The following is a 130,178-nucleotide window of genomic DNA, read 5'->3' on the forward strand; positions in this document are numbered from 1 at the left end:
TGATTTGATTTGTCTGAAGCAAAATCTGAAGATTTGATGCTGATTTGGAGAATCAGCGATTCGAACATAGACACAGCTTTAAATGTTTTTTCTACATACCTCGAGGTACCAGCACGGCTTGTGAACGCTGCAATGCTAGGGCAGATTAAGAGTCCTACAGGAGTATGGGCAGACCCTCCACGTGCTAAGTGGAGAACCTGGAAGTAGACTGGAAGAACTTCTAGCCCACTTCTGGGTCTGCTGAGGAGTGCACGGGGCCCCCCCATGCCTCCCCTTGCTTGGTGATCGGCGGTGGGAGGACCCTTGGTGTGCCCCCAGACCTCGGAGGCACCAGTCACCAAATCTCCAAATCTTTCCAAATCAATTTGGAGAGATTAAAGGGTCCTCTGATTAGGTTTGGATTCAGAGATTCAGCCACTGAATCAAGCCGAATCTCTGCTGAATCGAATCAGGGACCAAAGCTTTGCACAGCCCTAGTAATCTACAGTAATCTTTCGAATTTTTAGAATTTTGAAATTAGGCTACCTTTAGACAAAAATTACTTGAAAACCTCTCACTAAAGAAACTTCCTTGAGAAATAAACATTTAGAGATTTTTAGACATTTAGACACACACACACACACTCAGTAACAAATTGTCCCTGTGCCAACTTGAATTTGTTTCCAATGGACCCTTAGTGCTAAGTTCTTGTATTCCAACATGATCCCTGAGGACTATGCAGATTTTTGTCTTTATGGCATACTAGTTTCTTTATTTTCTGCTATAAAGACTTGTTTTAATATATCCAGCCTTCAGGAACACTTCACTCAAAATCCATGGGGCCTCTCCAAAGTGATGCACGTACCCAGAACTATCCCAGGTCCAGAATATTTCTGAACCTCTGAATACACTGAGGTCTGATGTACAGACATTACACTTTTTCAGTAGAAACGCTTGTAAACCAGTATAAACCCGTAACAGTACAGAAGTTTGGTGCACAGACTGGTTTAAAAATGGCAGAACCCCGTCTAAGATAGTCCTGGATTGATGTGACATCAGACTTAATCAATTTAGGTTAGACTGGGAATCAGACTTCAGTACTAGATCCTCTATCAATTCATATTAAGTTGCTGTCCACCAACATCCCAGGTGCCTTTGTAGCCCCTTCGCTACCCTCCTCCCCACCCCAAGGAGGTACCCTACCACTTGCCCCATGCTCAGCTGCTCCAACTGAGTGCCCAGCTGGCCCCACCTTCGAGCTCTCACAGAGCAGAGTCAACACAGTGGCTGATGCTGCCAGGGTGGTGGGGTGATTGCCTGTTCCCTGCAGCCTGTGTGTGCTTCCTGGGTCTGTGCCTGCTTGTCGGGGCAGGGGGGACAAGGGGTCCCTGGGTGTGTGTGCAGGAGCCCACCCAGGGACCCCCATGCCCTTTGAAAGTTGGTGCAGACCCAGAGAGCATGACATGCCTGTGCAGCTGACATGCCTGTGCCTGACAGAGGACCAGCAGAGGGAGGGGATGTGTGCCTGGAAGCCAATCAGGGGTGGTCTGGCGACTGGGTTGTGCTTAGCAGTGCAGGAGCACCCGTAACTTGCTGGCCTTGGCCAATGTAGGCAGCCTGCATGCCCCCCCACCCTGCTCCCAAAGGGCAAACTATGTTCTGTTCGCTACTGAACTAATCTAGTCTGCTTAGAGAAACCTGCATAAGGTAGTTCTAATCCACCTCGGGCTTTTTGAATGTCCGTACTTAGCTTGAGTTACCAAACTCAGATGAGTGTTCAGTCAGGTCATAACTTTCAAGGAGACTGACAACACGAGAAGGTCACAAGACTTTTTTTTTCCCAGTAAGATACCCTTTAGCTGGCTCCAATATTCCTTTTCTTATCAGAGCAAAGCCTATGAAGATAAAGTATGACTGAGGGACATCCCTCACAAAGTCATCAAAATTAACATGATATCCTGGCCCGTGCCTGACATAGACAAAGCATTGTTAGAAGTGTAATTTTGTGGCCAATGTACCACATTTGGATAGTATATCCCACAGTTGAAATTATTTGGGATCAAGTTGCTAAATATTGCTCTTAACTGGTAAGCTAACAGTTGGTATTATTTCTTTTATGTGTTCTTCCAGGCATGAATGAGTGTAATAAGATGAAACTTCATCAATTACTACAGCCTTTACTTCCCACAGCCAAAACTGTTATAGCAGCAAAATAGCAATGCCCAGAGTTGTTCCTGTTGAACAGATGGATCACAAAAACCTAGAAGGTCCTTGCAGTTGAAAGGCTAATGAATTCCAGAAGCAAATCACATGCCTATTATTTTAACTGCATTTACCTAGTTCAACAGCTACTTAGGCCAACAACCTTAACATAAAAAAGTGTAAGTATGACAAACTTCAATATATCATTTATACAATCCTTTTAAGAACTTTTGTGGTCTGGCATTTACATATGGCTAAAATGTTGTATAGTGTTTGCAACATTAATTGTTAAAATAGATTTTCTGTTTTTCCTGCCATTGTCGCAATCTTCTATTTGTTTCTGTGCTACAGCCTACGTTTCTTTCAGTTGACAATAGCAAGCATGATATCAAATAATCTGCTCTAGGACATGCAGGACAGCAATTCAGTTCTCAATGATGTAAACCATTTTTTTTTAAATAACATTTTCTGTATACAAAATCAGAAAGACAGTGTAATAACTACAAACACTTCTGTGCTGAGGGCAGAAAGATGATTGTATCTTTCAGTACCTAATGATGGCATTCTTCTTTCAACTATCAAGGGAGGAACCAATTTTCACAAAACTATTTTAGTTTAAGTCAAATAGGTGCAAGCTTTATGCTAAACATACTCAACCACAGGCGCAGGTTTGTACTCCTGGCTGATTTTGTATTGCTGTCAAAGTGCTTTTATTTTGGAAAATACTAAAAAATGGACTATTAAGCTTCACTGCATAAGTTAAGCAGCTAATGGAAAACTTGAGATGGGCAAATTACACATATGAAATAAATTAAAAATTTAAACTGTGCATGGCAAAAGGGAATTTCAAGATAAGTAGATCGACTAGTAGTTTGCTCAATGCTTTATTTGCAATGTTAATGTGTTTACAACCCAGTATCTCATTTCAGCCTGAAAGTTGAGTAATACTATTAGAGAGAGGTTTTCTATTTTCCTTCACAAATGATATCTTAGAAAGGACTATATAAAATATCACCAACATTTAATTTTACTTCAACTTAAATCCAAGGGGGAAAAACAATAGATGTCTCAGTAATGCAGCTCTTTAAAAATAAGTGTTAATCTTGATTTTCAAATAAATTTTAATGGATAGAGTTTCAGCTTCTAATATCAGGAAAGGTTTTTACACTTAGCTTTGATACCTTTTTCAAGCCACAGAAAATATATGCATATATCCAGTATATATATATTTTAGGTCCAATATTACCCTATATACACTAACTCCAAAACACAATTTTACGCTAGTCTCTACATCCGTCAGGCTGCTCAGATTGTGCACTGCTGGTTTCCTTAAAGAAACAGTTTAGGCCTTTCTTCAAAATTCTGTGGCATCCAAGTTACCTGACAGTAGAGATAATTATATTTATTTTACAAAAGCATATGTGAGATTCAGAGAGGTAAAGGTAAAATGTACAGAGCAACTTAGTCCCATTTTCTAAAGTGACTAATATGAGTGTTGGGCCCCCGGCACACATTATACTTAAGACATGATTAACCAGTTAATCACGTCTTAAGTTGTTACCTGGCCACATGTTAATGCAATTAATTGCATCATAAAACAAGGAATAAGACACAAAGTTATTCCACAAAAAACAGAATAACTTCATGGCTAGTTTCTATCATGCCATTAATTGAACATGGGGCCAGGCTGGGGATCCCAGCCACTGGGGGCACAAGTTGCAATCCTGTAGCCAGGGACCTCTATACCACCAGCTGACAGTGTTCCCAGCCATGGGAGCTTGCTACTTGCCAGTGCAGGAGGACCCCATGATCACAATCAGACAAATTTGTGGCACAACTGGACTCAATTAAATGTTTACTGTAAAAAGTATTTCTCAGTCTAATGAAGCATGAGGCTTTTTCTGGTTACTAGACAAGTAATTTTCTGTTCCATTAAAATCCAAATATGAATTCTTATATGATCCTACAGATCTCTAACAAGTCCCCTGTTCATTCAAATATAGGGTACAATTTCTAGCATTAAAAAGTGTAGAATCTTCAAAGAGTTTTGTTGTGGGGAGAGATTTAAATACATGCACACATACAGCCAAACATAGAAGCTAAAAGGTAACACATTTATAACAATCCCATCGATTTAGCCCTAATTTCCCTAGGATAAGAGAAACTAAAACACTGAATCATATTCACTCAATGGAGTGGAGCAGAACTCAGTGGAAAGTGTTCCAGTTCCCTATACTAGCAGATGAGAAACTTCAGCTAAAGGATTGTTCCAAAATCTCTGTTTTGCTCAGATTGTAACTATGAATAACAGCCCTCTAGTGAAAGGAGTTCACAGTCTGGCCTTTAGAAAGGATTTTTCTTGGTCTAGCTGCTTTTGAACACTGCACTTTTTAACTGGCTTAAGAAAACCTAAGCAGCAGCAAAGAAACCTTTACAAATATCTGAAAACAGTCACACACAAAAACATAGGAACATATTCACATCAAGTACTACCTTATGCCACTACAATCAATTAGGAATAATTTTAAATAAATCATTGAAAATGTGGTCATGTTTATACACATCATTACTACTTGTGATTTTTATAAATGCCAATGAAATTAAAATATTCTTATAACAAGTTTTATTAACTTGGAAAATGTCTGTTTTGTGATTCATTTTGGTGAAAGGACAGTTTTAAAAGTGTTGAAAAAGTAACTGGTTCTTTCAGGGTCTTCTTTGGAGCACTTGTCTTTCTCTTCTCCTATCCTCTTGTATGAATATATGCACAGTGCTTACATTAATTCATTTGTATGAGTTGTCTATTCTGTCAGGAGCACACAAACTGCCATGCCATAACAATGCCATAACAGACCAATGGCCCACCTGTTCCGGTACTCTGGCTTCAACAGCAGAAGAAGTGAAAAACTCCACACCAAACTATGCACACAGGGTAGATTGCTTCACCCTCCTATTGTATCACCCTGACCTAAAAATATTCTTATTCTATAAAGATGTGCCCTGATTTGTATCAACATATAGCCTTTTTAATCTTACCAATTTAAATTGGTAAGATTAAAAAGAAGAAGAATTGGTAAGATTAACCAGTAGAATCCTAAAGAAATAAGTTCCACAAGTTAACCACCAGTAGATTTAAAACATCCTTTTGTATTCATTTTAAATTTATTGCTTGAATATGAGTGAACACAGAATGAAACAAAAAGCAACCACAGAGCTAGAGCAGCTGATGAATGCTGAAATGCCATTAAAATGCTGTTCATAGTCTATATGATACAGTCAATTTCATCATTCTTTTGTGGATGCAATTGCTTCCTCTAAATACGTTGACAGAGTGATGCAAGTCCATAGATTGTTATGCTCGCAGAACTGTTTATCATGTTTTAAATTTAGAGATGGATGGGAAAAAAATATAGAAATCCACTGTGTTTTACAAAACAAGATCATAAAAATGAACTTGGCTGAAGCAGTCTCTTTGACTGAGGATTTTGAATCATGTCCCAGACAAATCAGAAAAAAAAGATGAGGAATTCTAGTGCTGAAATCCAAAATACAGCATGCAATGACAGTGAAACCAAAAGTTACCTGACATGGAGTTAAAGCCATTCTCCAAAACAAAACAAAAAGGCAATCAGACCTTGGAAAAGAAGAGTTTCCAAGGCAATATAAAGAAATGATGAACCCACACTTCCAAGAAGTTTCTCTCTATAGTCTAATGGCTAATAAATATGGTCCAAATGATAATGGATGTTGTAGCATTTCCTTTCTGTGTCTTTCTGGACTATCCCAGACATAAAATTCATTATTTTTTTGCAACAGACTTGTGATTTTAGTAGATACTATGCCAACTATGATAGTTGTATAAAAAATGCACATACACAGCAGCAGCAGCTGTATTATAGGTACCAGCAGGTGAAGTAGGTAAAACCAGAGAGAAAGTCATTGACTCATGAAGTCTGCCACATAAAAATTAAATTTGGTACAATACAGCATGCTGCATAATAGCAAGACAAATCCCGTGATGGCTATAGCCAAAAATAGTTTAATGTTTTGGGAGTTTTGTGAAAGAAAAGAGAGTAGGAGCTTAGTGTACTTTATTCAGAAAGCCATTCCAAGCATATGGGCTGATATGAAAAAGTCAGAATGTGTAGAAAACAAAGGAATGGATGGGAGAGATAAGTGGGTAATAAGTATCAACATGGGAAAGGACACAGGAGAAGATCAGAGTAGAGATACAGGAAGGGACAGAGAAATGGAGATGGGGGGGAGGAATAATCATGAAGGAAGGAAGTCAGTACAATCTAAGTAGGTTGTACTGGTCTCAGATCACAGGTAAGCAAAAGATAGTCTTGGCATCTGTTTTCTATGGACTTCAGGAAAGGAATGGCTAGGGTCTGAATCTACTAGCTAGCTGATGACCATCTTTCATATCCAAAACTTCAGCAGCAGTTATTCATCACCAGGAGGCTAGAGTGCAGATTATTGTAACTAAGAAAAGCATAACCACAGCACAAACTATAATGTTAACAATGGCAACTGACAAGAAGGAATGAACACTAGAAAGGCTGTAAAGAAAGCTGCAGCAATATGTATAGATTGCCTAAAAAGTAGAGGAGAATACTAGGATTGTGAGCATGAAGGACTGAGAAAAAGGTGATGTTCTCAAGTGCAACAGAGAAAAGAAGACGAGGAAGAGATGGTTCAGGAGGAAGATGAAGGATAACACACTTGGGTTTAGACAAGCTCTCTAGTACTTCTGAAAATGGACACTACATGTTATTCCCAACACTACCTACTTTCAAGTAGTTTCTCCTCACTTTTGATTAAAATTATCTACCACCAAAAAAACAAGAAAAATGAAGCCAAATTCAAGGAACAGTATTATTTTTCCACATCTGTTAAAGCAATATAACATTTCTCTGGTGCCTGAGACTTGCATTCCTAGAAATGCCCCTTTTAGGGTATAAACAACGGAAAGCAGTGTGCTCACTTTTCAGTGACCTTAATTGTACTGGGATTTACAGCTTCTCTTAGAGCTTTCTTGGTTCAAACCTTAACATATCATCCATATGTGTCCTCTAAAAATAAGAACAGATAAAAGCCAGTGGGGTGGGGAGAAAAAAATATTTTTCCATCCTGCCTCAAAATGAGCTCTGCAAGGGTTAAGCCCTGGGAGGGCACCTGCTGAAATCAAATTAGTAAGTACCTACATCTGGGAAGATTTACACATGGGAGTTAACATGGTATCACCTGTTCTAGTATATAAATCCAAATTGACAGGGCTGAGGCTTTATGAAACAGCATTTATCAAAATTGTCAGGAGAAGTCATTTCATTTCTTATGATTCATTTCATTTATATTTTAGTGTATTAACTGGATACATTATTGATCCCTGTTCCATCAAATTTTGGCTTCAACAGCATAGACAAAATGATCTGAAAAATGTCTGTTCTGGTTTATTCTTATCACAATTGTACTGCTGATAAACAAGAGTTTAGCAAAGTTTATATAAAAGTATATAGTTTTGGTAGACCACAATACTAAATGATATACCATATTTGCTCAAATATAAGATAACACCCCAATAATTAGATTCTATATATGGAAAAAATATAAATGTCTTATAACTTTCCAGGTAGAGAATCTAATTATTGAAAGTTTGCCTTGAATTTGTCCCCCTCCTACTGCTATGGCAGGGAAAATAGATATGGTGGGGGTCAGATGGCTACCTTACCCACTGCTATGCCATCCCATTCACCCTGTTACTGTCACTGCCATATTTACTCAAATATATTTTTTTTCCTCCAATCAGTATGGGTAAAAAGCTCCTTGTCTTACACTCACATAAAAGGAAACCTCATTAAATACATTGTCTGGCATTAAACTGCTGTCAAAAGCAAACATGTTCAGTAATGGAAACTAGCTATAAAGTTGGTTAAATGTAGCCAACACTGAGCTCAACTATAAAACAGATAGCCCAATATTGAGCAAACATACTGATGCAAACCTTTGTTTTTTCTCAGTGGCCCTTACAAAAATGGGCAGTTGCTCCCCCAGGAGGGAGCAAGTACTGGGCTGGGAGGTACTGCAATACCAGGCTGGCACTTGGAGAGGCTAGATCAAGCTCTAATACCTTCCCCGATAATTGTTCCTTAAATGGTTTTCTACCTTATTCACCCCATAAACTAAATTCTTGACACCTATGTAAAGATTTCATAAAAATGTTTTGCACAGAGAGTTACCTAATGGGATGAATGGATGGATTAAATATTTCATTATTAATTTGTTCATGAAATAGTATTGGCACTGCAGTAGCAACTATTGCCTGCAATCAAAATCAGAGTAGTGGAGTTGGAGTGTTGCTGTAGTTGTGATGATCCAGCAAATGTATGAGGCAAGGGTTTTCGTGATATCTTTTCCTGGGCAAACTATATAGTTGGGAGACTGATTAGACAAACTTTCAGGAACAAACTACCCTTCCTCAGTCTTCTGAGACCTCCTTTCTGAAGAGAGCTAAGGAAGCCCAAAAGCTGTCTATCCTCTCTCCCAACTATACAATTGATCCAATAAAAGATAATACAAAAAAACTTCACCTCACTAACATCATTGTATGGGCTGCACTATATGGGCAGTATAAAAAGACTAAGAGATAGTTCCTTCCCTGAAAGGCAGGGATAGGAAAAAAGAACATAACCTGTAAGTAGAAATAACCATATGGTGATTTCAGGTGCCATTCCTGACCTATGAATTAACTATGAACAGTGGGAGCATTTTCTTAGCACCACTAGTACCTTGACAAGGGATGGGAAAGGTTATAAGAGACCTACTGGATTTATCTCCACACCTACTATGGACCCAAACATTATTCAACATGTCTGAATAAAGCTTACCCCTTTTTAAAGTCTGTATGAAACTATTTCATGCTGCTGCACATCTCTAACAGTCTGCTGAATTTAGGGCCTTCCATAAAGATGGAAGAATGAGTGGGTGAGGTCAGCATTTTGCCCTATGGAATCAAAGTCCTTAGTAATAACCATCTGTGCATGACAACTAAATTGCAGGATTTTATTCCTACCCATTTCTACATTTATATCCTTTTCTTATTAGCATCTGTTCAAAACTGTCCACTCTCATATGCAACATTGCTTCAGCGACATTGCTTTCAGATTCCAATGGGCTCCAACAATTCCAGCAAAATAGTGCCTGGAATTAACCGTTAAAATGAAATACAGACAGAAAAACATAGGTCAGGAATCACACCAGGTGGAATCGCAAAGTTCCAGTTTCATAAACTGCCAGCGGTGAAGCAATTATAGTCAAATGGAATAAATGGACATGCTTTTGTCAGGATTTTTTTAGTTCAATACTCTCTCAAAATGAAGTGTGCATGCACCATCTAGTGGTTAACAAGGGTTAACATTAGTAAAGGACACAGATTTATTTAACTTCACTGCTTTTCATAGGCAACATCCTTATTGCTTAGCCAACATACATTAATTTTGGGTGAATATTATCCTTTCCTATAGCACATTAGAATACATACTCAGACATGGTCCTTCAATGCTGGCCTACTGTCTTCTATCTTCTGTTTTACTTGAGAAAACATTCACTGGACCCGGTTAGCCTGATCTGACAACTCTTAGGACCAGTGTCTCCTAAAGCATGCAGGCAACGCTGACAGAGGTAACAATGCTATTACAATGCTGTAAGTTTGTTCCAGCATTTATCAGAAAGTCTTTATTTTTGTAAAAAAAATAAATAAAAAAAGACCTCTAGATTAAATCCTATGGCAATGGCAATTTTATTTTTGACTGTGTTAGAAGGAAAATCGGTTTCATAGTTTTAAATCCTACCAGTATAAAAAGAAATACAGGAAGCACTGCTTTATACTATCCTCACCCCACTAAATCAATATTTATTTCTTTAAAAAAAAGAAAGCTATGAGATCAGACCTATAACATTGTCTAACTTCTTTGGGATTTAAGGGTAGGACATATTTTTCCAGGAAGATATTGTCCCTTAAAACTGTGTTCTTATGCTATATACAAAGCAGATCGCTCCATGAAATATGTAAGACTTTAATAAAATAGCATACACACTAAATGGTTACGCAACCCACCAAAATAACTGGGATGTGAATCTGTTTATGTAGTATGAGAACAGCATTCATTTAGATAGGTCTCTCAGGTATGTACATGACAATGAATAAACTGCAGAAAGGTTTAGTGTATGACTTTGGAACTTAGCTTAGAACTTACAGTGTATTTTGTTTCAATAACACAGCACCAAAATTTACTAAGGGCCAAAGAAATCCCACAGATATCAATGGGAGCCTTTCCACTGACTTCATGGGGCTTGGGCACAACACAAAAGAGCTGGAAATAGACAAGGAACACGGAGAATGGCTTTGATTCAAATCACTGCTTTGACATCTGGCTAACATTTCCTGAGTGCAAGGAGCTATAGAAGCATGTACTCATGAATTTTGCAGTTCTAAACATCCTATAAATCTCTAGATTCATTTTAATTTTAGGCTCTACCATCTTTATAACTCTTAGCCATTATTCCCCCAAATATGAAATGTGAAATTCTGACCCCACAGAAGCCAATAGTGAAACCTCACATTCATTACATTGCTAATGCTCCATTCAAACAAATTGCATTTTAACACTTACATTACAAAAGATATCGGAGAAAAGGCCTTTTCAGTTCTGCATACAGAGACAGATGTGGCAGATATGACACACTGTTAAACTGCATTTATTTTTGCTCCTAAGTAGTCATCAAAAAGACATCCTCCTTATAGCCCCTTCCCTTCCTCCCTACAGCCCCAGTTCTACTGTCTCTGTCTCCCTGATGCATTCAAACTTGCCTTCAGATCCTATGTAGGCCAGGATTTGGAAGGGGTTAGTGAGCAAGCTTTAAAAGTATCAAGTAAAGAAGGCATTGTGTCTTTAATGCATTGTAAACTGGTCAAGTTGAGGGAGGCCTGGGGATTTCCCACCCTGCTATCCCTTCTTTTCTAGGGCCAACACAATGAATAATATCCTCTATGCCCAACTGCCCATGTTCCATACATCCTGTCTTGCATATTCCACACTTTCGCACCATCTACTGCTGGAGCTGCCTCCTCCCATACACACTTAGGTCAAATTGAGCCTGTGTTCAAATCCAACAACACTCTGTTTAGACATCACTAACTCCAAAGGCACCCAAATTTTAGGCAGCTCAGTCCTTTCCTGGATCCTTTTGCCTTGATTCATCATGTAAACATCCTCATTTCCCTTCACCATGTCCACCCTCCAAACTTCCCTGCTCTTGTCTTGTGCTGGCACATGCACACTAAGAACTAATTTAAAAAAACACCCATAGCATTTAGTATAAGGGACAGCTGAAATGGTTTTACCCTCAGCCTGTAAAAAATAAAAAGATACTCAAAAAAAAGCTCTAACCTCTTCCAGTTTTCCTTTCCCTGCCACCTCCTCCCTGTACCCTCCCAGACAAAATGAGCTGACACATTGGATTGTGGTATCTGCTTGAGGACCTCCTCTTCCCCGGCGCTGCGAGACATGGACTCGGGAACTCGGCTGCTCAGTGTGTCACGTAGGAATGAATGTGCAAGGAAGTGCTGAGAACGTGACTGTTTTTATTGCCTCAGAGCTGAACGTTGGGTGAATCAGAGGGAACCAAAATTAGTCTGCGAGAGCAGAACCAGGCCTAGAGCTGGAGAACTGCCGACCCTCCCTCCACAGCCCTGACCCCAAGTGACCTCCTTCAAGCAGCGCCTCGCATCCACCTGCCCACCAAGGGGCTCCCCTCTTGGGGTGGCATTTCTGCTACTCCTTGCCCTGCTCCTCCAGCCACCCCCCGCCCAACATGCCTTTTGGGAAAGGAGGAACTAAAATTAAACCAAGGAAACAATTCTATCAGGGTGCTCTCAGATTCCTGAAAGCCTTCGTTTTTGTGAGGGGGGAAAATGACCTCTAGTTTGAATCAGGGCACACCAGTTCCCATGGCAACAGCAACGAGATTTGTGACCCACACGCAGGGTGTGGACAGTGTCAGAAGGGAAATGGGTTGGCAGGGGTCTTTTGTAGTTCTAAATATCCTATAAATCTCTAGATTCATTTTCAATGTCAGGCTCTACCATCTTTATGAGTCATTATTCCCCCAAATACAAAATGTGAAATACTAGCCCCATAGAAGTCAATGGTAAAACCTGACATTCAAATCTACATACACACCTCCAACCCATTTCCCTTCTAGCAGTGTCCCCACCACATGCATATGTGTAACACCATCCCCACTCTGTGTGAGACACTATCCCTATTGTGCGTATGTCTAACATCATCCCAAGTGTGTGTGCATGTGTGCACGTGCACCATCCCCGTGTGTGCTTCTACACCGTCCCGTGTCTAACACCATCCTCAGTAACAGCATCCCCGCTGTGTCAAACAAAATCCCATGTGTAATGCCATCCACACTGTTAAACTCCATCCCCAGTGTGTGTGTGTATAACACCAGCCCCATCCTGTGCATATGTGTGCACCACTGTGTGTGCTTCTGCACTGCCCCTAACACCATCCCAGTGTGTGTGTGTGTGTGTGCGTACGTGCGTGTGTGTGCACGCAACACCATACACACTGTTCCTGTCAAGTATCATTCCTGTGTAACACCATCCCCCTTCTGTGTTTGTGTGTAACACCATCCCCGGTGTGTGTGTGTGTGTGCGCGCTCCCGCACGGTCCCCACTGTCTAATGCCATCCTGTGCACGTCTGCTCTCCTCAGTCCAGGGCTCTCAAAACCCCACGGCCTGGCCCTGGCCCTGGCCCTGGCCCTGGCCGGGTCTGGCAGCTCGGGGATGCCGGGGCAGTTGCCTTTTCGCAGGAAGACTTTGTCCCTTAACTAACACGGGCGCTGATGACGTCGGCAGAGCGGCCCGCTCCGTGACGTGGCTTTCACGAAGCACCGGGTGCGCAGCGAGTCACGCAACCTACCGCGCAGTCACCAACCGCCCCCTTCCCCCGCCGCCTCAGCCAGTCGCCAGGGCGGGGCGGGGCGAGTGGGGCGCTGCGATTGGGCCGCACTGGGCGAAGGAAGGGCAGCTCCCTGGGGCTGCTGCCCGCGCCCGGAGTGGAGCTGTGCACTGGGCGCGGCGGGTCCGCAGGTCAGTGCGTGCCTGGCCGCGGACCCGTGCCTGCGAGACGGAAAAGGTTAATGCCCTTGTGGGGAGGCGCATGCGCACACGCCCGTGACACCGCGCGGGGGGGGGGAGCGTTGGGGTCCGAGCAGCTGGTGCCTGGTGGGGGCTGTGACGTCAGTGCAGCCCCCGCCCCACCCCCGTGGCCGGCGGGGTGCCCTCTGAGGTTGGGGGCTGCACCCCGCGCGCCCGGGCTGCTGGGCACACAGCCTGGGAGCCCTGGGGCCCCAGCCCCTGCCCTACATGCTGCCCGTGCCCGGGGCTGGCTGCACACGAATGTGGGGACCAAAGCTGGGCCTGCCGCGAAGCCAGCACCTAAGGGAGCCCGTCTGGCAGGGATTTGCTGCAGAGCGAGGCTGGCATGTGCCTCCTTGCGCAGGGCTCAGGCTGGGCCCCGCACCAGGCACACTTCACAGTGCTAGTCCACCCGTGCCCACAGGCTGGCTCAGCCAGCCATGTCCAGCCCACGGCCCCTGCTAAGTGTTGGGTATATTACGCAGTTAACTAGTGAATCGCGCAATACATTTTGACTGCCCACACATGCAATGTAATGATCACACCAGAAAAATGACGGTCCAGCTATAAAAAGAGCAAGTAGCTGTGAAGTTAGCACTTGAATATGTGTCACAACTCTGAAGCTGGATAGAAACCTGCTATAATCTGAACTTGCAGCAGGGCCCTGTAGGGTCAGGTTGATATCTCTGTTACAACGAACCAGAGGTGCAGATCTATGCCGCCTTTCCCTTGACTTCAGACTAATAGAGTTAAGTACATCTGAGTGCTGTAAGGCTTTTGATACCAAACATGCAGGTAGATGAATTGCCGACAGGTTTAGCATCCCAACATCATCTAAACAGCATTTTGCAGGAGGAGCTTGGGGTGGGTGGCAGGGAGCTGGGGGTAGGGGAGTGTTGGTAGTAAAGTTGGCAATGTAATTAGTCAGAGCTCTCTCAAAATGCATGGCAGCTGCTGCAGGCTCTGGTTTTGATGTTTTCTTCCCATTTCTCTTATTTTTTCACTGTCAGCTATAAATGCAGAGAGGTGTAGTTAGGTGTGTTAGTCTGAAGTTGAGTGGAAGGCAGGGTAAATTTGCACCTTGCAGACTCAAAGTAGATAAACAGTGAGCAAAGGCTTTTGAAAGATGTCCGCCTACTTCGGTTAGTCTATAAGGTGCGTTACCTTGCCTTTGGCTATAAATGCAAACAATGCAAAAGCAGTTCTGAGATTGAAAGGCTAGTGAATAACTCTCTCCGGGTGGGGCAGAAAGAGGAAAGAAAGCAGAACACCCAGTAGCTTCCCCTTTCTGGCAGATTGGGGCACAGCAAGCTGCAAGTTTAGACTGGTACATAGTAGGCAATATATCCCCTGCAGCAGCAGACTCAATTCATTCTGATGAAGATAACAAAAAAACTGTGCCTGTTGCTACAGGGAAAACTTAGCTTTGTAGAAGCACAGAGGGTATCTGGTGGGGGGGTTTCTACTGCAGGAGGATCTCTGCAGTAGAGAGATGAAAGAGTATATTTTTAATTGTTTTTTTTTTCAATTAATATAAACAACATTACAAAAGAAAGACTTGCTAAAGATATACCACTTGCTACACACTCTTTAGCAATTTATAAAATATGAGCACAAGAATATAAGTGCGGTTGATAGAAAATTATTTTCTGTGAATTTTATAAAAGTAACCAGACTTCAAGATTATTTTTCCAGTTTAGTTGCCCAGTAGATGAGTGTTTTCATTGCTATAACATAATAAATGACCTTCAGTTCCTTTTATTCTTTAAAGCCAGGCACATCTTTCCTTACCAAGCAAATGTAAGGACATCCAGTGAAGCTTAAAAAACAAAACAAAATCAGTAGCTGGGTCATTGTGGAACTAAGGGAAAAGACAGAAGGAAAAATCAGGGTGAGACATTTTGAAAGACATTCTTAATCAGTTTCTAGAAACCACATCTGTCTTGTAGTCTGACAAGTGTTGTGACACATCGTGACGACTTGCATTAGTTAAAGCACTTTAAATAGTATGCTTAATACAGCTAAAGAAATAAAGCTGGATTCTCATTAAAAGGAACTGATGAATGTTTCAGATCTGTCACACCTCTAAACTCCTAATCTGTCTTTAAAACTTTCCCTTCTAGAATTGAAGAAAAAAGCATTAGAGTTACTATTGCTGTTTGGAATACGTTGAGAAAGTGACGTAAGTGGAGCAGTAAGTATACCTTGTCCTTCCATACACCTCCAGATTATTAATATAAATGGCTAGGAGAGTTTTACATAAATCTAAAAAGCTCAAGGACTTGATTCAAATCTCACTGAAGTCAATGGGAGTCTCTGATTCCATGAGTGTGCGCCAGATTTGACCCCAAAAGAATATATCGCCAAGAGAGGAATAGTGTATTCTGTTGTTGCTTCCTGTCCCCTGTTGTGAAGAATGCTAGTTCAGATGGACAAAGACCATGGGGTCTTGTGCCTTCCTCTGCAACATAAGATATAATTCTCTCCGTACGATAGCCTTGGTGTATGGTAGCCTGACGAAAGTTCCCTGAATTACAATTAGGGCTACCAAGGGCTGATGGCTATGTCCATGAGTGGCCAAGATTCTATGCAGGCTACGCCCACTGGGAGCCATACTCCCAAATTCCCTGGCCCACTAGATTGGCTTATGCAGCTGATGTTATGTTTGACACTCCTGTTACAGACTCATCAAGCAAGTAGTTGCCTACAAGTATGAGGGACTGAATGCAATAGTCCAAGAGGCCTCCTTTTAGTCCAGGATTCTTAGAAATATAAAACATTTCTTTCTCTATTGAAGTTTGCATTTTGTCCATTTTCACTTGACTTCTATTTTTTCCCTCCCTCCCTGTATTGCAAAAGCCACAAAATCCAAGAGGGATCCACTCTGCAGTTGCCTTTTTTATGTCAGTATTGTCATTGTTCCCCAAGAACATGGATCATTTTTGTATCTCTTTATGATGATTAACTACCACAACAAACCAGAGCATGCTTTGGAGTCCTTGCAAAAGAGCCCTGACCACTCCACTTTGTTTTGTAAATGGTTTCCCCAAATAAGAATCATCTAAAAACTCATCTAAACATTTAAAGAAAAAGGGCAGGAGGAAGCATTCAGTTTGTTTGTGTTAAATTTGACTATAATTGATACCATGTTTTATCCAACTAAGTGGCCTGGAGAAACAGATTGCATTTTAGATTAGTTACTCACTGGTGGGTGTTTTTCATGTTTACCATACAGTGTCCTAGCCAGATTGAAAAAGTGATGTTTCATGTTACTTCACTTCTTTAGCCAGTTAATTAAGTTTAATTAAAATTAATTGCTCTTTGCCCCATAGACATGAATTACTCTCGATTCATCACTGCTGTAAGCGCAGCAAGAAAGGCATCTCCAATAAGAGTTCTGAGTGAGTAAACTTTTCCATTCCTAACCCAGCAACCCTTAAACGGTATTGTCCTGGCCGGAGACATCGTATATGAATATTAGAGAAGTCTTGCAAGAACACACTGGAAATTTGCAAGCTAACTAATATTAGGGTGACCATATGGGACAATGCAAAATATGGGATGCTGCCCCCACCCACCCCTTTGCTGCTGCAGGCAAAAGCAGGGTGGGGCACCACTGGTATTATTATTCAAGCAGCTAATGAGTCAGTGGCCCATTAGTGACCCATTTTTTCTTCACAGCTGTTGACAATTCCCTTTTTAATGGTCATTCCACTAATCAAGCAAACTTACCTGGCAATTTTGCTGCCTGCTAGGGCTTCCTATTTCATAGCTCCTGCTGCTCTGCCTCCCTGCCCCACACTCAAGACACTCATTTTAATTTTCACTGAATGGCCAGATCCAGCCTCAGAAATCCAGGACTGTACTGGCCAATCTGGACATATGGTCACTCTAACTCAGGGGTTTTCAACCTTTTGGGATTAGTGTACCCCCGGGAGCCAGATGCAGAGCAGTGTACCCCAGGCAGCCAGATATGGAGGGGTGGTGGCACATGGTCGAATGCAGAGTGGTGGCAGCCACCGCGTGCAAGCTTCCCCCGCATCCAGCCAGGCAGGCAGTGTCTGTGCAGCAGCACAGGATGGTGCATGGCGGCGCTCCATCCCCACCTACCTGTACATACCCGCTAAGGCCTTCTCAAATACCCCCAGGGATACACGTACCCTCAGCTGACAATCCCTGCTCTAACCAGTATGAAAGGCTAACCCATCTTTGCCCTTTGTAGGCTAAAGTTGTCAGGCAGAGGTAGTTGAAAGATCTTGCCTTTACATCCCTGAAATGAGTATGCATTGCATCCTTTGAAAAAATCAGGGCATTCAGAATGAAGAAATAGTTACACTGTTTAATTCTTTTCAATTTCTACCAGAAAACATTTCTGCTATTGCCTCTGGTTCTGCAGTTGGGGCTGTCACTGCAATGTCTGTTACTGAATTTTCATTAGATGTTCGGGCTCAGTTCACTGCTAATGACTTAATTAAAGAGAAAGTCAGTCTGGAACTCCATCTCTATTTTCCTCACACTTTTTGCTGCTTTACCAGCGATACTGATATGCCTGTGGCTTCTTGCACTTCATCAACTCTCAGCTCCTTCATTCCAGGCTTGTTACTTTGATTTACTTTTACCCCATTTAGTGCTGCTGGCATAGGCTGCCTTCCTAGGATGCACTTTTTTAATGATAATTCAGTTCTTCCCTATGGTAGACAAAAAATGACTGACAATCCGACCCTGAACTGCCTTTTTCTAGAGAAAGTGTGTAGCAGGTTTGAGCCCACCACAAGCAGCTGTGAACACCCCCTAGTGCCTGCCCCACTTAGGCTCCCTGGACATCCTCCCTCTTATCTCACCTGCTATGCCTTGATGTACTTCATGTATTTGTAAAAGGGAAGCTGCCCTAGGGTCCCAGAGCAAGCCCTTATCCATCCTCCAGCCAGCAGGTCCTCTCAGACTCCACTGGGTCCAGTCCTCCCCTCAAGTGCAAAGTGGGCCCTCCTGGCAATCTGTGCCCCAGGGTACCTGTTGCCCTAAGAGCGATTTGTGGCCTCTTTCTGTTCCTACAGCCATAGGCACCCCATTGTAGCTTAAACCTCAATGTGCCCTCGTCACTCCTTGTAGTCACATCCAGTCCACCAATGTAAAAGTTAAACAAAAACATAAGCCCACTGGCTATAACTAAAATGCCCCCACTACTACATACAAGCCTCTTACTTGCAGTCACCAGCTCAAGTGCCAAGCACTCCCTCTCCTTTAGCCATCCTGCTTGGAAGCAACTCTGTCTGCTGCCTGCAGAGCCAGATTTCCTGCTCCAGCTCAGGCCCTGGACTTATATGCCTCCTTAGCCCTGCCCCTTCCGGTCCGATGGCTCCCCAGCCACCCACAGGGGTTTTCTCTTGGGACCTGACAGCTAGCTTCCAGGGCAGCCTGAGTTTCTACTCTTGCTGCCTTAGCAGTGCACCAGCTGCCCAAGCCTAGCAATAGGCCTAGCAATAGGCAATTATAAGATATGAGTCCCTGGCTGCCTCCTCCTCTGCAGCCAGCCCATAATGGGTAGCGTTTCCCCACATCTGGGGACCTCCCTGCTGCTGCTTCTCCCTTAAAGTAATGGGAGCACTGTCTCCCTGTTATACAGTGCTTAAAATGACTCATTACAGTTTTAGAGGTGAAAGTTTGAGCCTTGCTTCAGACATATCAAAGACCACCAGTGCTAAATCTAACTACACATGTCCAGCCTAATAATTCAAGCTGAGGTATCAAAGGTGGCCAGATGTGATAATAGCCACATGATTCCCTTGTGCACTATCAACTACAGGAAAGGTGCAGGCAGAAGTGCAGCTTCCCCATCTAACTCATGGTGCTTTCTGTCATGGTGCTTCACAGAAAGCACCATGAGTTAGACTGATTCTCCTGACCTAATAGACGTTAGCTGTTAGGTTGGGAGGGTAGGGGAATCGAGCTCCAATTTGGAGCTGATCAGAGAGAGAGGCTGCATCTCTGCAGCCTCTTTCCCTAGTCGTGCCCCACCTTTCCCGCTCCCCAACCCTATGCTGTCTCAGGATGGGAGAGGGAGAAGGCAGGGGAGGGAGGTCCATTCTAGGTCCAGCCTGTACTGGAGTGTGGTGGGGATTGAAACTAGAAAAAAAATGAATATTTTTCTAGTTCCTACATTTTAGAAATCTGATCTTGCATTTTCTATTCAATTGGAAATCTCTGTGGACAACTGGAGAATGAGTAAGATTATGTTACCACAGATATCAAAAGGAGTAGTGATTTTTATTCAGTTGGAAAAGTCTGCTAGAGATATAGCACTGATGCCCTTTTAATTAACAACTCAGAAGGTTTATAACATGTTTCTGATCCAGCCAAAAACAACAAATATTGGCATCCCACTCCTTAAGAAGATCTAAACTTGGAAAGAACATGGCCTCTGAAGTCCTCGTTGCACAATCATCAGCAGCAAAAAATTGCATAAATCCCGATCAACTTCTGTTTTAATCCCTTTAAAGGGAGTAAAGGGCCAGGAAAATTGTAAGAATTACATCTTGTGTCCACTACTGTATAACAGATGCCTTATTCCTTTTTTCCACAGCTGAACTAATGCAGAGGTCCCCACCATCACTAATCTCTCTGGCTGGCGGGGCACCAAACCCTAACACTTTCCCATTTAAAACTGCCAGGATCACCATTGCAGATGGAACTGCTGTTGAGATGGGGGAGGATTTGATGAAGAGAGCCCTCCAGTACTCTGCCTCAGCCGGGTACTGACCAAGATATACATGCAATTTTCTTTTAAAGTCCCAGAAACAATTTCTTTTTAATATATGTTAATATTGACCTTTACAATGTTTTTGTTTAGCTGTCTAATCCGTATATGCTTTTTAAAGGGGGGGGAATTAAAGTGAATGGAGTGAATTGACAATTATATACATTTATTAATTAAAATTAAGTAATTTCAGTTTACCAGTATTAGAGAATCCCAAATGCCTTTACTACTGCAAATACCGTGATGTAATTAGGGGTTGCCATGCAGTAAATACTAGCTGCTTCAGGATGCTGACTCCCTTAAGGCACATCTTACCCCTCTGTATGAACCAACTTTCAAAAATGAGTTACAGTCACAGTAACTACTTCAGTGGCAATATGTACATACCCCATTCTGCTCTTAATCTCCATTTTGGGCATGCTTATTGGCAAGAACTCAATGGGATTCTGCAGATATATAGTCAACCAAGAACAGAAAGGGTACTATTGGTATTTCAGCCTTCATACCTTTGGTTGTTACCAGTCTCGAAGATTTAACTGTGATGGTTTGGTTTTCTATTTTACATGCTAGTCTCTTTTAATCTTATATAAAATGAGCGTATGCTATATTTGTTTACCTCACTCATTCCATTAGTTGAAATGAGAATATTTCGAACTAGAGACTAAATATGTCTGTCTTGTTGAACTAGCACATGAAAGACAGACCTACCACCCCTAGATTTAACAAGGATTTAAAACTGCAGTAGAGAATAAGTGTGTATAGGGTTTTACAGATTATAATGATAAATTAAGATACATTCTGGGTTGCAGAATTCCTGAGCTGTTGTCCTGGCTAAAGGATTTACAGAAGAGTCTCCACAGTCCCCCCACAGCCAACTACAGTCCTGATCAGGGACAAATGGAGATATGTGTCACCACAGGCAGCCAGGAAGGCCTGTGTAAAGTAAGACTGAAAGCTAAATATATCACGGCTTGTATTATACAGCTATTTGCTTTAAATAGAGTTTGAAATAGAGGTTATCCTGAATAGCATAGATGCAATTACTATAATAATGGTTCTCAGTGGAAGGTAACTTGTGAATTTAAGTTACAACATCAAAACATTTAAGTCAGTAGAAATTGGAACAAAACTTCCTAATAGTATAATCATCTTCTATGGCTACATAATTGTATAGGTGAAGTGAAGGTATTCATCAAAGAGCATATCATAAAGATACTGGATTCTGTTTGTTTTTGTAGGTCTCTACCAAATGATTTTTAAAAGTCCAGTGTTGGTAAGATTAAGGGATTGCTTACTATACTGTTTCCCTCTGACTTGCTTTCACTTTTCAGAACACATTTTCCAAACAGGTTGGTGTTCATATACTGGTAGGTAATTGATCCACTCCCTGGCACAAATGCTTTCTTTTGTATTCTAATAGATTCTGTTAAATATTAATATGATTTCTCTTTGCTATGCCTATGTCTCTGATGCTTCAAAATTGAAGGTTTAATCCAGTTTCTGTTTTCTTCTCAGAATACATTTAGATAAGTGTAAAGGGAAATGCTAATCATCAAAATTTATAATTCTACTAGGGTAGGTAGCATTATGAAGAAAGTAAACCAAAACCCGAGTCCTGTAAAAATAAATTGTTTTGCTTTGTAGGTGTTTGAGATGCTTATTAACCCTGGGGACAACATCCTCCTGGATGCACCCACATACCCTGGAACACTAGCAGCTGTGAGTAATGTTTAGGTATGGAAATCTGTGAATTGTCATAGTTATAGCACTTTGGTGTGCATGTCTTAGATTTAACTACTGCAAAATGTGTCTGAGATTTTCTCTAGACTTACCAATTTTGATTCTGTACTGATTTAAGTGTTACTGGTTAACTAATGAATGACTGTTGCCATGTTTCTCAACCAGGGTACTGCAGCAACCTAGGGTGCCATGAGATCATTGTAAGGGTGGTGTGAAGCACCACTCAGTATTATCACTGTTAGCTGTAAAACACCTACACCTAATTTACAGGGTAAACCTAGACATTTCAGGTAGGAATCCATAATGTCAGAAATATTCTTACCTATTGTAGTCTTTTTCAGTTCTTTGCAACAAAATAACATTTGTATTATTTTTTCTGTAGTCAAAAAATGAATGAAAACTAAGAGCTAGCTAGCATTTCCAAAGGATACCTTGTGTCTAGTGAGGGGTGCTTTGAGTTTAAAAAGGTTGAGGATCACTGATGTACTTGTAATATTTTTTCTACAACATACATATTTTGCTTCATGTCATGATTCATCCTAGACTGATATTTTTACAAAGATTCACATTAGAAACATGAATACACCTTTCAGCAAAAGGCAGTCTCCATTCACGTATATGACCAGGGTCAATATATATTTTGAGATCTGGGTGCGCCCCACTTAAGTATTGTTGGTAGAGAATACTAGTTTAGTATTCTGTACACATAATAAGCAAAAGTGGGAATAGGCCTAAAACATGATGCAAGGTCAGTTCTTAAATACCATTATTTTTTCTGGAATAATATATACTTTGCATAATTAAACACATTCCTCAAATGCCTAACAGAACAGAAGATGTGCAGGAATAGATATTATCTTACAAATTTCACTTAATAGCTTCACTTCACTTTCTTTGATTCCAAAAATCATCTCTTTACTATTGCTATCATCTTGTTATTATTTGATATGCTTTATTCTTTAGAATACTCGGGGGTTGTGGCTCCAGAAGCTGTTCATTTTGCCCCAGGAAATGCAAAGTCAAGAAGTACGGAAAAAGAAATCCCACAGAAATAAACCACAGGCATTTTTAATGTGTCGGTAACTTTATACATTGGTATCAACTCATGTTACTTCATTAATATTTTGTAATTCTCTGTCCCATTAGCTATACAGAGCAGTTATAGTCTTTCCTTTGTCCAGGGACAGTGGTTCATAGTCCTAACAGTGCCACTGAATCTGAAATGGAATTGCAGCGATCTCAGTGCTTTATAGCATTCCAGACTATCTTATCCCTTGAATTGTGAGCAAAGTGAGTTGAAACCAATACAATTGATTTTTATAATCATTTAGATTTGCAGAAAGGCTGTGTTGGATGAGATTCTGCAGCACTAATGACAGAATCAAAATCTCAACATCAAGATTTGTGACTGAAATATGTGTCTCATCATTTTTTTTTTCTCCTTTTGTGAACAGCTGAGACCCCTGGGCTGTAATATAATAAATGTCCCCAGTGACCAACATGGTATTATTCCAGAAGCCCTGAAAGAGATTCTCTCCAGGTGGAGCCCAGAAGATGTAAAAAACCACTGCAACAACGTCCCCAAATTTTTGTACACCATTCCAAATGGTGGCAATCCCACTGGAACTTCACTGACCACTGACCGCAAAAAGAAAATATACCAGGTATTAATAAAAGCCTAACTTTCACGTCAAATTCCAAACTCCACTGCAAAAGCAACGTATCTTATAAATAAACAAAAAACATCTACAATCTCAGCATGTACTGTTGCTATAAAATCTCTTTAAAAATAACATATCAACCTCTTGTGGCTTAGTACATTCTGGCCATGTCTATACAACACACTACTGTGTAGCAGTTAGTGGGGTGTAGGTTGTAGCCATGTTGGTCTAAGGACATAGGCAGACAGGATTCCTTGGGTGAATCTGATATCTTTTATTAGACCAACACAAATAGTTGGAAAATAATTATTAAGCAAGCTTTCGGGTTCAAAAACCCTTCATCAGGCTAAGGAAGTTTCAGCAGTTGGTGTGTGCTCTTCCTGGATGGAATGAAAAGTAAAGAAGCCAGCGGCTGGGCTGGTGTGCATACAAAACAGGTAGTCAGTGAAAATGTAGATTGAGGAGTCAATGGGTGAGAGACAGGCGGGGGGGAGGGGAGACAGAACGGGGATGAAAGTGGAGAGAGACCTGGGGAGTCAGATGTCAGGCAGGTTATAATGTGTCATCCAACATCTATATTTAGTCCATGATTTTTAGTATCCAGGAGGTTGATGAAGTGGAGTTCATAGGCTTGTCTCTGGGAAGTGTTTTGTAAGTTTCCTTGGAGGATCAGGACTGAGAGATTAGAGAGAGCGTGGTTTTCTTGTGAGAAATGTGCCCCACAGGTAATTGGGTATTTCTGTCTTCGATAGATTTCTGGTGTGCATTCATTCTGGTGCACAGTTGTTGTTTGGTCTTTCCTACGTATTTTCCATCAGGGCATTTGGTGCATTGGATGAGATATATTACATTTCTGGAGGTGCAGCTGTAAGATCCAGGAATGCTGATGGCTCTGTTGTAGGGTGTAGTAATAGTGGGGCTGGTGGAGATGTGTTGGCAGGTTTTGCATTTCTTGTCATGGCACGGTCTGGATCCTTTTGGTGTGTTCTGGGCTTGAGGAAGTTTGCTTCTGGTGATGAGGTTGGCGAGGTTCGGTGCTTGTTTGAAGGCTAGGATAGGTGGCTCTGGGAAGATCTTTGTAAGAATAGGGTTCTTAAGTGGTTACTGTGCATTTATTTAGTACTTGTATAAACATCATGGTTGTGTCGCATCATGGTTTTTTCCATGCAATGCTACTGTGCAGTAGTATCAGGCTATTGCGCAGTCAGCATCTCGTGTAGATGCACCCACTGCTGGTAGTCTAGGGGCTGTCTGTTGTATTTGTTCATTAGACCTATAAACTGAAGGAGGTACTGACAAGAATGAAAAGCTCTACCTAATGAAGCACAAGTTGGAGCAATTAGAATTTCTAGCTCCACTATAGGCTGTGAAATGCTCATTGAAAATACTGAGGACATGATCAAGGCAGCTTCCTATCCACATATGTATTTATCATACCCTTCATATCTTTTTTTAATAATTGTTTGTATTAATGTATTCAATAACCCTTTTATTCAGTAAATTTAAAGAAACAAAAACTTACACAAAAATCTCTTACATAACTTTTGGTATGTTAAGTTTTTATAACTATGTAGCCAAAGAAAACATTTGTGATGGCAAATGTTTTGAAAGCATGAGGTCTGTAAATATAGGTGTAAAGTCCATGCATATAAGTGTCCCTATATTTCCCATTCAAATAGGTATTTGAAAAATATACCTTTATTTCAGTATGCAGATTAGGTCCACAAATGTAGGCACATGTGGAGCCTGGGACTCAAGTTTTTGCTAAATGGTTGTTTCATATTAAAGCTGCCATTTTACCAGTTCTTATACTTTTGGTATTAGCATTCTTTAGTGAATTAGAAACAAATCTTGACACTATTTTGTCAAGCTCAAATGCTCTGGGAAACATACAGAATAGTGCATGTTTATAAAGTGAAATGATATCACAACTTTTGCTTTTTATTTAATATCAATGATACTTCACACTGTTCATGTTCATTTCTTTTTAGCTTGCAAGACAATATGATTTCCTTGTAGTAGAAGATGATCCATATTATTTTCTTCAGTTTAATAAGGTAATTTATCTGTGCTTATTGGAGCAGTATCTCTTCTGGGACAGGAGAGCATTAATGCAGGATACTTGAGGCTTATACCATGTGCTATTCTTACCTAGTAGCCTGCCAAATTAAATTAAAGCATTGCTAGTACATGCTCAGTCCTGATGTTCTCGTGCTACTATGCCTGTTGAACCATCAGGTTGCATCATTGTCAGTCATAATGGGTCAAATTCTGCCGTCCTTAAGTGATAAAAATGCATTATTCCATTGGATCTCTACTAACAGGAACTTATAATTGTGGCTGCCTCAGGAACACACAGAAAGGGGTGCTCTGCTGTAGAGGAAGGTTGCAAGGCATTGAGAGAGAATAACAGCTGTATCATCTTTTCTGTCTAATATCAGCATTCACTCAAGGCAGGCTACCTATTTGATGTCACTATCTGCTGCTTTTCTTTAGAGTCCAAACCATAGGAAACCTTCCCACAAGTCATGGGAAAAAGAAGAATTGTCCTCTCTTAAGTACCAGTGGAGGAAATGTTTAAGAACCATAACTAGGGTTTCTTGTAAGTGGATCGGGGCGGGGGGGTGGATCTGCAAGTTTAATTTCAGAAATTAGATCAACCCTTGTAAGCAGTAACACCACAGATAGAAACAAAAAAGCAATTGACAAGGCGTCTGCCTTGCTTGGACTGCAGAACTGGTTTAGTGGGAGAGTTGAAATTATAGATCTAGCAACATAATGTCCATGGGAATCGGAATCCACGTGGAGCTCAGGAAGTGGTCTTTTAACAAATCCTAGACTCTGAGAAATGTTCTCCGGTTTCTCTGTAAGTGAAACAGCTGCGATTGTAGGACTGTCAGAGGACTGACAAATTGTTATCCGTGACACACTCATAACAGAGAATGTATTATTTTGCTCTTAGCTGTCCTATGGTGGCACCATGCAGAAGCTCTGGGACTGAGTATTTGTGCACTCAGCATTGGGTGTTAGACATGAATGCATTTCCAACTCATTCCTTGCTGGTCTTTGAGGGACACTATCACCATAGCAATGTTGGCACTATGCTAAATAAAATCATTTGCTGGTAACTAGACTCTGCCCCTTCCATTGTGCATGTCCAATCGAGTTTTTTCATATAATATACACTGCCTAGGCTTCAAGAAATACTTAAGTCTGTGTTAGTAACAACAAAGTAATTGTAGCGTAACCCATATCTGTTAGTTAAACTTTAAACTGCCTTTATTTTCTTTACAGCCTTGGCCCCCAACCTTTCTCTCCATGGATATTGATGGTCGAGTTATCAGGACTGACTCTTTTTCTAAAATTCTTTCATCTGGGTAAGGTCAGCTTCAGACTTTGCACAATGGTCTTTTGCTATTGGGACTTTAACTACCTCCATTTTGTGACCTTAAGAAACTCACAACCCCCTCTCCATTAATTTACATATATCAGAGTAATGATCTCTCTCCAACTTTGCATCATATGTAGGTACTTACAACATGCTCAGTTCCCTATTACTCCCTATTCAGGCAGGTACTTAAATCCAGCTTCCTCTGACATTGGCTCCACAGCCACTATGTCAATTAGTCCTTGCACCCTACATTCAGTTGTCCCCAGAAGACCAGAATGAAGCACTGAATGATTCTTCTTCTCTGGTTCTTCACACTTAGAAGTCTTTTCCTTTTGGATTGTGCAGCACAATGTGAAAGGGCTCCCTGTTTGGCTGGAGAAGTAGAGTCCAGCACAAGTGACACACTGTCTCCCTAGACCTGTGTGTATGCAGGGGAGTGCCCTTGGGGGGCTGGGAGCAAAGCATGCTAGGATGCTGGAGAACTGCTGTAGCTTCTTCCAGAAGGTATGTACACAGAAGTTTGATTTTCCAGGGGAGTCATTTAACACTGGTTAGTCCCAGGTTATTTTTCTCATGAAGTGGCCATTTTTGCTCTGGAAGAAAAATTCTGAATGTCTGTTGATTCATGATTTCTACTGGGAGAGTAGCACCTCTCCTAAGAGAAACTGAATGTTTATATGGCCTTGCTTCATCAAAGAAAAATAAATTTCAACCTCTATGTGAAATCTAAATCAGCTGGAAGTATTTCTATTGATATGTAAATAAAAATAAATCAGTTTTTCTCCTGCATGTATTGAGTTGGCAATTCTTAAAAGGGAATGGTGAATTGACCGAATATTACCAAGCTCACGATACTTGCTGCTTTTCACAAACCCTAAACAGTTAAAGTTGCAAAGAATAAACACAACCCAAATTTCCTAGATGTTCAGAAATCATAAAAGAAATACCCCTATGATTTTAAACACATTTCCTGACTTTTCGGTCCAATATACAAGTTGTGAATGCTTAGACTGAAACTTAGTATGTTCCCTCAGATTAGCAGATGTCTGAATATATGCAGGGCACAGGTCTGTAAAGTATCAATTGTTCAGAGTCATAGTTTAGACCATTACTGCTGTACTTCAGGACAAGTTCTCTGCTGGTGTAATTCCAAGGAGCGATTAATTCTGTTTCTGTGGTAGTATCTTTTTTCTTTTTTTTTTATAGGTTGAGAATTGGCTTTCTAACTGGCCCCAAACCTCTTATCGACAGAGTTATTCTACATATACAGGTTTCAACAATGCACACCAGCACTTTCACGCAGGTAATGATTAGAAAGGTGTTTCCTCTTTTTGTACGTGACTATTTCTTTAATTTAGCAACTGGATAGAGGAATGAATGCTTTCTATAATTCCTCACTATTTTCAGCATGATCTTTAGAGAGATGTATATTTTAGGTGTTTCCAGGGTGGGAGAGTGAGGGGTGGAGGGGGTGGGGGAAGAACAATAAAAAGATGATATCCAAGGTTTATCTGTAGGGTGTTGTAGCAGATGTAAATCAATACTCTTCCATTTACAGGGTTTCCTTTAACTTAATTTAATAAGTTGTTAAGACTGCAAGTTTCAAAGGAGTCTAAGGAGATCGGAGTTAATTTGTGCCAAATGCTCATGGGTTCCTTTGAAAAATCCCAGCTGCTCAGTATATTGAGATGATTTGGGTTTTGGTTTTATGTAGCATGGCTAACTGGCAACCCATGCTGGTGTGACATAAGCAGTCTGCTAACCTTTTCCGGTCTCTTTCAGCTAGTCGTCAAAGGGGGATCAGAATTGCCCCTCTGATTTGGCCATAATTTTCCCAGACATTCTCATCTTCCTAACCACTACCCGCTCTTGCTCCATAGTCCGTTCCAATACATTCTCCAGAGCTTCAGTGGGATGCTATACCCCCAGTCATCATATTATTTCCCCAGTTTTACTGTGGGCACAGGTAACATGGGAAAACCTATAATAAAGGAAATAGAACTACATTAACTTCAAATGTTAATCCTCTATGTGTATCCCCTTCCCCTGCACCGTTCCTCATATTTGTGTCCCAGCCATGCATTTTGTCTTTTTGGCTCTTAAATATTTCCATCTCCCAGTAGGGCTGCTACCCTGGCCCTTACCTGGCCTTTATTGTTTTTGATGGATGCTGCTTCCCATAGGGTTTGAATATAAAGGAGTAAATGGCTCCAGGAATTCTATATGATTTCTACCCTTGCATGGTATTGAAATAAAATGAAACATTATTTTTATCATTAGAAGCTTTTGCATGGTGATTGGGTAGCTGTCCTAAAATAAAATTATGTTTTATTTCTTTAGCTTATGATAACACAGCTTCTTCAGCAGTGGGGAGAAAAAGGTTTTCTGGAGCATGTAGGCAGGTACAGGCTCGGATATATACTTCTATTTTCTGTAATTAACTGGTGCAATATTGTTTTAATTACTATCTATGCTATTCTGTTCAATCTTCTTTCAAATCCTCTCAGATAACGTTGTAATTTTCTACCAGAGCCCATCACATCACTGGCTAGTGCAACATATGCTACATCATTCAAGAACAGGCATATAGAACAAATACAAAAGAGACTGAAGTGCAGTGATAAGTGGGATTCAGCTCCCCCTGGTGGACATTTTGCAGATTGATGTCAGAGAGTGTCCACTCCAGTTCCCACATCCCCAGCACCCAGTTCTGAATACTTAAAAGTGTACTCTGAAAAATACAGGTCATTTAGAAAGCAACACACACCTGAATTCCACGTCCCTTGCTCTAGCTTTCCCTTCTCTGTAACCCATATGAGTTCATACAGAGAGGGCCATCCAACAGTAGTATCATCCCCTGGAGCTGATGAAAATGGTCCCTGGAGTAGACAATCTCTGCCTTTATAACCTTCCGTCCTCTTGTGTCAGGTGACTTCTTGATTAGCCTCTACAAGTGACCAAAACCTTCTACCAGGATACTTGAATTCTGAGTAATCGGAATCTCCTAAATACTAAAACAACTATTTCAAGTAGGAGCTAACCTGTTGCTTAGATCAATTACATTTTGGTGATGGAGCTTGAACAGCTATTCTTAGAACCATATTGTTACCACTTAAAATTTTAGTCTAACATGAAAATAAAAGAACAACAGAGAAGGGCCACTTGTTCAAAGCAGAATTCATAGCTTGATAAAGATACAAACAGGGTGCATCTACACATGCAGTTAGCACATAACAGTAAACTCTGGCGCAGTTTGTGCTGGAGTTTATTGCTCCTGGGTGCAGCATTTACACCACAGCACATTGCACCAGGGTGGAATAATCCCAGGCTGATGGGGGATCTGAGGGAGTCCAGTCTGCCAGCCCAGGGTTGCTCCACCCCAGCTCAACGTGCTGTGGAGGGGCGGATTGGAGCATGAGGGTGCTACAGTGCAGGGCTAGCCAGGAGACAGCCCCCTCACTGTAGCACCCTTGTACCTCGATCAGCCCCAGTTGGTGTCTACACGTGCGTTTTGGTGCACATAATTACTCCATTATAGAATAGTGCTTGTACTAGACAGTACCATCTTACAGCAGGATTAATTTACTATGTCCTAATATGGGCGCATGCATAAACTGTGACACTTTACCGTGCAAGTAATTAGTCAGCTCCACAGTAAACTGTGCATGTAGATGTATGCATCCGCACAGAGTTAAATTCATACAGAATTCACAGTTGTATAGATGGATTTCCCAAATTATTATGACAGATGCCCGCAAATTTAGCACTTGCTGTGATTGTATGTTTTTATGTGAAAATACATAAAGCGCAGGCTTGGAGAGCGTAATAAATGTTAAATCTCCCAAGTTACCAAATATACTTTTCTGTATCTTACTTAAGGCCATTTCCTTGGATACTTAAATTATGCCTAGTTTCCCAGGACTGCTGCATGTTGTTACATTTTTATCCAGGAAAGTTGTCATTGGTATAGAACTGAATCTTACCCATCCTGGCCTTGGCTAGGGTCTCTTCTTCAGAGGAATTCCACAGGTAGAAAATATATTTTTAAACCAAGAACAGCTGTTTAAACTGCTGAATGGTTTGGAATGAGTGATTAAGTCCTAGAGGAGATAGATTAGCAGGTAAATGACAAGTGAAGCTGTCAAGGTTTCATGATAAATACGCTCGTCACATTTTTGCATTTTTATCACATGGATATCCTTTTACCTGATATCTACTACACCAATATACACACAGCCAAGGCCTGTAAATGTACTGAAGAAAATAACTTCACTCATTTACCACTATTTTCTATCTTAGATACTGACCTTAGTTCTTATAGTGACATCCAGTGATATGATGGCCAAACCAAATAACAATAAAGCCTCAGATTCTGGGGCTGTGCTGTCTATTGACAGACAAAAAGGTATGAAATGACCGTATTCAGACACTTTCCTGTTCCTTAAATATCTTTTGCTATGAAGACAATGAAACACACATTTTACAAATGTATTATAGAAATGCATAATATACATAGAATAAGACCATGTTCTGCTCATTGCATGTTCATACTGGGCATATGAGTCTTCTGATGTATAGGGGTATCCTTAGTTCAGAGTTGTTCTCTGTTTATGTTAAAAAAAACATTACATTTTTGTTTCTGCCATCATGGTTGAAATTTACCTTTGAATTTTGTCTTTGAATTGATTGTTTTTCTGTAGAGTAGTGGAATTCTACAAGAGCCAGCGGGATGCAATGCTTGTAGCAGCAGACAAGTGGTTAAAAGGTCAGTGAATGCAACAAAGCTACATACATACAAAGGGTTTTTTTTTAACTTAGGTATATAGGAAGGAATACTCTAAGTCACTAAGTCCAGTCCCCTGGTATCACAGGCACCACATCATATAATCCCCTCCTTAAATTTATTAAGTTCCACCTTTAAAAATAATTGGGATTTTCCCCCCTTGTACTTTGATTGAATGGGTAATCCAGACTCTCAGGGCTCTACTGCTTGGAAACTTCGTAATTTATCCATGATCAGTTTATAACCATTTATTCTTGTGCCAAATTGTCCTTTAGCTTAAATAGCTCTTCTGTGTCCCTGGGGTTTGCTTCCCTGATATATTATGGATAGTACTCATATTAACCAACAACTGACTCATATTAACTGACGAGTTACTCATATTAACTGTCGACGCCTACACAGCCAGATGGGTCGCAAATTGGCTGGAGGGCCGCACCCAGAGAGTGGTGGTGGATGGGTCATTTTCGACCTGGAGAGATGCAGGCAGTGGGGTTCCCCAGGCCTCGGGCCCGCACTATTCAATATCTTCATCAGCAGTTTGGATAAGGGGGTGAAAAGCACCTTGTTCAAGTTCGCAGATGACACCAAGATGTGGTTAGAAGTGAGCATGCTAGAAGAGAGGGACAGGCTACAACTAGATCTCGACAGGTTACAGAGGTGGGCAGATGAGAATAGGATGGGTTTCAATACAGACAAGTACAAGGTGTTGCACCTGGGAGGAAGAACCAGCAACATGCCTACAGGCTGGGGAACTCCCTTCTTGTCAGCATGGAGGCAGAGAAGGATCCTGGAGTCATTATTGATTCCAAGATGAACATGGGCCAGCAATGTGGGGACGCAGTCAGGAAGGCTAACCACACTTTGTCATGCATCCATAGATGCATCACGAGCAGGTCCAAGGTGGTGATCCTCCCCCTGTATGCGACACTGGTCAGGCTGCAGTTGGAGTACTGTATCCAGTTCTGGGCGCCACACTTCAGGAGGGATGTGGACAGCATTGAGAGTCCAAAGGAAGGCCACTCACGCGATTAGGGGGCAGCGGGGCAGGCCCTATGAGGAGAGGCTACAGGACCTGAACCTGTTCAGCCTCCACAAAAGAAGGCTGAGAGAGGATCTGGTGGCCACCTGTAAACTTGCCAAGGGGGACCAGCAGGCAATGGGAGAGTCCCTGCACTACCAGGGGTAACAAGGAACAGCAGCCATAAGTTGACTGCGAGTAGATTCAGGCTAGATATCAGAAGGCACTACTTCACTGTCAGGGCAGCTAGGAGCTGGAACCAACTTCCAATGGAAGTGGTGATCACCCCTACCCTGGGGGTCTTCAAAAGGAGACTAGACAGCCACCTGGCTGGGGTCATTTGACCCCAGCATCCTTTCCTGCCCATGACAGGGTCACAGTAGATGATCTGCTTAGGTCCCTTCCGACACTACCAACTATGAAACTATGAAACCCTTCTTTGCATCTATTCAAGTTTCAGTTAACCTTTCTAGAATGGTGTACAGTGTTCCAGATGAAGTTTCAGCTGTGCCTTGTACAACAATGTTAATACTTTCCTATCTCTACTGGAAATGCCTCTCCTGACATACCCGTGGATTACATTTGCCTTCTTCATAGTGTTTCACATTGGTGGCTCAGCCATCCCATGAACAAGTACACCCAAGTCCTTCACCACCTCAGTTTTTTCCAACTGATGAGCCCAGGCTTATTGCTGAACGTTTTTTGGGGGTTTTTTTAATCCCCCAGTACATTACACCTAACTGATCTTGCATTTTCTGCTATTGTATTACATCAAAGTTTTATAGGTACAGTTCTTAAGATCATCCAGTTCTTTCACTGGTATTCCAATCCTGCTCTGAACCGGCAAATGTTTCCCAACTTTTGTAATCAACAAAAATTTCTTCCCACTTCAGCTCTGTTTTCAAGAAAGTCACTATTAAGGCATCTCTACAGAGTGAAGTGATAAACAGAGGTTATGAGTAAATCAAGAGTTTTTGTCAGTTTTCCCATTTGTTTCAACTCAGAATATTATCAGATTTTTGGACACTCCAGTTTTTCTAACTATCTGAAAAGGGCAGGGTATAAGGAAAGGCCTTGTCAGGCTATTGTGACAGGTACACATACAAACAGTATAAAACAATATAACATTTTTTATTTCCAAAGCAACAAGCTTTGTCCTAAACATTAACAACTAGCTTGTGTTATAGTGATCTCTGCCAAAGCCATGACAGACACTTGTGATCTTAAAGGGCTCATAACAAAGGAGTAACATTATTTTATTCATTTTATATGCTGTACAGTCGGGATCAGTTCAGACACCAATGTGGGACTGACCATAGTTACCTTAGAACTCATCTCTCCATTCATAGCCGCAACCATGACTCTTGACCACCAGGGACTCCTGGGTGCATCATATGTAGACCCATTACAGTAGTATCTGAACACTACATAATCTTTAATGTGTTTACTGCAACTTCTACTCCCCACTCCCAGTTATGCAGTAGGGAAGTACTATTATTCCCCTTTTACAGATGGCCTTGTGTGACTTGGAGCCACTCATTTAGCTTCCCTACACCCCAATTCCTTATGTGTTGAAAAGGGGATTACTATCCCCTATGCTGTCAGACCTCACAAGGGAAATGAAGATAAATATATGCATGAAAGATATAGTAAGATCTTCAGACAATATGGTAATAGAGATATATATAATAGTAACAAAGGTAGTACACAATGACAAAGGAGTAGTTTGTCATTAGTATATTTTAGGTAATGAGCTAACATACCTAAGGAGTTGGGGCATATGTCAAATGCAATAAATGACATACTCTATTCATATAATGCACATATGTAAGAAATCTGGAGTCAGTACCCACAAGAGTATTTGGCTTGCTGAGCTGCCAGAAACAGCAGTAAGGGTCTTAACCTATGCCCTTCTGTACTCCGCTTAGTCTTATGAGGAAAAATGTGAATAAAAGAAAAGAAACTATTAACTTTCTTACATATTTATACCATCTATAATTTTGCAGTTGTGCTTAAGGTAATGATGATACCAAAGGAGCTGGCATTAGAAAAAAAGTGCTCTTGGATTCTTTAAAAGATGTTTACTTGCAGTTTCAGAAATCAGTCTGCCGTTCAACTTCAGTTTGCTACTTGTTGAGCATTCTGTAACCAACTGAGAATAAAAGGATGAGAATGTTCATTTTCTAAAATACCAAAAACAATAGTTGTTTTTTTTCAATACTGATATAAGTTATATTACTGGATAATTTTATCACAGGCACTTTAAATTCTGTCTGTGACAACCTGATTCCATTGAAGGTCAATAGCAAAACTCCTACTGGTTTCATCTGAAGCTAGGATTTCACCCTAGTATCCATTACAGATAGGACAGGTGTATTTATGTTTGATTTTCTGGGTTTTTTTCTTTTAATCTCTCCAGGTTTGGCAGACTGGTACTCCCCTGCTGCTGGAATGTTTCTTTGGATTAAAATTAAGGGAGTTTCTGACACCCAACATTTGATCATGGAAAGAGCTTTGCAGAAAGAAGTATGATTAACATTTACTGAAATTCAAATGAACTGGCAAGGATTAAGTCAAGTATTACTTAATATATAGGTGTATGCATATGGGGAAAAACTATGGCCATGTATTCATTAACCTGGCAGGTTATGAACAGACGTATAGTCTTGGAGACTAGTGACCATCCTTACTAATGAAACACTTTCCTAACTATATTCTAGTAAGGCTAGGTCCTACCAGCCATTCATTTGCTTACATGTATCCCAGACACAGATGCAGACCTCACCAAACTATCCTTAACTTCCAAGCATGGTTTCATTTCAACAAGCATTATGGGCCAGCATAAAATATTAAAGAACTCTGATACTTATCTAAACATTAGGATGATACAAAAGAATCTGCCTATAAGTTTTAAAAGCAACTAAGTACTATGTCTTATGCCAAGTTTTCTGCCATCCCATTTTGGAAGAAGGGAATGAGTTAAGACTCATTGTGAGTTTGTTTTTTAACATTGGCCTATCCTGGACGCTCAACAAACATGCATTTTAACATTTTCCAATAATTTAAATCTAAGAACATGCAGTAACCCAATGTTCTGTCAATTATTCATAGGTACTACTGGTTCCTGGGGGAGCATTTAACATTGATAGTTCACATCCTAGTTCTCATGTTAGAGCTTCCTTCTCTCTGTCTTCTCCAGCTCAGATGGATCAGGTGAGTGTGTCTTGATTTGCTGCGTATACCTAAGAATAAAATGGCCTGACATAATAGTTGCTGTTTTGCTCACTTACTTTACTTGTATAGTTGTCTCCATGTTTTCCCATCAAGCTTCTTTGTTGCTTGTTTGGTTTATCAATATCAAGAGTCTTGAGAAATATTCCTGAAATCATATCAACTGTTTCTTTTGCAAGATGTTCTTATCTAGATGAATTGTAAGGCACTGAATGTTTAGTGGTCGCATTAACATATGCAAATGCTGCTGAACAGGTTTACTCCTAAGTAATTTACCCTGGAGTAAACCCACCCTGGGCAGGTGTCTACATATGCACGGATTTGGGAACAGATTTGCTGCTCCTGGCAGCAGTCTGCTTTTGTCCCTCTGTCTGTGCACCAGCCTGGTGAAGCTCTAGGCTCCCCCTGGGTGCTAGCCCAGGGACTATCGGGGAGCATGGGGCTAGGAGACCACAGTCTCTTGGCAGGAGGTGGGAGATTGCTCCCTGCCCCAGGCAGCTGCCTGCTGCAGGGACCAGCTCCAATGACAGAGCCCAGGTGCGGACAATGTTCCCCTGCTCCAGCAGCAGGGAGCCCCTGGCCCCAGCTCCCTGATCAGGGGCAGGGGGCTTAGAAAGAGCTGCAAGGGAGAGGGAGGTCCTAGCCCCGATCTGCTGGTGGGGCAGCTAGCAGTGAACCCTTGGCTGGGTGGGGATTCCCTGCCGAGCCAGGGGCTTGCTGCTAGTTGTCCCACCCATGGATTGGGGCTGGGACCTGCCCCACCCCTGTAACTTTAGCTTTTTCTAAGCCCCATGCCTTGATTGCTCCATCAGGGCACGGGACTGAGAAACAGCTGTCCAAAACAGGACAGTCCCCAACCAGCTCCAGGCTGCACGTGCAGATTTCCCCATGCAGTGTGGGGCTGGCCGGGAACTCTCCTGGTAGGGAACAATCTCCCAATCCCCGCTCCACGGGCTGAAAGCTCCTTGTTTCCAGGGCAGGGAGATGTTGTCCAGTGGTGGAGCCCACTCTGGCAGCAGGCAGCTCCTGGGGGCAGGGAGCAATCTGCTGCCTGGGATCAAACTTGCTCCCAGTCATCCATCTACACGTGCCTTACTGTGACTTGGCAGTTAATTTGCTACTTGCATTTGCAGGTAGCATATTAACTGGCAAATAGAGCAGATTACTGCGCAGTAAGGGTCTGCATGTGTAGGTCCTGATGATTACTACACAGTAATTTTCTCTATTGCACAGTAAAGCTTCTCATGTAAATGTACCCAGTGTCTCTCAAATTCACCTGCCTGGATTTTATTACTTCTGTTCATCAGACCTTGCTCCCAGGAGCCCTGATCTGGCTTTAAGTCAGATCAAGTTTTGCTAGTTGCTTTAATATAAGAGTGCCGGTTGTCATTATCTCTCAGGATCTGCCTTTTTCAGATCTAACTCCTTTTACTTGGTTTTCTTTGTACATTAAAGAAGCTCAATGTGACTGTTATTAAACATTCTGTTCCCTTGATCAGTCAGATGTAGATCTTTCCTCCAGTTCATACACATACTCCGTACTTGATGATTCAAGAACTAATCTTCCAGAGAAGGATGATAACCAAGGAGGAGTCTGACCCTGTGGTCTAACATGAGGGCTTTCAGTGGGGGAGTCCCTGCTTTCCAGGATTATGACTATGCTTGTCATTAGAATCTTTGGAGTATAAAACAGTCCTAGGAGGAAGAGCCAGCGCCCGATTCTGTCACCTTATAGTTGAGTGCTGTAACCCATAGGCTACAGAATCGGGGTCTAGAAAAGATTAGATGTAGGTACAGGGTTCGATTCCCTGCTATAAATCCTGAATACACAGTAATGCCTTCCTGGAGCCCTGAGTCTCGGGTATGTAGGCTCTAGAGAGGCATGCACCTGCAAACACATTCCTGCTTAGTATTTTCTGTTTTTACACTGTTCACCTATTAAAACAGTAGTTCTATAGTTTTAGCATGTTGTCTGCTTAGCCAATGCTGGAATTTGAATGCTGTCCATCTTTATTTTATTGTAGGCATTTCAGAGGTTGGCTGAGCTTATAAAAGAAGCTGTGTGAAGAGGAGAAATGAAAAGCTATAGCTAACTCAAATGTCTTTGGAAAATTTGCACCATTATGAAAATTAGAATTTCATCCTGCAAGTTACAGAAAAATCTATTGCCCTAGCTGTTAGCTATGGCTGGGATTTTAAACATGGACGAAGAATCACCAGAAGACCTTTCAGTTGGAAGTACAGTTATATTTTAAGAAGAAATTATCTATCTTAACGCACCGATTCCTTTTCATGACCGAGAAAGACACTATCCCAAATTCCATTGCAGCTGTGATTATACGATACGTGATGTACGTGATTATGCTATAGCAAAACTGGTTAACACTGGGTGCGTCTACAAGTGACACTATGTCACCGGAGTCTTTAAGGCCCCCCTACAAGTGACAGGTATTGTGCAAGTATCTGGTTAATTATACTATTACCTTAAGGCCAACTACATGTGCAAAGTAGCTATAACAATAAAAAGCTCCACCCAGCTATAAAGTTAAACTTCAAAAACATGTACTAACTTTATAGCTGGTTGTTACTGAGCTTTAATTTGCACATGTAGCAGGGTCTCCCCTGTGGCTGGGAGCCCCATGAACTGACAAGAGCTCCCAGCTGCAGGGGTATACCTTGTCCAGCATGAAAAACCTGAGCCCTGGGGATTGCAGCTGCTGTGACCCTCAAGGCTAGGGGTAGGATGTAAAACTCCCAGTCCACATGGCGTTCTCAGTCTGACTCGTCACCTGCAGCACGGACTGAGAGACCCTGCAAGTGACAGGACTCCCAATCCTGGCTGCACCTCACATGTAACTGGTCCTAGCAGCCCCACACCTAACACAGCCAGGACCAGGAGAGGTGCAGCCAGGACTGGGAGCTCCATCAGTTACGCGGCTCTCAGTCACGTCTAACTGGGGGGCTCAGCTGGGAACAGGAGTCCCATCAGTTGTGGGAGTCTCTTGACTATGGCTGCACATGGCCTCCGTGGCTGGGAGCACCCTCAGCAGAGGGGATTCCCAGCCATGGAAGCTTGCTTCTTGCCAGTCAGAGAGAGCCCAGAGATAGGATCGGGCTCCCCCTGCACTGGCAGTATGTCCCGATTTGGACTTAATGAAATTGAAATGAAATCCCACAATCGCACCTCCTACTGTGGACATTTAGCAGGGCAGGAGGCACAATTGTATGGATCACACATTAGATCCAGTCATGTCTTAACCTGCATGTTTAGAGGGGCCCTAAAATGCTACTCTTTAGAGGTGCTAGCAACCATCCCATAGCAGGATAAATTAATTCTCTGTTTCTCAAAGAGCTGTGTGCATATACTTGTCTTTATGCAGTTAATAGAACAACTCACATTTCATAATGCTAAGTGTATGCATCTTAGCAGGACCAAAAACAAAATACCTGAAGAGGAGAAATAGATAATATACAAAATTTCATCAAGTATGCAAAACAAGCAAATGGAAAGTTAACAAAGCTTTTTGTTCTCTAGTCTATGGTTATCATCATTATCTAAGGGGCAAGATAGTGGCTATAAAATATATAGAAAGAAATATGATTTGAGTTGTTTGTGCAAATGCTCAAAAGTGGCGGTATGCTTAGCTGTGTAATTCATGTTCTTTTTTCTGGATAATTTATGTAGCCAGCTACTAATCTGATGCCATTAATTTAGTTAGTAGCCAGCTACTAATTTATGTGGCCAGCAGATATTTAGCATTTCATATAAAAGTCAGCGATTCATAATTTGACATGAAAGCCTTTTTATGGTCCGTCAACCACTATTAACAGTTACAATAGGAAACATTATAAAACACTCATACATTTATTTTTCCTTTTCTAGCTTGTTATGCTGGACAACATGATCAAGTTGTCCAAGTGTTTTGTGCCTTTTACCTTGGCCTTATTGGTCTCAGCTGTCTTGTTTGACATCTAGGGCATCCCTAGATTTTGCAGTTTCCTGCACAGCATGTCTGAGACCCAACCTTTTCTCGTTGCCCAAGATATTATGCAAGTCCCGATCATTTTGCAGGATCATGTAGCAGTTTAAATATTGCAGTTTCCTCCTCTTTGGAATCATTTACTTGAACCTCATGATCTCAGGTCCATTCAAAATACTGCCACAGGTATCATCACACTGGCTGCTTGTGCTTTTTACTCCCTCTGCTAGTTCTCCACTAGCTCCCTCCCTTTCAGTGCATCAGACAAACTTCCTGATTTTTATTTTCAAAACTTTTCAAAATGTAGTCCTACTCTGCCTATCTATTCCACCTTCTTATCCCAGGAACTTTGCTCTATCAGTGATCCTAGCCTAAATTCCACCTTCTTATCCCAGGAACCTTTGCTCTATCAGTGATCCTAGCCTAATCTACCTGATTCTTCTCTCTCCCTAGAAGCAGTCTTGTTGATTCTCCCACCCTTCATAATGGGAAAAATTGTGTCACAGTAGTACCACTCAATGTCCTCCAAAAGTGTGTGTTCACTACTTTCCCAGTGCTTTCAGAGACATGCCATTCAAGCACGGCCTGACCACCCACTGCATACCTGTCAAACTGGATATGAACTATGAAGCTGCCTTGTGGAATTCTTTACCATTGCTCTAAAGGTCTCTGTCTTTAGCATGCTTGAGAGCAGTGGCAGGATGCATTCAGGATAGCTTCACTGCCCTATTTTGTGTGTACAGAGCAGGAGATGGGTGGGGTTTATTGGGGAATCAGGGCAGCATTATCCTCACTTTCTCCTCAGACCTTGTCTTGGACAGAATGCATACTGGGAAGCACGACTGCATGAAGGATAAGAGAGGTGGAGTTGTGGCCACTTGTACTGACTGCTTAAGCACTGTGGAGATTTCTTGCTGCATCTTTTCCTTGCCTCTGGCCTGCAAATGTGACTTGCCCACTTGTTTGTATCTCTGAAAGTCTCTGGAGAAGAGGCTGTCCTTCAGTATCTTTTTTTGCAGTTTCTAACATAGTGGTATGCAACCTGGTTGTGCCCTGTAATTACTAGAGTAATGTTTAACAATTTTAAAGGAGGAAGTTTTTAGGTCCCTTTACTACTCCTTAACTAAATATATTAATAATAAAATACTATTTTTGCAGCACTTTAAAATGACATTCTTGTTTTCAACAAGATAGATATTTGAAATCTCAAATGTCTCATGAATTTTAGAAAATGTTTTACACAAGAGAATGAGGTAATGTGTCTAGTAAATTTAAAGTAAGTAAGTTGATATATTTTAAAATAGAAATAAATGTTAAGAATGTTAGTGACATTTAAGATTGACTCCTCTTCCCCCATGAATACCACCTTCCTTTTTAAAACATAATTAGAATAAACATATTAAACCACAAGTGCCAGGTGTTGTTCCAATTTTGTACTGGCAATTTGCTGCACATGAATACGCACGCGCGTACACACACATACACTGATTTAACTTTCAAACATCTGTCTGTTTTGCAGAATGCAAGCAAAACATAGTACCACTTTCTACATACTTAATTCCTTTAATAACTAATATGGGAGGTTTTTTCCCTGACTAGTAAGACAACTGAAATGGCATTAATATCCTGAAGAACACAAAGATTGGTGAATGAGCAAAAGCGCTCAGATTATATGTGAACATGTTATCTTACAACCCACTAAGATCCTGCTTACTGACTTTCTGATATAATGCCATTGAACGCTCTCAAGATGAAGCCAGGGAGATGAAGACATAGGAACTGCAAAGCAATGAGTATATGTAGCTAAAGTATCAATGTGGTACAAATACGATTAAAGGTTAGACATAATGATTGAATTTAGACATAAGGCCTTTCTGCAAAATGCTTCTGTATTCAACATGGCTTGCAAATGGCTTCCGCATTAGCTTCTGCACATAGATTGAAGACATAAAGATAAGGGGTTGCTAGAGGATATTAAGTTTACCACAGACCCCCCCTGTTAAAAACACACAGGTGCTATAACATAACCCATAATAAGCATAGCATGAAAACCCAAACTTCCTGTGGAAACTTAGATGTAACCATGGAAACTTTGACGAAACAGTAGAAGCTTGTAGAAGCTGTAAGACAGCCAATAACTGCATAACACGCTACGGTTCTTTTTTTAGGTAAGCTATAAAAAGACCCTCGGACAAAGACCGGGGGTCGACTCGGCTTTGGGCTACTAGCCCCCTTGTCGATCTTGTTTGCGCAGACAATAAATTTGAAATGGACCCAGCCTAAGTGTGCGTGACTCTCTCCTTGAGGTTGATTGGAAAAGCCTCCGGGGGCACAAAAACTAGCCGTTTGGGCAACATCAAGGTCAATGAAATTTGTATTACAGCTCAGACATCTTTTCTCCACACTTCAATACATAGGTGTCTTTTAAAATAGCAATCATTACCTTTATGAGCTGGATTTAGAAAAATACAACTGGCATACCCTAGTAAGAGGAGAAAAAGCACTATTTGTGTGGTCCCATACCTTGACCTTGCTTGTGCAAGTATAGTACAGTGTGCCTTGCTCTGCAGCAGCTTGCCTGCCCTGGGAATGAGTAACTGAGCAAAATGTTTCCTTCCTCTGCTACAGGAAGTCTGCAGACTAGCTTTATGTCAGTGATTCTCAACCAGGGTTTCTTGAGATCCTTTCAGGGGTGCTACAGGGTGTCACACACTGTTATTACTGTTAGGTGTGCAAATATGATTCACAAGCTAAACCTAGAGGATACATCCAGATGAGTGGGAACATGCGGTATATGGTGCTGCGAGCCCATCTGCAGCACTGCACATAGCACATGCAGGCATTCCATGCTACTAATTTGCAGCGCAAGTGGGGGTGGGAGGGAGGGTTGATACCAGTAGCCATCTAGGTCCAGGTGCAAGGAGCTCAGCAAGAGCTAGCTGCCTAACTTTACTCAAACTCCTGGACAAGTTTTGCAGCAAGTTTTGTATTCAATTATAGTCACACTGTAGTCACAATTTCAAAGTTAACTTAGTTTTAATGACAGCTTAGGTGCTGATCTCAGAGCAAAACTCCAGGACTGGAGGTGCTACATACAAGCTTGCATTACTTATGCCCAAATTAATCTCTGCAACCTTTCCCATTTACTCAGGTTTCATTCTCATGATGTCAGTGCTAACATTATGTTACTAGCTCTCTAGCTGTCCGGAATCTTACAGAAGAAACAGTTAAAATTGTTTCTGATGTGTAAAGATCCTTAAAAATACTTTACAACCTTCTCCTAACCTTCTTATAGTCATCTTAAACTAACATACTCAAGAATTTAATCTACTAGTGCTATCTTATATAGAATTGTTCACTGTTTGCATTTGTAAAGTGTCGTAATTGAACAAAGTCCTGGTCCATGACTCTGGTTCCCGGATGCTGTGGTAATAGAAAAATACTACGACAAATAATAATAATAATAGTAATAGTAATAGACATACTTGTAAAAATAGTAATAATAATAATATCCCTTTCCAATCCCTATCACAGAGATGATTTAGCATACTAGGCAAGGATCAGACCATACCCTTTTCATGGGGGACAGAGACCATCTACAAACATTGCCTGAATGTGAGACAGAAAATTAAACATAATTCCCAAGGTGAAAAATCTTAGAGAAGCCTAATTTTTGGATAAGGGCCCAATGACTCAGAATTCTTCCTTCCCTGTTTATTTGATGTCTATTCCTAATTTGCTGTTACCCTCCTTGAAAGACTCAAAAACATGACTCCATTTGACTAAGTAATTCTGGAAACAATGATCAATCATAACTACCCATCAGTAGTGAATATCAGATTCTCACAGCAAACTGCAGTCAGTTTGCTTGCAGGGGGTTTAAAAATCAAGCTTTTTTTTTCGAATAAGTAAATCTGAAATACAAATTCCTTTAAAGACATGCTGATTTGCTTTGGATATTCTGCAAATAGCAGAAGAAACTAGTTTGCTTAGCAAACATTCACACAGCCTAATTCATAGACATTAAGCCTGTGAATCCTACATAGTGTTTGAGATGTTGCACATTTTCATTTTCCTTATTTCTACAACATCAACTAGAAATACATTCCACCCATCTGTAGGGTATTACTTCCTTGAATTCTAATCCAGAACCCTACAGCATACAGTTAACAGCACTGAGTAAATCATTTTTTGCAGAAAAACTTTGGGCTGGTGAAGTTTGTGATGGCCTGGAGGTTAGTGTTTATGAAAGCATTCATTTCACAGTATAACTGTCAGGCAGAAGGCAAGTTAGAGATGTAGCTTGTAGACCAGGGTGGACAAGAAACAGCCCATGGACCTGCCCACAGTGGGTCTCTTGGTCCAGCCCGGCTGAGGTGCCTTCTGGAGTGTCCTGCCATTATGGGCATACAGCGAGGCTGGGGCAGCTGGCAGCCTGGGCAGTGGCAGTTCCTTCCAGCTGCTGCCGCTGCAGCCCCCAGCCCTGTGGTAGCCGTGGGGACCAGCGCATGCAGTCCGAGCCCCTTGCGCCCTGCGCCAGCTCGCCCATCCGGGCAGTGCAGAACATAAACTGCTGCTAAAAGTGGGGTAAAAGCCCCTCCCCCTCCCACTGCTGCCCCTTCTGTTGCAGCCGCCCAGAGCCCATGCAGGGCTGCCCTGCATCTCCGCTGCATCACTGCTCCTTCCGGGCCACCCCGTGGGACAGCGGTGACAGTGCAGAGCAGCCGCAGGGCAGCGGTGATGGAGCTGCATGGCAGTCCGGTGCAGCGCAGGCTCCAGGTGGCTGCACCAAAAACTGCCTGGCGGCGGCAAGGGGTAGGGTCCGATTTCCCCCGCACCAAGCAACACTTGCTGCCCGGCTGTGGCTGCTGCTGCTCAGCCCAGATAGAAAAGCCCAGAGCTGGCATGGGACATGCATGGTCGGGGATGCTTGCACTGGTCCCTGCCACTACTGCGGGGCTGGGGACAGCAGAGGTGGCAGCCAGAAGGAGCCACCTCAGCACTGCTGCATGCCCAAGGGGATCAGGACGCACCGCAGCTGGGTGGTGCAGAGCGGGTGCAGGCCGCACTGTTAGCAGTGGCAAGGCAAGCGCTGCAGGGCACACGGGCTCTGGGCTGTTGTGGGGCAGGAGAAGGTGCTGACCAGCTCAGGAGGGCTCATCTGGGGGCTCCCATACACCCCACATACACCCTTGTGCCCTTGACAGCTCACCAAAATTTGTTAAGTGGCCCTCAGGCCAAAATAATTGTCCACCCCTGTTATAGACTAACTGAAACAGTGTCTATCAAGTGCCTCTCTACCTACCCTACCTACTACCTGACTTCAGATTAACACAGTTAACTACTCTCTGTCCAAATATAGCTCATCTTTTAAACAGTGAAGTATGCCGAGGGGGTGAACTAGTTATGAATTATTATAGTAGCTCATCATACTGGCATTGAGGAAGTTTCTGCTGAAGACACTGTCATTTAGCTTGTCCTATGCATTTGAGTGGCAAGAATTCATCTTAAACTTGTTGACTGGGTAATATTTATTTCAACTGTGTGGTTTAAAAATCTACAAACAGTTTTTTTAATTTGCAGATATTTCATTTATGCTCATTGAATGCGGATACACATGTATTAGAAAAAATGCTGGGAGCACTGCCTTAAACTCTTGTGAGATAGCGGCCCTCATGTCTGCAATTGTTTTGTTTGGAACAGCTCACTGGAGATTGTGTGTTAGTAAAGGATGGAAAGATTCCTGTATATGGTTTACAGAGTTTGGTTTGGAAATGTTCTGGATCAGAAGTGCTCTGTAAATGCTAGCTGATATTTCTCTTTCATTACTGTTCTAAAATTGCTACTAAGAAAGTTAATAGTTCAGGAAACAGCTAGTTCAAAGTTCATACATTTCCTTCACCTTTGATGAGATGACTGAAAGCCTTAGAGATGCTCATCCTAAACTAATCTTCATGGAGAGCACTGACATGATTGGTGATCCACGGCTTATTGGGCAATGTTTGGTGGGTATTTTCAAAAGTATATTTTCTTTTTCAGTTTCAGTCCTGTGGACTTTGTACTGAATCATGGTTGGATTAACATTACAAGTTAACAGGCTGTGTTACAATCTGGAAAATGTTAACTCTAAATGACTTTAGTTCCTTAGTTGTTACAGCACTTTGAACTATACATTTGAGTATATCCAGATAAAAGGAATGATCTTTGAACAGAATAAAAAGTTTGACAGAAGGGTTTTTTGCTCTTTCCTTGAAAATTTCTGGTACTGGATGCTGACAGGCGGATGGCTCGCTCATCTGATCGGCAGTTCCTTTGTATACTTGGGCATTTCATAACTGCATCTGAACTGACAGGGCATCTAGCATCTCTTGCTGCCTGTATACATGCTGGTTTGCATACTAATTACAATGCATCTAATTAGAACACTCCAGCGTGGCCCCATCATCACTTGTATAAGACTCTGTGGGTTTAAAAATGGCCACTGGGCACTTTATCTAAAATTCATTGAATGAGGTCTAGATAAAGCACCCCACAGTCATTTTTAAACCCATGGGGCCTTAATACATGTGACAGTGGGCGCATCTACACAAGACGCTGTCACCATAGCAATGCGCTACAGTGACATAGCGTCAGAGGGCAAAAACCGTGATGCCGCAGCTATGCCGCTGTAGCAACGAACTCCTTCAGTATAGCGCATTGCTATGGCGATGCATCTAAAAATAACCATGCACCATACAGGCTGCGCAGTATAGGCTGTTACTGTGCCGTCAACAGCACAGTGACAGTGACACTGTAGAGGCACGTGTAGATGCGCCCAGCGAGGCGTTTTAATTAGATCAGCTCTCCAAGAACCGCTCTAATTAAAGTGATCTCCCACCCCCAAGAACAAGTATAGGCAGCGTCTAACTTACTTCAGTGGAAAGAAACAGCAAAACAGTGCATAACACATCTAGGGCAAAAATGTTCAAAACCATCCCATTTTCAAAAATGACTCGGGGCATATCTTCACTGCATGTTAGCCTCACAGTCAGGCTTGTGGTCTTCCCCCGTATCACTCTCATCATCCACACTGAACATCCCGGTGCTTATTTTCCATAGTGATACGGCCAAGTCTCAGCTCTGGTGCTGGGTACACAGCCATCTGATATAGTACTCCCGCTCTACTCCGTTATTTTTCAGTATGGTTATACCAGTGGCTCTCAATCTTTTTAGACTCAAGGCACCCCGTGGAAATATCAGCCCTTCATTTTCATTCAATTTTTGACTACAGAAAAACAATAGAGCAATTCTTCTGTTGCAAAAAAATACACCCAGAAAGACCACAATAGGTCAAAATGTTTTTAACACTGCGGATTCCTATCTGAAATATCTGGGTTTATCTTGGGAATCATGTTTGCATACCTAACACTGCTAACATTGCATGAAACGTTGCATCACCCCTGAAAGGATCTTGTGGGACCCTCGTTGAGTATCTCTGGGTTATACTGAACCACAAGTAGCAGACTAATCAACATTTCCTGTATCTTCTGACCCTTCTGTACACTCCCTCCTCTCACCTCTATTCCCAGAAAGCTGGATGGCAGCTAAGGCCACCTAATTCAGTGTTAACCCCTTCTTTTGCCCATAGATGTCTCCAAGCTGCCAGCCCAAACTCTTAGTAGCTCCACACTGTGAAGTCAAACATGTACCCAACATACTCTTAACAGCCAGAGCAACGCACAAGAATTTAAGTGAGTGTCTGGAAGAAGGATTCCAGGAATCTCTATTTCAGCTGCAGAAGCAGAAACAGCGATCAGTATAACACTATCTCAAGGCAGCTTGCTCAGTCAGGCATCAAAAGGAGTAGGATGCAAGCAAATCAAGCACCTCAAGCTGCAATATCACAAGGTTGATGGTTCTAATCTAAGCCACTTGTTTCATGCCTATGCTACAGAAAGCTCACTGAGGTGTTTGTCAAGGTTCTGAACACCAGACCTGCCACTTCCACGATCCCATTCTTCTACAAAAAATCTGATTTATGCACAGGGACAGGGGACTTTCAATAAGGATTCCCAGGAATAGACCAGTTGACATGCCCCTTACATTTAACCTGGAGTAGATGGAGCAAGCTGTTCTACCAAATATTCTGAGTCATCTCAGAGGACCTATTCAGCATTGGACATCCCATCAGATTGGGATACAGAGAAACTGGAGTTGCAGCCCCGTAAGTGCTTTCTGACAGGCTTCTTATTGTTTTAAGGGGACTTTAGGTGTAGAGTGGGAGGCATTTCATTGTTGATGCCCAACACAGTCAGCGTTAAGAAGAATTTTATATTCTATGGAGTGGTGTAGCCATGTAAAAGATTTACACAATATCTTGTTTTCCTTCTGCCCCATCTATCACCCTCTACAAAAACGCATTCCAAGATGGTGGCTAAGTGTGTGTGGGGGTGGGGGGTGTACTAAGCACATGAGTCAGACTCAAGTGTTTAATAACATTACCCTAGCAATTCTAAGGTCACATATCTTTCAAATATTGCTACAGAATATCAATATTTTGAGAATTGTATTACAATTATGCAGTGCTTATTATTTACGTCTTTGTTGAAAAACACAGTTTGTTTATTACAGGTTTATGAGTTTTAACATTGCCTGATTTGTACACACACACTGGGTGCGTCTACACGAGACTCTTTACTGCACAGTAGCATAGTTTACTGAGCAGCAAGCATGTGTGTTTACATGTGCAAATGCTTACTATGCAGTAAACCTTGCTAATTGTGAGTAAATTTGCTACCTGAAAATGCAAGTAGCAAATTTACTTTTAATTAGTAATGGCGCAGTAGCACTTGTGCAGGAGCAAACCTGCTCCCGGGCAGCTGGCCACCAGGGGATGGGAGATTGCTCCCTGCCCTTGGGAGCTGCCTGCTGCTGGGGTAGGCAGCCCTGCCAGCAGGGAGCTCCAAGCCCTGCTTTCCAAGATTGCAGTTGGGGAGAGGGGACTGGGATATCCTTATCTCAGCCTCTGCTTCACCATCACAATTAGGCTGGGGGGAGCTAGGAGACCCTTGTCTCCCAGCATCAGCTCTGCAGTTGTGGGGATTGGACTGGGAGACTTATCTCCCAGTGACAGCTCTGTGACAGTGGGGACGGTGCTGGGAGATCCTTATCTCCCAGCGCCAGCTCCATGGTCATGGGACTGGTGCTGGGAGATCCTCCCCAGCCTGTTCCCCACCCAGCTCCGTGCTCATGGAACTGAGCGGGGAACAGGCTCTCAACCCACCTCCCCACAATCACAGAGCAGGGACTGGGAACTGTCCCTGTCAGGGGTAGGTCCCAGCCCCATGCCCTGTTCGGGTAATCAAGGCATGGGGCTTGGAAAGAGCTGCAGAGGTGGGGTAGGTCCCAGCTCCCTGCCCCAATCTGCTGGTAGCTGCCCCACTGGCAGATCGGGGCAGGGGTCTGGGACCTGCCCCTCCCTTGCAGCTCTTTCCAAGTCCCCTGCCCCTGATCAGAGCCAGGGCCAGGATCTCTCTGCTGCTGGGGCAGGGGGATATCATCCCCGCCCCGGCAGTAGGCAGCTTCCAGGGGCAGGGTGTAAGGCCCCAGCCCCAGCCAGCTCTCTTCCAGCTCCGTACTCCTTGCCAGTCCCTAGGCTACTACCCAGTGGGAGCCTAGAGCTACCCCTGATGGTGACAGGGGCCCATTGCAGGGCCCCTGGAAGCAAAAGCAGTTTGCTGCCATTAGCAGCAAATTTGCTCCCACTTCCCTGCATGTGTAGATGCCTGCCCAGGAGTGTTCACTCGTGAGTAGTGATCCCAGACCAAATGCATGTGTAGACGTGTCCACCATATCCCTTTAAGGAGCCATAGTTCTTGGTGTTGCAGTTGCCACTAATTCTTTACTCCTTGCTGGTTCCTTTCCATAGAAGGTATCCCAAATGGGTAGCAGTTTTTTTGACCAAGGTCTTTTTACTGTCTCCTTGCCATTCAGAGTTGCAAGGCATTTTGGTTTTGTCTATCCAATCACTGGAAGATTTTGATTTGGGTGAGGGGCCACAAATACCAACATATATCAGGTCCACATATATCAATTATTCATCTCTTATTTCATTGGATTATTCTTTTTATTTCCTGGATTTTTCTTCAGTCCTGGGAGGTGATGTCTGTAAATTTGTCCTGCAGCAGGAATTCTATCCAGCCAGTTATGCTAGTCAATAAATCAGACTGCTAGAACCCTGGACTGCCACCTTGCTTTGCCATTCAGAAACCTTCAAATAAAATTGTGTCTTCAACAGGCTACCAAGTCTGAAAAAGATTGTAGAACCAAAGCTGGCAACTGAGGCCCTCTTCTGAATAAAATCCCTCTCCACATTGTACGTTTTTGTCAAAGGGTTTACTGAAATATGAGAAATCAGTAAGCAATCTGCATAAATTAATGTAATTCATGATTCAAAACTATTAGTTTCAGCAAAGAAATCAGCCCCTAGTCAATGGAATCCATAAAATCAGTAAGGCCCAGAAAATTAACACTATCCTCATTTCATAAACTTACAGAACAGTATAACAGGTGGTTTAAAAAATCTTTAACTTATCAGTACAGTTTGTCCCATGATAATGTGCAATCCAAAAAGCAGCACATGGCTTTCAATCAGTTATTCATTAAAACCACCAAGTATGGCCAGGATAAGAGTACATATGGTCTCCATTTAACTTGGGGTTGTATTGCTAAATGGGATGCTCTTCTTTAATGGTGAGTGGGTGTTGTGATAGTTGCACAAACAGCGAATTTGCAGTCAGAAGAGGCTCTTCTAATGGATTCATGGTTTGGTCCACCAGCAGATACACATTCACTTTGGAAGGTGAAGAACCAAAACATCCACATGCAATGGCAGGTTACTGTCACTTCTGCCCTGGGGGCAACCAAGGAAGGACATATTGTCCCAAAATACAGTTCAGGCTAATATCTAAAGTGACACACTTTCTGTCCAGGCCCAGCAGGGAGGTGGCGCAGCCCGCCCCGGCCCCAGCAGCAGTGGCAGCGGCCGTGGCAGTGCAGCCCAGCCTGTCTGGGTCCAGCGGGGAGGCGGTGCAGCCGGCCCCAGCCCCAGCGGCGGTGGCAATGCAGCCCGCCCCGGCCCCCGCAGCAGCGGCAGCGCAGCCGGCCCCGGCCCCCACGGTAGCGGCTGCACAGCCCACCCTGGCTCCTCTGGCAGTGGCGGCACAGCCCACCCTGGCTCCGGCCCCCATTGCAGCAGTGGTGCAGCCTGCCTTGGCTCCGGCCCCCGCGGCAGTGGCGGCGGCAACACAGCCCGGCCCCCGCAGCAGCAGCAGCAGCAGCACAGCCCAACCCTGGACCCCACGGCAGCGGGGGCGCAGCCCAGCCTGCCCGGGCCCTGCAGCGGAAAAAAGTCTGTTGATAGCCCACACCCCCGTATAGCCTGCACCCATTAATTTTTTTTGTAAAATCGCGTATACCCCGCAGGATATATGCACGAAAATATGATACTCCATTTGACAGTTCACCATAGAAGACTTTCTTTGGTAGGCAAGTGTCAGGTATTCTTGAGAGGTGGCCAGCCCATCTTAGCTGTGCCAGTTTCAGCAGAGTATGAATACTGGGGAGAGTTGATCTTCCGAGCACTTCGGTGTCTGGAATTTTGTCCTGTCACTTGATCTGTAGTATCTTTCACAGGCAGCACCACTGGAAGTGGTTTAGTTTCTTGTCATGATGCTGGTAAATGGTCCAGGTTTCACAAGCATAAAGGAGGGTCGGAAAGATGACGACTCTGTAAACCTCCAGTTTTGTTGACATTCTGATGCCTCTACAGTCCCAGATTGATTTATGGAGTCTGCTGAAGGCCACACTAGCTTTTGCTAATCTCACATTGACTTTGTCATCCATGTAGACAGCACGGGAAAGCGTGCTGCCTAGATAGGCAAACTTGTCAACCATTGACTGCTGTGTTTATAGAGCAGCTAACACACAATACCACAAATAAAGTTACACTTCTGCACACCTACAGATCAAGCAATTAGGTTTCTAAATGCCATGAACTGTACTTCTATTTTAAGTATGATGCAAAATTGGAGACAGGTTTTCAAAAAAACCGAGACCCAGAAGTGCAGATTGTTTCTTTTCTTGTATTTGAATTTATCATTTGAATAGTGTTTCTCGCTGTTATTTGCTGTTACTTGGTGTTCACTTTATGCTCAAGAATACTAATCTCTTCTCCAAACTGGTCCTCCTCAACATTTACTGTAGCTCGACTGATGCATAATTCCCCGCTATCATTTATTTCCTTGGCTGGAGGCAATCCAAATCCCAATATGTTTCCATTTAAGGCAGCCAAGTTCATAACAAAACATGACACCAACATTGAATTTGGAGAGAATTTCATGAAGAAAGCTCTCCAGTATTCAGCCTCCGAAGGGCAACTAGCAGAAAAAAATAATCCTCCCTCCCCTTCCACTGCCCTATAATCAAGACTGTAGATACCAGTCATATGTTGTATTCTGTCTTCCCATTATGGTCCATTGTATGTTTCATCATATGGCATCTTTAGATCCTTGCTACACTATTCTGCTGTCACTGACATAACCGAAAATAGAATAGTGATTATATTTTCTAACAGCAGCAGCAAGGTCCAAAACACTCAAAATACCATTTATCCCTATTTTTTGGGACACATAAATAAACCTGCAGCAATTTACTGTGTCTTGTTTATTATTATTTATTTAGCAAATATATTTATTATAATGCTAATGAGTTAAATTTTGCTTTAGTTTAACTTTTTCCATTGTGTGCCACTGGGAAGTATTTTTCTATTATTCTGCTGATTAACTTAATTCTTCATAGAGTTTTTAAAAAGAGTTTATGTAAAAGGCCTGTTTATTACACTTTTCTTGTTTTATGGACAGTCTTTATTCCCTCTCTAGTGATTCTTGGAAATTACCTATAATTTAAACTAGTGCTAGCATAATACGTAGTACCCACAGAGGTTTTTAACAAGTCAGAGTACACTGATGACTCAAGAAATTAACTCTAAGGATATTGTGAAGTATTCTAAAGTAAATGTATTTGCGGTGAACAAGGTATTAAAGATTCTAATAATTCACAGATTTTTTTCAAGCCAGAAAGGCTTATTATATCATCTACTCTGAACTCCTGTATAACACAGACAAATTCATATCATTACAGCTAAAGCATGTCTTCCAGATACTCATCCAGTCTTGATTTGAGTATGTTAGGTGATAGGAAAATCCATCAAATGAATCCACTAGACTAAAGAGCCCTCTAGTACCCTATATTTTCTATTTCTGATTGAATTTACAAACTGTAATGAAAGCATTCCTTGATTTTGATCAGCTAATGATTAGGGATAAAAGGATGAAACTTGTGTTGCAGAACTGCAGAACTGTTGTCCTGGCTAAAGGATTTACAGAAGAGTCTTCACAGTCCTCCCACAGCCAACTACAGCCCTGAACAGGGACAGATGGAACTGTGTGTCATCACTGGCAGCCAGGAAGGACTTCACAAAGTAAGACTGAGAAAACATACCCGTGTGGATAGTGTCTGTATGTGAAAAACCGTCTTGCTAGCTAGTGTCAGAAAGTAACCCTGCTACACAAACCACAAGCTCTTTCAGATGTCCACAAAATGTAATGAACTCAGGGCAGTTCCATACTAGGAATTCAGTCTTTTGGTTATTATTTTAATAAATGTGTTTGCTCAACAAAAATTGAACTATAATTTGAAATGCACCCAAGTGTCTTGGTAGCCTCAATGCCCTTTTCCAAAGTGATTTAGTCACTTAGGATTGCATGTCCCACTGATTTCCAACAAGACTTAGGCTTCTAGACCAGTTAGGTCAGAATTTTACCCTAGATTGAGTTTATAGCACTTGTGTATTTTTTGTGGAAAAAATTCCCCCTAGTCAGGAAATTAGAGGCTAGGCAGAATGCATGAAATATTTTGTTTTCCTATCTAACGGAAATTTTACTTTTAACATCTTTTTCAATTGGCTGGACCCGATGATCTTCTGAGGTCCCTTCCAACCTTAAAATCTATGAGTCTATGAATTAGATTTAACTTCAAATTAGATCATGGGCAATTACTGAGATTGTACAAGGCCAAACTCTGGTTGTAAAAATATAAAATATTCTTCTTTTTCAGGTATTTGATATGCTCATTAACCCTGGAGATACTGTCCTTTTAGATGGATTCACCTATCCTGGGACAGTGGCAGCAGTAAGTATAGTCTGGCCCCCCAAACATGTCCATGTTCCTTTTGCAAAGAAACAAGATCCAACCAATCAAGTATTATTACCAGTTTTAAAATGCACTCTGTCCAGGAGCTAAGTACCTGTTTGGAAGGCTTAGGTAAGATAGACATGCATACAAATGTCGTCTTGTTTTTAAAATCTTTCATTTCAAACTGTGTATTTATCTGCTTGTTAAGACTAACTAGTACTTTGATTCAAGAAAGCTATCTAGCAAGGTGTATTTACATGTCACAGCTCCTAAAAGTACTTAAAACCTTGTCAGACCAGTGAGGGTAAGCATGGTTGATTCAAGGGATACTGTAATCCCATATCTGCTTCAAGAATGGGACAAATATTGTTCTACCTCAACAAGGGCGGGGGGGGGGGGGGGGGGGGGGAATCAACATGGCTTTGTTCCTATAGGGTTGTGGTCAGAGATAGCAGAGGAGGAGTCAGAAATACATCTAATTGTGACAGGGTGACTCACATCAGTCAACGACAGGGTTGTTTCTCTGTTACCATACATTCCTTTTTCACAAGGACAGTCCTGCTTTCAACTTCTGTCCTGGTATAACAAGTGGGTGTCACGGGGCCCGTCAGTCGTTGGCCTGCCCACCTGTTTCTGGGCTAACCGCCCACCTACTTCACCCGCTATGCTTTAGATGATGCAGTAGATTGACATTAACAAGGCAGGAGGCTGCCCATTTGCTTGCCCTAGGGCCTATGTACACAACACAGCCACTCCCCACCCCCCCAGGCTGTGTCCCATGCTTTGCAGATGTTGCTCCAGTGCTTCACACTGGGACCTGAGCTCTAGAGTCTCACACAGGACTCTCACTCCACTCTGGAGCTCGTAGTCCTAGTGCCTTGCAGATGTTCCATGGCCTGACACCCAGCCTACTTATCTGGCCTATCACTCGGGCTCCCAGCCCCTCTCAATTCAGGGCTCCAAGCCCCATCTGATCACGGGGCTCCAACCCCTCCTCAACTCAGGTCTCCAAGTCCCTTTCTGGGCCCCAGGCCCATACTACCAGGATCAGGGCTCAAGGCCCCATCCCCTTACCCCTTTGCCCAGGAGCTTCACTAATAGGTCCCCAAGACTTAGGGCCCCACCCCCTGGAGCCTCTCCTGGCTCCTATGTGCACCCATAAAACTCATCTGTGAGATCTGTGAGTCTGGGCACAGTCTCAGGTCCCTCCACCTGACCTGGGCCCTGCCTCAGCACTTGCAGTAAGTCTGGGCTCCCCCTGCTCGGCCTTACTACCCACCAGGGATGTGGAGCTGGGGTTAGAAGGTGCCCCATACTCACCTTTCACTGGGAGGTGGCTGGCCTATCATTTGCAGGGACTACCCTGCCACAGGTAGCCCCACCAGGCCAACCTTCCCCAGCAGGGTGCAGTTTTCTGTCGTACCCAGGACAAGGAACCTCCTGCCATTCCCATATTTCTTCCCTTACCTACAAGGTGTTCTGAGCAGCAGCTCAGCCAGTAGTGTCTCTCCGGCTGCTGGCAGCTGACTGCTGCTGGCTTTGCAGTTCAGAGCCCCTGTTCTTTTAGGGCACAGCTGGGCCCTGTTCTCCAATCAGGCAGTTGTACCTAACTGGGATTGCAGCCAGCTGCAGGCTGCCTTACTGCTGCTGCACCAGCAAGTAACAGAGCACACCCTGTGAATACACCTGGGCAGACGAACATTTTTAGCAGGATGCATGGGACAGTCCTATTGTTCAATGCTCACACTCCCCACCCCTTGTTCCTTCTGTGGTATTCTTAGCTGAGATAAGAGGTCAGAGATAGATGTGTGCGCCAGAGAGTGGCAGGAGCAGTGGAGCAGGAAGAAAAGAGTGTTTCATTTTGAGACCAAGAAATAGGGCCACCATATTGTTTTTATCTATTTGGATCTCACGTTGCCAGAACAGTTCTGTTAATTAACTTACTAAGGCTTGCCAGAGAATAAAGCATATTCAGATGCACCTGACCACACTGGATAATACTTTTTCCAAATATTACGGTACCATTGAAATTAATGGAATTATTTGCAGAGTAGGGAGTAGGAATATCCGAACCTCAGCCAAACTTTAGAATCATTCCAGTTTTATAGTTTGCTAGCTCACCTGACACACAGAGGAGGAAACAGTACAGGTCTGTAGCATGATCAGGGCCTTAGATGGATCATTCACAAGGTCTGATTTTGTGTCTTGTATGTCTTCTCTTACAAACAGCTAAGACCACTGGGGTGTAACTTAGTCAGCATCCCCAGTAATGAAGGGGGCATTATTCCAGAGGCCCTGAAAGCAATTCTGTCCAGGTGGAAATCGGAAGATGCAAAAACAACCAAGAGCAAGGCCCCCAAGTTCCTCTACATCATGCCAAATGGTAGCAACCCTGCTGGAACCTCACTGAGCACTCACCATAAACAAGTATATCAGGTAGTCAGGGGTATTTCCATATATTCTACATTAAAAATCCCAAATGAAAATGGTATAAAATGTAACATTTCAAGGTGTAAGAAAAGCCTCTCTGGTGGTATACTCCTCTATGAGCATGCTCATACCTTCATGAACACACACAAATGGTGATCCTATGTTACATCTGAAGTCATGTATTTCTACCATATATGCCCAAACTATTATTTTGCCCATGGTATATCTACTATGTAGGAGGCTACATCTTTACCTGGAAATCACTGTTTACATCAGTGCTATATCTTCTATCACAGCAAAAAAATTGAAAACTAATCCTACTTTAGTGTGTCAATAGGGTGTAGTGGCTAGAGCCACTCAGTACTCAGGTGACCTACATTCTATTTTCCATCTCTGCTGTTGCCCTGCTGGGTGACCTTTGGTGTGTCACTTCATTTCTCTATGCCTCAGTTTCTCAGTCTGTAAAAAGAGATTATGTTTGAGAAAAGCTTTGAGAGCTTCTTGTGAAACGTTACATATTAGAATCAGGTGTTATTGTCAGACATTATGTATTTTCCAAATACTTAATGAAAAACTTTCAAAGAATGTTGATTCATCTTGGTTTTGTACTTTTGTAGCTTGCAAGAGATTATGATTTCCTTATAATAGAAGATGATTCATACTACTTTCTGCAGTTTGAGAAGGTAAAGCCTTGTTTCTTTTCATTGGTATCTACAGTGCATATTTTTGGACTGAAGAGGGAGAGGTGAACTTTAAGTATCCCACTCTAACATAATTAAACATTGAGTTAATACTTAATATTAAATATTGAGTTAATGAACATTAAATGACTACCTCTCTTAGAAAAAATAATAAGTATACTATCTTCAATTTTGCTGAGGGTGCCAGGGTTTCTGCTTAAATGGATATTTAAGAAAGGGTATTGAGGAGGAGGGAGATTTTCCTGATTACAGCACTTAAAGCCCTAGCATTGAACCATGATAATCAGTGGGGACAACTGGAAGAAAGCTGGTGATATACCTGTAAACAAGCCTTCTTCACTTATCTTAACTCTGCTGCACATCAGCCATTTGTGGTAATAATAGTTATCCTTCTTAGTTTTGCAGGAGCAACTGAAGATACCTAGCAAGGCACCTTTTAAATGGTAGGGTTGCCCATGAATTATCTATGCACTAAGCATGCACCCTCCCCTCCCATCTTTCCGTTGCTCCAGAATCCGGATCACCAGTATAATAGTTTCTGTTTTATTTTAAATGAATTACGTCAAATTTACAATAACTCTATTCAAGATCAATTATTTGGTAGTATCCTTTAGCTAAAGATCTACAAGCTTTCAATGCTGACTTAGCAGATGTAGTTCTAATACATGTACATGTGCCCCTATCTGTCCCTTTTAAGCATATTGGCTTCTCATTGATTCATGTTATATTTGATCTTCCTTTGGAAGATCCATTGCAGCAACAGGTTTGTGGCAATTTTTAGAAATGATCATTGTCATGTAAATATGTTGGCAAAAGTCAAGGAGGGATGCTTTGTTGCTAATAAACCTAGCTAATAATTTACTTCTTCCCTTTTAAGCCCTGGACACCAACACTTCTCTCACTGGATGTTGATAGTCGAGTTACCAGGACTGACACCCTGTCTAATATTCTCTCTCCTGGGTAAGATATTCTCAGACAGCATTCTGAAGCAGAAGTGTAGGAGGTGAAGCTCTACCTGCTATTGGGTGCTACATATTCTCTTGTTCATTGATGCAAATTGATCCCATTAACACTGTTAGGTCCATACACATACAGGTGAACAAACACAAACAGAAATCCTTACAATGAAGAGTTCCTACTGTGGTGCTACAACTCCTTGGAAGATAGCATTGGATTTCACCTAAAAACTGGCTCCTTTTTAGGGTTAAGAGATGATTGAAATTAGAAGAAATTAGTCTCATTGGTGGAAAAAACAAAACAAAACCAGAAAATATGTTCGGTTCTTGAGGAAGGAAGCATTCTCACCTGTTGTTTTCCCTGCATCACCTTTAAAATATGGCAGTCTTTTCATTTTGTTTGTTCTTACATTCTGAAGGAAGGTCTTTTAAATCTTCTCTAAGTGTAAATGCTGTGCTTGGGAGCAATGAACTCCAGTTCAAACTGCACCAGAGTTTATTGTGTCGCATTAATATTCATGTGTAGACACACTCAGTATCTGCTTTTCCAAACCACACATGGAACACCATAGACTTGACTAGGGTCCCATACAGGGCTCATTGTAGCATTAGGGCCTACAAAGCCTCCAGTTTCAGCATAGTCATATATATGCTAAATGGATCCTAATAAGGTTTAAGTGCTGAACCCATTTAAATAAGTTAGTGGATCAAATATTCTACTGGTATGAATCAGTGCACTTCTGTTAACTTCATCTTAAACCAGTAGAGAATTATTGAGACTAATGCTTTTTCTTTTCCCCTAGGTTGAGAATAGGTTTTTTAACTGGCCCCAAACCTCTTATTGACAGTAATTCTGCATATGCAGGTCTCAACAATGCACACCAGTACTCTCACACAGGTAAGTGCCACTTCATCATCAGAAATGTATATTGCTTTTGGAAGCTAAAAAGCTTCTTCTGTGATCGGGTACTGTAACTTTTATTCACACCATTCCCATTCACTGTCTCTTAGTGAGAACAGAACTGTGGACGAGACAGGGATGATTCTGTTTGGGAACCTGGTTCTGCGGTAAGCAGGGGGTTGAATTATATGATTTTGTGAGGTTCCCCTCACCCTTATTTCCTGGTCTTTGTCCTAGAAAAATAATGCTGCATGGAAAAAGAGTGTTACTTAAAGGAGCCTAAAAGACTTGAAAGGGCTGGTTGAATGGCCCATGTAGATCAGATTAGATAAATCTGAGATCCTGAAGATGAAGAGATTTAGAGACCGGACTTGGAGTGATAGCAAACTGGGAAAGCAGTGACAGGTCTGAAACAACAAGATTCTTTGTTGTACAGATGAGGGAACAGGACGAGAAATTTTGTCTGGTTCATTTCAAGTAATCTCATCTTGTACACAAAATGTCTCATAACAGGGGAATTATTAATATTCAGGAAGCCCCATAATTGACAGAAGTGGCATCCTGCCATGAATAACATGGAAGAGATTAACTGACAAGGTGGTACTCAAAGTTACTAGACTGAAGTAGCTGATGTTCTTTTTCTCAGGTACTGATATCACAGCTTCTTCACACGTGGGAGGAAGAAGGTTTCCTGAACCATGTAGACAAGTAAAGTGCTAATATGTTGTTACTACTATTTGTCACGGCGGGGTCCTATAGGAGGGCCGTGATCTCCTTAAGGCCCTCTCTCCGTGCCAATTTGGCCCAAGGGCACCCTCGATTCTCATCCACCACGTCTTGCTGGTAAATATAATAGGGAGGCTGCCTCGCGTCTCCTTGGGCACATAAACTCCTGGACCCCTCGTGGGTCTTATCCTGCACCCATGGGTGCCTTGGAGCACCCTAGCCTTATGGGCTACGCATGGCTCCTACCAACCCCTAATACCACGCCCCAAGCCTCGCTGATGGGATAGATGCTGGTATGTCTCTCTATATGTGCACGGCCCGTCTCTCAGACCTCCTCTATGTACTTTCGCCCGCTCTCTGGCGCCTCCTCTTCTGTGCTGCCCTCTCTTGGGCTCTCCGAGAGGCCCCTCGCTGGGACTCTCGTTGAGCCCCCTCTGGGCCTTCTCTAAAATAATCTAGCCCGCTACGGGACTTCCTAGCGGGTCTCCGGTCCTTTAAGCCAACCGCACGGCTACCCTCTCTGATCCCGGCTCTCCACGCTGCTATCCCCTTTTGCCGGGGACCACCACAGCGCCTTGCCTTTCTCCTGGGGCACTGTACTACTAACCCCTTCCGTCGGGGTCCACCGCAGCACCCGGCCCCTATCAAAGGGCTGTTGCCGCACTAGCCTACAGCCGTGCTTGCTACGCCCGTCTTGGGCTCCTCAATAGTCTCCCTTCTCGGGGACCTTACATGCCCGCGCCAAGCTTCTTGATAATATTGCCCCCTCTCTGGGACTCGCTGTGCCCACACTGGGCTCCTTAATAGTGCCACCCCCTCTCTGGGGCTCGCTGTGCCCCACTGGGCTTCTCTAAAGGGCACTCCCCCTTCCTGTGGCTCGCCACGCCCATGTTCAGGCTTCCTGGTAGTGCCCCCTCCTGGGGCTCGTCGTACCCGCGCTGGGGCTTCTCAAAATGCCCCTCTCCAGGGCTGGGGTCTACGCACCCCGCAAGTTGCACCTTTACTGGCGCCGGAGTCCTCACTCCCTTGCGAGTCCCCGATAAGGATACTGCGCCCTCACTAGCGCTAGGGCCCCACACCCGGTGGGCCCTTATGAGTACACTGCGCCCTCCTCAGGTGCTGGGGCTCCACCACTCTGGGGTTCCTATGAGGCCTCCTCCAACCCTTTATAGCCTCACCCAAGCCACCGGTGTAATACAAAACAACACAAAAAACCTCGAGCCTCCTGGCTATCACTCAACTCAAAGCCGCCTGGCTATAACTTAACATTGCTCAACTCTGATCGAGTGGTACTTGCTGTTAGGCTTCTCTCCACATCCTAACTCCAGGAGCTCCTACCCCTCTGACTGCTGGCAGGGAACTGCTAGCCTGGCCTTGGCTGTAGGCTTTATAGGAGCCAGGCCCTGCCCCCTCAGGATCAGCTGACTCATTAGTTGCCCTGGCAACCTGCAGCTGTGCTCATCATCTCTGCTAAGGCTTTTCCCCAGCAGTTCTCCCCTCTCTAGGAGCAGGGCAGCGAGGTGCGCCGCGACACTATTGCTAAAATGTATTTAATAGCCAAAGCAAAAACTGATTCTGGATTCAAGCCTACAAGAGAGATGCTCTCTGAACATCAAATACTTGGAGCATCAATTCTGTGTACTAAGAGGTGGGGAGAAGAAATGACTAAATAGCCAATGAGTTCGTAGTTATTGTACTAGTTACCACTAAACTGAGCAATCTCTCCCTGAAGCCTCAGTAACAATCCCTCAAAAAAGACACTAAGGGCCAAGAAGGGTCACATATTGATATAACTGCTAGAACATTAGGTGCTGTAGTCGTTTTCCTAGGCCCTTTTCCACATCCACCTGCCAACCACAAATCATTGTTTGCTGTCATGGACAACCATAAAACCTTTAAACTGACTACCATTTTGCTTTATGGCAGAATCTGATGATAAAATATAGCGTCAAAAATTTGTTTTAAACCCACAAAAACCTTCTGTTACCTGTCCATATTACCCAGTTGTTGTGTTTATCCTGTGGGTGGCAAGATCCACTATAAACAAAAGATGACTGAAACCAAACCAGTGTTGAATCAGAGGTTTGAAAAATCTTTACTATTTTAAGTTAAAAGAAAATGCTGATAAAGGCATCTTTTACCTCTGTTTCTGTAACTTGGAGGGAAGGGGTTTTTAAAGAAAATTATTTGTCAATTTAATTTTAGTTTTGTTCTTGAATAGTGCTCCCTAGTAGTTTTAGTTTTGCTTCCTATAGTGCAGATTCTTTTAAAAAGGGTTTCCTTCCCCTTTTATTTACTGAGTACTGTGCACTAACTACCACATATAAGTAAAAATATGCTTTGTGTTTTGATGACCATACTTCTAGTCCATTTTAATGCCATCTTAATGGGATTGCGGATCTAGTCTCTGATCTTGTCCCTACTTCTAGTCCCTTTGAAAGCTATGGGAATGTGAATCTGGTGTAGGACTGAGAACAGGGAGGTGGTATTTCAGGAATGAAAGAGATCAGGGCAGGAGCCAGGATCTTAGCTGGCTCCTTGTGAAATAATCTTCACTGACACAGAGAAGCCCTGAGTTGCATAGAAGGCTAAATTAGGCCTGAATCAGAGGGGCTAAAAAGATGCATGAAGTACTACTTTAACACACACAGAGATCTGGCCCATGGGAGATGGATAGCATTAAAATGCTTAAAAGACCAGTAAGGGGGAAAGATTTGAATATAGTTAATAGACTGCAGTCTATTTGTGTGTGAGGCTTCTTGGAACTTTGGCTAATGTGTTCACTATGCCAAATGCAGTTATAAAGGACCTTTATTACTCATATTTATTAAAACTTGTAGGGGGGGATATATTGCTATTGTCATTAACTTTGTGGAGGGAGTTTGTAACAGAGTTTGTCATCTTTCCAGGGTAATGGAACTCTATAGGATCCAGCGGGATGCAATGCTTGCTGCAGCAAACAAGTGGTTAAAAGGTCAGTGAGCCCAACAGATGGAATAAAAATTGCTGATGATGGAAACCCTGAACAGCGACAAATCTACGATGATAACAAGAGATCCTTGCATAAACACTTCCAAAATTTCAAATTTCTCCTCTTAGCCTAACTGCATTCAATACGTATTTCTACAGTTAAGAGAATTTTTAAAAGATGATTGCAAATGGATATACTGAAGGGCTCTATAAAATCACATTCATCTGTAATACAGACTAACTCTATGTTAGATAACTGACAGCCTATAATTTTCTAGGGCCACATTTTTCAAAAGCTGGTGCCTGATTCCAAAAAGCGTATGAGCGTACAAACTAGACTTGCATGCCTGAAACCACCATTTACCTTTTCAAACTGGGTAAATGTTCACTAACACAGGAATTTACATGCTTTTCATAACCAGTATCTTGTGCACAAGTGTATTTTAGAGCTAAAGTATGGAGCATTTGTCCTTGAAAACTACACGATGTATCTATTAATGTTGAAAAAACTGCTTTGTGTTTTACTTCTATGTCTCGCAAACTGGCACATCCCTGAAGCTGGAATGTTTCTATGGATTAAAATCAAGGGAATTTCCTGTGAACAGTGAATGGCTATAAACCAGGCTTTCCAGAATGAGGTAAGTACCTGTACCCATGAATTGATCACACTCAACGTTGTGCTGGTTTGCTAGGGTCAGCTCTACAGACCTGTTACACTGCAGAGGTACCCAGAGCACAGCCAGCAAAGACAAGTAACTTGGACGATGGGCATCAGAGTTTACTTGAAACCCAGAGGTGTGTGAGATAACAGCAAAAGGAAAATAAGATTCAGTGAGTGAGGCTAGTTCCATTCTTTTCTAACAAATCCTAGGAAATTCCTGGAACTGGTGACAGTGCATAGAGACCATTACAGGCTTCCCCCCACCACTACCTCATTCCAGGCTTCCTGACCTGGCTCTATGCATCCTATACACCACAAAACTGCGCATATGTATGAACTATGCCCATTTTAAGAGGTTCTTACCCCACACGTGTTCAGAGTGAACACATGAGATATGATCAGTCATTGCTCTTAATACTTGCTATTGATTAGCACTAATACCTGCTTACTACTTCAGAAAAATATCATTAGGATGCGGTACAAGCTTGGCAGCAGGCAGTTCTTCACTGCTTCCAAATTGTCCCTACCTTTTCTGTACATATGTGCAGTTGATTGTACCACTTGCTTTCTACTTACAAGTAATCTTTTTACCATAGGTTAAGTATTGACCACCTGTGTTTTCTCTCACTAGGTTTTAAACAAGGCTTTATTTATGCCAGGCTTCTTCACCCACAGGCCCCTGGCTCTGTGTGCCTTATACTTGCATTATGACATTTCTATAAAATACAGTGACAGACTACAAATCAAAACAGATAGGTAAAAGTTATTTTCAGTGATTGCCAAAAGATTGGAAAACAAATGTATCAACAGTTTCTTGTACAGGATAACCAAGCAAAACCCAGTATCCACATTTAGTACAGCAGTGTTAATATTTATTAATGCACGAGGCTAGAATGTAAGTAGTACTTTGAAATTAAATTTATTGGGCAATTAAAAAGCTGAAAGCACCTCGTATGTAAGGATTATTACAACAAGGGATTAGCACTTTTACATACCCAGACCTTTTTTATTCACTTCCATTATTCTGCAAGAGCAACTGGTATGATAACAATAACTTAAGAAAGCAGCATACAACACAGTTAAATTCTGTAGACTTTAAGGAATGAAATAGAGAATGAAAATCATGTCCTGAGTTTGTTTGAAGAATTCCCCTAGGAAACCATTTCATTTTTCAACCTTTAACAATAAAAAAATTAAACTATTAAAATGGAATAATTGGCACAACAATTATTTGGATTTTTTAAGCCACTCCATTTTTTCCCTGGTTCTCCTTTCCTTTTCCACCACCTCCGATTTAAAAAAAAAAAAATCACCTAGAAACATCATTTGAATGAAGTTTATTTTAAAAATGTATTGCCAATATGGCACTTTCTTATTAACAGATTGTGAACTAACTCATTTTATTAAAAATGTATTTTTGCCAAGACTTTTACTCACATTGGGCATGGGTGGGATCTCCCCTTACTTCAACCAGTCCAGTCCTATCAAAGACAGTGAGCTGCACAGGTGATTCATGTTCCTATTATTAATGCATAAAATGGACCTCATTTTCAGGCTACAAGTTCTATTTGCAGAGATGGCAGCTAAATAAAATCTCTGGCGTTATCAAAATGAAGGGTCCAACATCTAGTCCAAGTACTTACTTATACTCTGAACCAACTTGAAGTAGAACTGGACATTATATTTTTACCCAGTCACTTCTTAGAAGTACTCATAATCTCACTTCAAATCTCATATAAGTGTCAGAAAACGAACTAGTTAAAATCATATTTCTTAGATGCTGCTGTTCTCCAATCAAGCTTTTAACAGTGTTGACTCAAATCCTAGCTTCTACATAAGAGTGTCTTTCTCTTCACCTTCTCAAGACCAGATGGATCAAGTGAGTGCAGGACACTGCTTAACAGTCATAAGATGAAGGCACTATCTAATTTTGTTTTATATGTTTACATGATTATATTTAGGGGTGTTTATATTCAGATAGCACTGAAGCTTGGATCCCTATTTTTTTTCCTTTCATTCTTTTCTACCAAAGTAAAATTGGTAGTTACCATTAGGATAGCTGTATGCTAAGTGAATTTTTTCATATGTTTAAAATAGGAGTATTAGACCAACTGGTTGGTGAGCATGCAATTCTCCATGGGATTGGTTAAAGTCATATACACACCTGACTGGAGTTACCACCCTCCTCCTGGTGCAGCGTCCAGCTATTACATAGGGATTTTAAAATCACAGTACTAGTCTAGTGAACCTACAAACCAGTAGTAACATTGGTATTAACATTAACATTTGTCTTTCAGTCTTTAGTCCCCACGCACTGGCAAGCACAGCAAGGTAATACCTAACTGCCCAGCTTTCAGTTATAATGCCTTTAGGTTCAGGTTCATTATTTACAAAAGAAGTACTGTCTGAACTATGCATATGTCATGGCCAATCCAAGCATTATGCAGTTATCTAGTTTGCACATAAGGATAAAGCAGCAAAAATCTGGGTGGCAGAGGAGTGAAGATAAGCAAGCAAAAGAAAATTATGTTACGTTGTCCATGGAAAAAGTTCCACAATGGCTTTAAATGCCAAGAAGAAAGGTATTTCATTACCAGGACATCGTATTAGGTTTGTTGAAGAGAAAGGTACAATCATATTAGCAGAGGTATAACAAGCAGTTTCTACACCCTACGCAGCAGGGGCTGCCATTCCTCTGCCCCCTCAAAATCAGCCCTGAGGCTGGTAGCCTAGTCAGCTGTTATGCTGCTGCATAAGATAGAAAATCACTTACTAAAAATAGTTACATCCAGCAAGCAGGGACCAGCCACAGAAGTACCATCAGCTACACATCACCACAATTTAAAATGGAATCAGTTTCAGACTATTTGGTTCCCTCTTGCTATTCCACAAATAGGGTTCTGCATATTTCCTTTTGTTTTCTTTTTCCTTTCCTAAACAGCAAAGGAATAGACAGTATAGCATGCTGAACTATCAACATATGTGGCTTTGCACTTTTTCATCTGATTCGTTTCAGATGTAGAGACGGGCACTGCTTACACTGCGCGATCTGTCTAGATATTTTTAAGCATACTTTCAAGTTCTTGTTCCCAAATATATTTTCAGGTAATAAGTCAAAAATGGTTTTAGTTTAGTTAACTTGTTTCAAGTAAAACAAGTCAACTAAACCATTTTCAAGGAAATTAATTTACTTCATTTAGGTCTGAGTTACTCCTACTGACTGATATACTTCTCAGTTTATTCACGTCCATAAAGTATTGCAAAGACCCAGACCAAAAGCTTCTAATTTAGCTAATAATGTAAGCCTGCAATTCAGTTCTGTCTCTATTCAATATGTACTTAAGTGCTTTGTTGAATGGAAATGTACATAAGAATACCCTTAAAGTTAAGCATGTGCTTACATTTTCTGCTGAGTTGGGACCTAAAAGCAATTTAAATTTAAATTGCTTTTGTTCATGGGATAAAATTGCAAATTAAATATAAATATTTAAATCCAAGTGATGGACAGGTTCTAGTTCTTGAGAAGAGGAATTACTATGCCCACATGAGGTTGAGTAATCAGAATGTATACTTCTAGTTAACAGTGGGTGTATCTACATGTGCTATTAAGGCAATGAAAAAAACTCCAAGACAGTTTGCACCAGAATCAGCTGCTCCCAGGTGCAGCATCTACACTTGCGCCTGGGACCACAGCACTTTGATCTACAGCAGAGCAGCCCCAGGCAGGGGGCCGCAGGGCTCAGCCCCAGGCGCTGGGTGGTGGCGGAGGGGCTGGCTGGGGCATGAGGGTGCTAAAGTGTGGGGCTAGGTGGCATGCACCCCTAGCACTTTAGCACCCTCATGCCTGTCACCATCTACACTTGCATTTCATCACAGTTAAATACTCCACCATAGGATAGTACTGCCCCTGACAATACTATCTTATGGCAGAGTTAATTTACTGTCCCCTAAGATGCTTTACTGTGGAGCTAATCAGTCAACTCTGCAGTGAAGTGCATGTGGAGATGCACCCAGCAGACCCAAAAACTAGTGCTGAGTTATTTAAACACCTTTCAGACCTGGGTCTGCAAGGGTCCCTCTACACATGCACGTAAAGGCGCAATAGGATCTAATGTGCAAGCCACACAATCATGCCTCCTGCCAGACCAGACGTGCATGGCAGGAGGCATGATTGTGGGATCGTGAATCACATCCCATTATACCTTACTGCTGGTGCAAGAACCAGCAAGAAGCAAGTTCCTATGGTTGAGAGCCCCCAGGGCCAACTATGAGGCTGTAGGGGCACCCTACTCACCCTCACAGCTGGGAGACTGATGCTGCTGCAATCTCCCAGTCTCCTGGCACAGCCACAGCAGTTGCAGTCTCCCAACTGCAGATCTCCCAGCCATGGGGTGTATGGTGTGCCCCACAGTTGGGAAATCGCAGCAGCTGTAGACACCCTGCCATGGGGGCACAGGCTAAACGTGCAAATTAAAGCTAGATAGAAACCAGCTATAAAAGTTCTTACATATTTTCCAGCAATAACTTTATAGCCAATTGTAACTTTAAAGCTCCATAGTTAATTTGCACATGTACCAAGCCTAAATTGCACTGTTAACCTGGTAATTGCATAATAGGTGTAACATGTAGGCCAAATAGTTAACAAATACTTTTCATTTCTTATAAAGAATGTTTCTGTTTCTGTTCTAGGCTTTTCAAAGGCTGGCTACACTTATAAAAGAAGCTGCTTGAAGAGATCAAGAGAAGAGCCATTGGTGAACTTTTCAGGAAACAGACAACATTTTTACATTGTCTGTAATGATGTATTCATTAAAAATTACTGCAGACCTCTTGTTCCCTAGAGCTCACAACTGTTTTGAGAACTTCTCTCATACTGTAATTACAGCAACAGAATTTAACTGTGTTGTAATTCTAAACTCAGGCCTAGATTATATTCCTAATAAAACACCAAAAGAATTCAATTGTTGTTTGACTGCAAATGTTTTTCTTTTTATTAATTTTGCCTTTTTTTAAGGTTCTATTTTTCAGCAAGTAAGTAACTTTATGGCATCCATACCTGGAGCTCATTACCCTAAGCTAATGCATTTTGTACTAAATTATTATTCCTGGTATTAATGAGAATTCAAAAAAGATGACAAAAGATCAATATTAAAATTAATTTCAAAAGTGATCACTAAGAAATAGATCTTACATTTTCAGATGAAAATCTGAAATTCCTGCAGAGCTAAGGAGAGAATTAATGTAGAGTCTGACCTTGCAAGGTAATAAATGCCTTCAACTCCCATAGAATTGGGAATGGAAAGCACTCACCATCTTGCAGGAGTCTCTCGTCACATTCCAGGATTAATTACCTAAGTTATCTGAGAGCAAATTAACTAAGTGATTAATGAACAGCATCTCTAGAGGATCTCTCTTGTGATTTTATTTCCTGGAATAAAAAAATATAAAATAGTGTTGCTAGCATACACATTCTCTATATTGCTTTTCATACTGTTGAGTAGGCAACAATCTAACTATGGCATAATTCTACCAAAATGTTAAGGACACTAACTTAAATTCCTAAATTCCAGTTTGTTATGGGCTTGTCATTTCAGAATGTCTTTTCAGTCTCTTCTGTTTTAGTGTTTTTCCAGTCCATAAGGAATTATAGATTTACATTTTTTATAATTCTGTCTTTTCTAGTATCTTAGCCTTTACACTTTTATTGAATGCAGTTGTAGGCTATCCAGCTATGAATATACCAAGCCAGCTCCAGGCCTCTATAAATAACACATACACACTCATTACATATGTGGTCTGAAAAATGTGCCCTAAATTAAAAAGCATACATGTTTAATTTGCATTTTGGATTACTCACATCTTAATATCCAGAAGGTTCCTCTATCTGTGAAGAACAGCAGTAGAATTCAGAGGGATCTAGATAGATTGGAAACCTAGGTTACAGGCAACAGAATGAACCTCAATGCAGACAAATACTAGGTACTACACCTAGAGAAGAATAATCAAAAGCACAAATAAAGAATGGGAGATAACTGGCTGGGTGGCAGCATTGCTGAGAAGGATCTAACAGGTTTAGTGGGTCACAGAATCAACAATGAATCAGCAACACAATGTAACTGTAAAAAAAAGTGAACATGGTTTTGGACTGCATATCAATGATACTGTCACTCTACTTGGCACTCCTTCAGTCTGCGTGCTCTAAAAGGCCTGTCTTTTGTCAACTGGATGAATATGTCTATGATTGTAAGTGTATAACCTTTGTTGAATCCTGCCCCTTCGGGGCATTGTAGTGTCCCCTATACCCCACTGGTTTATACTGGTTATATTCCCAGTATTGTTCCTTCATTAAAAGGTATATGGTTAAGTCCCTATTAGTGATCTGGCTCTGCTCTATAAGGAGAGGAGAGTCCCTACACCTCCCACAGTGCTTGTGCACCTGTTTTGATTCCTTCAATTAGAGAGGAAGTACCTCCCAGGTTACATTAGCTTAACTATAATTTAGCATAACTACAGCCTAGTATAACCCAGACTGCTACAATCACAATGACTAGGTTGTCTTCCCTATTACTTCCTCTCAATTTATAATAGTCTTATTGTTTACAAGAATAGAGCAGAGCATTTCAAGTATCATCTACACATTTTCTTAAATATGGTGCTATATTGCTAAAGATTTCCTTTCCATATTAAGTGACTAGACAGTCAAATAACAAAGTTCCTGTGCTCAGGATAATTTTCCTTTTTTAAAAAGTAGTATTTTGTGTACAGGCAACCCCCACTTAGCGCTCTTAATTGGTTCCTGGAAAACCGAGCATTAAGTGAAATGAGTGGTAAGCAAAACTGAAAGTATTTGACGACCCAAGATGGCAACTGCAAGCACTGTAGCAAAACTTGCTGAGCGCTAAGTGAAATCAGGTACCAATCTTAAATGAGTGTTATAGCAAAATAGCGCTAAGCAGAACAGCGTTAATCAGGGGTTTTCTATAATAACTATAAAAATGAGCTTTACATGGAAAAACCTGAAACCATGAGTTCTTTAATACTAAGTAGTGCACTCTTCAAAACTTCCTGCTTTTTCAGAGCCTTTTCATAAATACATTAAAAAAAAGTACTAGTTTAACTTGTGTACACATTGCCTTCAAACATCCATCTCAAGACTAAGAATGCAAATTCTCAATTTAGACAGTTTTCAAGAACTTGTTTCCCCTGTCTCTGAAATGCAGCAATTTCTGAGATTGAATATATGAGCCATCTCACAGCACACATTGTAGCACCAGTGGTTAGTACATAACCAGTGGTTAGTGAATACTGAGTGCAATTGATAATTGGTTCCATTTAAAATCAAAGTAAGGCCAGCCACCTATTAAAGCACAAACCAAATTTTCCTGGATTTCTATTGGAAGCTTTTCCCCATGTCTGCTACTAAACATGGCTTAACTCTGCTCTATAAGATCTGGTGAGATCAGCAGCCTGGTTTAACTTGGCTATTTATAAAAACCCATAAGGAAAATGAACAGTGTTAAGACAAGTGGATTTGGCTCAATACAACAGATTCTTCTGCAATGCTGGGTCAACTTCATGACCACAAACTGTCCTGGCCCTTTCTCACACTTGTTGACTGCTCAATGCAGGTCAAGAAACTTTGGGCACCTATATACATGCTGGACATCTGCTTTGACACATGCTAATTAGAATGGATCAGAGAAGACTCAATTAATTGATTAATTGAGTCTGCTGGAATGTGCTAATTAACATGCTTCAGCACCCTCCATTTTAATTAAAGTGCCTCCCCCTCCCGCCGCGGAGCACATGGAAAGATGCCCCCTTTGATACCAGGTTTCAGTATTTGCAAAAAAAATGATAGCTTCTTCATAGGTTTTTGAAGGAATGGAGGATCCCTTGTATTTTTGTACTGTGGTGTGACAATAAACAAAGACGAGCATTAAGTGGGGGGTGGAGGGGGGCTGCATTTATGTATTTTCTAGGGTTAACTAAAAGCACCAACTCGGACCTCTGAGTGCCTGTGCAGTTCTACAAAACACCAGACAACTTAATGTTCAAATAAAAATATCTCCCCATTCACACTTACTGCATATATTCCATTAGGCCCAGTCCACTAGGAAAAGGTAAGGGAAACTGAAAGGCAAGCCTGGAAGTGAAAACAATAAAATAAAACATCCAGACAATCACAATGGGCCTTGGACTATGTACCAATATCAATGACCATCCCTGAAAATACCTCACCAATATCTGTTTTCATTTAACTCCGCACTTAAATGTCAGTGTTAACTTCTGTATATTCCTGACTTCAGAAAAATATCAACCTGCTTAAAATTGACTTCGCAGTCTAATTTTAGGTCTGAAAACTATTAGTTTCATAGTTTGTAGGGCCGGAAAGGACCTGAGTAGATCATCAAGTCAAGGAAAGAGTGCTGGGGTCAAACGACCCCGGCAAAATGTTCATCTAGCCTCCTCTTAAAGACCCCCAGGGTAGGAGCCAGCACCACTTCTCTCGGGAGCTGGTTCCAGATCCTAGCCGCCCTGACAGTGAAGTAGCACCTCCTGGTTGCAATTAAAAATGTGACCTTAATCCGTACTCTTTAATTGCTTTTGAAATGATGCCAACAGTGAGGGTGACTATCTTTTGTAGGGTTGAGTCCTAACTATTCAAACGTACTCTGGAGTCTCATTCATGCCAAAAATTGACTCTCTAACAAAAGACTCATCTTGCTAGAATCATTTTGCTTCATCACTGAAAACATCATATGTGAAGGTAGAATTTGGTACTGGATAAGCTGAAGAAAAAAAACTGTATTTTATTGATTTTACAGGTACATTTATATATTTTAAAATTCTACCTGTACAAATATCCTAGAAAAAAATAACAATATTATTAATAGAGAAACAATATCCTCATCTTGTTACATTTCATTTGCTTGCTCATTTGGGGATAAACCTATGTTTTTAAAACTTCTTTATAAGTTTCAAAAGCAGGTCTTATTTTGTCTGAGAAGACCTTATATTCTGAAAGTATTACCTGATTAATAATTTACAATTCTAAGATGTATTTGGGTAAAGTCTGCAGTATAGCAATGATTTGGAAGAGAGTCCATGTGAGAGAAACTATAATCACTGTACATTTGCACATGACCAAGAAATTCCTTTCTAAGAAATGAACAGAAACAGAGTCTAAATGTGATGACGGATGTCTCGAGTATGGTATCACCCGTCGTCTAGGTAGCCCCTCCCCTCGTCCCCCCTGCCACGACTTTGCTGTTATGTTTGATTTGTGGGAGGGTTTCAGTGGAGTTCTTTGATTGAGGGGTTCCCCGATGCAGGTGTACTCACGGTTGTCGCTTCTGTTGTTCCACGGGGCTCCGCCACCCCTACACCCCGTCCACTTGCCAACCGATCACGTGCTGGTGGGATGGTGGCCTGCGGTGCACTGCAGGCTTGCTTGCCGTTGGTTTCCTCCAACTGTGGGGACCCAGGCCTAGCGCTATCACTGGGCCAGCCTGTCTTCTACTCTCGCTGGCTCCTCAGCTAGCTCTGGCAGTCCTTCTTCCTCCCCTTTTTCTCTAGAAATAATATTCCATCTGGGCAGGGAGACTTCCCGGACTGGTGTCCGGGGCCCAGCGATCCCTAGGGATGGCTCCACCTATCCCTGTCTCTATTTCCCTTAGGGGACCTGCTAATCTGTGCAAGATGCCATGTTGCTCCCCCTGATTCCCTCCTCCCAAGAGGGATCCTGGTACTTCTCCGCTCCCCACCTGGGGTAGGACAGGGAGCTTCCTGCTACCTGCCTCTGATAGAGGCTTTGAGCCTCCTCCTGCCTCTGTCAGAGGCTCCAAACCTTGCCTCAGCTTCAGCGTGGGTCCAGCACAGCCTAGCTGGTGCCTTTCCCAAGGAGGAGCTGCAGCACACCGGCTGTGCTGCCCGCCTTCTCTCTCTCTCGCTCCCCTGCCCACGATTGGCTCAGCTGTTTCCCTCACCAGGAACAGCTGCTTAAATAACCGGCGTAACGCCAGCTCGTGCGGTTGTAATTGTGGCTGCAGCTGCTGCCGCGGTCTCGGCTCCGATGCCGCCGTCTCTCCCAGAGTTAAGTAACCCCGCCCAGGGCTCTGTCTTGGGGTTGTGTCTGCCCTGCAACCCTTCCTGCCCTTAGTCTGTGCCCGTGATGGCAGCACGCCGCCATCACAGACCTCCCCCCTCAAGTCGCCTTGTGGCGTCTGGTCAGTGTGTCCTGCGTCATATTCGGTTTGGTATTCTTCACCATGGCTGTGGTCTGGTTCCCCCGGCTGGTCAGGATCTTCCCATCTGGATAAAAAAATCGGCTACAAAGTTATCCTTGCCTGGACGATGTACTACTGTGAATTTGAACGGTTGTAATGCCAGTGCCCAGCGAGTAATTCTGGCATTCGTGCTTCGCTTTCTCGTTAACCACTGCAAGGGAGCGTGGTCCGTTACCACTAGAAATTCTTTCCCCATGAGGTAGTATTGGAAGTGCTCTATGGCCCACCGTATGACCAGGCACTCCCTTTCCACAGTAGCATACCTTGTTTCCGTGTGGCTAAGCTTCCGTCTAGCGAAGGCAATCGGGTGTTCACCTTCCTTTCCTTTCTGTAATAACACTGCCCCCAATGCCTGTCCCGACGCATCCGTCTGTAAGATAAAAGGGGCATTAAAATTCGGTGTGTGCATCATGACGTCTTGATGCATCGCCTCCTTTAAACTGTGGAAGTTCTTTCTCATCCCTTGGGTCCACTTTAGATTTGCCGAGGGGGCTCCAGCCAACGCGTCCGTGAGGGGCACCGCCATACTTGCAAAATGCGGTATAAACCAACGGTAGTAATTAATGAGTCCCAAAAAGGAACATAGTTGCCTGTGTGTCCGGGGCTCCGGAAACTGACTTATGGCCTTGATCTTGTCGGACAGGGGTTGTATTGTTCCTTGTCCGACCCGAAACTCTAAGTAGGTTGTTTCCCTTTCTGCCAGTTTGCACTTCTTGGGGTTGGCGGTTAGTCCTGCTGTTTGGAGCTCTTCCAGGATGGCACTCAGCGCCCTTAGGTGTTGTTCCCAACCAGAGATAAATATGATAATATCGTCTATATAAGCCACTGCATATGCTGCATGCAGCACCAGCAACGTATCCATTAATCTCTGGAAGGTGGCGGTCGCTCCATTGAGTCCAAAGGGCATTCTCACGAATTCAAATAGGCCCCAAGGGGTTCCGAAAACGGTCTTGGCACAATCTGTGTGGCACAAGGGAATTTGCCAATACCCCTTTGCTAGGTCGAGGGTTGATATGTATCATGCCTCCCCGATTTTCTCGATGAGGTGGCTTGCATACAGCATTGGGAAGGCGTCGAAAGTTGTTAGGGCATTCAAACTTTCTAAAGTCTATGCATAACCTTAGCGATCCATCTGGCTTTGCCACCGGTATGATTGGGCTATGCCACGGACTATGTGATGGTCGAATAATCCCCTGCTCCTGCATCTTTGATATTTCTTGCTGTATTTCTTGTTGCCACTGCTGGGGTACTGGTCTCCACCTTTCTCTGACCAACGCGCCTGGAGGCGTCCTTATCTCATGCTGGATGTTTGTCACTCTCCCTGGGGTTTCTTGGAACACCCTTTGGAACTTCTCTACTAAGGCTAATAACTCCTGTCATTGCTGGCCGTTCAATTCCTTACTCAAGTGCACAGCCTCTTCCTGTGTGGCCCGTCCTAACCCCAGGCAGAGGGGTCCTGGATCCCCCTCCCCTGCCTTCTCTTGTGCCATCCACCCTTGAGGGGTCTTCCACACCTTCAGCATATTTACGTGGTAGACTTGTTGCTCCCGGCGCTGGCCCGGTTTACATACTTCGTAATCAACTGGTCCTACTTGTCGTATCACCATAAACGGTCCTTGCCACATCGCCAGTTGCTTGCTCGAGGTGGTAGGTATCGACACCAGAACCTGGTCCTCGGGTTGGAAGGTGTGAGCCTTCGTCCTGCTATTGTACTGGGTCTCCTGCCGCTCTTGTGCGTTCCTCATGTTATGTCCTGCAATCCGTTGGGCTTTCTGTATATGAGCCTGCAGCTCCTGACGGTATCTCTCTGCCGAGACTCCTAATCCCACTGGCCGTCCCCACTCTTCTCTGACAACTTGTAATAAGCCTCTCGGACTGTGACCATACACCAACTGGAACGGTGAGTAGCGAGTTGATTCCTGAGGGGCATCCCGCAAAGTGAATAGCAGGGGTGTCAGAAGCGTGTCCCACTGTCGGGGATCTTCCTGCGAACAGCGTCTGAGTAGCCATTTAATAGTGCCATTCAGTCTCTCCACCAAGCCGTTCGTCTGGGGATGATAAACTGACGTTCTTAGCTGTGTGATGCCAAGGGTCTTACAAAGGGCCTTCATCACCCCCGACATAAAATTCATCCCTTGATCGGTAAGTATTTCTTGTGGGATGCCCACCCGTGCTATCCACTTGAGTAGCTCCTCAGCCACTCTTGGGGCTGTAATGGACCTCAGTGGGACAGCTTCTGGGAATCGGGTGGCATAATCCACCAAAACCAGAATCACCCATGGTGTGATTTTGGGAGAGGACCCACTATATCCAATGCAACTCTGGAAAATGGAGTCTCAATTATCGGCAACGGCCTTAAGGGCGCTCTAGGTGGCCCCCACTCTTGGGTTCTTTGGCACTCCGGGCATGCTGCCCCCCACTGTTCCACATCCTCATGCAGGTTCATAGATTCATAGATGTTAGGGTTGGAAGGGACCTCAATAGATCATCGAGTCCAAACCCCTGCATAGGCAGGAAAAAGTGCTGGGTCTAGATGACCCCAGCTAGATGCCTATCTAACCTCCTCTTGAAGACCCCCAGGGTAGGGGAGAGCACCACCTCCCTTGGGAGCCCGTTCCAGACTTTGGCCACTCGAACTGTGAAGAAGTTCTTTCTAATGTCTAGTCTAAATCTGCTCTCTGCTAGCTTGTGGCCATTATTTCTTGTAACCCCCGGGGGCGCCTTGGTGACTAAAACCTCACCAATTCCCTTCTGTGCCCCCGTGATGAACTTATAGGCAGCCACAAGGTCGCCTCTCAACCTTCTCTTGCGGAGGCTGAAGAGGTCCAGGTTCTCTAGTCTCTCCTCGTAGGGCTTGATCTGCAGGCCCTTAACCATACGAGTGGCCCTTCTCTGGACTCTCTCCAGGTTATCCGCATCCCTCTTGAAGTGCAGCGCCCAGAATTGCACACAGTACTCCAACTGCAGTCTGACCAGTGCCCGATAGAGGGGGAGTATCACCTCCTTGGATCTATTAGTCATGCATCTGCTGATGCACGATAAAGTGCCATTGGCTTTTCTGATGGCTTCGTCACACTGACGACTCATGTTCATCTTAGAGTCCACTAGGACTCCAAGATCCCTTTCCACTTCCGTGCCACCCAGCAGGTCATTCCCTAGGCAGTAGGTGTGCTGGACATTTTTCCTCCCTAGGTGCAGCACTTTGCATTTCTCCTTGTTGAACTGCATTCTGTTGTTTTCTGCCCACTTGTCCAACCTGTCCAGGTCTGCTTGCATGCCTCCGGCATGTCCACTTCTCCCCATAGCTTTGTGTCATCTGCAAACTTGGACAGAGTACACTTCACTCCCTCATCCAAGTTACTAATGAAGACATTAAAGAGTATCGGTCCCAGGACCGAGCCCTGTGGGACCCCACTGCCCACACCCTTCCAGGTCAAAACCAACCCATCCACCATGAATCTCTGGGTACGACCCTCTAGCCAATTCACCACCCACTGGGCTGTGTAGTCATCCAAGTCACAGCCTCTTAACTTGTTCACCAGAATGGGGTGTGGCCAGAAGAACTCCTGGGTTAATCTAACCCAGGTTTTGGTGTGTCCCAGGTGACCCCCCCATTGGGGAAGCATGGGCCAGTTTCCATATGAGGTGCCGTAGGAGAGACGGGACCACCAGCTGCCTCCCTTCCAATGCGTCTCCCTCCTCCTGTTGCACCCGATACAGTAAACCGCCCATTACCTCAAAGCCTTCCTGCCTCCGGGACGTTCCCTCAACGCTTGCCGGTAGCTCTCGGGGGAGATCTCTAGCCGATACAGAATCGCGGTTTTGACGGCCTCGTAATCTTGGGCCACCTCCCTGGACAGTGCCCTGTATGGGGCTTGGGCTTTATTGATCACCAGTGCCCCTAACTGGTGTCCCCGCTGGCCCCAATCCAGCCCCGTCTGGATGGCCGTCCTTTCAAATGCCTCTATGTAGGCTTCCGGATCATCATCCTTTGTAATGCAGGGCATCCTGAATAAGGCAGCATTATGCTGCATCCATTCTTGTTGATGAGCCCCCTGCAGTTGTTGTACCTCCAACACCTGCCCGATAGCCTGGATGGCTTGCGTCAGCAACTCGACATGGGCTACCACCGATGGTTGCATCTTGCTTCAATCCCGGGTGGGGACCCTGCCCCGTTGGTGCCAAAGCAAAAGTTCCCAGCCAATGCACCACTGTGATGACGGACATCTCGAGTCCAGTATCACCCGTCGTCTAGGTAGCCCCTCCCCTCGTCCTGCCTGCCATGACTCTGCTGTTATGTTTGATTTGTGAGAGGGTTTCACTGGAGTTCTTTGATCGAGGGGTTCCCCGATGCAGGTGTACTCATGGTTGTCGCTTCTGTTGTTCCACGGGGCTCCGCCACCCCTACACCCCGTCCGCTCGCCAACCGATCACGTGCTGGTGGGATGGTAGCCTGCGGTGCACTGCAGGCTTGCTTGCCGTTGGTTTCCTCCAACTGTGGGGACCCAGGCCTAGCGCTATCACTGGGCCAGCCTGTCTTCTACTCTCGCTGGCTCCTCAGCTAGCTCTGGCGGTCCTTCTTCCTCCCCTTTTCCTCTAGAAATAATATTCCGCCTGGGCAGGGAGACTTTCCAGACTGGTGTCCGGGACCCAGCGATCCCTAGGGATGGCTCCACCTATCCCTGTCTCTATTTCCCTTAGGGGACCTGCTAATCTGTGCAGGGTGCTTCGTTGCTCCCCCTGATTCCCTCCTCCCGAGAGGGATCCTAGTACTTCTCCGCTCCCTACCTGGGGTAGGACAGGGAGCTTCCTGCTACCTGCCTCTGATAGAGGCTTCGAGCCTCCTCCTGCCTCTGTCAGAGGCTCCAAACCTTGCCTCAGCTTCAGCGTGGGTCCGGCGCAGCCTAGCTGGTGCCTTTCCCAAGGGGGGGCTGCAGCACACCGGCCGTGCTGCCCGCCTTCTCTCTCTCTCGCTCCCCCTGTCCATGGGTGTTGTTGGGGCTTTTGAATTCTCCCGCATTGGCCGCTGCGATTGGCTCAGTTGTTTCCCTCACCGGGAACAGCTGCTTAAATAACCGGTGTAATGCCAGCTCGCGCGGCTGTAATTGCGGCTGCAGCTGCTGCCGCGTTCTCGGCTCCAACGCCGTCATCTCTCCCAGAGGTAAGTAACTCCACCCAGGGCTCTGTCTCGGGGCTGTGTCTGCCCTGCAACCCTTCCTGCCCTTAGTCTGTGCCCATGATGGCGGCACGCTGCCGTCACACTAAACAACAAAGCCACTTCCAGTTACGGAGAACTTTAAATCCAGTTCCAAACGTCAAGAGGTGCAGACAGCAGTGACAATTTCCACCTGATCTGGCCCCTGAAGGTGTTCTATAGCCAAAACCATAGACAAGTACACAGCTGCAGAGTACCTTAAAAGGGCCCAACCTGACAACAATCTGAACCCTCATTACATGGTGCTTGAAAGTGAAGCTTTCATTAACTTGTGTCTATGCATGCCAGAAGCAGGGCTCAGCTGATGCAGCCCAGCACAATCTGAGTTGTTTTCAGAGCGGGGGTGAGGGGGAAGGGAGCAGAGGCAGCTCATTCTGGGGGTTGCCCAATGCCCAGCCAGAGCTGGAGGGTGGAGCAGGTGGATTGGAGCCTCCCTCCCCTCCGCCCCCTCGAGGTGGGGGCTCCAATCTACCTTCACCAACTCCTACATGGCTGGGAAAATCCTAAAACGGACCTCTCTCCCCTGCCTTCTACCTCTCCCATCCTGGGACAGACAAGGAAAGAGGGGGCGTGGAGCTAGGGGAAGAGGTTGCAGAAACACAGCCTCTCTCCCTAAATTGGCTCCAAGTGGGAACTTGATCCCCAACCCTCCTGATGCAACAGCTAATATTTGTTAGGCTGGGAGATGTCCCAGGAGAGAATGGGAGGAAAGACCCCAAATAAGAAAAGAAAGGTATGGGGAACAGAATAAATGAAAGGGAGAGGGGACAAACAAAAGAATTAAAATAAGAAAAAAATCACTTACCTGCAGCAGGAGCCGCAGCACAGTGGGAGCAAGAAGAGAAACCCGCGCAGCTCATTAGCCGTGTCTTTATTCAGCTGCGGACGGCCAGTGACGTCACCAGCAATCACCGGCCGGTGAAGATAAAAATGGTGGATTGCAAAAGGAGAGGAGGGGAGAGAACGGACTGGAGGAATGTCTGGCCACAGGACCCACTCCAGGAACCCCTCAGGAGAGGAGGAGCAGCGGGAGAGGAGTCAGAAGAGGCTCCTGATCCCAGGCTCAGCAGCGGCGGCAGGGAACAGGTCATCAGTGCTGGAAGCAGAACAGAAGTAGCCCCTGCAATGTGCGACAGCAGCAGCCGCAGGGGAAGCAGAGAGGAGCAGGCAAAGACCCACAATGTAGCAGGTGGGAGAATTGGGATTGGTGGGGAGGAGAAGGAGGTGGCCCCGCCGGGGAAGTCCTGACAAGAGCAACAGGAAGGGCCACAGAAAAGCGGGGCACCTACCCCGAGCATTAAGAGTAATCAACTATATGTACAGGAACTACGAGATGCTTGGACGGAGACACTCCAGGAGGGAGAGAAGTGGGGTGGCCTAGGGCTCATGAAAGGAGCTGAAAAAGGAGGAAAGGATGACCCGAGCAGGAGGCTATGAGTATACGGTCTAAGCAGGGAGGTATCCCTTAGCTAGACCATAGGGGAACTTGGCTCCTAGGACCCTGTTGTAAGGAACGAGGGAAGGGGACCATCCATGTTCTCAGTGAAGCGACAGACAAGTTGTTTTGTGGTTTTGACTGAGGTTCGACAGGAGACGAATGAGACCCCAAGTGCTTTCTTGGAAAGAATTTACACTACTTTCAGACAATACCCTCGCGAGGACCCGGAGGATGCATTGAACGCTCGCATGGTAAATATGATCTTTATAGGTCAGAGTGCACCGGACATTAGAAAGAAATTGCAGAAGACAGACGGAGCAACAGGTATGCCTATTTCCCAACTAGTAGACATTGCTTACCAAGTATTTACTAACCGAGAAAGTGTTCAGGAAAAGCAACAGGACAAGAAAGAGGAGAGAAAGATGAAAATGCAGGCAGCCCTAGTGGCAGCTGCAATCACGAGAAAACCCAGAAATGAGGGATCCCAGAGACAGCCTCAGAGGTGGGGTCCATTAGAGAAAGATCAGTGTGCCTATTGCAAACAAAAGGGACACTGGAAGCGGGAATGCCCCTATCGGAAAGTTGGTGAAGGTGAAAAGAAAAGAAAGGAGAGCAGTGGACTGTTTGCTTTTGGAAGGGATTCAGATTGAAGGGGACCGGAGGTCCGGGAGGGAAAGATAACCCAGATCCCGGTGTCCCCTGATGAGCCTCTGGTTAAAATGCAACTAGGGGACAGAGATGAATTGGTAGAATTTCTCGTCGATACAGGTGCTGCTCATTCCGTCTTAACTCAAAAACTGAAACCTTTAAGTAAAAAGACTGTGCCGGTGGTAGGGGTCACAGGGAAGGCAGTAACACGACCCTTCCTACAGCCAATGACCTATAATCTTGGGCAGGCCGAAGTCACCCATCAATTCTTGTACATGCCAGACTGCCCCGTTCCCCTTTTAGGGAGAGACCTCCTCTGTAAACTGCAAGCTACGTTGTCGTTTCAGGATGGGCAAATGTTTTTAACAGTGCCTCCTAAAAAGGGGTGGCATTTACAGGCTTGCCTTCTCGGCCTTCTCCGAGAGGAAAGTACACCGGATATTCCTCAACCCCTGCTCGATGCTGTTGTTCCATGGGTATGGGCAGGTCACCGACCCGGGAAGGCTAAAAATGCTGACCCTGTAAAGATTCAACTTTTGCCAGGGGCGCAGCCTCCATGTGTGAAACAATATCCAATGCGGATGGAAGCCAGGAAAGGACTGAAGAGTGTGAGTAAGCATTCTGCCAGTTAAAGCAGGCTCTCATTGAAGCACCTGCCTTAGGACTACCGGACATGAGTAAGCCTTTTTCCCTTTTTGTGCATGACCGAAGGGGGGTAGCCATGGGAGTATTAACACAGAAATTGGGTAGCTGGCAATGACCAGAGGCATATTTTTCTAAACAATTAGACTTCGTGTCATCCGGATGGCCTGCTTGTCTCCGGGCTGTTGCTGCCACCTGTCTGCTAATACAAGCAGCTGAAAAGTTAACCCTAGGCCATGAAATGACTGTATATGTGCCTCACGCAGTGCTTGCAGTCCTGGAGCAGAAAGGAGGGAACTGGTTAACCCCGGGACAAATGGCTCGATATCAGGCCATCCTCCTAGATAAGCCTGAAATAAAATTGGCCATTTCTTGCACTGTAAATCCAGCAACACTGTTGCCACCTATGGCTGACACACCAGACCTTGTACATGATTGCCTGCAAACATTGGAAGCTGTTTACTCCTCAAGACCAAATCTGAGAGAGAGACCTCTTGAAAAGGCTGAACTGGAGTTCTACCCCGATGGCAGCTCGGGTATGGAGAATGGAATTCAAAAATCCGGATACGCTATCGTGACTACACAGAATGTGATAGAAGCAGGACCTTTAAATCCATCTGTTTCAGCTCAAAAGGCTGAACTCATTGCTATGACTCGGGCTTTGCAATTGGCGGCCAACAAAACTGTTAATATTTATACTGACTCTAAATATGTTTTCCTTGTTTTACATGTTCACGGAATGCTGTGGAAAGAGCGGGGTCTACTTGATGCTAAAGGAGCAGGCATTAAGCATAGCAAGCAAATAAAAGCTCTCCTCACGGCAGTCTGGGAACCGAAGGAAGTAGCGGTAATGCATTGTAAGGCACATCAGAAAGGGAACAACCCCTCCACAAAAGGTAATCGATTTGCTGACGCTACAGCAAAGAGAGCAGCTAAAAGACCTCAGACAGACTTGCTGCCCGAAGTGAGTAATCTGTTACCTCTCCTCCCAGACCTATACCAGCCTGACACACTACAGTATGGGGAAAGAGACAAACAATTGATAAAAGAGTTTCAAGCAAAGAAGGGGGAGCACGGGTGGTTAGTAGCAAAGGATGGCCGCATTATCATCCCAGCTGCCCGGGTTCACATGGTAGTAAAGAACGCTCATCATGGCACCCACTACGGACCCAGGGCCCTGGTAAAATGGATCAGTCACTATGTAACTGGAGTGGGATTAAGAGAGGCTGCCAAGAAGGGATCAGAGACATGTGAGGTCTGCCAGAGAAATAACCCAAAAGGAGGGAAAAAAGAAACTTCAGGACATCAGAGAATAGGCAATGGGCCAGGAGAAGAATGGCAGGTGGATTTTACCGAGTTGCCCCGGCAAGAAGGGATGAGATATCTCCTTGTCTTTGTGGACACTTTCTGTAATTGGGTTGAGTGCTTCCCATGTCGGACTGCCCAAGCCCGAGAGGTGGTCAAGGCACTCCTACGAGAAATCATACCTCGCTTCGGACTTCCAAAAGGAATAGGGTCAGACAATGGCCCACATTTCATTGCACAAATTACTCAGAAGGTTTCTGAGTTCCTGGGAATCAGCTGGCATTTACACACCCCTTGGAGACCCCAGTCCAGTGGAAAGGTGGAACGTATGAATCAGACCTTAAAAAGACACCTTGCAAAGATTTGCCAAGAAGCTCGACTCAAATGGCCAGAGGCCCTACCCTTGGCCCTGTTACGAGTAAGGGTCGCACCACATTCTAAATTGGGATTAAGCCCGTTTGAGATAATGTATGGTAAGCCTTACCCTCTGAGTCTGCCCATGGGTACTGAACAACAGTTACATGTTTTAGGAGAGGGAATGATTAGAGAATATGTATGGTCCTTGGCTTCTGTTTTGTCTTCCATCCATCAGCAGGTACGGGACGTGCTGCAGACACAGGACCAGTCTCCTGCCCCGGAAAATCGACTAATACCTGGGAGTTACGCCCTTGTGAAAGACTGGGATGAGGAACCACTTCGAGCCAGATGGAAGGGCCCATATAGGGTACTTTTAACGACCCCGACGGCAGCAAAGCTCGAAGGAATCAAGACTTGGATACATTCCAGTTGCCTAAACCAGTGGCTGGACCAGAACAAGAAGGAACCCCTGCAGACTCCGGGACTGGAGGCAGAGAACAGTGGAAGGTGGAGCCAATAAGAGACTTAAAATTCCTATTCAAAAGAAAGGAACTTTAAATAATTTGTCAATCTTTGATCAAGTTTTACAGGCCTTATCATGAAATTGTTCAAGGTTTTATTGTGGGGCGCCCTGATCTGTCCACTCCTTCTCATAGGAGGGGAAAACCTTTTACAACAAAAATTTGACCCTCAGGAAAATGTCTGGATTTATCTGGCTCGGGAAATTTTAAATAGAACGGACTTCTGCTTAGCGGGACTGATCAATGCTCACCTGGTTTTTACCTCATGCTTAATCGCAGTACCAACCCCTTTGAAAATTTTACAAAATTATATTATGCTGAAAGATTTGTGTTAAGCCAAATTGAATGGAGCAATCATAATAATAATAATTAAAAATGCTCCAGAGGGGGGAATGTAAGGAGTGACCTAGAAACCACTACTCAGAGACGAAGCAAAACAATGTTATGTGACGAATGCCCATCTGCAATGATAAGGAGGAGACAGTCTGAGATAAAGGGGGCTTGAAAACAAAAGCAGAAGCAGGGTACTGGGTTAAAGAGCTCATTAAAATACTAAAAATCACGCCCCTAGGTGGGGAAAAAGTATGCTAATGAAACATACATGTATGTAAATGAGATACATAGCTAAAACACAGGTATAGAGACATGCTCAGTAAAGAACTTCTTGCGTCACTCCTTACAACCAATCAGCAAACAAATACGCTGGTGAGAACTTGAAAACTCCTGTATAAAAGATGATTAGAAATAGCGATCGGTGTGCTTGTTACATGAAATTATTCCGCTCGCACCTTTTATTGCTAGCAATCAACCTTCTTTATACTTTCACCCCTGGTATCTTTATTGGCCTTTGCATACCGGGCACGATCCCAGACTTGAGCTAGGGCTCAACAAATTGACAAAATGTTTCTATTGGCCCTATGACTGACCTGCTTCAGTTTCTGCCTCCACATATACATCTGTGATATTCCAGATAGTTTACCAGTGCTTGACATCAACAACTTGCCCGAGTTAAATATGAGGCAAACCTAACTTCTGCATGCAGTCTCATTTAAGCCAATGCTGGAGCTATTTATATAAACTAGAACTAATCACTTCAGTGATAGTTTTCAGGACCAATCTTTATCCAGTGACATTAGGACTTGGGCTACAGTCCTTTGTATATAAATAACAATCACAACCAAGGTCTTCTATGTTGGAGCTGCCTGAAAATACTACAGTATAATCAGCTCTGTCATTTATCAAGTGCTAAGGACACAAATGGAGAATAAAAGAATGACATTTGTATTTCAGAATTCCCGAGCTGTTGTCCTGGCTAAAGGATCTACAGAAGAGTCTTCATAATCTTCCCACAGCCAACTACAGTTCAGATCAGGGACAGATGTGTGTCACCACTGGCAGCCAGGAAGGCTTGTGTAAAGTGAGACTAAAAGCAAAATCAAGTAATGCCACAGCCATGCTACAGAAACCACACAGATATTATAGTTATAACATTACATTATATTATAGTGTTATGTGTAATATTATTGTGCATTATGCTATATATATTATATACTATAGTATATACTGTACTGTAATATATAATTATTTTACTGCATATGACATATTATAGTATATAATATATAGTAGTATAGTATAAGTATAGTATAGTATATAATGTATCATACATACATATATGATATACAGTATATTGCATATGAACATTGCATAGATTGCATTATACCTGCTATTATATCATTATGTTATTATACATAGTTATTATATTATTGTATTATTATAGCTAGAGTGTTTTTGTTTTATGCCTACAAGGTTTAGTTTTGTTATAATTCCATTTACTCCACTGTTGCCACATCTACACCTGCCCCTATGGTGCCATTGTTACTGCGCGGTCATTTAGTACTTCCTCTTGGAAGTACTAAATGACAGCACAGTAACATCCCAAACTGTCCACATAGCGCGTGGTTATTTTTAGCTGCTATGTCGCATAGTGACGTGCTGTGCTGAGGGAGCACATCGCTATGGCAACGTAGCTGTGGAGTTATGGTTTTTGCCCAACAACACTATGTCACTGTAGCACGTTACTACGGTGATGTAGCATCGTGTATAGATGTGCCTTGCAAGTAATGTGATTTTCTCTAATCCAGAAATACTAATGAATACAGATCTGTCTACCTACTACCTGTAGAAGATTGACTAGAAAGGGTGTCCAATCTGTTACATTTATTTTTAAGGCTATAAACACTTCAAGGTTTCAGTTTAGAGGCCATCATGGTAAATTTCATTTGAAACACAGCTACACACGTATCTTTTATAGAAGGAAGAGTTGTACATTCAGGATGAAATCTTCACCCTACTTAATTCAAATACAAAACTCCTACTAGCGCAAGAATGAACAAAATTTTACCTCACAGAAATAAATTTTATTTCCTCATATTACTAGCCGGATTAAAATAATACATTTTCTGCACAAGTCATCAGCAGGTGTGTCTATACATGTATTAATGTGCTTTTCCTAATGCACATTCAATTTACCACCTCCAATATGAGGTACTAAAGTAGCACACATTAGGCTGCCCTAATGTGCAGTAAATCAAGCACATATGTTTTAGGTGAAGCTTAATGCACAGTAACCTATTCTACTGCACATTAGCATATTAGCATGGTTTTTTACATGCAGCTTTAATGTGCAGTAGAATAGGCTACTGTGCATTAAAGCATACATGTAGATGCACCCAGTGAGGACTATTTGCTGGAGTAAGATGAGTAAGACAAGCAAGACAGACAAGACAGGGTTTCTGTTGTTTGACTAGTTTTTATTCTGAGGTTATTCTCCATGATAAGCATGAAGGAAAACACTGAACTGTAATCCATATAAATAGTCCAGTCAGATTCTGTAGCAGCGTGCAGAATGTAACAGAGAGGAAGTTACTGTGTGAAAGAAAGCATTCTGGTTTGCAGGTGTTCGATATGCTTGTCAACCCAGGAGATAATGTCCTTTTAGATGGCCCCAATTACACTGGGACTCTGGCAGCTGAGAGTATGGTTTATGTATGAAAAGCAAGGCACATCCCCCCTACCCCAACAATAGCCAGCAGGGAGGGGGAGATAGCAGGGAAGAGGGCAGGAAGGGGAGCAGGATGGGAAAGGGTGGGTTTTCCAGCAGCAGGGCCCCTCCCCAGCCACCGCGGCCGCGGTGTGTGTGTGTCTGTGTTCATGGCAGAAGGAGTGCGTGTTTGTCTCTGTGTGTCCACGTGCAGAAAAGGAGTGAATAAAGTGTACACGTGTGTGTGTGTGTGTGTGTGTGTGCGCGCGCGCGCACGCGCGTTAGTGCATGTGGGTGTGCATGCATGTGTCTGTGTTCATGGCAGGGAGAGTGTGTTTGTGTCTGTATCCAGGTACAGAGTGAGTGAGTAGAGTGCGCACCCATCTGCGTGTGCACGTGCATGTCTGTGTGTGTGTGCATGTGCATGCACTTGGGCGCATGCATGTGACTGTTCATGGCAGGAGGGAGAATGTGGTTGTGTCTGTGTCCATGTGCAGAGAGTGAGTAGAGTGCATGACCATCAGCGCGTGTGCATGTGTGTCTGTGTATGCGTGCATGTGTCGCGTTTGCATGTGTGAGTGTGTGTGAATGTGTCTGTGTTCATGGCAGGAGGGAGAGTGTGTTTGTCTCTGTACATCCATGTGCACAGAGTGAGTAGTGTGCACCCATTTGCATGTGTGTGTGTGTGTGTGTGTGTGTGTGTGCGCGCGCGCACGTGTGCCTGTGTTCCTGGCAGGGAGAATGTTTGCATCTGTGTGTCCATGTATAGAGAGTGAGTGAGAGTAGCGTGCACCCATCTATGTGCACACTTGTGTGTGTGTGCCTGTGTGTATATGTCTGGCCATAGCGGGATGGGTGGGCAGGGAGCAGGGACAAAAGGCAGGCATGTGCCCCCCACCCCCAACCTGGCAGGGTCCCCACCAGCCTCCCCCTCCAGCACCAGGAAGGGAACGGGCCCTACCCCTCTCCCCCTGCCCAACCCAGCCCCCATTGCCTTCAATTTTGTGTTTGCCCAGGGCCCCAGCACACATTAATCCACCTCTGGACACGGGGCTGGATGTGGAGCAGGAGGGAGGGGGCACAGGCCCGGATGCAGAGCGGTGGAGGGGGGTTGCAAAACTCGCTCTAGATAAATTCTGACAGGATTATGTCATTCCCAATTGAAATACATGACATTTTCGGGGTTTTCTGCAGTTATGTTCTAAACCTGAATAGTTCACTGTTTGTTTGTTTTTTAAATTTACTTTTAATATTGTTTAAAATCATTCCGGTTCCCCTATTGTCTATTTCAGACTGAATATATAGGGAAAAAAGTTTTAACTACTTTGGTTAAATAAGTGTTGAACTTCTGTGTTATTTCTGAATTGCTGATTGTCTGAGCAGATTTTATGTTAGATCTGTTTCCTTTTTATCAACAACAGCTGAAAGCATTGGGCTCCAATACTGTCAGGGTCCCCAGTGATAAGTATGGTATTATTCCAAAAGCCTTGAAAGACATTCTTTTCAAGTGGAGACCAGAAAATGGAAGAAAACCCAAGTTCCTTTACATTATTCCAAATGGCAGCAACCCTGCTGGAATCTCACTGAGCACTGATGGCAAAAAAAGAGATATACCAGGTATTTAGCAGCAAAATAGGACGCAGAATACTTTAGCATAAATAATTTAGAAAATATAAAATAATATTTAAGTATAGTGAATCATCATGTTTTCTGAAGATAAAATGTTGATTCTGTTAGGAAAAAAAACCCAACACCCCTATATCGGGTCGCTTGTCACTGCTGGCTTCTTATATGATTCTTTTTATAGTCCAGAGGTGTAATATGTAAAATGACTGCTCCAGTATTTACCCTGTTCTGTTGCTTACACTTGCACTATTTCTTCTCAGCCCATGTGCTAAAATACCATTAAAATAATTATTGAAAATAATTGCTTGCCAGTTTTCGAGAAATTATCTTTTTAGATTTTTCTTTAGCTAGTGAGAGAGTATGATTTCCTTACAGTAGAAGATGATCCATATTATTTTCTTCAGTTTGTAAAGATAAATATTCACTTCTGGTTATTGGTGTCAGTGTTACATATACTCTTTAACAAGCAGAAATAAACTTGGATCGGTCCTCATTTAAACAAAAATATTTAGATTACTTCTGAAACCAGTGTTGAGCATGTTGGAACATTCTTACATTTAAATAGATCTTGGCAGATAGAACGCTTCCTAGGCTGTCATGATTGTACAATTATATTATCTCTTCAGAGTTCAAACAGAGATCAAAGTTGTTAAGTATATACAGATATGAATGAAACATGTCCTGACAAGGGATGAAGGCCCCAGCTGACACACCTTAATCTTTCATTAGCATGGCATAAAATTTGGGCAGATGCCTACATGGATATATCAAAAATGTCCCACGCATTTACAATCTGGGTATCATGCTCATTCTAGTACTTGTGAGCTATATCATGTTAGAATATATAGGAATGCAGCTGCAACACAAATATAAAAAACCCTGGCATACACCTGGTTATTAGAACTGCTTAAGTGTGTACATCCAAGTTTTTAGTTGTAAAGTAAATATAAATGGATACTGAGTCATCTCACAATGCCATAGCAGTTCCCATGGTTAACAAAGATTTAGTCTGATTCATCTTGTGTCTCTAGAGGGGGTGCATCTATATGAGACACTTACTGTAGAGTTGCCTAATAAGCTCCACAGTAAAGCATTTCTGTCTACACATACAGAGCTATTTGGCCACAGTAAACTAATTAACTCAGCGGTAAGTTAGTACTGCCCAATGCAAATACTATCCTATGGCACAGTTATTTACTCCACTACAATGCACATGTAGGTGCTGACCAGGGCTAGCTGGTGCATGAAGGTGCTACAGTGTGGGGCTGCCTGCCAGCCAGCCCTATATTGGAGCACCCTCATGCCCCAGCCAGCCCCTCCGCAGCACGTTGAGCCAGGGAGAAGTACCTCTGAGCTAGCAGGCTCACCCCCTGGGCCTCTTGTGAGCCAGGGTTGTGCTACCCCAGCTCAATGTGTTGCACTCCTGGGTCCACGTGTAAGTGATGCACCCAGGAGCATTTACACCTTAAAGACATATGCTCCACCCACTACTGGTTCTATTCAAACAAGACAGTGGTTGCATGGCCAACTGCTCAGTTGTTTCTACATAGACATTTAGTACTTGCTTAACCAAACGCTAAATGACTGCGTAGTAACCAGCATTACTGCACAGTCCCATCCCCGCACAGTTATGTTTAGACTCTACGGTGCAGTAGCAATGAGCTGCACTGTAGTGTCTTGTATAGATGTACTAGTGTTGAGAAGAATGGCTAACATATATTCATTTATGCTCATGACCTGCCACCTTGTGGAGAACCTATGCCACTGCAGAAACTAGCTTGGTATAGTGCCTAGTCTTCCTAAATCACATTGAACCCATCCCAGAAGAGTGACACAAAGGCCCCTGGCATACACTGAACGTATGTCATGATTAACCAGTTAATCACTTCTTGAGTTGTTACCTGGCCACACATCAATGCAATTAATGGCATGATAAAACAAGGAAAAAGCTACACAATTATTACACTAAAAAATTATAATAATTTTGAGGCTTGCTCCTATCATACCATTAATTGAATGTGCGGCCAGGCTGGAACTCCTAGCTGCAGGGTGCCCCCTTGAAGCAAGAAGCCTGGATCAGCTGATGGCTCTCAGGGGCACATGTCACGCCCCAGAAGCTGGGAGCCTGAATCAGCTGCTGGGGATCCCAGCCATATGAACTTGCTACTTACCAGTGTAGGGGGAGCCTGGGTTGGTGAACCCAGGCTTCCCCTGTACTGGCAATATGGCATGATAGAATATGATGCTTGATCCTACAATCACATCTCCTGTCATGCACATGTGGCATGTCAGGAAGCATGATTGTGGGGATCAGGCATTAGATCCCAACATGCCTTTACTTGCACATCTGCCAGAAGCCAAAGGGAAAGAAGTACTCAGTCCCACAAAGCCAGCCATAACCCACTGCATAGCAACTTGACTTGTTGACAGAAGTGAATGAGTGATGTTCTGTTTTTTTAGTGCCATAATAAGCTATATTTTACATTTGAAGACTAAGGCACCAACGTTTCTCTCAGTGGATGTTGACAGCCGAGTGTTCAGGTCCGACTCTTTTTCGAAAATGATTTCTGCTGGGTAAGTCTGGATTCAAAATAATCCATTCTGGGTGCATCTACATGTGACATTTACTGCAGAGATGACTAATTAGCTCTGCAGCAAAACATTACTGTCTACATGCATAGTGCTATTAGGATGGAGTAAACTAATTAACTCTGCCAAGAATAGTAGTGCCAGACACAAGTACTATCCTACGCCAGAGTTATTTACTCTGTTGCAATGCACATGTAGATGCTGATGGGGTTGGCTGGGGCATGCAAGTGTTTCAGCCTAGGGACTGCCTGCCAACTAGCCCCACACTGGAGCACCCTCATGCCCCAGCCACTCCCTCCGCAGAACATTGAGCCAGGTCAGAGCAGTCATGGGCTTGCAGGCTAACCCCTAGGACCTCCTGCCAGTAGGGGCTGCTCCACCCTGGCTCAACATGCTGTGGTCCCAGAGGCACATGAAAATATAGTAACTGGGAGCAATAAACTCCAGCGTAAACTGTGCCAAAGTTTATTCAGCTACATTAATTTCATGTGTAGATGCACCCACTATTATTACTAAAGTCTAAAACATTTTTCAGAGATGCATAATGCCCTGATTAAAAATAGGCCCTTTTACATTTATTGCTGACACCAAAATATTGCACTCTGTAAAACATACTTTTGGTTCTGTCACAAAGGGTATGAACAGAAGCACACATTGTGAGAAGAGCGAAGAGACTTAACCATGGTATTTCTGAAACCAATGTAAATGTTTCCTCCGTCTGCTCCAAACTAACAGCAAATGAATTTATTTCCCCAGATTTCTACAAGGTTATAGTATTGCATTTTAGCCTCACTTACAGAAGGTTAGGAGACAAAACAGTTAAACTGGATTCAGCTGATGTCTGCTCTTAAGACATAAGTCCCCTCTCTCCCATTTACAGCAGCATACTTGTACTTCTTTTCATACCCAAAGTTCAGGTACAGAACAAAAGTACACTACAGCTGATGTTCCCAACCATCAGGCCACAAAGGGTTGGCTGCTGGGTCGCAGCATGAGCTGTAACCAGCTCCTGGTGGTAGCTGCTTGGCCCTCGCTCACTGGCTTCTCAGGTGTGCTTGTCAAGCGTGTGCCACCCCCGGCCACATTCCCCACCTATCCCTGCCCAGCCCTATAGGTCCTCGCTTCCACCTGGCTCTGCTGCCAGTCCATAGTAAAAAAAAAAAAAAAAGGTTGGGAACCACTGCACTACAGTGTACCTGCCAAGCACACTATTATTTAGATTCTAGGCTTTCCCAGCCCCAGAGCTGCACTCTGAGCAGTACAAAAGTTCAATTAGATAAGTCTTGCCAGGCCTGAACTAAGTTAGACTGCCTTGGAGGTACAGTTAACTTTGAGTTAACTTCTAACTACAGTTAGATCCGCCATTTTTAGACCATACACAGTATGTACAGTTCACATTTAGATCCCTAGTTAGGTCAATCTAAGTGTAAAGTCCACAGCTGGGCAAACTAGGGGTGCAGACAGAAGTGCAACTTCCAACTGTAACTCAGAACGATTTTTGCAAAGCCTTCTGAATTACAAAGTTACCTCCAACCAAACAGAAGTTCACTGGTCATGGCTATAGATTGCTTTCTGGGGCCAGATCAGGCAAAATTGTCACTTCTGTCTGCACCCTAAATTCGATTGAGTAGCCATTTTTAACACAATTTAACCTCTCCCTAACCTCCCTAAATGTTTGTACCTAGCCTTGCAGTAGCAGTGCAAAAGCCTATGGAGCAGCTTTGAAAGTGATTTCAGAAGTTTTCCTTAACTGCTACTTTTATCCTTCTTTTTCTATTCAAATTCCTTGTGACAGTAAGACAAGGTTCTTTGGGTGAATCTGATATCTTTTATTAGACCAACTTAAATAGTTGGAAAACAATTTTTAAGCAAGCTTTCAGGTTCAAAAACCCTTCGTCAGGCTAAGGAAGTTTCAGCAGTTGGTGTCTGCTCTTCCTGGATGGAACAAAAAATAAAAAAAGCCAGAGGCTGGATTGGTATGCATACAAGACAGGCAGTCAGTGAAAATGTAGACTGAGGAGTCAATGGGGGAGAGACAAGCTGGGTTGGGAAGGGTGGGGAGAGAAGGGGGATGAATAGTGGAGTGGTACCTGGGGAGTCAGATGTCAGGAAGGTTATAATGTGTCATAAATCCAATGTCTATATTTAGTCCATGATTTTTAGTATCCAGGAGGTTGATGAAGTGGAGTTCATAGGCTCGTCTCTGGGGAGTGTTTTGTGACAGTAAAGCACTTTTCCTTCTTTTATCAGCTGCAAATGGTTTGCAGTGAGCATCCCATTACTGATTAAATGCCACAAAAATCTACTGCTCGGAGATTCCATTGGAATCTGGCACAGAACAAAAGGGGTTTTTCCTATCAGTTAGTCTGTGCATATTTCAAGTAGACCTTATCCTAATCCATTAATTTTTTATTATTCTATTCTAATTGCATTCATGTGACACAATTTCTTTTGTATTAAATTTAATCACGTGTGTTTCACGAGTACATGAAACTAAGGCAGAGATGCTTTCTACAATACATACGGAGAAAAGGCACAATTTGATTCATGCAAAAAGCAGTGTATCCCAGAATTACTGAGCCATCAGGTTTCACAGTGAAAAATACTAATCAAAGAAAACAATAATGAAGAAACCCTATGACAAACATTGGAGGTTTATAAATATTTGAATTATTGCTTTTTCTTTTCATCTAGGATAAGATTAGGCTTTTTGACAGGCCCCAAGCCTCTTATTGACAGGATTGTTCTACATATGCAAGTTTCAACAATACACACCAGCACTTTCACACAGGCAAGTGATTTGGACCTTTTACAAACTAATGGTTTGATCCTGCCTTGGAACAGCTGGGCATCCCAATACTGTCCAGAAACATGCAAATAAGCCTACTCAGTATGCTTTTCTAGAACCCATGCATTTACGATCTGGGTATCATGCTCTGTACAGTTTTGAACAAAGAGTGGGTAAACACAAGGCACAGAATTGTATAGAATCACTGCAGGAACTCTCAAAGAAGTCTGAAGGTTTTCAAGACTGAGCTCTGCATCCTTGGAGGCTTTCAAAACCTGACTAGACAAAGCTTTAGCTGGGATGATCTAGTTAGCAATGATCCTGCTTTGAGCAGGGAGTTGGACTAAATGACCTCCTGAGCTCCCTTCCAACCCTAATTTTCTATGACTCTATGATTCAGGCTATGCTATTAACTTCCATCTCTCAGATCCTCCACTTCTTCACAAATGGGGGCAAAAGGGCTTGCTGGAGCATACAGACAGGTAATACTTTACTGTAGACTTTGTTTCTTTTCATTTTGAACCTGACTTGTCCACAAGCTTTCCTATGTTATCATGGACCTCAAATAAGTCACTTGAACACCTATGTAGCAGTTAACTCATACATAAAAAGGGATATTATTGGTCACTATACTTTTGAAGTCCATCGGGAAAATGATCTCTAAGACAGAAGGTTGATGTTAATAAAATCTGTATTTACTTCCCCAAACTATATTAAATTTCAGTGAATGACTGAGACCGCTCCACAAAAGGAAGGAAATTCAGAATTTTATCTGACTAACCCTTAATACCTTTTCCTGATATATTGCACCTTTCTTTCCAAGAGTCACTTTTTAAGCAAAAAAATTTTGCTAGCAGAAGAGAATACTGTGCTTTTTGGGTCTTCTCTAATTCCAGCTGAAGGAAAGAACTGCATTGGTTTCAACGTGCTCCTGTACCTATAACAGAAAGCTGTTCCCTTATACCAAAGCTATGTTACTACAGGCTGGTGCTCTGTTTACTGTAAATATATCTGCCATAGTTATTTTTTCACTTTAGAAAATCCATTTTTTAAAACATCTCTCTCTCTATGGTTTTCATATTACCTTTATGCCATTCCATTTCTCACCCTATATTTTTCCACTGAGCTGTTTCTCTCTCTAATATTAGTCTCTGCCCTACATACAATGGGTAATAAATAATGCCCAAGTCAAAGTTTCAAACCCAATGACTAAGAGGCTGCAGAGGTAAGCATTACAAGTTTTCCATCCCATTTTGGTTAGTTTTTTTTGTTTGTTTGTTTTTTTTTGGGGGGGGGGTTTAACCCTACATTAAAAATTGAAAAGGAAAAATGACACTGCTAAGTTGACTTATCAAGAGTAGCACTTAACATTGATTTCCAATGAAACGGTGACAGGGCATGATGTACAGAATAGAATTTAATGATAACTGTGTGACTGACTCATACCCCACTGCTCTTTAAAATTACTTGCATTGATTTTTTGCTTCCAGAATAGTGAAGTTCTACAGGGCCCAGTGAGATACAATGCTTGCTGCAGCAGACAAATAGTTAAAAAGTCAGTGAATCAATATACACCCATGAGCCTCTACTTAAATGGTGCTCCTACATATGCAGATAGCCAAAGGACAGTGCAGATTAAGGGACTAAATATTATTATGGTTTCAGAGAGGGGATTTTTTTCCCCAAAAAGCTTCTCTGCATGTGGAAGCTGAATCACTTTAACTATAAGTGAAAAGCTGCACTGATAAGGTTAATCTAAAGAAACTTTTTTGTGTGCTCTGAACATGTTTAATTTGTCTTGCATCAGATTAGCTCATCCCAAATACATAACTGTGGGGATAATAAGAATGAGGAGGAAACTATTCATAAGAAAATTCTTCTGGAACAAAGGTGTGATATATACGGCAACTTGTATGATTTGGCCTGCTTTTTTAGCCATTCACTCATCTTTCATGACTAGCCATACTCCTGGTTTCAGCTTGTTCTACTTAAAGAGGTACCCTCTTTCTGACAGATGCCAAGTTGAGGAAGGAGTTTGACAGGTGAACTAAAAAGGAGTGGGCCAAAGGCTCTAAATTAAGGGGAGGTTGCTCTCCAGAGACATGCCCACATTTGCATGCAGCAATAAGCAATATAACTGTGAAGATTAATCTTTGCATATGTACAAAGTGCCTTTTTCTAAGATGAGCATCAGGCACAGTCATGCTGCACACACCAGGCAATACAATGAGGTATGGAGGACTGTATCAAGTTCCCAGGGATAGCAAAAGAAAAGAAAGCTTGATAACTGGTAAATTGAGACCTATCAAAAGGGAGGAAGGTAATTATAACTTGTAGTGTGTAGGAAGTATGGGCGACTGGTGTCTCCTGAGTCCGGGGGGGCGGGCACTTGCCCCCCCTGACTGGACAGTCAGCAACTGGGGTCGGTCCCCCATGGCCAATCCTGCCAACGGGGGGGAAGAAAGGTGTCCCCCGTGGTGACCGATCCTGCTGACCCACAACTGGCAGCAACGTGCCACTGGCACTTCCAGGCGCACCGCTAGCTCTTCCGGATCGATGGGATCAGCCACAGGGTGAACGCTTCTCCTGGTGCACTTCCCGGCCAGCACTGTCAGTGGGGCACCAGCGCTCTCACCTTCCCTGCCGCCCGGGAATGCTAGCTGAAAGGGGGTGCACTAGCGCTCTCAGGGGGTGCACATGCACCCCCTACACATCATCACTACAAAGAATTTCAGGAATCAGGTAGATTATGGTGTGTCATAAAATCAACACTGATGTTCAGCCTTTAGATCCTAGTGTCCAGACAGCTTAGGAATTTTTGTCCCCAAACTCACCTTTTAAAAGTGTTTGTTGCCTTGGGCATGAGAATAGCAAGGTAAGAAAGGGAGTTGTGGTTCTGTGAAAAGATGTGCTCCTACTAGCATATGTGTGTTTTTGTCTTTTATGTTATTTTTTGTGAGAGTCCATTCTGGAGTGTAGTTCCTGTTTAGTTTCACTCATGTAATTACCATAAGAGTATTTGGTGCACTGAATATTTCATATTTTGAGAAAAGTATTATAAGATTTATGGAGCCTGATGGATTTCTTGTAGTATCAGTGGAGATGTGTCAACAGGTTAATCATCTATCATTAAGGCAAGGTTGTGTCCCATTTGATGTCTGTTGAACAGTGGGCAGTTTGCTTCTGATGATGAGTTGGGCAAATACTTTAAGCATTGCTGCTATCTGGGAAGAGTCTAATAGGACCCTAAGACTGTGAATGACCCTGGCAGTCAGTTGATGATTGTATATTGGCAAATTCTCAGATATGTCTTCCCTTCCAACAAAGCCATCTTATGTGGACAGAACATACCACATAAACTGCATAGCTTTTATTATCCAAATTCCCATCTCTGACATACACTTGATGAGCATGGCCACCCGTCCATGTCATCAGATTACTAACAGCTAGAAGCTCACAATACCTCAGTCTCCTGTAGTAACTATTCACACGCATAAAACAAGAGAGGTTTGTTCATCTTATTAGTTACTTTGGTATACACTGCTTATGTGATATTGAGCATGTGTGAACAAGTACATCTGAAGCCCAATGTCACTAGGGACCAGTTGGTTTGACTTCCAGGCTACTGACGGTTCTGTGCACCAGAATTAACAGCTTCAGTTTCACTTTCATCGTAAGTAGCACAGTAAAGTTAACCAATCGCTGTGCTGTTATATCTGAACTAATCATTGGTGAATCCATCATCACCTTCGGGGACCTGCTGAATCTAAACTCTTACTACCAAAGCTAACCACTCCCATTAACTTGTATCTGAATTCTTTTTCATTAATGTATTAAGTGGCTTCTTTTTCTTTCGAGAAAAAAGGCTCATCTTTCTGGTACAATCAAGATTTTAGATCAATGAAAAATCCAGTCCCATTTAAGCTGCACACAGTCTGATCCCAACAAAAGGCAGGGAACAGTAATTGCTTGAAAGCTGAGCTTTTCATGTAAATCAGTGCCATAAAAGGGATGACACATAGATTTCATAGACATTAGGGCTGGAAGGGACCTCGGAAGATCATCGAGTCCAGCCCCCTGCCCAAAGGGCAGGAAGTCAGCTGGGGTCATAAGATCCCAGCAAGATAAGCATCCAGTTTGCTCTTGAAGGTGTTCAATGTAGGTGCTTGAACCACCTCCAGTGGCAGGCTGTTCCAGACCTTGGGGGCTTGGACAGTAAAGAAACTCTTCCTTGTGTCCAGCCTGAAACAGTCTTGCAGTAGTTTATGACCATTCGACCTAGTCGTCATCCCTTGGGGCGCTCTGGTGAACAAACGTTCCCCCAGATACTGGCGGTCACCCCTGATAAACTTGTAGGTGGCCATCAGATCACCCCTGAGCCTGCGCTTTTCCAGGCTAAAGAGCTCCAGGGCTCTCAGCCTGTCATCATAGGGTCTGCTTCCCTGACCTCTGATCATGCGCGTGGCTCTTCTCTGGACTCTCTCAAGCTTCTCCACATCCTTTTTGAATTGTGGAGCCCAAAACTGGATGCAGTACTCCAGCTGCGGCCTCACCAAGGCCAAGTACAAGGGGAGAATGACGTCCCAGGATTTGCTTGAGAAGCATCTATGGATGCAAGCCAGCGTTTTGGTCGCTTTACTAGCCACAGCATTGCACTGCAGGCTCATGTTCATCTTGTGGTCAATGATGACCCCCAAGTCTCTTTCTTCCATAGTGCTAGCCAACATAGCACTGCCAACCCTATAAGGATGCTGCGGGTTTTTCTTCCCAAGGTGGAGAACCTTGCATTTATCGGTGTTGAACACCATCAGATTCTCGTCCGCCCACTTGCTGAGCCTGTCCAGGTCAGCCTGGATCACCTGCCTGTCTTCTGGTGTGGATGCTTTGCCCCAAAGTTTGGTGTCATCGGCGAACTGACCAGTCCACTTCTGACTCCAGTGTCCACATCATTAATGAAGATGTTGAACAGTATGGGTCCAAGGACAGAGCCTTGGGGGACCCCACTGGTCACAGGACACCATGATGAGTGACTTCCATCAATTACTACCCTCTGGGTCCGACCACGGAGCCAATTTTCCAGCCAGTGGATCGTGGAGGACCCAAGGCGACAATTGGCCAGTTTCTCCAAGAGGTGATCATGGGAAACCAGATCGAAGGCTTTTTTTAAGTCAAGATATATGACATCAATCTCTTCTCCCTTGTCCAGGTGATAGGTCACCTGGTCATAGAAGGAAATGAGATTGGTCAAGCAAGACCTACCCGCAATAAACTCATGCTGGCTATCCCTTAAGATGTTGGCGTTGGCCAGTCCATTAAGGATGGCCTCTTTAATAAACTTTTCTAAGATCTTCCCCGGGATAGAAGTCAGGCTGATGGGCCTATAGTTAGCCGGATCCACTTTCCTCCCTTTCTTGAAGATAGGCACCACATTGGCCTTCTTCCAGTCTTCGGGCACTACACCAGAGCGCCAAGAGTTTTCAAAGATCTGTGCTAGAGGCTGGGCTATGATGCTCGCCAGCTCCTTGAGTATCCTGGGGTGAAGATTGTCAGGGCCGGCTGACTTGAAGGTATCCAGCTTCTCAAGATGTTCCTTCATGAAGTCAGCATTAATGGAGGGCAGGGGATCACCCTCACCTGGACTTCCCTGTCCTGTAGCGGGCATGGGCGTCCCATGGGACTGATGAAAGACCGATGCAAAGTACCCATTTAATAGGTTGGCTTTTTCCTGGGTGTCAGTTGTCAGTTGCCCCATCTGGTTCAGCAGGGGTCCAATGTTGCCCCTGCTTTTCCTCCGGCTCCCCACATATCTGAAAAAGGACTTTTTATTGTCCTTGATGCTCAAAGCTAGTTGGAGTTCAGTTGCAGCCTTGGCTTTCCTGGTCTGCTCCCTACAGGACCAGACCAGTGCAGAATAATCCTCCTTGGAGGTGACTCCCATCCTCCATCCTTTGTAGGCCTTTCTTTTTAGCCTCAGGAGGTCTGCTAGGTCCCTGGAGAGCCAGGGGGGCTGCTGTGCCCCACATACAATACTACTGATGAAATCCTGACCCCAGCGAAATCATTTCCATTTCAGTGTTTTCGTTATAAATGCAAAATATGCTTTAATTCAAAATCTGGGTTTTTTTTCTCTAGATTTGGCAGATTGGTATGTCCCTACAGCTGGAATGTTTCTATGGATTAAAATTAAGGGCATTTCTGATACACACCAGTTGGTCATGGAAAAAGCCTTAGAGAAAGGGGTAGGAAAAATTATACTACTGGGAAACACTAATATAGTTTAAGGTTTGATTTTGAATAGAACCATGTACACCATTCTGTTTGTTTCTTATTCAATCAGTTGTGACTTGTATTAGGTTTTCTTCCTGGGTCATTAAGGAATAAATTCAGTAACTAGGGTGGTGACATCACATTAATAATATCAGTTGGATTTTACCCATTATGCAAATGCTTAACATTTTATTTCCTATGCACATTTTTAATATAACTGAATCATTTTAATAAACTTAATAATTTTAAAACTGCAAATAGCACTAGATGACAGAGAAAATGGTCATGAAAAAGAATCACACTTCAAATAGACAAATGTCTTAGGCCCCAGTCCTATGGTAATGTTGGCATGGGTAAATCTGGATGGCACTGTTCCACAATGTCTTCACAGGGGATAGCAAATAGTATAAGTGCTAGTGTCTGCCATCTGGTTCTTAGGATAGGACACAAAAATATATCAATAGGGAGAAAGTATAGGCAGTTAGACATAGCACAAGGATAATAAAATCCAGGCAGCCTTTAGAAGCATTTAGTGGAAGCCTTTGGAGCTCATGTACTCTATGCAGTTTTCATAGCACTTGGTACATCAGAGAAGAGTTCCTGTTCTCATTAAAGTTCATGGCAATTTTCCTATTTGACTTCAGTGAAGCAGAAATGTGTGCGCAGAGCATAAATGATAAATTTCATAGGGAACAGTGTGTAACAGGGGATCGGCTCAGGCCCAGTCACTACATCAGCCTGCCCCACCTGTCTAGGGCAGTCCGTCCTGCCTTTCCCGCCACACCTTTATGTACCAAAGTAGATGAAAAAATGCAGGAGGCTGCCCGTGTAATTGCCCTGATGCCAAGGGTGGCACAGCTCCAAACCTTCCCTTATACCGTGTCCCATGCCGCACAGAAGGCATCCAAATCCACTACTACTCCCCAGCCCCATTGCTGGGCGCCACACAGCCTCTGGCCCAAACTTGACCTCAGGCATCTTCAGACCTACCTTGGCCACATGCCCCCTCACTGGGGCCTCCAACCTGCCCCATCACTGGGGTGCTGGGCCTTACACCCTTTGGGCCTCAGGCCTCACTGTGGGCCTTGGCCCCTGTCTCAGTCACCTTCTATCAGCCTGAACCCTGCCTCAGGCCCCATTCAGTGGGCTGAGCATTGTGCTTTTCTGTCAGGGTGTGCTCCCCTAGCCTTTCCGCTCCACAGGGCCACCTACATGGCAGCAGGGGAGGAAGCTTTCCAGCATCCCATACTTGCCTTTCACTAGGGAGGCACAAAAGTGTGGCATTTCCTGGAGACTGTCCCACCACACCATCCAAACCCAACAGGGTGTAGTTTCCAGTCATGCCCCAGTACCAGGAACCTCCTCCATCCCCAAAGTTCCTACCCTTGACCTCCAGATATTCTAGGAGCAGACTCCTCTGGCCAGGCAATGTTACTCCAGTGGCAACCCTCCAGCAACTACCAGGTCTGCTTTCAGGGCCTGGTCTTATATCTAGGCTCCCCAGCATCTCTACCAATCAAGCAGCCTCCTGACCACCATGTGACTGCCTGATTGGGTCTGCTCCCACCTGCAAGCTGTTCTGCATCCTGCTCAAACCCTTAAAGCGGCAGGCACAACCTGTGTCCTGCCACACAGTGACCAAATTAGTCTGTTGATCATAAGAAGAAAAAAAAATACAGGATGTTTAATAAATGCCTTTTTCTTAATAAATATCTGACTACTTGATATAGGGAAAAGAGATTGTGCAAAGAGAGGAAACCAGCAAAATGATGTAAAATGTTAAGTGCCCTGAAATCCAAGAAGTGAATAGCCAATTACTCTGCTTTGCTGTAATAAGCCTTAACTATCTAGAGTGGGGTTTTGAACTGAAATCCATCATCTTAGCTGCTGTTTTCATTTTCGTCCAAGGCTGACCACATACAATCCTTGTCACAGCCAATGAGGATGACCTTACAGTCACAAAGATGAAACATCTAGCAGAAAAGGCAGGCCTCAGCACACCCCACCCACTCAAATAAACTGACATGCGCCAAAGCCAGAAGTTGGCCAATGAGGCTGTTCCAAATTTATCCCCAATGTCTGCTCTCAAGCCCTCACTTTCTTGAGAGAAGGCACTAGGGATGAGTCTGGAGTAGCTTCACATATAAACTTCTGGCTCTGGAGAGGATCAGCAAACTTGGGTGGATGGGGCATGGGCATGGTACTCATAGCCAGCTTCCCCAAGATCAGTCTTTGACCCAATATAGACCCAACATAGGTTATTGCCCAGCCTGTTCCAGTACTGTATTATCATAGATCATTCGCATGTTAATTCAGGTAGTCCTTAAACAACAAGACTTTAGCTTTCACCAAATACAAGCCAAATTGATCAGGGCTGTAAGTCGCAACGTAAGTTACATTTAAGAAGCTGGTAAAAATGGGCAGAATTATTTATGTGAAATTCTGCAGGGGTCAAATTCAGTTCCCAGAACAAATGGGTACTGCCTTCATGGAAGTCAAAAGAAATTATAGGTAATGCTGTAATATTGTAGCCATGATGGTCCATGAAAAATGAAAGACAAATATTTTTGTGAGCGTTTTATGTTATTGGACCAACTGTATTGTTGGGAGGGACAAAGCTTTTGGGTACCTCTGTACTGAACCGGAGTTAAATTTGAACACAGAAATGTTGTACACATAAGTGAAAGTACGGATCTGAGTTGCTTGATCTTAGAACTAACATAATTTGCTTTGAGCATTATGTCTACCCCCTTCCTCCCTGACAATTCAAACTGAATTCCAAATTAGTACAAACAGAAGTTAAGCAGAAGATGCCGTTAACCAATTTCAGCCTTTTTCCAATCAAATGCCACCTGACATGCCACCACTGTTTTGTGTCTCTGCTGGATTTGGCTCAAAAATATCCATGAAAATTGCTCTTGTTGACTGCAGAATGGCCTTGGCCTTGATTTTACTCAACAAAGTGATACAGTGAAACAGTTCTGCAGTTAGTATTAGTCAGGTCATAAGAATAAAAGAATCACTATTCACTGGATCAGACTATAGGTCCATCTTTCCTACTATCCTGTCTCTCACAGTGGCAGAGAGTGAATGCTGAAAGGGAGAGTGAACTGGGTATGCCCAGGGTTTTTCTACTCTACTCCATTCTTCTCTCACTTGCAGCCTCCAGCCTTTAATCAACTATATCCCAAAAGGGAAAAATATTATTTGAGCATCAACTGCATCTGAAATGGAATACTGAAATGATCACATTTACATTCTAAAAATTTCAATGCACTTGACACACTAAAGTAGGTAATCTCTCTCTTAGATATGTCTGGTTCCTGGAGGAGGATTCAACACTGACAGCTCAGAGCTTAGTCCTTATGTCAGAGCTTCCCTCTCTTTTGCTTCTCCAATCCAAATTGACCACGTGAGAGCAAACTGCCCTCTACACCACCTTTGACATATTTTACTACTTCTGTTTTCATATGAATTTGACATTTGCATTTAGACTAACACGGGACTTGCAGATCTTTCTTATATTTCTGCTAATTTTTTAACGGAAAATGATCACCCAAATTCCAATTTAAAAAGTGGACTATTTATCAGTCCCCTTTGGAATCAGGATTACGATTGAAGTACAAACTAGGCACATCTACATGTGACATTACATCACCATAACATAGCAATGGTGGGTATTAACCACGACGACGCCACCCCTGCACAGTAGCTCATTGCTACTGTGCAGTAGGGTCAGAAACAACCTGTGAGCCACTGGGACTGCACAGACATTTAGTACTTGCTTTAGCACAAACTTGGCACATCTATATGAGACGCTACGTTGCCGTACCCACGAGCTATGGCAACAGAGCATTGGTGGGCACTAACCATAACGCCACCAATATTGGCGGGTACTGTGCAGTCGTCTAGTACTTTAACACGAACTGGGCAGATCTACATGAGACACTACAGTAACATAGCGTTGGCAGGCACCAACTGTGACGCTGCTGCTACCGCACAGCAGCAACTCGCTACTGCACAGTACATTTAGCAAGTACTAAATAACTGCAGAACCGACTGGTACTGCACAGTCCCAGTGGCATGTGGGCCATTTCTGACCCTGCACACCAGCTCATTGCTACTGCACAGTACTAGCAGCAGCACGGTTAGAAGCTGTGCAGAAGTAAGAAGGTGTGTACTGTATATGCCCTAGTTGTGTCTTCCAAGTTCACAAAGTGTTTTTTTCCATGGGCCATGGAAATAAACACAGGCCTCACAAATCCCAGCATAGTGCCTAAAATATAATTTCACTCTCTAGCCATTACCAGTTGCACACAATGACGAGAAATTTTATATCAGTCTTCACATACAAAAAAGGATCATTATAAAGAGGAAGGTATTTAATTATTCTCTTTGTCCACTGGTGATAGGACAAGAAGTAGTGTAGTTGATCTCAATATTTTTGATCCTGAAGCACTCCTCAGTTAACTCAAATCACCCCTCCATAACTTTTGTAAATTGTGTGGCACCCAATTTGAAAAACTAATTTGTATATTAGCACACACACCACCTCATAGAGAAACCATGCCATGATTTGGGGGATCTGACAGGAATGGACAAGCCTGAGGCTGCAATTACCTGCTTATCTCCTCAAACCTCCTAGCACCCTTCAAAAGGGTCTGGTGGCACCCCAGGTTGCCGTGGTACTCTGGTTGAGAATCACTGTAGTAATGGGTTTAAATTGCAAGAAGTGGGATTTAAGTTAGGAATTAGGGATACTGGGTGCCTGTACACAAGCATGGAGGTTGCTTCGACGTACTGTGATTACAGCATGTCGCTGCTGGAGTGTGGCAATTATCGTGCTCCAGCAGCCTCCCACATCTCGTGTATCAGCATCCCTGTGCTTCAAAACGGCAGCAGGGCCACATGAACTAAAGCTCGTCAAACAAGCTTTAGTTCAAACGCTCCCACTGCCATTTTGAAGTGCAGGGACACTGATACACGAGATGCTGTGGCTTTTTACTTAGAGCGGCTCTTGGAGCCACTCTAATTAAAGCACTGTCCCCCCACCCCCGGAGCACATGTAAAAGTGCCCACTATGTTTAACTGTAAGAGTGGTTAAGTACTGAATGGGGTTGTTGAATCTCTGCCTGGGGCAGTTTACACAAAGATAGTCATGCTTGATCAGGGAGTTTAACAAGATATTCTCTCAAAGTCCCTTCCAGCCCTATTTTCTCTGATTCTAAGGCCCTCTCTACACTTACAGGTATTACACAATTACCTGGTTAATTGCACAATTAACCGAAACCAACTGCATGTGCAAAGTAGCTATCACACAATAAAAAGCCCCAACTAGCTATAAAGTTAGACCTCAAAAATGTGTACTAACTTTACAGTGGTTGTTATCCAACTTTAATTTGCACACGTAGCAGGGTCTACCCATGCCTGACCAGGCTCCCAGGCACAGGAGTGCGGTGCACCATGCCCAGCTAGGACTGGGAGTCCCACAACTGTGGAGATTCTCAGTCCCAGCAGCTGCTCACTCTGGGTCCCAACAGCACCCCACAGCTGCTGGAACCCAGAGTCCTGCAACTGCTGATGCTGAGTCCTGGTAGTGCATCTCCCAGTGCCAGGACCCAGCTGCGTGAAGCCCCTGGGGCTGAGAGAGCACAGCAGCTAGGTCTCCCAGCCACAGAGGTGTATGGAGTATGCCTACAGCCAGGAGCCCCCTCAACTGAGGGGGCTTCCAAACTTGGGAGAATGCTTCTTGACGGTGCAGGGGAAGCCTAGGATCAGGCTTCCCCTGCACCAGCAATAAGGCGCAGTTGGGTCTAATGTGTGATCCCACCACAATCACACCTCCTGCCATGAATGTGTGGTATGGCAGGAAGCACGATTGTTTTGATCATGCATTAGATCCCATCTCATCTTTACCTACACATGTAGAGGGACACTAAGAAAGATGGCAATAGCTACTAAAGTAGAAAATTGTGGAATAACCAGCCCATGGCAGAAGCTGATTATCACCTAGAGGCTGGGTTATACTCTGAAACATACGTTTTCCTTTTTCTTTTCATACCTAACTTAACAGTGGTTGTTCTTATTATCCATACACATATCTAACTCTCTTTTTTTTTTTTAAATCAGGTTAAGTTCATTATCACTAGTACCTAGTGGCTCTGAGTTCAGCAAATTGTTTATGCAATATGGGTTATTAGAGCACTGCCCCCCTCACTGCATACCGAGTAAAGAAAGTAGCAGAGAGAGAACAAGCACCATGTTTTCACAACATCAAGTGCCATGTTTTAGAAGAGTAGTACAGTATATGTTAATACAGTTATGGGGAGTGAAAAATAAAGGCCAAGGGGAAAATTCTTTAAGTTCTTGATATAATTCAGCATTTCCAGGTGCATGTCTCAAATTATTATGCTTCCTCAAGAAATAAGTATGAAAAACATGATCACACTTCTCTTGCTGACACCAACAGAAGATTATTCCAGCATGCTGGGTCAGTTGCATAGTTTTTCCTCCACTTGTTGTTGCTCTCTGTTGTCTGCAAAATATTGTCATCACATTATCACTGAAATAACACTGTACCTGACACTAGTAAAAATATTTTCAGATCTTGGCAAACATGTTACATTTTCTAAACTGCAAACAAGCAGCATGAAGCAAAAGTGCCTGCTCAGAAAGCCCTCACAAGCCAGTCAAATCCATTGCTCTGAAAGACCACCATCTCTTAAAAAAGCATGTACTATAGTAGAGAAGGCATTCTGTTTGGGGTTTGCCAAGCCCAGCACTGCTTCCAGGGGATGGCGCTGGTCTCGGCGCTCAGCAATGCCACTCAAAGCGGTTTCCTTCCAGTTCATGTGTAATTTCTCTCCCTAGCTGATATAGTATATTACCATTAATTATCAATACGTGCTCTGAGGGTTAGATAGGTAATTATTATCCTTGTTTTCATCATCATTGTAAATCTCCTGGATTAAAGCATGACCCAGGCAAGGCATCCAAGACCAATCAGTCTAACTTCAGCCTGTGGGGATATCATCAGAGAACGGCCACTTGTGTGACGCGTACGCATGACTCACCAGTTTCTGATAAAAGGCTTTCATCACATTCCCAACAATGCTACCCACACTCTTGTGACTTCTGCTTCCTGTATGTGTTAGGCCTAGCACATCTTTCTAGCACTGCATCACTGCTCAAAGAGTTAAATAGCCTCTTTGATCATCATGCATCACTGCTGTCTACCTGCAGCCAGCAATTCCCATTAGTCTGTTACTATCCTGCTTTGAACAATGTGGAACTTCATTTTTGCTTTTATGTCTGGCCTCACTTTCACAGATTGCATTCCATTTCTCCATACAGCAGGTGCTTAGCTATATCCTTATGAGCAATACAGCCAGCCCAATAGGGCTGTGGATTCATTATCGATGTTTCAACACAGATTTATGGCAGCAACTCTAGACAAGATCCTCAGTCAAGCCCTCTGAACCTCAAAAGGGAATCTAAGAAACACAATTGGACTTCTGTTATCCCTGTTCTATTCAGGCATGAAAATGAGGCACAGAGTTCATGCAAGTTGTTTAAGGAGGTATATCAGGCAAGGGTGAGAGTTAGAATTTAGAAGTTCTTGATGTCCTACCCTGGGGGTCTTCAAAAGGAGGCCAGATAAGCACCTAGCTGGGGTTGTTTGACCCCAGCATGCTTTCCTGCCATGGCAGGGGATTGGACTTGATGATCCACTCAGGTCTCTTCCAACCTTACCAACTACAAAACTACCCCCTGAATCTGACAAGAATAATGATGCCTTTTCATAGATTTCATAGACATTAGGGCTGGAATGGACCTTGGAAGATCACTGAGTCCAGCCCCCTGCCCCAGGGGCAGGAAGTCAACTGGTGTCAAAGGATCCCAGCAAGATAAATGTCCAAATGTGTCTTAAAGGAGTCCAGAGTAGGTGCTTGCACCACGTCTGGAAGCAATCTGTTCCAGGCCTTGGGGGCTCAGACAGTAAAGAAGTTCTTCCTTATGTCCAGCCTGAAATGGTCTTGGAGGAGTTTGTGACTGTTTGACCTTGTCATCCCTGGGGGTGCTCTGGTGAACAGGCGTTCCCCCAGATCCTGATGTTCACCCCTTATATACTTATAGGCAGCTACCAGGTCCCCCCGAGCCTGCGCTTTTCCAGGCTGAAGAGTCCCATGGCTCTCAGCCTTTCATCATAAGGCCTATTTTCCTGCCCTCTGATCATGCACATGGCTCTTCTCTGGACTCTCTCAAGCTTCTCCACATCCTTTTTAAATTGTGAAGCCCAGAATTGGATGCAGTACTCCAGCTGCGGCCTCACCAAGGCCGAGTATAGCAGGAGGATGACATCCTGGGTTTTGCTTGAGAAGCATCTATAGATGCGAGCCAAAGTTTTGCTCGCTTTACCAGCTGCAACATCACATTGGTGGCTCATATTCATCTTGTGGTCAATCATGACCCCCGAGTCCCTTTCGGCTGTGGTGCTAGCAAGCATAGCACTGCCAAACCTATAAGCATGCTGTGGGTTTTTTCTTCCCGAGGTGGAGTACCTTGCATTTTTCGGTGTTGAACGCCATCAGATTTTCATCTGCCCATTTTCTGAGCTTGTAAAGGTTGGCCTGAATCACCATCCTGTCCTTTGGTGTGGATGCTTTATCCCAAAGTTTGGTGTCATCGGCGAACTTGGCCAGTCCGCTTCTGATACCAATGTCCACATCATTAATGAAGATGTTAAAGAGTATAGGCCCAAGGACGAAACCTTGAGGGACCCCAATGGTCACGCTGCACCACAGTGATTGACTTCCAACAACTACCACTCTGAGTCCGACCTCAGAGCCAATTCCCCAGCCAGCGGACTGTGATGTAGCCGAGGCCGCAGTTGGCCAGTTTTTCTATGAGATGATCATGGGATACCAGATCAAAGGCTTTTTTGAGATCAAGATACATGGCATCAATTTCTTCTCCCTTGTCCAGGTGATATGTCACCTGGTCATAGAAGGAGATGAGATTGGTCAGGCAAGACCTACTCACAACAAACCCGTGCTGGCTGTCCCTCAGGATGTTGCCATTAGCCAGTTTGTCAAGAATGGTCTCTTTGATAACTTTTTCCAAGATCTTCCCCAGGATAGAGGTCAGGCTGATGGGCCTGTAGTTCCCCAGATCTACTTTCCTCTCTTTCTTGAAGATAGCCACCAACCACAGTGACCTTCTTCTAATCTTTGGGCACTTTGCCTGAGCGCCATGAGTTCTCGAAGAACTGTGCCAGTGACTGACCTATGATGCTTGCCAGCTCCTTAAGTACCCTGGGGTGTAAGCTGTCTGGGCCAGCTGACTTGAAAGTGTCCAGCCTCTCAAGGTGTTCCTTCACACGGTCTACATTGATGAAGGGTAACAATTCTCCCTCACCTGGGCCATCCCTTGGGGCTGGTGAAAAACCGACGCAAAAAACACATTAAGCAGGTTGGCTTTTTCCTGGGCATCAGTTGTCCCATATGGTTTAGCAGGGGTCCAATGTTAACCTTGCTTTTATTCCCCATGCACTGAAAGTCCATAATGATTTTGACTTTATCTATCATAGGAGGGTTTCTGCCTGTCATCAAGGGATCCACATATTTACTCACTGCAAGCACACACTTCCAATCCCAGGACCATCACCACTTTGTCAGCTAGGTATGTGAAAGAGCTAAGCAAAGCAACTACAAGGGCTAGGAGCATTTTTTCCAGCCCTCCCACATCCTCCTGGCCTAATGTACAAACACAAAATGTGCTCCACCCCCAAAGAAGCCAAACTACTTGAGACCCTAGGCACTGTATTTGGAGGTGAGAGCACAGGCACCAAGTATAGTCAGCCAGAATAATTTTCTGTGAAGGAGCTAAACAGGGCCAAAGAGCTAAACAGAGACTCATGCTAGCTATTCACATTGCTAAATGGACTGGAGTCAGTCTTGGAAAAAAGATTTTAAAAGACTTAGAGTCAAGAAGCAACTCACGCCAGTATTGCATCTTTAACTGAAAATAAAGTTAAGGAACTTACGTAATTAAAGTCTACTGTGTAAAAATGTAAAACAAATGAAATCCATCTTGTTCCAACATGACCACTTAAAATTATAGTGCATAATAGAACTTCAATCAGAGCAAACGGTTTAACTCCCAGAGCACTATCAACCATTTCCAAAGTGGACAATATAAATAAATATAAAGCCCCTGGGTTTATATGCTGTTACTGCGATGGCCCACATACATCCTAATTTTGGCTTTCCTTATCTGAGCATAAACTGGAAGTGTAGGATTATTAAGTGCACTGTGACCATCTTCCACTGGCCAGACCATCTATGACATGCTTAATTCTCCCCATCTTGATCAAATAGCCTCTTTTTATTATAGGAAGTGCCGGTAGCACCATTTTTTATTGAAGTGGCCTGACATTTCCTATTACTAGATACCGTTTTGAGTTGGTTGTAATTTTTGAGCTCAAATAAATACTTGAGCAGAAATTTTTGATGCTAGGTGTCTGCCCAGGCAGCCTAGTTTTGAGTACTTAGCTTTGCAAATCTAGTCATGTTCTTTTAATTTACAGGGTTTTGTTTTTAGAGTGCTTGGTTGTTTTTGTTTTTTTGGGGCGGGGGGGTAAGTTGGGCAGATCAAGCAAGAGAATATGTATGTATGTATGTATCTCATAAATATAGAAGGATGAGAAATTAATTAATATTTGTGAGAATGAATTTATGCTTAAGTAATACTTTAAAATCTTTTTTTTTTTATTGTAGGACACTGCTAACTGTATTCCTAGTTGTCATTAACTTTAACTGAAATTTAATAAGGAACTGCATTAAAATAACCATATAGGCGCCAAGGTTGCCAGACCAAATGAAATAAAATCTAACAAAATCTGAGAAGTGAAGTGCTTCATTATATACCTAATTTACTGTTCTTTTTTCTAATATATCTTGATTTTCTATTTTGAATTAATTTATTAAAACTTTGTACATGGTAACAGAAAATCTTAATACATTTCTTATTCATCTTTAAACTCTTTTCTGCTTAATAAAACTTCTGTTAAGCATATATAGTGACCAGGAGACACTGTGAGCTGTTGTGTATTCCACCAGCCCCAGATGTTACTAAATCAGCCTACTAAAGCAATGATGAAAATATCCTCTGAATATTAAAAATAAACTCTTTTGGCAAAGAATGTATTTGCATCTAAAAATAATGCTAAGCATTTGATCTATACTCTTCTCAAATAACTGCCAAAATATCCACTAATTAATTTTCCATACACTCCTGTGAAATATGTAAATTGCCCTTTTATATATGGGAAAACTGAGGTAAGATGTGATCTGATTTATTCATGATCAGAGTGCAAGCTATTTGAGTTCCTGATTCTCAGCCCTTCACTTATATTTCTGCTTCCCTGAAGTCTAAAAATAAAACCACTTTTTCACTATGAGCTAAACAGTTGCACCAAATCGAGCATCTTTGTAAAATATTTATAACCTTTGCACAGTCTCCCTCTACTGGGCTGCTTGAAATACAAAACCATAAATTATTTGCTTTCTAAGTTACTAAAACAATAGACACAAACTTACTTTTCAGTATGGGAATACAACATTATTTCAGGGGGAAAAATAATCATGTAATGGTGAGGGGATTATGTTTTAAAAAAATCATCCCTACAATCTTAACACTTGAGCAACCCCCGGTAGACACTATAGCAACCAGTGAAAACACCAAGTGCGCTGGGGAAAGTGAAGACTGTAGAAACATATTATCATACACAAACTATTTGCTCCTAGCTGTTTGACCTACACTCAGGCACTTACCTACAAACCATCCCAGATGTGCCAGCTGTTATTACCCCTTCACCTGTGTTCTACAGCCCCCACAGACCCTGCTATCACTTAGCCCTGAGTAAGCCCCAAGCATGCACTGTCACAAATGTGCTTATGCTACTACAAATTCAGACCCTTGTGACTCTCTCCTCTGAACAACAGAGCTGAAATGAAGAAGTCCTGATCCCTCGAAGTGCAAGTACATCTCACTGCGTATGGCAGCATGAACTCACAATCTGCTGCAATTAATCAAACCACCATTTGATGCAGCTTCACCTAACATATTGAAAGGCACTTAGAGTGCATGCAGATTAATGACAAACCACAATCCAGTGAAACATACCAACACAAAAACAAAATGGCACAACTGGCTACTCATTTGTCCTATCCATTTATTATGTGCCAGCCATTGCTAAACCACAGTTACAGTTTATAGTCCAACTTTGGGGGACAGAGATGAGGTTGCAGGATGGGACTGGCGTGTATTTCATGGGTTTCAAAGGGATACGTTTAGCAACCTTTAACATTCTGAAAGAGCACAAAGGCAACTTCAGGTGGCTGTTGCTTAACTCTTTAATAATGCAATGTTTTGGCAGTCAAGAATTCAAAGTATTACTTGGATACTTCCTTTTCCTAATGGATACTACCACTTTCTGCCACTGGGATCCAGTGCTAGGACCTGCTAGCATGGACCCCTTTACTTCTACAACGTGCCCTGTTGGATTGGAGCCAATGAGAATAAGCACTAAGATCCACCAGCATAGTAGGAAGTCGGGGAATCTTAAAAGCCTTTCATAATTAAGGCACAACGAACTGTCATTCCTCTGAAATGGGAATGTAGGAAACAAGCAGCAGCTAGTAAGGCTAAAACAGTGGTAGAGTTAGAAAAGACAGGCAAATAAACATGAATATTTTAAATTCATTTTTTCTCCAAAGACTGAAATATACTTTATGGAGATTAAATTCATTAGAAGTCCATACTGCTGCTCCTTGTACTACTTAACATTTTACATAATAGGACTATGAGATTCACCAAAACGTTGATGCCATAAGTCACCTTAGCCTACCTATATCACTATCCTCCATGTCAGCCCTTGTGTTACTAATGAAGGGGCTCTTCTACAGAGCACAAGTCCCCCTACCACGTCCCAACCTGAGCCTGTGGCCTTCACAGTTAACAGATACTTACTGCCTTATGCAGTAAGGTGGCAAGCTATTATACAGTAGAGAACAACCCTGCAGAACCAAAATGAACTAAATGACCTAATAAGTGTTTCCATCTCTAATTTCTGTGACATTATGAACGTGCTGTTTTCCTTTTCATCGCTGGTGTGAAATGACTAGTTTTTCCAATACAAGTTACAAATATCTGGGCAACATGCTGACACTCCATTTACTGTACTTCTTTTAACATTTCCAGAAATAATACAAGTCCTATTCAGCATCTTTCTATAAGGAGGTTAGCTGTAAAATACAGCTGTGATTAATTGTATAAGTCCTTTGTGTCACCAAATAGAATTGTTACCTCTATGTAGGATGGTCTTTCCTCCAAACAGCATTATCTTTTTTCTCAGGACAAAAAAGCCTATTGGGAGTAAAGAGAAAACTAATGAAGCATGATATAACATATCCTTATTATTGCAGACTGACCTTTATGTATCCATCCCTGGTATCTAATGCAATTTATTTTTCAATCCAGACTTCAACGTGAAACTGAGGCAGACACCTGATTTGTTTCATATATAAAGCCGTGTGTCTTAAAAAAATATTTTTAACAAGTCCCTATATCCTATTGGGATGCTAAAAAGAGTATACTGACATGAATGCTAAAATACAGTAATCCAAAAGGACTGTCTTGGCAGGAGGTAAAACTACATTAAATGAGCATGGGTTTTTTCCAGTTCTTGCAAGTAAATGTTCACACTGCTTACCAATTTCTTACATTTTATTTCATAGAAAAGAACATTGTGAACTCTCCATATGGCTTTAAAAAACGATTTTCTTTAGACACTGAATTAAGTGTGTCCTGTCCAGGGAAGAGGATCAGAACTGTGAAATGTCCATAAGAGTCCAAAGAATCTGCCTTAGGCTTTGCACTGAGCTCACTGTATTTTGAGACTGGACTTTAGAAGCTGCGCCTGATGTACAGCTAGATACCTCTGCAATGCAGATATGGTCAATAAAGCTGTTGTCTCATGTCTTCAGTCCAAGAAGCTCTCAGTGATATAGACATAGCAGCATGTACCTCATTCCATTATTCTGTACACCCTTTGCCCAAACCGAGCTACAAAAAAATTGGGGTTACAATCAGGAAAAAGTGGGCACAGTCTAGCCTTTCTGCCAAAACATGTATTTTCAACTGCCAGAACAAGCCATCAGCTGTCAAAGTGTGCTCTAACTTAACTCTGCTGGGCCAGGAGAAAGAAGAATGCACACACCCCGTCAATGCCACTCTTGAACCCTTTGCCACCTGTCACCACCCACTTTCTAAATGCAGATTCCCAATGCAGGCCAGAACATGCATAAGCCACATGAAAAAGGAAGAAATCAGAGTGGATCTGTGGAGACAATCCTTCCCTTGTGTTTACAAGTAGAAAAATAAAATCATTTCTGAAGCATGTCCAGTAGGTGGCAGGCTTACTTCATAACAAAAATAGGTCTTTAGCTCCAAGGTCTGTAGGACCAAATTCTGTGCTAACTGTTTAATCGTTATTAAAAGAGTGATGCATTGAATACACTCTTGTTTAGCTGATCTAATGTAAGAGGGAAAAAATAAAAAGTAGCTATCCCTCTATTCTAATCTCCTTTTCTAAAATGCTGAGCTGCAACACAGCACATAAAAATGAGCTTCAGATTGCTACCAAATGAAATTACTCTATAAAATAGAATTGAAGCACATTTTTTTAAAATGCAAAAGAAGATTATACCAAGAGATTAATTTAGATAATCATTTCTATTAGAAGACCAACTAGATGGAAAGCATCATATTGAAATCGAGAATTCCTTTGGAGTTATCAGTCTGCTATAAAATAATCGAAATCTATTGGACTACAAGTTCTCCTCAACTTTTGTTGGGTGGAAAGTTTATTTGACATTAAGTTTCAGAAGAAGCCAAACTAAATATTAAATGGCACCTGCAGCTAAACCTTTGCTTACGTTAACAAAATTACCTTCTAGAGCACCTTAATCTTGTCTACACCACATGGCACCATGGCAGAGTCCAGGTGGGTAGGGGGCAGACCACGTCCCATCTACCAACACTGACAGCCCTCAAGCTTCTAGATCTAGAACAGACTTAATAAGGAAAAGCAGGGCAGGGAATTCTCAAGCCCTGCAATAGCAGGATATACTGCTGCTGAAGCATAGACAAGGCCTCCCCAAAAACAGACCACCATTAAAATGTGACTGTTCAGTAAAATAACCATTTCCTTAAAAAAATAAATAATAAAACAAAATTTTAAAAGCAATCCAAATGTACATTAAGAGATTTAAAATCAAACTCTGTCTCTCCCTCCCTTCCTCTCTCCCCAGCAGCTCACACCTTTGCACTCATGCTTGTATAACTTGTAAGCTATTACCTCTCAGTTTCAACATTGGAATATGCCTGATAGAAGATACAAAGCAAGACTGTTCCTTGAGAATTTAGGACTTGTGAATCAATACTCCTTTACAGTGCAGAATAAGTTTGATATACAAAGAGCTCACCCAGGTAGGACGCAAGTCATCCTGGGAGTGCCAAGAGGTTAAGTACCCAGCACTGCAGTCTTTGCAGTTGTATAGGTGGCAAAATGCGCATCAGCATTGAGAAAATGGCACTGGTGCAATTTTCAACTAAAACACCTCAGAGGTGCTTTCAAAAGCACACGGCCACCATTTTCTGCATGCTGATGCGCATTTTGCCACTTACATAACTGCATGCGGGCGGCGCAGTGCAGTTCACCTCAGCACGTATGCAAACTCGATTAATCCCAGCATTGCAGGAAAAAATTATGTATATGAATGCCCTTCGTGCCTTGATGACTCTGAATGCAAATGGGTACAAGGCATCCCTCTACCAAAACAGGAAGACTAGAAAGTCTACTTCAAAAGCAATGACACAGAAAGATTGAACTAACAATCTGTAAATTGCATGCAAAGCTGTCCAACTGCAAAAGGTGCACAGCATCCAGAGTAAGAATTAAGGCTCATGGCACCATCTGTTCAATTGCAGAAGACATCCTGTAAGAATGAAAGGAGCATTATAAGAAAGCACTCAGCTGAAGTGACGCTATGCAAAGTACACTGGGAACAGATACAATACCTGATCCTGAGACCTATTTGGCAATGCCTACATTAGGAGAGATTAGCTTAACCCTGAAGAAACTGTTATGAAATGCTGGTACTGCTGAAGCTGATCCTATAATTGCTCTCCTGCATATTGTCGAGCCCACAAATATAGCATTACACCAACTCTTTGTTTACATCTGGAATATGGGGAAAGTTCAAGGTGCAAGAAGAGTGGAATGAGGATCATTTCCTCACTCCACAAAGGAAAAGGGCTCACACTGCATGTAGCAAATATACACCAATAACTTTTTCCACACTGGAAAAAGTCTTCTTGTATATCCTATGTGCTGTGCTTCAACAAGTCCTAACAAAACTGCATTGCCATGAACAATCAGGCTTCCCTCTTTGGGGATCTACAATGGACACTTGCTTGCTCCCTGATTCTCCTCTGAGATTCACACCAAAATCAACTTCCCTTTGGTAGCAGCAAGTTAAAGGCATTCTTTAATTCTGTTGACCAAAAAAATCCCATGGAAGCCTCTACATGGTATCCCTAACAGCTTCCTAGTTCAAGGTCTACACTATGGCTGAGACGCACAGTCTAACTGGGAAGTCATGTATCTGAGAAGTTCCATACCAGGTAAGGTAGAGATGCAGTGTCTCCTGTCTGGTTCTGCCATGCTCAAGGCAACTTTGCAAATATGGGCATAACTATCAGCTAAACTAGCAGAGCAAATAAATAGCACAGGAAATAGCATGGAATGGTCCATGGGCCAGACCGGATCCTGCGCCCCAGGATCAGACCTGCGCACCTATATGCAGACTGCACTGCCCCTGTCCATCCCTGCATGCCAGGACTGGGGCCCCAGGACCCATGCCACCATCCACCAGGCTTTGTACCACATCTGGGACCCTGGACCCCATGCTGCTTCCACCAGGCTCTGTGCACCAGGATCAGGCCCTGGACTCCATGCAGGTCACTCATACAGGGATCAGGCTCCAGGGCCCCGTGCTATCTCTGCCTGGCCCCACTGTCTCCCCTCACTCTGCACTCAAGAACTGGGACCCCAGGGCCCCACGCCACCTTCACGCAGTCCCACGTACATGGATTGGAATCCAGAGCCCTGCACTGCCTCCGCTTGGCCTCATGCCAGATCTAGCACACAGGCCTGGCTTTGCCATAAAATGATCATTAGCTAATCTGGTTACATCAGATCATCAGTGATCCTGCAGAACTCTGATACATGGACACCCACACACAAACCCATCCAAACACATTGCAAAAACAAGCTATTTGGCAAGAATTAGAATATAAAGGATTCTGGGAACCAAGTAGTAAGAAACTACATAAACATAATTTAGGCAGGCTTGTTCAGGCTAATTCTTTAAACATGATGTCTCATAGATTAATAGCCGTGCTACAATCCATCACCAAAATGATTTGACAAAGATAAACTCTTCGCGAAGTTTATCTTTATTTCAGATACTATGAAATTATGAAACATTCAAAGACTTCATATTAATGTTACATGTGTCATCATGGGCTTGTATTACTCAATTCTTAGGTAAGTGATTGTATTTCTGGCTTACTGGAAGAGAGGAAGAATATTTATTTCCTTCAGGTTCTATAGACACTGGGAAGAGTAATTAAGGCAAATCTTCCTCACTGTAACCATGCAAGAAGCAAGCCTTCTGAAGTTTCTCTGGGCTCTCACTTGCCTGGGGAAGAAGTATAGACGGGTTTGACCTGGTTCAAAAGGCTGAAACAAACTTTATATAAGGAGAGCCCTGACCTGAGGAACAAGAAAATGTTCTTGATCCAAAAATAGATATTGGACTGTAACTACCAAGCTTTCTGGGGATGGGATGCAAAGGCTACACGTGTGTGTGTTGCCTAGTGTTCTTAAGATACATGTAACACACACTTGGGGTGTATATTGTGGAGGGGGTTGTGTATGGTTTTTTTACGTGGGCAAGATGGACCCTGTGTTTTGGGCACATGCTTAGAACACGGTAAGCTGCGGCCTGTATCTGGGAAAAATATGTGAACCCCTCTGGCCTCATTGGCCAGGGGAAGCAGAGGATTTTTCAGGCCGATTGATTGGGACAGGAACTGGACAAGGCCAGGGTAATGTCACGCAAAGCTAAATTGAGCTAAGATGGTTTGGAGGACAGAAGCTGCCAGGGGCTGTTGAAGACAGAAGTTTCCTCCAAGGGAGAAGGAGCTTGCAGGTAGCAAAAAGCAAAGCTCAGGTAGAGGGAAGAGAGAGGGAGAATTGTCCCAGTGTCTGCGAACTCCTCTCCCTTCCTTTTCTTCCTCTTTGTTCTTTTGAGGTTTAAAGGGATTAATACTTGGGGAAAGAGTATTGTTTTTTTCTGGGTTTCCTGGCCAGGATTTAGGCCTGGCAGCTTAAACAGAGTAGACACCTGGGAGTTTCTAACCCTGCCATTTTTGGGTCAGGGTTGAGGTTTGCAACTTTCTGCTCCCAGTGGACCTGTGACCCCTGGTCTTTCCCCTTGTTTCTTTTGATGGTCCTTTGCTCCTGTCAAGCTGTGTGGTTAGGCCTGCTGTAGCCATTAAATCAACCTAGCCCCTTTTAGAGTTTTTCCTGAACTTTCATTTTAGCAGGCCATATAATTCAGCCCAGAAGTTCTGGGGTGCATACATGCTGTCTGGAGCCACAGTCACTTCCCACATACAGCTTCCCCCTGGGAGCAAAGATTGGCATGCTACCATTCCTCCAAGAGCAACGAGGGGCCCCTTGCACAGCAGAAGGACCCACACTCTCTAGCAGCTTCCCCTGGTACAATGTAACCTATAGACTATGTCTTGTAGTTAGTAGTGTTTTAAATTGCATTTGGTGTTTTTCTCTGTTTTCTGTATATAAATCTGTCTTTTTGTGTTTATACTGCTTGCGGCAAAGGGGGGTGTTGTTTATGTGGGACACCTAGTAATTCATTTAGTGTTGCCCAAGTGGTCTGGATGGAGGCTTGACCACCATCTGGATGGAAGCATTATAATACCCTGATGCCAGGGGTCACTATCTACGGCTCCATACCAGCCCTATACCATGGCCCATGCCTCACAGATGGCCTCCAGAATATTATTACTCTCCCACCCTAAAGCCAGACACAACTTAGTCCTCCGTCAGGCCTCTCACACGCTGCTCTGTTCTGAGTCTCGCTCGTACTGCCCCCTCTTACACTCTGCCCTCTCACACTACTCCATACTGGGTCTCCTTCACTCCGAGCGGCTCCCATAGGCCATCAGGCTTATCAGCTTCGCTCCTTGACTGACCAACATGCAGCCTTTTGGACCTCTCCTGTGTGCCCTCAGTTGGGTAGTGACCAGCCAATTCACCAGACATTGGGTTAACTTCACTTGGCCCTACTATCCGCTACTGGGTCTCCTCGGGTCTTGCACCCCCTAGGGCTCAGGTGTCCAGAGATGTGCCTGGCCCTCTTACCCATAATGTTGTGGGGGCTGGGGATATTAAGACACCCTACCTGCCTGTCACTGGGAAGGTTAGTGGTCCTGGCATTTGAATGACACTGCCCCACCACAGGCACTCTCTCCAAACCTCCCTACCCTAGCAGGGTGCACTTTCGAGTCATACCCAGGACCAGGAGCCTCCTCCCATCCCCATAGCGCCTGCCCTTACCTCCAAGATGTTGCAAACAGAAGCTCAGCTGGGCGATGCTACTCCCTTGGCTGCAAGCAGCAAACTGCTGCCTCTGCCTGCTTTGCCTAAGTTTGAAAATGGCCACCTTCATCAAGCACCTGCGGGCTGCCTGCTCCAGCCCTTAAAGTGGCAAGCACCAAAGTTGCAAGACCACAAAACAGTATCTGCTTCATGAGAGCTGACTGGTGATTGAATAACCCAGCCATCTCCTTTGAAAGAGCTGAACTTGAGTAAGAGCTGTCAAGGGGATCATAGTGCACTGCAAAGCTAAAAAAGCCTAAGAGCACAAGACTGCAGGATTTCCCCCCCAAAAGGTGACAACTGGAAGTGCAGTTTTTTTGGCGTAAAGCTAGTCTTATTTATACTAAAAGCCATATCCTACCACATGCTGAAAGTTGTGCAGGATGTACCCCACTCCTTGCAGAAGGGAATGCTATACTTTACCTTGCTTGTTTACCAAATATTTTTAAAGTTTGATGACAGAAATAATGTATAACATCATCCCATAAGTTTTTTCCTCCCTATCAGAAACAGACTAATCTAGGTGCTTCCTGACCTCATCAGAAAACATTTTTCAGTTTTGCATCTCAGTTGACCAGTGAAGTTCCTTGCTCAAGCCTAATGACCTGTGTGCTTGCAGATAAAATGACAAGTCTGTTTCTTTCCAGGAAGGGCTCACTAAAACAAACAAATCTCCTCCAAGACAAGGTTAAATTCTTCATCAAAATTCAGACAAAATACCAAACAAAACAATCTCTCTATCCACCATGGCTTACTACTCCCCAAAATCCTTTCTTTACAACCCAGCCTGCTTCAGTCCCTGGACAAATGACCTCACTGCTACAGCACCTCTATAGCTTCCCTCAGCCTTTTAAGAATGACTGATTGCTTCCCAGCTGTGATAGATAATTGGGCAGGGCTGGCTAGCCACAAGCCTCCAGACCCTTAGGCTAGGTAAAGACATTCAAAAAGCCTGAGGCAGAATCAATCTAAGTTACATGGTTTTCTGTAAGCCACGTAGTTTAGATAGGTAGAGAACAGAACACGCATTAGCCCTTTGGTGGGGGAGGCAAATCCTAACCTGCATTTCACCATTTCTAAACCAATTATGTGTGCCAAACTTATGATCTCTTACGGTTATGTATCAGTTTATGGGCAGACAGAAGTGACAATTTTTGCCTGATCTGGCCCCTGAAAGCACTTTACAACCATGACTTAACACACTTGCAAGCTGCAAAACACTTTAAAAGGGCCTGATCCTACAACAGTCTGAACCCACATTGCATGAGGGTTCAGATTCAGACACTCCAAAACAGAGCACTTTCAGTAACTTGTGTCTGCATGCACCAGAATCAAGGCTCAGCTTACTCCTGGTTCTGTCTTCAGAATAGGAGGGAAGGAAGCGAGTGGAGGAAGTTTGGTCTGGGTGCAGCCAAGGGGGGGGCCTCCAATCCATCCAGCCAACCCTCCAGGACCAGCTGGGTAACCCCCAAAATGAGCTCCCTCTCCTCCCTTTTCCTCCTCCCATTCTGAAAAGAGCACCAGGGCTGGGAAGGGGGCCAGACATTTCTAGGGGAGAGCAGCTGCAGGCTCTCAGACACTCTAAACAGCAGCTTGATGTCCCAACACCTCGGGCTCAACAGCAAATGTCTGGGGGCTTATTATAACTCATGGCACTTCCTGCAAAGTGCCATGAGTTATAACAAAGAGTTGCTCTTCTGTCTGTACCTTTCCTGATCATCTATACCAATAAAAGTGTAATGTCTGTACCTAGCCTTAAAGCGGGAACTGCCCCATTACCAAAAGGAAGATCATTTTATTATGATTAAACCACAACCATTCTGTTAGTCCTTCAAAATAGGCTGATAAATAGATTATACATATATTTATTAAAGAACCCCTGCTGAGATGCATAGGATGCCATACAAATAATTCAAATATCATTTTGAAAGCAAAATTATTTACCAGGACCTACCCCCACCAGACCTGGGCCCACACGCTTGGGGAGGGGATCTGCAAGGCAGAGAGATTCCATTTCCCCAGCTGCAGCTCAGGACTGCACTGCTTTTCAGTGCACCAGGAACGGGTTGCAGGGGAGCAAGGTGGAAATGAAGATCTCTGCCACATAGACCTGGCTCGGCCCCTACCAAGACCCAAGCTCACAAGCTGGGGGAAGGTCCGTTCCCCTCCCTCACCCCCACAGCCACTTGCACTGACAGCAGCCAGCTGGCAGCGGGGTGGGGGAGAGGGCCAATCACAGGTGGCCACCTGCTTGGCAGGGCTTGACATTCTCCCACAGCCTCCTGGGAAGCATGCAGGAGCACCCCAGTCTGCTGGCAGGCTCTGAGCCCCTTCCCCTCCCCTCCAACCAAACAGCACATGTGTGTTCTGTTTGATCCTGACGTAATCTAGAGTGCTTTGAGTAAAGTGTTATATTTAGAGCACTTCCACCTCAGGCGTTTTGAAAGTCTGTACTTAGCCTATTTGTCTGAGGTCTAAGTGATCAGTCTTCAGTACCATGAGCTTGCACACAGCACAGCTAGCTTTACATGACTCATTCCAAAACTCCTTAATGATAGCTCCCCACACATTCCTTTCTCAGTCAAATAATAGTAAAAAAAAAAAAGTTAACCTAATACAAAACATAAAACACTTGTAACCAAATTGTCGTAAAAAATCTAGCAATGTTCAGTTAATCTGTGAGCTTCCCAGATACTTCAAAACCACTGATGTCAGATAAATCCAGTAATTTTGATTGTGCCAACACTAGCCCTATCAATGGGCAACTTAACTGTATGCCTGTTGTCACAATAGCTCAGAACTAGGACCTCTTTCATTATTTCCTTAAGTTGCTCAAACTCTTTATTAAGCTTTTCTCTGTAGGGCTTTCACGTGGCTAGATTAGGAATACTGTTCTGTACATGGTGCACCATACCAAGAATTCTTTGTGCTCCCTTAGTGGTCTGTTGTTGATGATCTCAGATTTACTGTGCTCTTCCTACTTACCTTACCATACTAAATTTTCTCCCAGGTATGCTAAATCCTTTACACACACAATTTGCATTTTTGTTCATTTGACTTTGGCTCAGCAGTTCTGGATCTATCTCAGCGCCTCTGGTCAAGCTCTTCTGTTGGTTTTCTCAAGTCAAAACATCATCTATGTAAATCTGAATCCCATCAAATATTGTTACATTTTCTTGTCAATTGCCTCAGGTGCAAATAGGAAAGCAGTATCTCCCAAAAAGCATAATGAATGTACAAAAACCCATGCTCTAGATTTTCCAAGGGCACCTGCCAGAATCCTGTTGATGCATCACACACAGAAATATTTGTCTTCAGCCAACTCTCCCAGACATTCTCTCCTTTGAAGCAGTGGAAAACGTTCCCTTTCTACATACCCTATATATTTTGTTCCTTTGGGGCCATGTGTAAGCAAAGGATTAAATATCTTTTTCTACAACAACCAGTCAGTGAATCTACTCTTCTGTTACTTCTATTCACATGATGAGGAGGGAAACTTTCCTCAGGACAAAAAGGACCAGTTAAGTGAACCCTTTCAGCTCTATATTATTGTGTACTTAATTGAAACTTCTCTATCTCCTGGAAGGTTAGTTCAAATTCTTTGCCAATTATTTTGATCCAGCTATTTAGTTCACCAACACAACCTCTACATTTTACCTTCTGCTGTACCTAACTTTCCTTTCAGTACTAACAACACTGTTTCCAACACCACACTGGCTTCTATACTAGTGTCCAGCTTTAATACATGTTCCATTTGCTTTCAGGCTGACTGTCCATTCTTCTTATGCTGCAATGTTGTCCAGGGCCTCTCTGTAAAATTCTTCAATTCAAGTAAGGTATTCAGGTTGTAGCCGTATTGGTCTAAAGGAAAAGATAATCAGGACTCGTAGTAGAGATATCTTTTATTAGACCAACAAGATTTCTGCAAACAAAATTCTTTAATTGCAAGCTTTCGGGCACAAACACCCTTCACCAGGCACTGGAGAAAAGATTGTAAAAGTTCTCCTGGGTAGAAATGAAAGTTTGTATTTCATAGGATTTCACAGAGAAGTCAATAGGTGGAAAACTCCTCTGGGCAGTCAGTTCATAGCTGGTATGGAGCTTCTCACCTCCAGTGAGGATCTGTGATGATGCAAATTACCTTGAAACAAAGGCAGGAGCAGGATCTCAGGTTTCAGGTGGTCACAGTTGCTTCCTGCTTGGGAAAATATGAAGATTTCACTTCAATAAAGTGGCTAAAATTCACAGGAGGTGATAGGTTCTTCCCACATGAGTGCATGCACATACACCCTCCCACCAGGATCGTGCATGCTCACACACATGCTCACACACCCCTACTCCGTTCAGGTCCTGCATACTCAGTCCCCTGCTCACATCCACTGCTTCACAGCTGCAGCCACCGCCTGCCTCCCTCCATCCCTTCTTTGGCAAGACCATAGCCCAGGCACCCTGCCCCCTCCCCGGGGAAAGGGCCTTGCTGCTGCGGCCAGGGCTGTGCACACTGCCACCCACCTAGAGCAGCAGCAGCCACAGCCTGTGCAGCCCCCGCCAGCCACCATCTCCCTTCCTCCATGCTGCACAGCTTGGCATGGCAGCGGCAGCCTCTCTGCTTCGCTGGAGGTAGGAGCTCAGCCAGCAGCAGCAGTAGCGGCTCCAGGGATGAATCTCCCTGCAGGTCTTGTGCTTCAGTTCTCACCCCTAAGGGAACAAGTTAAAGATTTGAAATGTCTATCTGTATGTTACCAGAGGAAGGTGGTGCACAGCAAACACGGAACAGCATGTTCCTGTGCCAGCATGTGCTTCATTTCAGTGGGCATGACAGTGGACATGTCTACACGTGTATTTACACTGGTTTAAATTTACTGCACAGTAAGTTACTGTACAGTAAGCGGGAATAGGCTGGCATCTACACATGCAGGTGTTAAAGCACATAAACACTATGTGTGGACTAACTTTAGTCTCAAGTCAGTCCACACAGTGTTACTGCACAGTAAGACATCTACACATGCATTACTTCATAGTAATTAATCAGGCTTAAATGCGATACCCATACAACGCAAGTATCAAATTTACATTCAAACTGGCATAAGTTGCTGTATTTACTGTGCAGTATGGGTGTGCACATGTAAATGTGTGTCCATACTGCGCAGTAATTTCAGTTACTGAGAAGTAAATGCACACATGTAGACACACCCAGTGTGTTCAGTTTTACTGCTAATGTGCTTAGCTGCCTTAGAGGGTTAGTATAATGCACCCCATATGCTTTATATCCCAGAAAAGGCTCATTGCAACACTTTACAGGCCAAGTCTACATGAGACACTTTACTGTGCAGTAGACTATGCACAGTAAAGTGTCACCCTAATGCAAGGACAGGCAAAATACAGCCCACAGGCCGCATCCAGCCAACCAAGCCATTCTATCCAGACTACAGGGCCCCTAAACATTTTAGTAAATTAATAAAAATTTGCTTCTGGCTGCCTGCCAAAGATGACAGGAGCCAGGGGCAGTAGGACCCAGAAGGAGCTGGCAGGAACCCAGCCCTGCCCACCGCCAGCCATTTCCCTGCTTTCTGCCCCACCAGTGCTCCAGCACCATGTGGATCCCGACTGCATCACCAGACTGGGAGCACAGGGCCATGTGTGTGCTTATCAGCTTTGGATTTGCTTTTTATTATTAAGCTAAAATTTTTTTGCAATACAACCTTGAAACAGCCATAAAAATAAATCTTTGTTTCTTTAAAAATATTACAATATGATTTTTTTTCCCCTCTGAAAGTTGTCCTTTTTCTTAAAATGTCTTTGACCTATCAGGTAGGTCAAGTTATTTTTAAAACACTACTCCTTATAGAGCGGGGAGAGAGAGAGGAGTCATATTGATTGGTACTTTGCAAACCAAAAAAGCCACTGTAATCCTTTTACAATAGATTGCAACCCAACAAATTATGTGACTGTTCCTAAGATGACCCCTCTGTGATTACATTTTAAAACTAATAACAATAAAAATTCTCATCCTGATATTTTTTCACAAGAACAGTACTATTTTAACTGATCTAATATCACACAATTCTTTTTCCCTTCCTTCGGCCTCATGAATAATTTGGCTAATTCTCCCTGATTACATAAATACTGAATTTTGCTGAAGGTCACATAGCATGCCCTGTATCTCTCTCATTCATATGCAAGTTAGTGCTGCATTCTGTGCTTCATATTATTTTACAGTCATGGCAAACAATAGTAGGTTGTTTCCATGGTGGCTTAATGTGTCAAATGTGATTCACACAGTGAATGGTAAACACCCTGGTTTCAAAAGCTAATTGTCAGAACAGATTTGTTTTTATTTCCATATATCAGTTTACTCAGCTGGTGATCTATAAGCCAGAGAATGGCAGCAAAAGTTATCAGAGAACAGCAGTATTTTATTCAAGAACAGATCGAAAAGATTCAAGAGTGCATGGCCTGGAAAGAAGACTTCCAAAGTTTGAGCCATTCAGAGGATAAACTGAATCAAATTTAGTGCCCCCCAGTACTCTGATTTCATCCCATGCTGATTTATTCCATTCACCATCTAGTATTGCTGCAAGAAGATAAGCAAGGCTTAAACAAAGTACTAACATCCCATACTCCTGGTTTAGGCCCTTGTGAGATTGGACCTAAATTTTGTGCAGCCTGCAGTGTCCCAGTAGGCAGTGTCCTATGTCCAGCTGCAGTTCTAATTAGCCGGTAAAATGGAAATTTTATGGGATTCAGAGAAAAAAAAAAGAGAGAAAAAACATATGACAAAACTAAACACGTTTAGTATGTAACCTGTAACAAAACTAAACACGTTTAGTATGCTGCTTCAAAAATCCCCAAAACATTAATTTGGGATAGAGCTCACAGTATCTTCACCTGTATACTGGACACCTTCCTTGCAACATCTATGGAGACCAGGAAACTTCAACCCCTTTGTTAACCACAGACCTTTTTTCACTACTTTTCTTGGAGTTTTTGTCTAGCTTGGAATTCAAACAACAAGTCGCAAATTAATACTTGGATGATGCATTAAATGCCTGAAATACAGCTAAGGGTTTTTTTTTCCCCCTTCTAAATGTATATTCCTCTTCCTCATGGTGCTTTTTGTTTCCTTGTGTTTTAAAGGGTTGGCATTATTAAAATAACACCTTTTTTTAGCCTCTCGAGCATTTCTCTTCAGACCGCAAAAGGTATGGATCCACTCTGCTTCTGAGCCAGTAACTTATGCAAACATATTTTGACTCTCAGTTAATAAACATATTAATCTAAGTTGTTCTACTGCCCACATCACTGTAGCATCTGATGAATAAAAATAAATGCACCTCCTCTCAAAAAAGAATTATGTCTTTTCAATTTCTTCCTATGCACTCACTGCTCACAAAAAGTAAACAAGATAAATCATTTTGATTGCAATAAGCAACTTAGGTTTGTTTGATTTCAAAAGCAATAAGATCATTTTGCTATTAGCAACATTTGTTATTGACATAAACCTAATCAAATGTCATGCTTCACCTAGGTCAGGAAGTAACATCTCCCACACAGAGAAGTGATGAGCATAGCCTACAGGATGGAGGGTCCCTCATATGCAGAGAAGTTGAAGAGACATAAACTATATTTTTGAGGGAAGGTAAATAAAAAGCATGATAAAAAATGAAATAATGAATTATATATAAGATAAATTGGGAACCCTAATTCATGCTTTTGCATTAGACAAGGAAGCATTCAATGAAACTGGAAAGCATAAAATCTAAATCTGTAAAAGGAAATATTTTTTATTTATACCCCACATAATAGAATAGTAGTCATGGTAACAGGATACCAGTAACACCAAAAGCTTAGTAAGATTCAGAAAGGAGGTTTGAACACACATGTTCACTGTTATTTTTGGCAGAATAAAGAGACAGAGATGTCCTCATTCTTTAGGGCACAAGCCTACCTCTAACTGACATGCCATGAAGTTTCTCCTTAGCACTTATTCTATAATTATCTGGTCTGGATGGGTTCTGCAGAACCATAGGATACCAGACTAGCTGGGCCACTGCTCTGATGCAGCATGGCTCTCTCATTGATCCTGAGAACAGCTGTACATGGATAGAGATCAGATCCTGAACAGAATCCTACTATCCACGGGGTTTCAGAGGACTGCCCAGACTAAGTAAACTGAAAGTCCGGACCTTTACGCTTAATCAAGAGGCCTTGTCTCTTCAAAAGCAGGACACCACTCTACCCCACAGATGGACTAGCAGTCTGATTTGGAATGGTAAATCCACCTATTCTCATGTGATGACACAGTACAGTGATTCTCAACTGGAGATTCTCAACCCTGGAGTGCCTTGAGATCCTTTCAAGGTTGCTGCAAGGTGCCACAATGTTAGCACACAAGCTAAACCCAGAGATTTCAAATAGGAATTCATAGTTTAAAAAACATGTTTTCCTGTTGTGGTCTTTCTGAATTCTTTGTAACAGAAGAATTTCTCTATTATTTTTCTGTAGTCAAAAAAAAAAAAAGTGAAAACTAAGAGCTGGCATTTTCTGAGGGGTGCCTTGAGTCTAACAAAGACCCTTATAGAAGGTTGAGAATCACAGACATAGTAACTGTGAATAATGTAATATTCGTTTTAGCTATCAAAGAACCAAAATATAGTTATTTATACATATAAAGCTCACTTAAAAAATGGTGAAGTTTCCACTGACATCAACAGAAATAGGACAGGGCATGTATAGTCAGACACATTTTAGTGCACCTATTGTAATGACAAGCATAACCAATTTATTTTATGACCCTGATGCAAAGGAGTAAAGATCTATAAAGTATTCGCTGGGCATAAAAAAAAACTTTAACGTTAAGATACAGAAATCACTAAATGTAAAAGTAAATACAGCATCTTTCTCTTGAAAAAAGCCATTCCTCACTATCAAATACTTCCTTCCATTTCACTTTAAAGTTAACTATCAAACTTCTAAGTGCAATATTGTTCCATAATCCCTGTTTTGGCTACTAAACTATATAACATGACTGCTCTTCTAAATTACGTTTGAAAAATCAACTTCGCTTTCTTTCTCAGCTTTGTTGTCAGCCTATATTGTAATGTTTATAAGCAATGCTTAGAGGCACCTGCGGTCACTCCTTCCAGTGCTGGTAGGGACTATAATTAAGTGAAAAATACAATTTAATCTTACCTAGATTTCTAAAAAGGTGATTACAAAGCTGCCAAGATCAGAGTGTCTAAATATAATTATCAGTAATACCAAAGCTCTCTGTTTACACCAGTGTAAAAGGCTGCCTATAATTAAACCAACACTACTGAAGAAGTAAAATGTACTCAACGAAGCAACCACAAAATCATAGACTTAGGCTGCAGCAGACTAAATGATAAACGCAAGAAAAAGAATAACTTTTTAGAGTAAATCCTATTAGAGTAAATCCATAAAGAGACTTAGAGCTTGTCTATATAGGATCAGCAGCAGGGTTGATGGAAGAAAGAACTGAAAACATCCCAAACACCTAAAGCAGGTGACAAATCCAGAGCAATCTCACAAGTGAGCTCCCAGCTCTGAAACATATCAGCAGTCTCGGCTGGGCAGGGTGTGGACAGGTGTGCTCAGTCTTTTCTTCTCCCACACCCACCATTGACACAACGTAGACAAACTTGTTGTGATGCTTAAATGCCACAATGCTCAGTGATGCAATGGCTAATTTTTAGTTTCCTTGCTACCACTAGAAGTCATAGCCTTGAATTAGGTGCCCAGACTCTCTATGCATTTTAAGCCAAGAGTTAGGGTTTTAAGATTACAATTCACAGGATTCAGCAGGATTAATAGGGACCCAAACAAGTGGTGTAGGAAGTGCTAAGGAAATGAGTCTGGGACTTTGGTTCTGCTTGTCTCAAAGAAAGACGTACATCCCTTCCCTGGGACTTGGACTGTGAATCCTTTCCTCCAATTAGCATCTAAGCTAAATAACACTTTTTCTCATGGAAATAAAAAGTGCTTGTGCCTCTCACCTTATACCCAAGAGCTAAGAGCACTCATCCAGGATGTGGGAGACCCAGGTTCAAATGCTATATCCACCTGACTTGGACCAGGGCTTTGAACCTGC

The 130,178-nt window shown here is 43.1% G+C and overlaps 1 protein-coding gene, 1 long non-coding RNA gene and 1 pseudogene across 6 annotated transcripts; all 3 read left to right on the forward strand.

The window, feature by feature from the left end:
• Nucleotides 1–13,223: 13,223 nt before the first annotated feature.
• LOC102573373 (kynurenine/alpha-aminoadipate aminotransferase, mitochondrial) lies at nucleotides 13,224–41,362 on the forward strand. Of its 5 annotated transcripts, none has more exons than XM_006277489.4 (15): nucleotides 13,226–13,392; nucleotides 15,518–15,588; nucleotides 16,727–16,795; nucleotides 19,975–20,143; nucleotides 20,958–21,090; nucleotides 21,793–21,867; nucleotides 23,343–23,552; nucleotides 25,541–25,606; nucleotides 26,844–26,926; nucleotides 28,147–28,243; nucleotides 29,281–29,342; nucleotides 31,641–31,705; nucleotides 35,161–35,267; nucleotides 35,853–35,954; nucleotides 37,997–41,362. In XM_006277489.4, exons 3-15 carry the CDS (start codon nucleotides 16,729–16,731, stop codon nucleotides 38,036–38,038), a joined length of 1,278 nt encoding a protein of 425 aa, XP_006277551.1. In that variant the 5' UTR covers nucleotides 13,226–13,392; nucleotides 15,518–15,588; nucleotides 16,727–16,728; the 3' UTR covers nucleotides 38,039–41,362. The 5 variants fall into 5 exon arrangements, with proteins under 5 accessions (XP_019336937.1, XP_006277551.1, XP_019336935.1 ...); XM_019481390.2 differs by having other exon boundaries at nucleotides 15,518–15,576; XM_014594149.3 differs by having other exon boundaries at nucleotides 13,226–13,346.
• A 10,841-nt stretch (nucleotides 41,363–52,203) lies between these two features.
• LOC102574005 (kynurenine/alpha-aminoadipate aminotransferase, mitochondrial-like) lies at nucleotides 52,204–100,268 on the forward strand (annotated as a pseudogene).
• Nucleotides 63,287–68,443, forward strand: LOC132248566 (uncharacterized). Its single transcript, XR_009459795.1, has 3 exons — nucleotides 63,287–63,506; nucleotides 65,307–65,408; nucleotides 68,219–68,443. It is a non-coding gene; the product is annotated as an uncharacterized LOC132248566 (long non-coding RNA).
• Nucleotides 100,269–130,178: the final 29,910 nt, after the last annotated feature.

This window comes from Alligator mississippiensis, chromosome 2 (assembly GCF_030867095.1).
Source record: "Alligator mississippiensis isolate rAllMis1 chromosome 2, rAllMis1, whole genome shotgun sequence".
NCBI lineage: Eukaryota > Metazoa > Chordata > Crocodylia > Alligatoridae > Alligator > Alligator mississippiensis.

What these genes read in the sequence shown, in the direction of transcription:
- LOC102573373 (XM_006277489.4), top strand. Translation starts at nt 16,729, where the DNA reads ATGAATTACTCTCGATTCATCACTGCTGTAAGCGCAGCAAGAAAGGCA. An exon ending in ATCTCCAATAAGAGTTCTGA is followed by an intron (nt 16,796 to 19,974) that starts GTGAGTAAACTT and finishes TTTTTTCCACAG; the next exon opens with CTGAACTAATGCAGAGGTCC. An exon ending in CTCCAGCTCAGATGGATCAG is followed by an intron (nt 35,955 to 37,996) that starts GTGAGTGTGTCT and finishes ATTTTATTGTAG; the next exon opens with GCATTTCAGAGGTTGGCTGA.